This window comes from Elaeis guineensis, chromosome 1, assembly GCF_000442705.2.
Source record: "Elaeis guineensis isolate ETL-2024a chromosome 1, EG11, whole genome shotgun sequence".
Lineage (NCBI taxonomy): Eukaryota > Viridiplantae > Streptophyta > Magnoliopsida > Arecales > Arecaceae > Elaeis > Elaeis guineensis.
Window position 1 is genome coordinate 119,778,892 of NC_025993.2, and position 144,179 is coordinate 119,923,070.

A 144,179-nucleotide genomic window follows, 5' to 3' on the forward strand; every position below is an offset into this window, starting at 1 on the left:
AGACCAAAAGAGGATTTGGCTTCCATTACCAAGTTTTGGATGGAAGCATCATTTGAACAGCCTGAAAATATGAAGCATGTTTCACCAAAATAGCGAAGTAATTTTTAATTGATATCTTGACGGGTTTGCAGGCATTCTCCTTGAGTAGTAAATGGCTTGAATCAACTTACACCATAGCTTATGTTGGCTGTTAAAATACCTCCACCACCATTTAAGTAATAAAGCTTTATTGAGGGTCGTGAGGTCCTTGACTCTTAAACCTCTATATTTCTTTGCTTTGCAAACCTATTTCTAATTTAGGAGATGTTGGATGTGGTTATGAGGGTGTTGGCTATCCCATATAAACTGCCAACAGAGAAGATTAATTTCTCGAATGATGGATGAAGGAATCTTCAACATTGGCATCCAGTAAACTGGGATAGCTCGGAGAACTGAGTTTGATAGGGTTATATGTTCAGCTAGAGTTAAAGTTCTTCTCTTCCACCCACTCAGCTTCTTATTGATCTTCTCAATGAGGAAGGACCAATGCTATTTAGATATGCTCGAGTGACGGAGGAGAATTCTCAGATATTTGGTAGGAAGCTTCGCAACCTTGTAGCCGAGAGTGGAGGCAAGATTATAAGCTAGCACCCTATTAATCGCCAAGCCAATAAGGTGGGATTTTTGGAAGTTTATGAGAAGGCTTGTTGCAAGTTCGAAGCAATATAGGATTAACTTAAGAGATTTAATACTTGGAAGATTAGCCCTGCTGAAGATAAGAATGTCGTCGGCATACTGGAGGCAATGAGTTTGACTTTCTAGACCAGGCAGACCAATATCGTGAATCAAATTCACAGAAGTGGCTTCCTTGAGGATTTTGGTGAGCACATCAGTAACTAATATGAATAGGAGTGGGGTGAGAGGGTTACCTTGCTTTAAACCCTTTTTGATGCAAAACCATTTGCCAATGGAGTTGTTGATAATCAGAGCCGAGCTAGAGTTTTGGAGTAGGGCCTTAATCTAATCAATCCACTTTCCGAAGAAACCTCTGTGGGTCAAGAGAATGAATAGGAAGGACCATGAGATGTTGTTGAAAGCTTTTTCAAAATTGATTTTGCATAGAATTCTTTGTAGTTTGGAGTTCTTATTGAAGGAGATAAGTTTTGTCACTGAGACATAACTTTCGAAGATAAATCTGCCTTTGATGAAAGCTGTTTGAAGATCGAATAAATTTTTTGTTTTGCTTTTCAGCCTTGATGCTAGTACTTTGGAGATGATTTTAATCATACCATTTTCAATGCTGATGGGTCTGAAATCCTTCACAGAGGGTTGATCAGTTTTTTTTTTTGGAATTAAGGTTATATAAGTGAAATTGAATCTGGAGAGGTCGGCAACTCTTCGGTGAAAGTCTGAGAACAGCTTGACAATGTCAGATTTAATGAGATTCCAGAATCACTGGTAGAAGCCAATCTGAAAACTGTCAAGACCCGATGATTTATTTTTACCCCAGCTGAAGATGGCTGTTTTGATCTCTTCTTCTGTCAGTGGGTCGGTCAATGAACTTAGGTCTGGTGGGTTATCTGGATAAAGCTTGTCCTAGTCTAAATCGACGTGTTTGATTTCTGGGGCTCCAAGCAGAGAGGAATAGTAGTCGTAAAAGTTTTGTTCGATTTTAGCTTGATTCTACAGAATGCTTTCTCCATATTGAATCATATTGATTTGATTTTTCCTCAATCTATTGGATGCTGAGATATGAAAAAATTGAGTTTCGATCACCTTCACGAAGCCAGGAGTAACGGGATCTTTGTTTCCAAAGAATCTCTTCCTGTTGAAGTAATGAATCTAGCTGTTGTTTTGTCTCAACTCTTAGTTTCCATTCTTTCGGGTTCAGATTTCTTGCTTCTTCTATCTTGTCCAACTCGTTAATTTGGTGAGATAGGATAATTTTCTTTTGATTGGTATTTCCCACAACTGCTTTACTTCCCTTCCTGAGATTGGTTCTGAGGTGGCATAACTTGAGGACCATATTAGCTGCTCCGTCATCAACGTTGGAGATTTCAGACCACCACTTCATAATGTTGTCATCGAGACCCTCATAGGCATACCAAATGTTTTCAAACTAGAATGGTCTCCTAGTTGTGTGGGCACTACAAGAAAAATTATTAGTGGAAAGGAGGGGGAGATTATCGGAAGTTACCCTTGGTAGTGGGAGGAGTGTTGATGTCGGATATTCTTTATGCCACACAAGTGATACGAGACACCTATCAAGTTTAGCCATACTAACATTCTGTCTGAAATTTGATCAGGTGAATTTGCGTGAAGCAGGATTTATTTCAATTAGAGCTAGTTAGTCGATAAAATTATTGAAGTCTTGATATTTCTAAGGGTGCCCATGTATCCCCGTTCTTTCTAAGAAATATCTGACAATGTTGAAGTCGCCTACCAGTACCTAGGGGGAGTTAATGTAGGTACTTAGAGCCTCTAGTTCTGATAGAAATGTCAAATGTTTCCTGTGGTTGTGGGGACCATAAATGTTGTGACAATGAACTTCTGATCATAGTTCTTGAGGAAGAACTATGTGCTTATGGAATGAATGCCGAATTGGAGGGGTCTACCAGTAATTCTACTCTCATCACATGCCGTAACTAGCCCTCCTACCAAGCCAAAGGCATCGAGGGTTTGGAAAGTGTCAAACTTTGGGCCACAGACAAATGTTAGGATTTGTAAGGAGAATTGGTTTAGCTTGATTTCTTGAAGACAGACTATCATGCAATTGAACTTTGAGATTGTTTTCTTGGCCAGGTGATTTTTGGGGAGAAGGCCAAGACCTCTAATGTTCCAAAATAGAATATTCATCAAAGATCCAGATAATGAAATGGTGGTATAAATTGGAGAACCAAAATAGCAGAAGCAAACTATTTGGATCCATATGCATGCTTACAAAACATCAGATTATACATACATCTGACGAACACAAGAGGGGGATGGTAACTAACAAGCTGTGGAGGAGAGAGAAGACTAGCATACTTCAAAAAAAGTAATTGAGACTTGGATGTTTTTATAGACTAATATTTATAACCATCAACTTGAGGAGCCACAGGACTGTCATCCTCAAGGCTTGACTTTGATTGCTTTCACTGCAAGACTGCAACATTGAGTTTCAAGATTTTTTAAAAGTAGAATTAGAGTAGCAGATTCTTCTCTAGGAATATTGATGCCACATTCCCTAACCAGCTTGGCTATATCTCCTGCGGTGAGGGAATTGATGAAGAAGACATTCTCTTTTTTCAGTTGGTGCTTTAGTAACCCCATTGATTTCAATTTTTTAGCTCGGATCCAAGCACTCCATTTGTTACCTATCTATGGCAAGGGGGACTGTGACGGAGATCGATGTCTTTATAAATTGAGTTGAACACCTTAGACATAGGGATGAGCTGATGTGAACTTGGAGGGGGAGGCTTTTGATGCAAGGTGGCTTTATGAGGGGTAAGATAGCCGGTAGGTTTCATGATAGGATTAAATGACTCACCGATCCTATCAGCTACGAGGAGTAGGCTAACTGTGTTTGAGCCGTTGGAAGCAGAGAAAACTTTTGAATTTGAAATGGGGTACTGAGTCAGACTTTTAATAAAAGAAGCTGCCAGCTCTATGGTAATGAAGAAGCTAGGAGTCATAGAGAATGGATGAAACTCTGATCGGGTCATCTGCAGTAATTTTGGAACTGGACCGTTGAGCAGTGTTATGGCAGAAAGAGAGTAATTTCGGCGATGATGGTGGTGATGAAGGTTTGCTCTTTCTGGTGAGCTTCCCCCGAAGGTGTTGTTATGGTGCTGGTGTGGATTCGGAGGATTGTTGCGGTAAGCTAATCCGAACAGAACTCCCAATCCGAGTCACCTAGGTCACTATGATCATCACTTGGAGAGGATGAGTGGTCAAGAAAAGGATTATAAGGAGTAGAGAAATTTACCACTGGCTTGACAGTGTATCAAAAAGCACCAATAGTGACTTTGATACTTTCAGGAATGGATTCTAGGCTCTCATAGAGGAATTGGAGATCAAAGCTCGATAGGTCTTTCATGTTGATGCTAGAGTGGCTTCCTCTGAGGGGGACTCCAAAACTTGTGATGATATTAGCGACAGCATTGGCATTCCAGCAAATCAGAGGAAGGTTAATAAGGTTGGTACAAACTTTGAATCTTGTCTTATTGCAAGTGCCCTCAATGGTCTGATCCCAATGGTTAACCACAAGGGTGAAACCATCACCTCTGATATGTCCTATGGACATGAGATTTTGGGCAACTTCATATGAGGAGCAGGTGACAAAGAAGGTGTTTTCATGAGGGAGTTTTTTGGTTGACCATGAACTTGCTACTCTAGCCTTGTAGGAGAGAGTAAGGGAGACATTATCAACTTTGATGAGTCGACCACAAAGGCTTTGACATAAGCTACACGGTTCAGAAAGGATGAAGCATCGGTCATGTCGGAGGTGAAAGCCAAAAAAGCTTTGGTAGTGGGGCCTCTGGTTTGATTATGAGGGTTTGTCATGGTGAAGTTCGGGATGACTGTGGGTTTTGGCGGTTCTTGGTGTTTTAAGGGTTGAAGATAGGACGGAGGAGTTGACCTACGGTGTTTGAAGAGGTGTCCGAACTTCTTACAAAGGAAACACTTGCTGGGGTTCCTACACTCTAGTTCAAGGTAGTCTAAGTCTCCATAGCGAAAGCAGGTGCCCTTTTTAAAGGCAGATGGATATAGAAGCTGCTTACTTAATGGAGAGGATTAAAATTGATAGAGACTATACTTATCAGATGGTGGGGGACAGATAGGAGAGATAGTTGCTTTTAGATCGCCGTTCTGCCGAGCATGCAGTAAACGGTGTTGAAATGCCAAGGTATGGTTTCTCTTAGGCCGCATAGAAGAAGCGGTGGCAAATCAGTGACATGAGTGCTCAGAAGACCGTGAAGTGACTTTTAAGGAGTGTCCTACGCAGCAATGGGAATAAATGGGATGATATTTTTTTCTATGTTTTTTTTTATCGTGCTTCAGTCCAATTGCTGTCTGCTATTGGACGAGAGATCCTGATAAATTTTTTGAACTGCTTGGTAGGTTGGGATGTGGTGGTTGGGAGGAAGGGAAATGCTTGTAAAGAAGAGGGAAGTGTGATAGATGGGGCTCTCCCGAGAACACCGGCACTTATCTCTGTGGTGTCTCGTCTTCCTAAAGGTGTTGCATTAACTCCAGTTAGTGGCACGATGGGACGGGAGAATGATGATGCATTATCAAAGCTCTTCCTCTGAATGAATCTTGCTCCACTGGTTTACTGGGAGCAGTGTTCCAAGCTGTGACACCGTTAGTACCCATGAATGTATAGTTAGCACCGATCAAAGGGGGATGAGCTCTAACCTTGGATGGGTGACCTGCTCCAGAGTGATCTTTAGGACTCTTCTAGGTTCATCATCACCGCTATCATAAAAGTGATAGGATATTATCAAGGGGCTCCTCTGATCGGTGTCTCTCTTAGGTGGCCCATCTCTCTGGTGTCATTCCCTATGGGGGTGGCGAAGGAAAGTCTTTCTCACACTAGGGTTGGAGCTTCTCTCTCTAAGACCCTCCATCTTCGGCTCTCTAATCAATCACTATTCATTTTTTACTTTCGCTTTTGAAATCGCATCTATAGAAGTGCATTAGTAACGTAACAATATGACTTTGTAAAATATCCTCATTTTATTGTTCTCTCTACTGGGAGATCCAAACTAAACAAAAAAAATAGTAGATACTTGTTCCTACACTTTAATAACAGTTAATAGTTTCATTTCATGTACACAATTATCAGTTGGCATGGAATCCCTTTAGCAAAGTATGCGATACAACATCGAGAGTAACTCATAATGAAACCATTCTCAGACCATAACAAAACTTGTTAAGAATTGATTTTTTTTTTAAAAAAAATTAGAAAAGAAATTTTCACTCATTATTTAGTTCTACTCTCGCAGCATTTATAATTCATTAGAGAAAATAAGCAAAAATGGCAAACCATAAAAGAAAAAAAAAAGAGGTGCTTCCTAGCTTAGACAAGATGGAAGGAAGAACAAGAGATCAATTCAAGAAATGTCGGGGTAAGATAAAATTATTCTAATCTTGAAATACTAGTCTAAGCTTTGTGTGAAATCAGCAGAACAAAATGGAAAGTGTTGAGGCAAATTATTTACAGATCCCTGTGTATATAAATACTTGCTCAATCTCTAATTCAGATGCCTTGTATAAAGTTGGAAGGGTCTGCCATCTTTACCTTGTACAGTAATATGCAGGCAAAATTACTTAAAATTCATGGTCGATATAATAAAGACGCAATTTGTATCATTCTTTTAATTCAAAGGAAAAGAGGGGAATACAGGATGCATCTTTGGAGAGACCCATTGTACTCAAATTCTTCTGGTTGTATTTACACTCAATACAGATGAGTTGTAAGTTCACGGGAAAAAAAAAAAAAAAGAATAAGTGTTTCCATGCCAGAAATTAACAAACTAATTTATAGAAACATCAAAATACAAAATATCTTCCTTAAGCTTCATCGGCCAGCAAAGCTTTACATCCTGGATGAACCCAATAGTCCCTCTTCTAAGGTGGCGTAGGAAGCATCAGATGCCTATGGAGGCTTCAATATCTGGAATCTATCTTCAACCATACCCAAATCAAAGCGCTCCTCATTCACTGGCAGCAGCAGTGGAGGGTATAGGAGAAGGACTGTCCACCCAACACGTTGGCCCACTTTGTTCCCAAAGCTTATCATTTTGATGTGGGGAAATTCTTTGTGCACCGCGCACGGTGTAGAAAATCCGGCATGGGGTATACCACCTTGCCCAATTGGTTCACATAGCAATCGCTTTCCAATGCGTATTTAATATTTATAGTTATATTTTTTTTGTTTGAAATTTTAGATGATGAAAATGCTCCTACTCTTTCTGTATACAAGATATTATATCATAAATTATGATATCTTATGTCAGATTATTATTTTCTATACACAAGATATCATAATATGGAGAGGTATTTTTGTTCAACTACTTTCCAACGCATAATTAATGCCTATAATTCAGTTTTTTCGTTTGAAAATTTTAAATGACGAAAATATTTCTATTCTTTGAAAAAAATTATGATATCCTGTGGCATATTATGACATCTTGCGTCAAATTATGACTTTCTGCATACAGGATGTCATAATATGGACATAAGATGTTATAATTTTTTTCAAAGTATAGGAATATTTTCGTCATTTAAAAATTCAAAAGAAAAAATAAAATTGCAAATATTAAATGTGCCATTGAAAAGTGATGGCTATGTGGATCAATCAGATAAGATGGTGCACTCCACATCAGATTTTCTACATTGCTCGCGATGCACGAAGAATTTCTCTTTTGATGTGTCCCTTCCTTGGCTTGGTAGGAAGGTGCCATTGCATGTTGCATCACTTTGCTCAGATTATGTTGCTCCTGATCTCTGTTGGAACATAGTTGCACACCCATCCACCGTTGGATCGTCCACTACTTGCTTTTTAGATCTGTGCAGGTGGATAATGGCAGAGTTTGGAGTGCTTTGAGAGCTGTGCTGTGGGTGATCCAATGGTGGATGGGTGCAAAGGAAGGTGAATCCTTTCGTGCGAAGGATATGACTACAATCCATATCAGCTATAGGACAATGGATATCGAACTATCAGTTCCAGCAATAATGAAGTCTGGTAGAAAGTTATTTATCAATGCTACTCTCTGTGATGTCTTACTCCTGTATTAATGGATGCTCTACTAAGCCCCCCTCTTTTGATCTTTATCTACTCTCCATTCAGTTTACTTCTTTGTATACCCTTTACAAGTTTTTGGTTTTGTACAATCTTCTATTTCTCTGTACTAAATGTAATCCCTCGTACTTTTTCTCATTTTCAATAAAATTAGGTGAGCGATAGGAAAACCTCCATTACTCACCTTTTGTGATAACCCAGCCAGCCCAAACGAAAAAAAAAAAAAAACAGAAAACAGAGGAGAAGAACTCCCGAAGGGAGTCTTCTTCCTCCTCTCGTCGGCTCCTAATCGGAGTCGGAAACAAGTTCTCTCCGGCCCTATTTAAGGAGGAGATCCCTCCTCTCTCCTTTCCATCGAAAATCCTAAGCTCAAACGACGGCAATCGCCGGAAAAATCCCGCGGAGACCCGTCCTTGTGCCATCCAATTTCTCGCCGGAAAAGCCTCGCCGGCGTCGGAGGTAAGCTTCCTCCCCTTCCTCTCTCCTCTCCCTTCCTTCCCGTGCCGATGTGCACGCTCGCCGGCGATCGAAGTCGTCGGATTTTGTTGCGGAAGAATCTTCTTTTTTTGCCGTTTTTCCGTCGCCGGTGGTCACCGTCGACCACCGGTTTGGCCTCCTCGTGCCGTGGATCGTCTCTCCTCTTGCCGACGGCCGCCCCATGCCGGCTACGCCGCCGGCCGGCCACCCAACGAGGGGACCTCAAGGTCCCCTGTTTCAGCCCAAAACAAGTCCACGGGAAGAAGAAAAGAAAAAGAAGAAGAAGAAGAAGGAAAAGAAAAAAAGAAAAAGAAAAGAAGAAGGAAAAGAAAAGAAAAAGAAAAGAAAAAGAAGAAAAAGAAAAGAAAAAGGAAAAGGAAAAAAAAAAGAAAGAAGAAAAATAAAATAATAATAATATAATAATAATAAATAGGATTTTCTCTCCTCTCTCTTCCATGAAGAAAAAGAAAAAAAAAAGAGAGAAAGAAAGAAAAGAAGAAAGAAAAAAATAAAATTAATTAATAAATAATGAGATAAATAATAAAATATGAGAAAGAGAGTTTCTCTCTCTTCCCTCACTCTCTTCAGCCTGAACTAGTATTTTCTCTCTCTAAAATTGGACTTTCTCTCTCTACTTTCTCTCTCTAGAATCCTCTCTCTAGATTATTTCTCTCTCTTAAGATTTTTAAAATTTTGAGAAGAATGATGATGAATTTAAATGATTCTCGTGATAGATTTTTGATCTGTGATCGTCGGACGGTACACCGATATCCACTTTGATCAGATCAGATATTTTTAGATTTTATTTCTCATGATCTTATTGAATTATCCACATGATAATTTTAGCATGATTTGACCTGATCGATCAGAATTTGTTGAATCATATTATCTGAAGAATTCAAGATGAGTTTTCTCTCTCTAGAATTTTCTCTCTCTAGAATTTTTTCTCTCTAAAATATTCTCTCTCTTGATTGATTCTCTCTCTAAAAAAAAGGTTAGTGAATGAAGAAATTTCTTTTAATAAGTCTGATCTGATTCTAATGAAGAACCCTGATCCATGATTATCAGACAGCGTACTGGCACCCACCTTAATCTGACCATGAATCTTTAGATTTGATCATCCATGATTCCGATCTAGCCATGATTTGATTTGATCATGTTGGTTTCACCAATTGAGATATTGGACCAATCGTAATGTTGGATTGTGTCACCTGATCAATTCGAATTGTACCTCATGAATTCTCTCTCCTCTGATTTTCTCCACTTGATTTTATGAAATCGATGAAGAAACCTCGGTCCTATCACTTCGAATCCGATTTGATCTGATAGTCAAACTTTGGATCGTTTAGGTCCTAATTAGATTTTGATTAGATGAAATTAGATGATCGGACCCAATCTAAACCGTTGAAATATGGTATTCGTATTCTTTCTAATTATTGAAATTGATTCTGTATAGGATTGTGGATGTTTGATCATGGGATATCGCAATATGATCTACGAACAGAATTTTTGGAAGAAAATTTATAGAATTTTATGGATTTATTGGAATACGTTCGAGGTAAGTAATGTTTTACTTTTTCTAGATTTATCAGCAAATTATAATGTATTCTTCTGACATGATTTGTGAAACGATGCATGAATTGGATGAATGGTATTTTGTTATGAAAATATCTTATTTGAAATGTTATGATGAAGCATGATTGAACATATTGATTTCATGATGCATTATATTGATTGATTTCGATACTACATGATTATATGTTTTATTATCGAAATTAGAATATGAAACATGATTTATGAAGAATTATGATATAAGAAACAACAAGAATTGACAACCTGACTATGTAAAGGACCCTGCCAATGGGGGCATATACGTTGGCAATTGATTGTCCTGAGGATTTATGTCGCCAGCGAGACCAGCGACATGTTGCCAGAGAGACCAGCGACAAACCGCCAGCGAGACCAGCGGTTTCAAAGGACATGGCTGCCAGATGATTCGCAGCCTACCGCAAGCAGATACGCGGTATTATGACCCTGCTACAGGGAAAATATGGTCATAGCTCATGGTTGACGAAAAGAAATTGAAGAACAAAAGAAATTGAAATCTTGAAAGAAACTTGAAATTTCGAAAAAGAAATGAATTTGGCATGAATTATATTGCATAATTGAAATTAATTTCGAATTGATGAACTCTATATGCTTATTTTCTATAAATGATTATTTACTTATATGCCTGATGAAATCTGTTGAGAAGTGATCGTTGCTTACTGGGCTGTCTAGCTCATTACCTCTTATTATACTATTTTTACAGATGTTGAGGAATTAAGATGATACAAGATATGAATGGAAGAGTGATCAGAAGCAGAATCTTCATACTTTTATTTTGGGTTGAAAGGCTTATTGAATTTGATGCAAAGCCTTTGAATTATTGTTGAATTTATTGAAATATTAAAGAATAAAAATTTAGGTCGTTATATTTTAGATTTAAATTGTTGACTAATTATTCCGCTGTTGTTTTAGGATAGTATGACAAGATGCCTTGTATACTTATGGGAAGAGTTTTCTATGAGTATGCGGCGGTTGCCATGACCCTCGATTCAAAATCTTGGGTCGGGGGCGTGACAATTATAGTGGTATCAGAGCATGAGTGGATGAATTATAAAACATAGAATCAGATATAGAATGGGTGTAAGTGGATAGACACCAGGGATATTATAGTGTAGATCTTTGATGATTATAGTGGGAGAAATATTTATAAATTTTGATTAAATATTGGGATTATATATGAAAGGATCACAAGAGATTATAACATATAGAATTTGAAATATGATGGATGATCTATAGATCATGATATGATTAGTTAGATCTTGATCGAAAGTAATCACAAAAAGATTGACATAAAGTTTTATTGTGGTTATTAATTTGATCATAGGTTATTCAAGTGAATCGTAAGTTCAAATTCGATGTGAGAATAATACTATGATATTACTTTTAGTTGAGAAGTTGACTATTATTGACAAGATAAAGATTTGATAATAAAATGTTGTTCCAGGATGGACTAAGAAAAATCTTTTATGATGCTTGATTGGAATATTTATCGAAATTGAATTTGATATGTGGATTATATATAAAGTGGCATATTATGATGAATACATATTTGAGGATATTGCAAAGAAACCTATGTCTTATTGATGAAATTGATTTTGAGATTATAGGATATTCATCATACTGGAAGCTTTAATCATCATCCTTAGATCTAAATAATGGATCTTATTATGTCTCTTGGAGACTACATGATGTGTATGAAATTTTAATTTAAAGACTTCGTATCTAAGTTGATCAAGAAATTTTCTGATATTATTGTTGAGATTGTTAATGAAAAATTGATATCTTCAGATTAAGATAAAAGATCTGATTTATATTTATTTCAGACTAAGGGATCCATGTGAATTTTATAATTTAGAAATTATGGATTTATGAATTGATATGGAGTTCCTTTGCTTTTGTTAACGAGGTCCCTAATTGAAACTACCATTAAATGGAGATTTGATTTTTTTTTGAAGCTTGTATGATTGTTATGAAAGGATATTTGATAGATATTGAAGATCCTGATGATAGAAATTTTAGAAAAAAATAATGATTTGAAGTTCTTATATATTAAGATTATGTCCAAATTTGGTGAAGCATCGAAGGATTTTTTTTTTCTTCATTAATTTGACTTATAAAGATTTTGATTTGAAAATTATCGAATTGAATTGATATGAGAATTAAGATTTGATTCATATTGATTATAGTAAATCTATATGATGGTTTAAATATGATATTGGACTCAAAGGTTAATCAAGATTATTGTATACCAGTAAATGTATGAATGAGAATCGAAAGTTAATCTTTGACTTCAATTGAAATTTAAAATTTTAGATCTTTTCTATTGATAAGATAAAGAAATAATTTGATCAAAATTTTTTTTGATGAACCTAAGAAATTTTGATTGTTAGATCAGAGTGCGCAGCGGAAGCATGGTAATCTGAACTACTTTGAGTAAGTCAGGAATGTTGACCCTTTGAGTTAAAGAATTATGATAGATGATATGGTTTGATACAAGAAATTTATTGATATTAGAAAGAAAAATATTTTAAAATTTTGAATTATTTTAGATATCCTAATGTGATTTTTAAAAGTAGAGCTTCCACCTACTATGCTACAAAAATAATTAGCACCCTAATTCTAAGATGAGTGGACCTTTGATTTTTGATTTTAGATTTAGAATATTTAGAGATAAATTTTTTTTTTCTATCCTAGAATTAAATTTTATAATTCTCTATTTATTAGAAAGAATTTGAGATTGTTTATCGAATGATGATTTCGATCTTAGATTATTATACTCAAATATTTATCTCCAGGGTATAATGAAATTTGAAGTTAAAACTCTTTTGATCATTATTATTTCTCTGACTGAATGGAAAAGATTGAGGTTATCTATTGATATTGACGATTGTTCTACAAAAGATGGATTGGAGTTATTTATAATTTAATTTGATAATGAATTGATTAATTAAGAGTTGTTAATATTTAGATAAAGAAAATTGATATACTTACTTAGAATAGAGACATTGATTTTGATTATAAGAAAAATATAGTTTTGATTTAGATCAATTTTTGAGTTATTGATTTTATTATGGAATGACTTAATGATAAAATTTGCTTCAAGAATTAGAATATTTAAGAGTTTGAGGGTTTGAGTAAGAAAATTTTGATGACTAGAAATAGTGATATTGATTCAATCTTTATGAAATGACTTAATGATGAAGTTGCATCGAGAAATAAAATATCAAAAGTTCGAGAATGAGATTGAAATGATAAATCTTTAACCTTTAAAAGTATGAATAAGAAAAAATATTTTTGAATTTTGATTGATTAGGATGTCATCATATGATTCATAAGAAGTATGTTTTTCCTATCTTATGATGGGTTGAAATTAAGAGTGGTTAATATTTTGAAATAAATAAATAAATAAATGAATGATGATGAATGAAGTTCTTATGCAAGAATAGAGACATTGACCTTTTTCTATTCACAAGAGATAGATTTGATTTTAATTTGAGTCGTGAGATATTGAACATGATTTTTTATAAGAAATGAGATCATAAATTTGAAATCTTGAAACATTGAAAATCTTTGAGATGTTGATTTTGATAAATAAAAAAATGAATGGTTCCGTTTCTAATAGATATTTGATGTACCGACCTTTTTTTCTTATGAAATGATTTAAGAACGAATTTATATCAAGAATTAGAATAATGAAATATTTGAGGATGAGATTCAAGTAAGAAAATATGAAGATTCAAGCAAGAAAAATTTCGAGGACGAAATTTCTTTTAGAGGGGAAGAATGTGATAACCCAGCCAGCCCAAACGAAAAAAAAAAAAAATAGAAAATAGAGGAGAAGAACTCCCGAAGGGAGTCTTCTTCCTCCTCTCGTCGGCTCCTAATCGGAGTCGGAAACAAGTTCTCTCCGGCCCTATTTAAGGAGGAGATTCCTCCTCTCTCCTTTCCACCAAAAATCCTAAGCTCAAACGGTGGCAATCGCCGAAAAAATCCCGCGGAGACCCGTCCTTGTGCCATCCAATTTCTCGCCGGAAAAGCCTCACCGGCGTCGGAGGTAAGCTTTCTCCCCTTCCTTCCCGTGCCGATGTGCACGCTCGCCGGCGACCGAAGTCGTCGGATTTTGTTGCGGAAGAATCTTCTTTTTTTGCCATTTTTCCATCACCGGTGGTCACCGTCGACCACCGGTTTGGCCTCCTCGTGCCGCGGATCGTCTCTCCTCTTGCCGACGGCCGCCCCACGCCGGCTACACCACCGGCCGGCCACCCAACGAGGGGACCTCAAGGTCCCCTGTTTCAGCCCAAAACAAGTCCACGGGAAGAAGAAAAGAAAAAGAAGAAGAAGAAGAAGGAAAAGAAAAAAGAAAAAGAAAAGAAGAAGGAAAAGAAAAGAAAAAGAAAAGAAAAAGAAGAAAAAGAAAAGAAAAAGGAAAAGAAAAAAAAAAGAAAGAAGAAAAATAAAATAATAATAATATAATAATAATAAATAGGATTTTCTCTCCTCTCTCTTCCATGAAGAAAAAGAAAAAAAAAGAGAGAAAGAAAGAAAAGAAGAAAGAAAAAAATAAAATTAATTAATAAATAATGAGATAAATAATAAAATATGAGAAAGAGAGTTTCTCTCTCTTCCCTCACTCTCTTCAGCCTGAACTAGTATATTCTCTCTCTAGAATTAGACTTTCTCTCTCTACTTTCTCTCTCTAGAATCTTCTCTCAAGATTATTTCTCTCTCTTAAGATTTCTAAAATTTTGAGAAGAATGATGATGAATTTAAATGATTCTCGTGATAGATTTTTGATCTGTGATCGTCGGACGGTACACCGATATCCACTTTGATCAGATCAGATATTTTTAGATTTTATTTCTCATGATCTTATTGAATTATCCACATGATAATTTTAGCATGATTTGATCTAATCGATCAGAATTTGTTGAATCATATTGTCTGAAGAATTCAAGATGAGTTTTCTCTCTCTAGAATTTTCTCTCTCTAAAATATTCTCTCTCTTGATTGATTCTCTCTCTAAAAAAAAGGTTAGTGAATGAAGAAATTTTTTTTAATAAGTCTGATCTCATTCTAATGAAGAATCCTGATCCATGATTGTCAGACAGCATACTGGCACCCACCTTAATCAGACCATGAATCTTTAGATTTGATCATCCATGATTCCGATCTAGCCATGATTTGATTTGATCATGTTGGTTTCACCAATTGAGATATTGGACCAATCGTAATGTTGGATTGTGTCACCTGATCAATTCGAATTGTACCTCATGAATTCTCTCTCCTCTGATTTTCTCTCTCCACTTGATTTTATGAAATCGATGAAGAAACCTCGGTCCTATCACTTCGAATCCGATTTGATCTGATAGTCAAACTTTGGATCGTTTAGGTCCTAATTAGATTTTGATTAGATGAAATTAGATGATCGGACCCAATCTAAACCGTTGAAATATGGTATTCGTATTCTTTCTAATTATTGAAATTGATTCTGTATAGGATTGTGGATGTTTGATCATGGGATATCACGATATGATCTACGAACAGAATTTTTGGAAGAAAATTTATAGAATTTTATGGATTTATTGGAATGCGTTCGAGGTAAGTAATGTTTCACTTTTTCTAGATTTATCAGCAAATTATAATGTATTCTTCTGACATGATTTGTGAAACGATGCATGAATTGGATGAATGGTATTTTGTTATTGTTGGGTATAAAATACCCACAGCCGGAACCCACGGCGGAACCGCCATCAGCAAGCGCTGCTCCGCCCGGACTCCTACAGGAGCCGGGCTCCACCGACGGCATCAGCAAGTGCAGCTCCGCCCGGACTCCTACGGGAGCCGGGCTCCGACGACATCAGCAAGTGCAGCTCCGCCCGGACTCCTACGGGAGCCGGGCTCCACCGCCATCAGCAAGCGCTGCTCCGCCCGGACTCCTACGGGAGCCGGGCTCCGCCGCCGACATCAAAACAGCTCCGCCCGGACTCCTACGGGAGCCGGGCTCCGCTCTCAACATCAATTGCTGGTAAGCTCAGTCTGGACTCTTACGAGAGCCGGACTTCACCCTTGACTTTGTTTGCAGCGCAGCTCCGCCCGTACTCCTACGGGAGCCGGGCTCCGACGACATCAGCAAGTGCAGCTCCGCCCGGACTCCTACGGGAGCCGGGCTCCGCCGCCATCAGCAAGCGCTGCTCCGCCCGGACTCCTACGGGAGCCGGGCTCCACCGCCGACATCAAAACAGCTCCGCCCGGACTCCTACGGGAGCCGGGCTCCGCTCTCAACATCAATTGCTGGTAAGCTCAGTCCGGACTCTTACGAGAGCCGGACTTCACCCTTGACTTTGTTTGCAGCGCAGCTCCGCCCGGACTCCTACGGGAGCCGGGCTCCGCTCTCAACATCAATTGCTGGTAAGCTCAGTCCGGACTCTTACGAGAGCCGGACTTCACCCTTGACTTTGTTTGCAGCGCAGCTCCGCCCGGACTCCTACGGGAGCCGGGCTCCGACGACATCAGCAAGTGCAGCTCCGTCCGGACTCCTACGGGAGCCGGGCTCCGCCGCCATCAGCAAGCGCTGCTCCGTCCGGACTCCTACGGGAGCCGGGCTCCGCCGCCGACATCAAAACAGCTCCGCCCGGACTCCTACGGGAGCCGGGCTCCGCTCTCAACATCAATTGCTGGTAAGCTCAGTCCGGACTCTTACGAGAGCCGGACTTCACCCTTGACTTTGTTTGCAGCGCAGCTCCGCCCGGACTCCTACGGGAGCCGGGCTCCGATGACATCAGCAAGTGCAGCTCCGCCCGGACTCCTACGGGAGCCGGGCTCCACCGCCATCAGCAAGCGCTGCTCCGCCCGGACTCCTACGGGAGCCGGGCTCCACCGTCATCAGCAAGCGCTGCTCCGCCCGGACTCCTACGGGAGCCGGGCTCCGCCGCCGACATCAAAACAGCTCCGCCCGGACTCCTACGGGAGCCGGGCTCCACTCTCAATATCAATTGCTGGTAAGCTCAGTCCGGACTCTTACGAGAGCCGGACTTCACCCTTGACTTTGTTTGCAGCGCAGCTCCGCCCGGACTCCTACGGGAGCCGGGCTCCACCGCCATCAGCAAGCGCTGCTCCGCCCGGACTCCTACGGGAGCTGGGCTCCGCCGCCGACATCAGAACAGCTCCGCCCAGACTCCTACGGGAGCCGGGCTCCGCTCACGACGGCTCCGACCGTTGCCGAGCTTCAGTCGACAGATCCACGCCCCCTGACAGGCCCTCAAAACGGCCGCGACCCTGCTCCACCTCCTGTGGCGGACTCCGTACAGCTCCATTATCCCCCTGGCAGGCCGCAGTAACGGCCACAAACCTGCTCCACCTCTTGTGGCGGACTCCGCACAGCTCCATTATCCCCCTGGCAGGCCGCAGTAACAGCCACGAACCTGCTCCACCTCCTGTGGCGGACTCCGCACAGCTCCATTATCCCCCTGGCAGGCCACAGTTACGGCCACGAACCTGCTCCACCTCCTGCGACGGATACCATGCGGTTCCCCTGACGACGGACGCTGCTCCACCCTTCATAACGGATTCCACGTGGCAAGTCGAGGTGATACCCGCGTGTCCGCTCCACTATCTTTCGCAATCAATTCCCCTGACCATGGGCGGCCCACTACCAGACAGTTACGCACGTCGCCATCAGTCCGTTGTCTCCCCCGCCTATAAAAGGGGGGACTCAGATATGTTATTTTTTAAGCTCATTTCTCTTATCTCAAAACTCTGTTAAATTCTCCGTTCGAGCACTCCATTCTTGTTGAGGCAGAGAACTGACTTGAGCGTCGGAGGGTCTTGCCGGAGCAACCCCACCTCCGGTTTAGACTTCCCTTGCAGGTCCCGGCGGCGACCGCGGCCTCCTCAACTCCAGCTTCTCCGGCGCAGGCAGATTTTTGCACCAACAGGATTGGCGCTAGAGGAAGGGTCTTGTATCTTTGCAGCACCCTTGTTCTTGAAGGAGCGCTCAACGGAGCCACCTCCGGCCATCTCTCCGTCATTTACCCCTAATCCTCCCCCGCGAGACCGGCACCCGATGCCTCCGCGCAGGGCGTCCACCCGGCGGTCCACGGCCTCCGCGGCAAGATCTCAGGCTCCGGCCTCCCCTCCCGTTTCTCAGCCAGCTCCTCCTCCCCCTCCGGCGACGACGGTCGGTGCGGAGCAGTTTGACTTGCTGGCGCAGCAGGTCAAGGGCCTCGTCGAGGCCGTACAGGCGATGCAGCAGCAGCCGCCGCAGGCGTCGGCGCATCCGAAAGGGGCATCTCCGGAATGCCAGAACCCGATGGTGGGGCGGGCCACCTGGGCTAGCCGCCCCGTCCTTCCCGAGAAGGCGAATCCAAGGGTGGAGAGCCCTCAGTCGGACCATGACTCCACCCCTGGGAGATCCCTGCCCCCGTTCTGCCAAAGGACCCTCGACACTCGAAGTCGAGAGGATTTCCTGGACCGTAGGCTCCAGGAGATGAACCGACGGATCGAAGAACTCCGCCGTGCGCCTCCCGCTTACGGTGAGGATATCTGCACTGACCCTCCCTTCTCCCAAATGATTTTGCAGGAACCGATCCCGCCGAATTTCAAGCCCCCCCAGTTTGAAAGCTACGACGGGACGTCGGACCCGGTGGACCACCTGGAGGCCTTCCGGACAATGATGCTGCTTCATGGTGCCCCCGACGCCATCTTATGCCGGGCTTTCCCGTCTACTTTGAAGGGAGCGGCAAGAAACTGGTACTCGGCACTGAAGCCGGGTACCATCTTCTCCTTCGACCAAATGAGCCACCAATTCGTGGCCCATTTTGTCAGCAGCCGACGTCCCCGGAAAGGTTCAGAGTCCCTCATCAACATCAAGCAGAGGGAAGGGGAGTCCATACGGGCCTACATCAACCGCTTCAACATCGCGGCGTTGGAGGTCCGAAACTTGGACCAGTCGGTTGCCATGGCCGCCCTGAAAGGTGGCCTTCAGAAGAATGACCTCTTGTACTCCCTGGAGAAGAAGTACCCCAGGGATTTTGCTGATCTGCTGGCTCGGGCTGAAGGATACGCCCGAGCGGAAGAGGCCTTCAAAATGAAGGATGAAGAGACTGCGAGGGAGCGCCAGGGGGGAGATTCTGGCAAGCCCGCAGTTGAGAAGAGGCCAAGGGAAGCCCGGCCTCGCTCCCGATCCCCTCCTGGGCACAAGCGCGCCCATACTCCACCCCGGGCACGCAGGCAGAGAAGCCCGGACAACAGGTTTCGGCGGGGTTCCCCTCCAGGGAAGTTCCGCAGCTACGCCCCCCTCAACGCCTCGAAGGCCCAGGTACTAATGGAGGTCAGGGAGCTGATCCCTAGGCCGGAGAGGATGCGCACGCACCCCGGGAAGCGCAACCCCAACAAGTTCTGCCTCTACCACCGCGACCACGGCCACGACACTGAAGAGTGCATCCAGCTCCAGGACGAGATCGAGGAGCTCATCCGGCGAGGTCGGCTCGACAGATTCATCCGCCGCAGGCCCGAGGGTAGAGGAGACCGGCCAAGAGCCCTCCCACCGCCCGAACCACAGAAGAGGGAGGAGCAGCCCGGAGACCGGCCTCCTATCGGGACCATCGACTCCATCGTCGGAGGGCCTCAAGGAGGAGCGGGAGAACTGTAAATGTATTGCTTACTGTTTCGTTTTGAATCTACTTTTCTTTCTAGCTAACGCACCCCTCCTGCTTAACGCGGATGTATTATGACTGGATATGACCTCTCCAAAAAACAACGGCCGTGTCAGGAACAGGAGGAGAACCTCGTTCTGACATGAGCAAAGTCAAAGGCCCAGTTCTTTTAGACCGGATGGGGGGAGAGGCCTTACAACGCCCTAATGTGCCCCCACAGCCCTGTTAGGGACAGGAGGAAAACCTCGCCCTAACTTGAGCAATGTCGAAGGCCCGGTTCTTTTAGACCGGATGGGGGGAGAGGCCTTACAACGCCCTAATGTGCCCCCACAGCCCTGTTAGGGACAGGAGGAAAACCTCGCCCTAACTTGAGCAATGTCGAAGGCCCGGTTCTTTTAGACCGGATGGGGGGAGAGGCCTTACAACGCCCTAATGTGCCCCCACAGCCCTGTTAGGGACAGGAGGAAAACCTCGCCCTAACTTGAGCAATGTCGAAGGCCCGGTTCTTTTAGACCGGAGGGGGGAGAGGCCTTACAGCGCCCTAACGCGCCCCCACAAGCCAGGCTGATGACGAGAACCTCGCCACCGGCCCAAACAAAATGGAAGACCCGGACTCCTACGGGAGCCGGGTTCTGCCGCAAAGGTAGGCTTCACCCGGACTCCTACGGGAGCCGGGTTCCACCGCCAAGGTAAAACTTCACCCGGACTCCTACGGGAGCCGGGTGCCGCCGCCAAGCAAGACTTCACCCGGACTCCTACGGGAGCCGGGTTCCGCCGCCAAGCAAGACTTCACCCGGACTCCTACGGGAGCCGGGTGCCGCCGCCAAGCAAGACTTCACCCGGACTCCTACGGGAGCCGGGTTCCGCCGCCAAGCAAGACTTCACCCGGACTCCTACGGGAGCCGGGTTCCGCCGCCAAGCAAGACTTCACCCGGACTCCTACGGGAGCCGGGTTCCGCCGCCAAGCCAGACTTCACCCGGACTCCTATGGGAGCCGGGTTCCGTCGCCCGGTAAGACTTAGCCCGGACTCCCACGGGAGCCGGGCTCTCATCGCCACTTCTACGACAGGGGTCAATGATGGTAGCAAGACTCGGCCGCGCAACAAGATCGGATGGAAGGAAGGAGCTCCCCCCCCCCCCATGGCGACATCTACATCAAACAAGCCAAACGACAAGAAAGGCCCAACAATCGACATTATCAGTACTACACGTGAACAAGGTAACACAAAGCGCTCCTTTTTCCATTTTCAATATATACACTACAAAGCCAGAGCGGCCAGAAAAAGAAAAACAAAACGACAAAAAGAAAATAGCTATATAAAGACAAAGGGGCTCTAAGGGGGCCCTGCCTCCTCCGACCTTGAGTCGCCACCTGCATCCCTCAACCAGGACGGCCTCAGGCTCTCCACCGTTTCTTCTAGTTCTTCCTTCTTTCGCAGCACGTCCTGGAGCGCCTGACGAAGTCGCCGGACCTCAGCCTCCGCTTTCCGATGCCACTTCCGCAACACTTCAGACTCCGCCTCTGCGTCCGCGACGGCCTTCCGCTCAAGCCCCAGTTGAATTTTTACTTGTTGTAGCTCAGCTGTCTTCTCCCCAAGGGAGACAGAAATCCCCTCGACAGAGCCTCTCAGGGCTTGGAGCTCTTCGTTATCTTGGGCGTTAGCAAGCTGCGCCCTAGTAACCAACTGCCTCTGGAGACGGACTACCTCGTCCGTCGCTCGACGGAATCTCCCCTTGTACTCCTCTACCTGTCGGCGCCAGCTGGCCCGCTGCACATCGTGGCTCATCTCAGCATCTTGAAGCTGCTTCTGGAGGTCGGAAACTTTTTGTGACCATATCTGCTCATCCCGTGCTGTGAGTCGGGGTGAGTTCCCTTCCAGCTGGCCGATCCTCCTCTTGGCAGCCGACAGCTCCACTTTAAGGGCGCTGATCCTGGCCTCTTGAGCCCAAGTTCGGTCACTGGCGCTCTTCTTACATTCCTCAAGCTCTTTTGTGAAGCTCGCCTTCCGCCGACTGTAGTCCATGATCGCCCTCACTTGGATACTCCTGAAGTGGGCGGCCTCGGCAGCGGCCTCGGAGTAGCATTTTTTCGCCTGGCGGAGCTCGTCCTCCGACTTTTTCAACTTCTTCGTCAAGTGGAGGACCTCCTTTTTGAGCCGCTGGATAGTCGACTTCAGCGGGACCCCCAGGGGCAGGGGGAGTGCTTCGGCGGGGCGCTGCCATTGGAAGAGGCAAGCGTCAAAGACCGATTCGTTACAAGAAGAAAGGCCGGAAAGAAGGAGCAGAGGGAGGAAAAAATCATCCACAAAAAGGAATTCGGCTTTATTGATTGATCTTGAAGACAAATGAAAAGGAAGCATGATAACAAAAGAAAGATACAAGGTCGGAGGTCTCAGACCTCGGGAAAGGGGGGTGGAGAGTTCGGCGCGGGGGGTGCAACTGCTGTGGCGGCGGGCGAAGGGCCGGCCTCGTCGTCGGACTCCTCCAAGAATTCGAGGCCAAGATCGGGATATCTGCTGGCCACCTTCTCCCGGCAAAGCTCAAACCCTTTGGTAAATGCCTCCAGGCCGAACTGGACGTTCAGCTCCCTCATCTCCGCAGAGGCCTTGAACTCCTCCACCGCAAGGGTCCTGGCCTCCGAGACCAGAACCGGAGTTTGCTCGGCCAGCTGGGCGACCTCGGCCTCCGCCTTCCTCACCGACTCCTCCAGGCTCCATCTCTCCGCCTCCCGGGCTTGTCTCTCCTCCTCCCGGGCTTGTCTTTCCTCTTCCCGGTCCTGTCTCTCTCTCTCCAGGGCCTCCCAGAGGGCGGCCACCTCGGCCGTCTTCGCTTGAAGACGAACGACCTCGTCTTGGCAGCGTTCCTCCGCCCGGAGGAGATCCCTTCTCATGCGGCCCGACGCCTCGACATAGGCGAAGAGCTGGTGCCCGATCTGCAAAGACAGATGGAGAATTACAACAAAGACCGAGGCAACTGTGCAAATAAAAATCTGCTTACCTCAAGAAAGGACCCCAAGGTGTCCCAAGCCCGCTGCTCGGGATCGGCGCGGTCGATCCTCTCCACGACATCGGACAGGATGCAACCATCGAGCAACCGACGAATTAGAGCCTTGTCGTTGAAGGGATTCTCCGATCCCCCCTCGGAGCAGACGGACTCATCTGCAGCGGCTCGGTGGCTGCTCGGCCTGCGGGCCACCGATTTTCTCCTCCTCCCCGCGGCAGGCGCCTCCGCAGGGCGAACCTCCGAAATTGGGACCCCAGTCGGTGGGCTCCCTGGGGGAGCCCGGGGGGCCGCTGGCTCGGTATCTGAAGGAATGTCGATCGCCGGGGTCGCCTGGACGGGCGCGGCCAGGCTCGTCTCCTCCACCCTGGCCCTCTTCGCCGAGTCGGAAGTCGTCGCGCCCTTCCTTTTCTGGGCTCTCATGGCCTTGGCAAGCATCCGTGTGGCTTCGGCGTCCATTGCTAAAAAAAAAAAAAAAAAAAAAAAAAAAAAAAAGAGAAAAGAAAAGAAGAAAGAGGAAAAAGGAGAGAGAAAGGAAGAGAGGGAAGAAGAAGACAAGAAAAGGAAAGATGTATACTTGCTGGATCTTGAGGGCTCAGGCCGATGTTGAAGAGAAGCGGCTCCCTCAGCAGGTTTGGAAGGGAAGGAGCGGGATAGCTCAGGAGCTTCTGGGCGGCCTGAAGGTCGTCCTCTCCTAGGCCAGGAGCCCGGCGGACGGAATCCCTCAGAGACCCCCAAGGGGGTAGGCCCAATTCCAGGGTCGGGCAGTAAACAAAGAGGAATTTCCCCTTCCAGTTGTGAATCGAAGAAGGGGCGCCCTTCAGCAACCCCTTCTTGCCGAACTGAGGGGAGAAGTACCACCAGTCCTTCGCTGAAGGATGGCGTTTGAAGGTGTAGAAATGTCTGAATAAGGAGAGGGATGGCTGGACCTCGGCTATGTGGCAGAGAGAGAGAAATCCTATTAAAAACCTAAAGGAATTCGGGGCAACAGAAGCAAGTGAAATATCTAAAAAGCGAAAGAAGGCGGCGACGAAGTTTGGGAGCGGAAGCCGAAGCCCGGCACGAAAGGCCTCCTGATACAGACAAAAGCGGCCGGGGGGGGCGCTGGCCCTATCAGAGGGACCAGGAAGCTCCAGGTCGTACTCCGCAGGGACCCCGTATCGAGCCCTTATCAGGAGAAGTTCGTCCGGAGTCGACGAACACGAAATGGCGCCCGGTGCGAAAATCGGGCGAGACCCTGCCCCGAGCGCGGGTTCATCCGCAGAAACGGGGGCCTGGGGGTTCGAAGCAGAAGAACTCCCAGAACTTACGGGGACAGAAGATTCAGAAGACATTTTTTCTCGGGGAAGAACCTAAAGGGCCCTAGAAAGGCAAATTGAGAGGGGAACGAAGCGCCAAAGGTCAACCCGGAGGAAGACACGAAGAGAATGAAAAGACGAAAGAGCCCTAGGCGGTGAAAAGAAGGTGGGCACTAACCTATCTTGCTCTGAGGACCCGGGGGGCGAGAGACGGAAGGCGCCTACGGCTCGAAAGGGCGTTCGCAAGAGCAGACTCTCGGGGAGATGACGGACGCCAGCGAAAATCAAAAATGGAGTAGGACGCCTGAAGGGGGGAGGACGGGTTTAAATAGACCCTGGGATCCGGCGCCATAATGATCTCGAATCCCCCCCAGGCCAGTCCACGCTCGACACGTGTCCCACTCCCCATGGCAGACGGCTGAAGGCGGCTGGCGGTTGGCAGGGCCATAATTGCGCCGTACCTAGGCCAGCGTACTTGCGGGGTCTTCGAAGCGTCCCCTCGTTCCGCTCCAATTCGAAAAGACTCCGGCACGCGCTCATTTAATGCCAAAATATCTGGGAGCGACAGGGCGCGAGATTCGAAGGGACGGTTCCGGCTGTACTTCTGTGTACTTCCTTCGTTTGAAATTCAAAACTCGGATGTAGGGGGACTGGTGTTGGGTATAAAATACCCACAGCCGGAACCCACGGCGGAACCGCCATCAGCAAGCGCTGCTCCGCCCGGACTCCTACGGGAGCCGGGCTCCACCGACGGCATCAGCAAGTGCAGCTCCGCCCGGACTCCTACGGGAGCCGGGCTCCGACGACATCAGCAAGTGCAGCTCCGCCCGGACTCCTACGGGAGCCGGGCTCCGCCGCCATCAGCAAGCGCTGCTCCGCCCGGACTCCTACGGGAGCCGGGCTCCGCCGCCGACATCAAAACAGCTCCGCCCGGACTCCTACGGGAGCCGGGCTCCGCTCTCAACATCAATTGCTGGTAAGCTCAGTCCGGACTCTTACGAGAGCCGGACTTCACCCTTGACTTTGTTTGCAGCGCAGCTCCGCCCGGACTCCTACGGGAGCCGGGCTCCGACGACATCAGCAAGTGCAGCTCCGCCCGGACTCCTACGGGAGCCGGGCTCCGCCGCCATCAGCAAGCGCTGCTCCGCCCGGACTCCTACGAGAGCCGGGCTCCGCCGCCGACATCAAAACAGCTCCGCCCGGACTCCTACGGGAGCCGGGCTCCGCTCTCAACATCAATTGCTGGTAAGCTCAGTCCGGACTCTTACGAGAGCCGGACTTCACCCTTGACTTTGTTTGCAGCGCAGCTCCGCCCGGACTCCTACGGGAGCCGGGCTCCGACGACATCAGCAAGTGCAGCTCCGCCCGGACTCCTACGGGAGCCGGGCTCCGCCGCCATCAGCAAGCGCTGCTCCGCCCGGACTCCTACGGGAGCCGGGCTCCGCCGCCGACATCAAAACAGCTCCGCCCGGACTCCTACGGGAGCCGGGCTCCGCTCTCAACATCAATTGCTGGTAAGCTCAGTCCGGACTCTTACGAGAGCCGGACTTCACCCTTGACTTTGTTTGCAGCGCAGCTCCGCCCGGACTCCTACGGGAGCCGGGCTCCGACGACATCAGCAAGTGCAGCTCCGCCCAGACTCCTACGGGAGCCGGGCTCCGCCGCCATCAGCAAGCGCTGCTCCGCCCGGACTCCTACGGGAGCCGGGCTCCGCCGCCGACATCAAAACAGCTCCGCCCGGACTCCTACGGGAGCCGGGCTCCGCTCTCAACATCAATTGCTGGTAAGCTCAGTCCGGACTCTTACGAGAGCCGGACTTCACCCTTGACTTTGTTTGCAGCGCAGCTCCGCCCGAACTCCTACGGGAGCCGGGCTCCGACGACATCAGCAAGTGCAGCTCCGCCCGGACTCCTACGGGAGCCGGGCTCCACCGCCATCAGCAAGCGCAGCTCCGCCCGGACTCCTACGGGAGCCGGGCTCCACCGCCATCAGCAAGCGCTGCTCCGCCCGGACTCCTACGGGAGCTGGGCTCCACCGCCGACATCAAAACAGCTCCGCCCGGACTCCTACGGGAGCCGGGCTCCGCTCTCAATATCAATTGCTGGTAAGCTCAGTCCGGACTCTTACGAGAGCCGGACTTCACCCTTGACTTTGTTTGCAGCGCAGCTCCGCCCGGACTCCTACGGGAGCCGGGCTCCACCGCCATCAGCAAGCGCAGCTCCGCCCGGACTCCTACGGGAGCCGGGCTCCGCTCACGATGGCTCCGACCGTTGCCGAGCTTCAGTCGACAGATCCACGCCCCCTGACAGGCCCTCAAAACGGCCGCGACCCTGCTCCACCTCCTGTGGCGGACTCCGTACAGCTCCATTATCCCCCTGGCAGGCCGCAGTAACGGCCACGAACCTGCTCCACCTCCTGTGGCGGACTCCGCACAGCTCCATTATCCCCCTGGCAGGCCGCAGTAACGGCCACGAACCTGCTCCACCTCCTGTGGCGGACTCCGCACAGCTCCATTATCCCCCTGGCAGGCCACAGTTACGGCCACGAACCTGCTCCACCTCCTGCGATGGATACCATGCAGTTCCCCTGACGACGGACGCTGCTCCACCCTTCATAACGGATTCCACGTGGCAAGTCGAGGTGATACCCGCGTGTCCGCTCCACTATCTTTCGCAATCAATTCCCCTGACCATGGGCGGCCCACTACCAGGCAGTTACGCACGTCGCCATCAGTCCGTTGCCTCCCCCGCCTATAAAAGGGGGGACTCAGATACGTTATTTTTTAAACTCATTTCTCTTATCTCAAAACTCTGCTAAATTCTCCGTTCGAGCACTCCATTCTTGTTGAGGCAGAGAACTGACTTGAGCGTCGGAGGGTCTTGCCGGAGCAACCCCACCTCCGGTTTAGACTTCCCTTGCAGGTCCCGACGGCGACCGCGGCCTCCTCAACTCCAGCTTCTCCGGCGCAGGCGGATTTTTGCACCAACAGTTATGAAAATATCTTATTTGAAATGTTATGATGAAGCATGATTGAACATATTGATTTCATGATGCATTATATTGATTGATTTCGATACTACATGATTATATGTTTTATTATCGAAATTAGAATATGAAACATGATTTATGAAGAATTATGATATAAGAAACAATAAGAATTGACAACCTGACTATGTAAAGGACCCTGCCAATGGAGGCATATACGTTGACAATTGATTGTCCTGAGGGTTTATGTCGCCAGCGAGACCAGTGACATGTCGCCAGAGAGACCAGCGACAAACCGCCAGCGAGACCAGCAGTTTCAAAGGACATGGCTGCCAGATGATTCGCAGCCTACCGCAAGCAGATACGCGGTATTATGACCCTGCCACAGGAAAAATGTGGTCATAGCTCATGGTTGACGAAAAAAAATTGAAGAACAAAAGAAATTGAAATCTTGAAAGAAATTTGAAATTTCGAAAAAGAAATGAATTTGGCATGAATTATATTGCATAATTGAAATTAATTTTGAATTGATGAACTCTATATGCTTATTTTCTATAAATGATTATTTACTTATATGTCTGATGAAATCTGTTGAGAAGTGATCGTTGCTTACTGGGCTGTCTAGCTCATTACCTCTTATTTTACTATTTTTACAGATGTTGAGGAATTAAGATGATACAAGATATGAATGGAAGAGTGATCAGAAGCAGAATCTTCATACTTTTATTTTGGGTTGAAAGGCTTATTGAATTTGATGCAAAGCCTTTGAATTGTTGTTGAATTTATTGAGATATTAAAGAATAAAAATTTAGGTCGTTATATTTTAGATTTAAATTGTTGACTAATTATTCCGCTGTTGTTTTAGGATAGTATGACAAGATGCCTTGCATGCTTATGGGAAGAGTTTTCTATGAGTATGCAGCGGTTGCTATGACCCTCGATTCAAAATCTCGGGTCGGGGGCATGACACATTTTCTGTCAAAAAAAAAAAGGGGTCTGGTAGTAAGATAATCCTTTCACTTTAAGCTATTTGGCTATAGGAATGTACAATTATTAATGCATTCCTGATGAGGATTATGTGTGAGACTTAGTCCCATATGAAATAAATGATTATTGGGAGATGGATTATCATGGACAATTGAGTCCAGAACTTGATAAATAAGCTTTTAAATCACCATGTACTCTAACATGTATATCAAGTCCTCCTCATATTAGGAGTCATCATCTCCTCAAACAATTCCTCTTTTGGTTTCTTTATTTTCCTCCTCTTAATATATAACATTCCACCAGTTTGTAAACCCAAAAGGCAGGATGAATATGACCAAGTCAGCCAAGACAAAATGTAAGAACTACCTCTGAAGGTTGATTCAATAGTTCAAACTTCAAACCAAATCCTCATCAGCAATTCATTAACCTTCAATGCTACCAGAAACTCAAGCAATGACATTGAGTTCAAAGATGTAGGTCTGGTATGGGGCCAGCATGTTAGCAACACATGATCATCAGAGCTTGAGACCCTCAATATCACACCATTCAATACAACCCAGCTTGTGAACAAGGACGGCATTGGTTATTCCCTTACCAAAATCAACATGACCAATGGCCACAATGTTGATGTAAACCATTTATGTTCCTGCTAATTTGTTATGGCTGGAAGTAACTGATGAAAGATGTGAAAGCAAGAATAGCCATCCGCGAACAAGAAAAGAAGTAACTATAACATCAGATATTAGTGGAAGAAATTGTCTGGGAAAAATAAAATCTAACATTTTGAGTTCGAAGTTGACCATGTCAAACCTTCGCAGAATGTTCCCAAAACAACCATCAAAATTGCATGTTATATACACCCAGACAACTAATAATACAGTTCAGTCCAACTTGCAAGTATTAATTACAAGTTCAAGATCAACTATACTGATTTTTTTGAGTTCTGCAAGCATATGAATCCAGCCAAATATTTAAAGCTCACCACGGATGTAACATGTGCCCTTCCTTATCATGATAATGCAGGAACTTGTGCCCTTCCTAAAGATGCGTGGGCACAATTACTTTGGAAATGATGAGCTTCATCAATTCCAAGGTAGCTACGTGGTCATCCAAATTTCTGCCACCGAGGTTATTCAGACCAATCAGGCCAATCTCGCAGCCTTTTCTTCAGCATCAAGCAGAAAAAGAAAAAGTAATAATGTAAGGGATGCATCTTTGATAACAAGAAAAATTAAATGATTTAAAATATGAAAGACAACCATTGCATCCTTGTGTTCCACGCCTTTTCAGTAGAGGAAAATGGCACTAAACACGATGCATTGGGAATTAAGATGGTCATAAGATATTCTTTGCGTAGAATATGTCTTACCTACATTTCCAAAGTTGTGAGGTGGATCATGTCACATCTTACCGGGAGAGAAATTCTTTGTACACCATAGATGACGCAGAAAATCTGACGTGGAGCACTTTATTTTATCTGATTGATCTATGTAGTCATCATTTTTCAACATGTATTTAATACCTGCAGATCGATTTTTTCATTTAAAAATTCTATATGACAAAAATATCTTGTCTTTTGGAAAAATTTATGATATACTATGGCATATTATGGTATAAGATGTCATAATATGAAAGATGCATTTTTGTCCAATCATTTTCTAATGCGCATTTAATGTCTGCAGTTTTATTTTTTCATTTGAAAATTTTAAATGATGAAAATATTCTTATTCTTTAAAAAAATTATGACATCCTGTGCATATTATGACATCCTGCATTATATTATGATATCTCGTGAACAAAAATTATGATTTTCTGAACGTAGGATGTCATAATATGGACATAGAATGTAATAATTTTTTCAAAGAATAGGAATATTTTCGTCATATAAAATTTTTAAATAAAAAAATCGATCTTCAGACATTAAATGTACGTTGAAAAGTGATGACTATGTGGACCAATTGGACAAAATGGTGCACTCCACATCGGATCTTCTACACCGCCCACAAAGAATTTCCCCTTATCGAGGTATAAGTATAGGGAGGAAGGAGAGGGGGCTAAGGAATCCTAACTCCCCTTCCTATTCTTGCGCGGTGATCACTTGAGAAAAGTGTTTAATGGCAAGCCAGGGAAAAGATGCACTACCATTCCACAAGAACCTCCTGCAGAGTGATGCCCTTCATAACGTCTGTTCTTTTTCTTCCTCTTCTTGTCCCTGAAGAGAACTTCCTGTTTATTTGGAACCCTTTTTTTTGTTGTTGTTGTTGCTGCTGCTGCGGCCCTTCCAACCAGCTGTTTTCTTCTTTGCAGTATATCTTAGAGACGAGTGTTTACCCACGGGAGCATGAACAACTCAAGAGATTGAGAGAGGTGACTCTGAAACACATGTGGCAAGTTCTAACTCTTTAAACACTGCCAAATATTATTGGACCATTATAGGATTACAGCAAGTAGTTACAAAGGACCTTGAACTTTTTTATAAATTCTTAGTTCAAACATAGTAGCATTTGTTGGACATGATTATAATTGTTAAATTGTAAACATAAAGTGGCTAAATGTGTAGTTGTGAATGCCATTCCTATAAAAATAGTTCCAATTGTTAGTGCAAAAGCAAGTAGTATATAGTTATTTTCATAGAAAAATAAATGAATGGCTCTTTTTATATGGCTGAGGAGGAGAGGGTCCCCGCGGTGGAGATTGTGGTTGTGGTTGTTTGGTTTGGTGTTCATGTTGAGCTAATATTTCATATGGCTCGTTCTTGTCAGATAAGAATTGGCTTGGTCTAGGAACACAAATGGAGATATTTCTTTTTTTTTTTTTTTCCGGTGGTATCTTTTTCTACTTATTCTTTTTTTTTTTTCCAATTGTAGATATCTTTTTCTACTTATCTTTTTTTTTTTCCAATTGTAGATGTCAGAAAGATGTTCTTTCCTATTATGTTATATGGATCTTATATTGCCGTTAAATTCTTACTATATCTAAGTACATCATGTCAGAGTAAGATAAGCATTCTCTGTTTATCACGCTAGTGTCTAACTATGATCCTCAATCTTTGAACATTGGACTTTTGTCATACAATAGTCTTAAGTGATAATCTCTGCTTCCTTAACTAATTTAGCTACCCAAATTCATATAGACTTTAATTAATTATGGGGAACAAATGCTTAAGAGGCCCAACTCTTTGATCTATGTTGATTTTAATCTCATATGAGATGAGATGATTATAGTTGGTCCTCAACACCTTATTTGAATTTCTTGATGTAATAGGGGTTTAATGAGCACACCTCCAGAGGAAGGCCAGTTTCTCTCCATGCTTCTAAAGCTCATGAATGCAAAGAAGACAATAGAGATTGGGGTGTTTACAGGTTATTCGCTCCTTGTGACAGCATTGGCATTACCAAAGGATGGCAACGTGTGCTTCAACCCCTTTGTTCTTTCTTTGTCATTTGATTTGGCATTTTAGACTCGTTCATAAAGTTTGTATCTTTGAAGACTTTGCAAAAGATATATTAGCCCAAATTCACAGCATGGGATGAAAAAAAAAAGGCTTAATGTTAGTTTTAACCATCAATCTTTTTGAAAAATTTGACGTACGAAAATCTGCTTAATTTTGTATCCTTCTTGTTTGTGCTTTTATTGTAGATAATGGCAATAGACATGGACAAGTCCTGCTACGAGATAGGACTACCATTTATTCAAAAAGCAGGAGTTGAATACAAGATTAATTTCATTGAGTCAGAAGCAATGCCTATTCTTGATAAAATGATTCAGGAGGTGAGCTTTTATCACATCTCAAAACAACTAAACATGATAACCTTTTTGGTTCACAGAAAGTTCTATCTTTCATGTTTAAATGTAATGATATGAAATTATGAATGGTATCTCGAGAAAAGTTTGCGTCAAATATTACTTTGGCTCAACATAGACCCAAACCACATAGATGTCCTCTATAAAGGCATTGGATGATTGGAGGACAAAACTTTATAATTGGTTAGATATATTCATGTGACATTGGACATTGAAAAAGAGTGAGGATGTTTGCATTAATGATGGAGCTAGGTTATGATGATATAAATTAACATAATTATCGAATTTATTAGATTATATTTTAGTTTGCTTATGAGGAGGGAACTATGAAACAAATGCTATGTGTCCCTTTTGTATGGCAAGATATTGGAAGGAATATCCCAGTATAATGTAGAATTCTGATAGTAATTAAGTAGTTTACTTATTAAATAGCGTAACACTCTTATCTATCTAGAGGACCTTGCTGATTAGAAATTTGCTTTATGCTAAAATATATAAATGACAGTTCAAATGATAGATTCTATTTAATTAAAGCATGGATTACTAGAGCATTGTGTCAAATTGCTCTAAACCATGTTCAATATCACCATTATAAAAGGTAAAACAACTTAAAAATTATCATTCATTTAGCCTCTTTTGTTATATGCTTTTATTTTCTAAAATATGTATTTATGCTCAATTGGCAAGCAAAATATACTGCTTTAATGAATGTTATTCAACCAATAAAACTTCAAAGTAACTTTGTATATAAGGAGCATTGACAACATTCATCGTGACTATATAACTTCATGGATGAGTTTGCAGGAGAAGAAAGAAGACTCCTTTGACTTTGCATTTGTGGATGCTGACAAGTTAAATTATAGAGAATATCACGAACGTCTATTGAAACTTGTTAAGGTTGGCGGAGTTATTGCATATGATAATACTCTTTGGTTTGGTACCGTGGCTACTCCAGTGGATTCTTTCGTTCCTGAAATGGTTATTGAAAAGAGAAATTTCTTTATAAATTTTAATAATCTCTTGGCTGCTGATTCTCGAATTGAAATATCACAAGTTTGTATTGGTGATGGACTCACCATCTGTAGGCGTATTATTTGACTAGGTAGTTTTGGCTACCATCGTTCATGTATGCTCGAGCTATAGTGGCAAGACACTAAAGTCATTTGCTATTAGCGATGTCAAGAAGTTTTATTAAGTGAATCGAATAAATTTTCTGCCAACTTTTGAAAGTGCATTTTTTTATTTCTGGGGATGAAGCATATCATTCTATTTTGGGGCATTTTACATAAAAATTCTATTTTCCATTTTACAAAATCATTTAAGATTTTTTTCACAAGATAATGCAAAATTTATTTTTGGTGGATAAAAAAGTTCCTTAGATATTATCTTACTGCCATCGTTAAATTAAATTAAAGATAACTTATAGGGAACAAGAGAACCCATCAAGAGTCTTCTTCGTGCTTTCTTTTTTTTTTTTTTTGCTGGATGGCAACTTGGGCTAACACCATGATAGGTTGGGCTAATATACCAGGCCATCATATTTATCCTCTTTAAAAGAGTTTCATTCTCGAAACTTAATATATCTTTATTATCTAAATAAATATAGATATTAGCTCAGCCTATCATATTCTATTCCTTTTAAAAGAGTTTCATCCTTGAAACTTAATATACCTTTATTATATAAACAAATGGGAATACTTAATTAGTCTTTATCTAATACTCCATCGTACTTCTGCTACACAACTTTGATTTAAATTAATTCTTCTATACTCATCTTATGCCTAATCTAAGCTTACTTTTTTTTACTCATGATCAAATATATTGCTCTAATACTATAAAATATCACACCCTAAATCCGAGACATAATATGACAATGCTATCGAGGGATACAACCCACGATAATATGAAGCTAACATTCATTATCTTGAATAGAATAAAAAAATACATTATAAATAAAATGTAATAAAGATATTCAATTCAAATCATTAATTAAATCAAGACTGGTTCAAAATATCTAAATCCAAAACTAAATATCAAAATCATGTCTCAAAATTTATGAATAGTTAACTATAAATCCATATATATTCATCCAATAAATTAAATCTAGCTATAACATTTTCAAACTTACTAACACTGACCCCCAAGCCTAGATCCTTCGTTATTCCTAGCAGTCTTGCTCCTCTTGAAAAAAAAAATTTTAAAAATAAACTATACTAGCTCAGTAAGTTAAAACTATACTTTCTCACCGAATCAAGCATAGATTTTTCTATAATAATAAAATATTTAAAAAATAATATACATTATAAAAATAAAATATTTTATAAAATTTATACTAAAGTAAGTTGTCAAATAAATCATACATGCATAAATCATAAATATTTCATAAACATAAATCGTAAGTTATTTTTGTAATATTACTCACAGATATTTCTGTTATGGTCACTTTATCTATGATAGAATTATATTTGTTAATCAACAGAATTCTTGTTTTATATACCAACTTTATATCCATTTGTGGGAATATATTTTTATGGATATTAGCTATGGGTATTGACCTTCCCAAGTTTAGGGGTTCATTCATAGTTATCTGAGAGTCTTTAAAATTTTTATATCTTTTCTTAAAACATACATATATATATATAGATGAAAAAAATAATAAAATTCATACTTCAAAAACATATTATTTCCATAAAATATATTTATGAAATCACTTGCCATAATAGATCATGATTTTTCATATAATTAAATATGCTAATCATTTATTTTATAAAAATATGATTTAATTGACTAATCTTATTTAAAATATTGAATTATAATCAATTTTCTTTCAATAAATTCAATACAATTAAATAATAATAAAAGGAGGCTATTGACTAGGGGATCGATCCGATAGCCCATTTGGATACTAAAACGATTCGAAATCTTCTTGCTAGGATTAATACGAGTCCCTAAAGAAGAAGGCATGACTCAATACTAGGATCCATAGGTCTTTTTAGAAAGAGAAAATGGATGAAGAGAGAGAATAAGAAAGAGAGGGAGTCCTTGTCTCTCCTAAAAGAAGAAATCCAAATCAAGTCTAACAAAGGATCCACCTCATGAAAACGGACTCCAGCTCCAACAACAGCCATTCTCTCCTCATCCCTTTCAGACTCTTCCACCATGCCATTGGGTTCAGAGACTCCTGACCTTATGAACTCTGCTATGCTGCAAACTAGGTCCTTCTCAAACTCCAGGTCATCCTTATGGACATCATGGTATCCATAGCGGACGATCCACCTATAGAGCCTGTACTCTTTGGGGCCGATTCGACCCACAAGGAACCGCTCCTCTGGACGAACATATGGCACTTGGACCAACTTGATGCAGAGGAAGACGAGGACTTGATGCATTGTGGCATATCATCGAAATTGTGAGAGAGAGTAGCAAATCCCATAGAAAAACAATGATCAAAAAATATATCAAACATTTTTTTTTTTTTGGTTGGGATGCAGAAGACAAGTCATTTTTACTATACAATGTACTCAATACATATTTTACCAGTAGAAAAGGAAACTAAAATAGCAGACCTGGTGGAATGCAGGTAGGTTGGTGACGAAATGGGAGAAGATGGCCGGGATTCCTGATACTAGCATTATTTGACTAGGTAGTTTTGGCCACCATCGTTCATGTATGCTTGAATAAATTTTATTAAGTGAATCGAATAAATTTTCTGCCAACTTGAAAGTGCATTTTCATATTTCTGGGGATGAAGCATATCATTCTATTTTGGGGCATTTTACATAAAAATTTTATTTTCAGTTTTACAAAATCATTTAAGATTTTTTTTGCAAGATTATGCAAAATTTATTTTTGGTGGATAAAAAAATTCCTTAGATATTATCTTACTACCATCGTTAAATTAAATTAAAGATAACTTATAGGGAACAAGAGAACCCATCGAGAGTCTTCTTCAGGCTTTCTTTTTTTTTTTTTACTGGATGGCAACTTGGGCTAACACCATGATAGGTTGGGCTAATAGACCAGGCCATCATATTTATCCTCTTTAAAAGAGTTTCATTCTCAAAACTTAATATATCTTTATTATCTAAATAAATATGGATATTAGCTCAGCCTATCATATTCTATCCCTTTTAAAAGAGTTTCATCCTTGAAACTTAATATACCTTCATTATATAAACAAATGGGAATACTTAATTAGTCTTTATCTAATACTCCATCATACTTCTGCTGCACAACTTTGATTTAAATTAATTCTTCTATACTCATCTTATGCCTAATCTAAGCTTACTTTTTTTTACTCATGATCAAATATATTGCTCTAATACTATAAAATATCACACCCTAAATCCAAGACATAATATGACAATGCGATCGAGGGATACAACCCACGATAATATGAAGCCAACATTTATTATCTTGAATAGAATAAAAAATACATCATAAATAAAATATAATAAAGATATTCAATTCAAATCATTAATTAAATCAAGACTGGTTCAAAATATCTAAATCCAAAACTAAATATCAAAATCATGTCTCAAAATTTATGAATAGTTAACTATAAATCCATATATATTCATCTAATAAATTAAATCTAGCTATAATATTTTCAAACTTACTAACACTGACCCCCAAGCCTAGATCCTTTGTTATTCCTAGCAGTCTTGCTCCTCTTGAAAAAAAAATTTAAAAAAATAAACTATACTAGCTCAGTAAGTTAAAACTATACTTTCTCACAGAATCAAGCATAGATTTTCTTATAATAATAAAATATTTAGAAAATAATATACATTATAAAAATAAAAAATTTTATAAAATTTATACTAAAGTAAGTTGTCAAATAAATCATACATGCATAAATCATAAATATTTCATAAACATAAATCGTAAGTTATTTTTGTAATATTACTCACAGATATTTCTGTTATGGTCACTTTATCTATGATAGAATTATATTTGTTAATCGACAGAATTCTTGTTTTATATACTAACTTTATATCCATTGGTGGGAACATATTTTTATGGATATTAGCTATGGATGTTGACCTTCCCAATTTTAGGGGTTCATTCATAGTTATCTGAGAGTCTTTAAAATTTTTATATCTTTTCTTAAAACATACATATATATATAGATGAAAAAAATAATAAAATTCATGCTTCAAAATATATTATTTCCATAAAACATATTCATGAAATTACTTGCCATAATAGATCATGATTTTTCATATAATTAAATATGCTAATCATTTATTTTATAAAAAATATGATTTAATTGACTAATCTTATTTAAAATATTGAATTATAATCAATTTTCTTTCAATGAATTCAATACAATTAAATAATAATAAAAGGAGGCTATTGACTAGGTGATTGATCCGATAGTCCATCTAGATACTAAAATGGTTCGAAATCTTCTTGCTAGGATAATACGAGTCCCTAAAGAAGAAGGCATGACTCAATACTAGGATCCATAGGTCTTTTTAGAAAGAGAAAGTGGATGAAGAGAGAGAGTCCTTGTCTCTCCTAAAAGAAGAAATCCAAATCAAGTCTAACAAAGGATCATGCCATAGGGCCTAGCTAGGGGTCGACAGTGGTGAACAGTCGATGACAATGATCGACTATAGAAAATATAATGATAGTGCTTGAAAAATAGAGGATCCATCCCCTTTTCATAATTTCTCCAGTCATTAGCTGATCGTTGGTGGCCATGACCTCCAGGAAGGATAGTAGGGAGGCTGGACAACATGACTTGAGGGTACAGTACGAAGGAGTGGTAGTGTCGATGGTAGAAAAGAGGATGAAGGTTTAGCCAAAATAGGGGCTAAATAGGGGGTTTGATTTTTAATGGATTTTCCAACGAAATCAATGGTTGGTGGCAGTGCGTCAGGCCATGGGAACAAGAGAAGAAAGAGAGAAAAAAGGGTCATGGCTTACCTTGAGCTCCGACAGCATCTCTGATCTCAATTTACAATGATGTGGTGAAAAAAGATGGTGAACTTGAAGAGAAAAAGTAGAGAGAAAGAAGGAGAAAGAATGGCCGATGCTCGTGGTAGCTTGAAGGGAGGTTCAGGACCTCTTTAATAGAGGTAGAGGTTAAATGTTTCCTAGCCTTCGGTGGCCTTTAAGAATCCAACTCTAATTGAGAGTTGTTGAAAAAGAAGACTTCTATCAGAAGTCATTAAGGAAGAAGACTCCTATTGGAAGTCATCGGGAGTCTTCTTCAATCTTTTTTTTTTACTGGGTGGAGACTTGGGCTAATACCATGATAGGCTAGACTAATGGACTAGACCATCACTCTATCCACTATCCTCGATGATATCTATCACTATCAATAATTTCTAATATCATCTACAATCACTAATTATTCCCACCATCATCCATCATCATCGACAATCTTCGACTCCACCTACCACCATCAACAATCTTTACCACCATTTACTACCATACACCTACCACCATCCCCGCCATCTAGAATCTCCATCACCACCCAGCATCACTCACTATTAGTCCACCATCATAGATAATTTTCACCACCACCCACTATCATTAATAAACTTCGCATCTTATACTAATGCTAATAATCTTCACGATTAAGCATCGCTATACATGATCTTCACCATAACTCACCACCCTAATAGTTTTCATCACTTCTCACTAGCACTCACTAGAAAATAGATAGACTTGGCTCCTTGATCCTAATCTTTCTCTCTGATTGTTCACCACCATCATGATTTATTGCCACATAGTGACATTGGCAATTTTTATAATCACCAATCATTAGGAGAAAAATCAAACTAGCTCTATAATCCTCTTTCTCTTACTCCCTCCAAATTATCAAATTTTTGAAAACTGAGAATCAACAAATGAGATCAATTACATACTTTTGGAGAGAATGATTAAATAAAGTCCTTGAAGAAGAGTCAACAAAAACTATTGAATTTAATCTTCCCACTATGAGTAAAGTCAGATTAACAAAGTTGCTGTATAGTCTGAAAAGTAATAGTTTTTTTACATATAATGGTTACTAGAAAAGAAAAACAAGCCCATAACTCATTTTTTCTATATCCCTCCACCACTATAGTTGGTGCTACCATGGTCGTCACCACCATTATCAATAAAAAAAAAATTGAAGCCTACAATCCTATTCCTCTATTTTTCTCTGCCAATATAAAATCAACATCTTGTAGCACCACTATGATATCGATTGTCATTCCTATTCAAAGCCAGCCCCACCCCTCTCTCTCTCCTAATATTATGACTTTGACTCTAGTTTTGTTGTTCTAATCACCATCATTCATCAAATAAGAATGAGAAAGATGTGAGAACCATTATGGCTTCCTAACTCCTTCCTTTTCTTTCTTGTAGAATTTTATGGTCACTACTACATTATCGCTATTTAGCAAAGAAGAAGGAAGGATAATGTCAATGATAACCATAGTTCCCCTTGCTAGAGAAAAGGGGAAGTAGCATGTGTGACTATACCATTTTCATTTTTATATATATTCTTGACATTGTATCCTTGAAAAAGAAAAAGTGATAAACAATATTATGCACATATTTATAATGGTCAATGTCATATTGAGATCACTTGATGCATAGATCTAAGGTGAGTAATGCACAAATCAAAGACTTAGACATACATAAATAATATGCAATATATACTTTAAACATGCGATGCAAACTTAAAAACCTATGATCTTAGGATATATCGAGTAGCAGGAATGATAATGGTGGTAGTAAAAAGAGAGAGAGAGAGAGAGGATCATAGAGTCAATTTAGTTTTTTTCGATAATTGATGATGAAAATCACTAGTATTGGTGGGTAGTCATAGATTATAATGATAATTGATGATGAGAAGGAAGAGCATAGGGGAGCTAGTTTCATTTCTTTTTTATTAAGCAATTGTGGGCACAAAGAAGATTGTTGGAATAGTTAAGATTGTCAGCGATAGAAGATGGGAGTTCATATTGTCAACATTGGTAGATGGTAGTGAAAATTATCATTGTATTTAGTATTATTAGAGATCATCGATAATGGTTGAATTCATTGACAATGGTAGGAGATGGTGGACAGTGAGAAATTAGAAGTCATGAGAGGTTCCTTTCCCCCATTCTTTATTACTTTACCAAGTTATCTTTAATCTAATTTAAATATAGGAATGAGATAATATCTTAGGATATTTTTGTCCACTTAAAGTTAATTGTGCATAATCTTTTTAAAAAATCGCACTTGACTCCGTAAAATTGATAGAGAAGTATTTTTTTATGAAAAATTCTTTTTTATAAAACTAGAAAATTGGATCTTGATGAAAGATGCCCTTTATCTTTGAATGAATGCATAATATTGGCGATATTGTCTAAAAATGAGTACATAATTATTTGTGTAGAAACTTTTTTGCCATTGGATAGAATATATTACAGTCTTTTTGCAACATAAGAACAACTGAGAAGAGGCATGCTTTCTTAGATCAAAGTCCAATCTTAGATGCAAAACTATAACTTGACAATAAAATATTGAGAGAAGCTAGCATGGTTTATGATATGAGAAGCCTTTACATAATTTACCTCCAAACATAAGTATTCGAGCTACCCATAACAAATAGGAAGAAAAGAAATTTAACAACTAAACTAATTATAAAAATAAGCAATTACAATATTTATGGTAGAACAAAATGTTGCCATTGTATGCTAACATGGTGCTTTGATATTTATCTATTTTTTTATCACATCTAATCTATGTATATATCAGATATTTTATAAGAGTCATTAATGTCCAAATAAGGTAACTAAAGAGTCATGTAAATGGATAAGTGAAGAATGATGAGTTATACTAGTAATATATAAATTATTATATGAAGTATTCCAAATTTAATTTTTTGAAAATTTAGATGGCCATAAAGAGCTCTATAAACATTATATCACAGGAAGTCCAAATATATAAGATCACTTTAGAATGGTCTCGATGGTTTATTTATACCTATGCGAAGTTTATCCCTAGTAATTGAGTCTTTTATGCATTAAGTATCTCTAAGTTAGTCCTATAATAATCTTTTCTTTTTTAACAAAATATTAAGTATTTTCAAGCTTCTTCAAATTTGCTCTTCTTATTCTCTAATTCAGTTCTACTAAATTGTCTCACCCAAGTCACTATTACTATCCATAATGACATATGGCCAAAATGGCTCTTTGCTAGATAGGTAATACCAATTTTAAGTTTACTATAAAGAATATTATGGTAAAGAAGGAAATTCCAATGATCCATTTATTATTATGGAATACAAGGAGAGCTAAGGATCCTCATTTAGGTAGCCTGCATAAGGGGATTTTATGAGAATCTACTTAGGCATGTATTTGGTTTAGTATCATTTCTACTTTCAAGAGATTTTATGTACTTAAGTAGAGCCAAGGACCCTCATTTAGCTATCCTTTTTTAGGTGAGATCTTAGATCATTACATTAAAAATATCTTTGTTAACTATCAATTGACCTCAAAAGCTTAAGTTTTAAAAGAATGAATCAACAATGTATATCAAGATTGCTCTTTTTGGAGAGAGGGAAAAAATATGTTATAAATGATATGTTAATCTTAATATATGTTATCCATAGTTGACCATGGATGAAGTTGTTTCTCTCTCTCCATCTTCACTATGAGTGGCCCTTAATTTATCATGATCCATCTCTTTTAATAATCTTTGAAAGTTTGATCTATTACTATCTTCTACCATGATTAAGAAGCCCATTGATGGATAGTAAATAAGGATGAAAAAATATTGAGTTATTTAGTTTCATATCCTTGAGTCATATCTATAGATACATTAGTTTAAATTGGTTGAAATAATAATGGCCAAAATACTATATATGCTATATCAATTAATAGTAGTACTTGTTTGTATCATATTAACTCAACTGAGATAAAAATCATGACTTAAATCATAGGCCAATGAATATAAAACTCTTGTAAAGACAACTATAATTATCCAATCTTTTCTCAACCATTTGGTGATGGTTATGAAACCTTATTTATCAAGTATTCTAATTTAGGATCACCTCTGATATTATTTCAAGTTATCTTATATCATTCCTCATGATCTCCATCCATATTATATTACATCATCTTTTCTTTTTTTTCTTTTTTAGAACCATCGACACTAATTAAAGCATTTCTTCTTACTGAAGTCCCTTAAGATTTTAATTTTATATGTCTATTCATCTTATGATACATTCATTTTTAAATTTATCTTTTCTAATTTTACCATATATCTATAGTAATATTACCATTTTTATCACAACCAATATATTTTCAAAAACTTTAGTTATTGCCTTAGGCACTAAGTCATATAATATTGCTGGTCTTATTATTATTCCATAATTTTTTTTTTAAGCCTACAAGATGCATATCTACACATAATATTCTACTTGCACCTCTCTACTATATGTAGTTAACTATGGTAATGTTATATATATATGTACATCATCTCCCTATTATTGTGTATAATAAATGCTAAATAATAAAATTGATCAATTTATGTCATCTTTTGATTATCTTAATTGATTATATCATTTTTATTCTTGCTGAACTTATATTATATAATCTATTTTAATTCTACTAGTTTTTAATTCTTTATCAATTAAGGATCCATTCTTTTATGGATAAATATCATGAAAAAATTGATCAACTTTTTCATTAACCAATTTACCTATATTCTCACACTTTTCAAAATGGTTAAGTTACTTTTCATGGATAGCATTTATCCATAAAATGGAGAAAAAATTTTATCCATTTAGGATGTGGCTAAATCATTTTTTCATCAGATAGTAAAGTAGATATTTAATTTTATTCCTAAAATACCTCATCCTCATTTTTAATGCCTCCATCATTCAATGTCCAGTAACTCAATCATCCGCTTTCTCCAAAACTAAAAAGCATAAACGGTACTATGAAAAATATGGATAAATTTTAATACTTTATTTAGAAAAATAGTAATGTAAAAAAATATTGATAATAGATTTCGAAGCGACTTTTTCATATCTAAAAGAATATGAGTCAATTATTTGCTATCTAAATATTATCTAAAAAATATTTATTTAAAAAAATATAAATTTTTAGATAAATTTTTTATCCATAAAAGAATGAATCCTAAAATTATTTTCTATAAATCTAAGTTATTATTTAAATAAGATATATTATGATTGATGAATGATGTACATAGGCAAATTTTTTCACGCAGTTTACATGAGACCCTGTTTCCATCATAAGCTAGCTCCTGATAAGCTTGAAGCAACGCCAACTTGCACAAAGATAAGCATGCCAATTGTTGAAATTTTCTACAATTAATTTTTCGGTGGGGCCTGACAAAGTGCCGTCCAGCTTGGATAAGAGGTTATCTGGAGCCTGAGATATAGCACAAGATCCAAGATCCAAGATCCGACAATGACCAACTACAGTGGATCCAAGGGTCACGTGCCTGCCAAATGCCAAAGGTTTCCCAGCGATAAGAACGGCGCTGACGAAACCGATCACATCCAATCTCCGACACACTCTCGGTCTTGGCGCAGAGAGAGAGAGAGAGGAGGGATGGAGAGTCCGCCGGGGAGCGCGAGGTCGAGCCCGGAGGCGGAGATCGGGTACCGGCTTGAGGACTTGTGGGACGTCCAGGAGCCACTGCTCAGCCCCTCCGAGAAGCTCAATTCTTGCTTCGAGGGCGTCACAGTGTCCTCCTTCCCCCACGCCCCTCCCTCCCAAGGTACACCCCATAACCCTAAGCCTAACCTTTGTTCTAATCCTTCTCCTATCCTATCTAAATGTCCTTGCTTTCACTTCTTCTCTTACTTATGAGTGATGGGACAGTGGAGCCAGGGTTGCCCAAATCCAGCTATTGTTGCAGGCTTTACTTGGTAATGGTCGCATAAAATTTCGTTTTTTTTTTTTTTGAATATGTTTTGTGTTGATTTGAGGAATTTGGAGACCAATTTCCTGTGACAACTATCAAATGGGGATCTGTGGTTGTATTTTTTTTTTTTTTTGGGCTCATTTTTTAGCTTTGGAAGCTGTTGGAACAAAAAGAATTAGATAATTAGATGATACAGCTTGTTGGGGCATGAAGGCGCGGTTGCAAAGAAGTGGGTTAAGTTGTTGGATAGTTAGAGTGAGAGATCATTTATGTTGATGCTTAAGCCACAGGGCTGTTTAGATTTTGACATGGTGTGTTGCTTTAAATGGATGTTGGGTGCCATTTAGGCATTAGGGAAAGTTAGATGTGTGATTGTAAAGATGGTTGGATGGTGTGTTCTGTTACACCAGATCAAAATGACCCTAAACTATATGAATCTCATTCTGGGATCAGGACAAGAGGGGATGATAAGATATTGATTTGTATTATGGATCATATTGCTTGAATCATACAATCCAATGATCAAGCTGCTTGAATACTAAACCAATTGGAAAGTCTATTTCTCATGATTTATTTGACTTGTTGGCTTTTGGAGTTATTTGGCTTTGCTGATAGCCCGACTTTGTAGCGTTAGCAATCATGATGTGGATTGTAAAAAGTAGAGACAGAATTTTGGATTTCATGGCATGAAAATCAAGAGACAACTCTTTTTATCCATGTTATAATTCGTCAAAATGTGGTTCTTGTTCCATAAAATATTCTACTTCGAAGGATAATCCGTTTAATACATTTGAAGTGATCATATACTATCAACAATTGGGCATGGTGTTTGTTTTAGATGTGCTATCTATAACTATAGCTTTATGTTGCCAGAAAGTAGACTTCAGATGTTTATGTCTCATGTCTTTTTATTATTTATTAATTTCAAAGTTTTTAGAAGAAGTCAGGAAAAAAATTCTTATGATCCAGAGCATGGTCCACAACCTAAATGATCTGAAGTCTTTGATGATTTATCTGGTTCCCATTCCTAACTACATTGTACAAGGGAACAAGGTACACATTCTTGAGCTTCTTTATTAATTGAAGGATGATATTTCGTACCAGTCCAAATTGGCTGGTACACTCTATACCGTACCGTACTGATGGGAAATTGGTTCGGTTCAGATCGATTTTTCGAAAAATGGTCTGAACTGGACTAAACCAGTTGGTTCGGTACGGTATTGGCTTGAACCCCGCGATACTGCATGGTTTGATCCGTACGGTACGGTGCGGCATTGGTTCAGTTCGGTATGGTTTGATTTTTTTTTTGGCCGTTGGATGAAATTTTTTTTTAATTGATTTTTTATTATCAGTATGGGCCAGTACCGTACGATACTGTATCCACCGGCAACCGGCATGAGATTGGTATTTAAAATCTTGATTGAAACCATTCTAAACTTCTTTCTAAGGCTCTCACTTGTTAAGCATATAAAAGGGGTTAAAATCAACAAATAGTATTCTGCCATAAGAAACAAAAACATGTAACTGTGTTGATTACTTTTTAGTATGTTATTTATGGTATGACATAGTAGAACACCTATTAGTGCATTAGGTCCAAATTTAGACTTTTGGCTGATATAATATGTAGCAGTCATTGATAAAAATATAAAATAGTGCATCATATTGAAAATTAGATTATAAATGCTTCAGTATTAGTACATTATGTCATTTTATTCTATCACACGGTGACATTAATAGCACTATCCTTAACTATCTTATAAATGCCATAAGTAAATATCATACATGACAATGCAAATCTCATAAAGCATTGACTTGGTATCAAAATTGCATTGCATTGATCCAATGTAATTGATTGCTCTCTTCATCAGAAAGAAGCTTCCAACCCTGCAAATGAAAAATTGAGAGAGAGAGAGAGAGAGAGAGAGTGGAAATTGGAAGGAAATAAAGGAAGTTACATTTGGCCTCTACCCATGCATAGAGGCCAATATGGAATTAATTTGTACTGGTTCAATATGGCTGATATGGGATGGCATGAACCAACTGCATAGACATGCCAATTCACAGCTTGCCTAGTTCCAGTAAAAGGCTGGCATGGTACTCGTCATATAGTATGCACCAACACAAGAAGACATGGTGAACCATGCTTTAGAGCTACTATTAAACTCTCCAATAGCTTATGCAGAATACATGTAATCTTACCTTATGAGGATCATGGCTTCATCTTTAACTGGATGATGGTATCTCAACTCTCTTGAAGAGTTACACTGCCATTCTGTCCTAACAATCAATATAAGAATGGATCCAGCTGTTGACTATAAGCTGCAATATTCAATATACCAGTAAACCAAAAATGGTGTGTTTTGTGTGTCCTTTACCTATGCATTAGTTGGGCAGAAAATGGATGATACCAATAGGGCTAGTGCACTGATATATATTGTAGGCCATGTAGATTAAGAATCCATGTTGTTGATCAAGATCAACACATTTTGTTGCTCTTAATTCATAGATCAAATCAGAACATTATCTTGATGTTAAAACCGCCATATCAGGAACACTTGATGTAGATGTAGGAAATCGCAAGGACAATTGATTTTTAATTTCTCAGCATGTAGATATTGAAGATCAGGTTTCACTTTCTGGATTTTCAGTTTGTTTGGTCATATGTTTATGTGTGAATATGACATTGTTGTAGGAATGGTGAAAAGTAATTTATGTAAGGTTAGAAAATAACTTCTAGAACCCCAAAACCAAAGTGAAATAAATTACATATTGATGTAGAAATAATGGAAAAATAAATGAAGGCAATGATATAAGAAATTTATGAGATTTCCTAATGTTTGACAGGAGTTTGCTTGAAAATTTGGTCACCTTTTCCCCTTTGATGGAATAAGCTGGAGCAGGAGGAAGGAAATACGAAGGTGTAGAGATGAAAGCATATTGGGATGATATAATAAGGGGTTATCATTTAAAAAAGGAACCTTCTCTAAGCAAGGGCTCAGGGTTTGGAATCGTGCAGTATTCCATGTTCAAGAATTTGTGTATAGGTGAATTTCTTATGTAGCATGGGTTCCGTTGCATATCAAGGCTTCAACAAGGCTCAAAATCAAATCACCTAAATTATGATTTGCTACTTCCTTGCTAATTGTTGGAATGATAGATATCCTTCCTATATTGCTGACATTTAGTCTTTGAAGGTAAGAAGCTTTTAATCATGAGCGGACATAATGGTCCCTGGAACATTAAGTCGACATATGTTCTATTTAATGTTGATCGGTAAAATATGAGACAAATCCATAGCTATTTGAGAAGTTGTCATGGCCTGATTTGAGATCCCTATATTGGAGACATGGCAACTGCTGCACGCGCATGGGACAAAGCCCAACAAGCATGCAAGGCATTTAACCTGTAAATCAGACATACTATAACAAAATAAATTCATAGACAAGCAGCAGTACAAAGGCAGAGCAAACTACATTCTCCAAAAAAAATAATTTAAGATGTCCAAAAAATCCATCTATAACTCACTAAGAAATTAATCGTAAAGTTTTTGACTTAAGACAGTTCTCAGCTATTCAGCATGACTGCCCAAAAAAAAAAAAAAAAATCCTCAACACTATAAATATGTAGTTTAGTCCACACTAGATACTAGGCCTTGTATCTAAACACACTCTCAAAATCATACCTTGCTAGCCTCAACCCTCTAGATCTGCAAAGGTGGGAAAAACAAAGTACTGTGTGTGAGAACATATTAAATAACAAATTATGTTAGCTAGTTGGGTCATGTATGGATGAAAAAACAAGTAATTAGATATTGACGCCACAAATTGCATTAGAATCACATTTGCAAACCTTTGAGCAGTTACAGTCCACATTTTGAAAATAATCAATAATTTTAAATAGTTAACAACCCATATTTTGTAAAAGGTATAGAATAGATGGATGGTGAAAAATCCATTATTATACAAACCACAGAGCTTCAAAATAATGCAATCTTCAAATCATGTGAAACCTAATAGATGAGTTTTCCAAAAATACAATCTTTTAAGTCATAATGGGCATAGCACAACCAATGAGTTTCCAAAATTGAATCTCACAAAACTAATTAATGAGCTTTCCAACAATGCATTTTCACAAAGTATCAACTCTCTTTTGGTCTTTGTGACTATAGCCCCACTTATCCTTGTGACAGTGTTTTAGAACCACTTTTAACCCTTGTGGTTTAGGTCTAGAACCACATTTAACCCCTATAGTGTAGGTGCAGAATCTTATTTAACCACTGTGGTGTAGGTCCAGAATGAAACTAGTCTTATGATAATCAAGTTGCCAGTGATTAACCCTCGACGGGGTCTAGTTCATAGTCAGACTAAAAGAGAGTCTAATACCAAATATAATTTCTAACACCAAATCATGAAATAGACCCAAAATCATTTTCATTTTGTAATTTGCACGCCAATGACATTTCATTAACTTTTCAAAAGCTTTCCACTTTCCAATACATCACAATGCGTGAAGTATTAAGTTAACAAATTTCTTTAGTTTTCATGCTTGATCCAATTTACATATGTGCATGTGAATTTATTGAGAACAGTGACTAGAAGCCATGCTTTTAATTTTGAAAGATGTATTTCATGTGCAATAATCTTGAATTCCTGTTCAAAAGATTCTCTCATGAAATGAATTTTGTAATTTTAGTAATTATAGTTTATTAATCATAAACATTTTTAATGGAAAATTCCATTTTTTTTAAGAGAAAATTACATGAAATTTCTAGTAAATGTAGAAAGGTACTTGCCTCAAGAGCACAAACTACAAACAAGTCCAATTACTCGTGTCCTTCCAGAACCTAATAATCTACAATGCAAAACTATCAAGATATTTGTTTGATAATAGACATGAATGATTCCTAAAATCTTCCGAGTTCTTATTAATTTTGTTAAGTCTATTTCTAAGAACCTGGAAGAATTTTTGAGATCTAAACAGTGCCTAGGTGCAGGCCCACTAGATTTCAACTTGCAGTCTCTTAACTGTACAGAATTTTATGTTTCAAATTTCATGCCACAAAAAGTTGAGTTAATTTTCATACGCAGAAATTAAATTAGAAAAGTTGATTCTTAGTATGCAGAAGTTCATTCTTCAGAAATTAGTTAACATAAATACAATATTTAAATCAGAAATTTCAGTTTTCTAGATATTAAAGTTCAGAAAATACAGTATACATAAATCAGAGTTTATTGTGCAAAATTTTATTTGCTGAATTTAAGTAGTAGAATATAGCATGTAGAATTTAATAGTCAGAAATTTAACTTTGTAATTTTATTCTACAGAATAAATTACAAAAGTCAGAATTTAGTTTGCAGAATTTCATTCTTCAGAAATTAATTAACATAAATATTTAAATCAGAAAATTCAGTTTTCTAGATATTAAATTTCATAAAATACAGTATACATAAATCAGAATTTTTTGTGCAAAAAAAATATTTGCTGAATTTAAATAGTAGAATATAGTATGTATAATTTAATAATCAGAAATTTAATTTCGTAATTTTATTCTACAGAAGTTAATGTGCAGAATTTAATGTTTTGCGGAAATTTGGATATAGAAATGGAATATCATATCTAATAATCAGAAATTTTGAAGCCTGAACATGGATAACCATAAAATTAATTTACAGAAATTTAAAACAGATTTTATTTGCTGAAAATAAATTCTGGAGAAATTATATTGCACAGAAGGTAAATATTTAATGCAGAAAATTTTCCTGAAACAAATAGATTAATATGGTTTTTACTTTCTAAAAATAGTAACTTAATTATTTGTCTACTGTGATATATTAAGTCTTTCTAGCTCTAGGGTTCCTAGATCTTCATCCAAAATTATGATATTGAATCATAATCAAATGGGATTAGGGTTAGTGATATCTTAATCTCCATGTCTTGTTAAGAATTGAACCATTGGCTGAACTTCTCCTTTCCATGGTATGATACCCTCTTGAGAACAAGCACTCTACAGAAATCAAACAGAGGTAGGGAGTGGTGGTGGGGTTATCACTCTAGTCTTCCACACTAAGGGTTCCCAATCTGAATCTGATGCAATGCAAGATACAACTGGTAGGTGTTATAATCAGTTGGACCATGCCAAACCCTTTAAGAACCAACAGCTTTATAATGAGACACTAACAATTGAATATTTGATTTATTCTTTTTCCCTAGTGAGCGAGCATGCCAGCAAACAGGACTCAACGAGTTAGTCAAAAGTCCTGTGGATTTTCCATTAGAGTCAGTTTTCTCCATTTTTTTATATTTTCGAGTTGAATATTTTACTTCATTTCCTTTTATTTTTGGGTTGAGTTTCCTATTTTTGGTAGGACTTTGTAAGGCTCATATATATGAGGTGATCTGTGGTTTAATTTGAAGCAGACTTGTTTTGACTGATCATTAGAATTTTCATGATTTTTTTTTTTAACTTTTACTTTTCTTGTTCCTTTCAGTTCTTCTCTCTCTATAACATTTGCATTAGGGCCTGGTTTAGAACTTTCCTAGGGAAGAGAGGAAGAAACACAAGGGATGTGTGTGTGTGAGAGAGAGAGAGAGAGAGAGAGAGAGATAAAGAGTGTTTGGAGAGATAGAGAAGGAATAGAGAGAGATGGGAAGGAAGAGAGGCTTGAGATAGAGTGAAAGAGAGGTGAGAAAGCGATATGTAAGAGGGGACATGCGAGAGAAAGGAAAGGTTTATGGTTAGACTGGGCAGAGTTTTGATTTAGATTGGATCGGTCTCAAGAGATATAACGAGAGACATAGAGGGTGAGAGAGATATTGCAAGAGAGGAGGGTGTGTGTGTGCACATCAAGAGGAGAGGCAGAGGGTAGATGGGGGTTACATGATGAGAAGGATGGGACATGGCGAGAAATCTTGAGAGTTCCTTATCCTAGATCTCTAATTCTAGTCGGCTTTGCTTTTTTCTTTTAAAAGAAGTCAGGGTATTACACAAGCAATCGTGTAAGAAGTCTTAAGAAATTGGTTGGCAAACAACATAGTAAGATACTGGAAACAACATTTGCAAACGTCTACCCTACGCATATACAAGACCTAGCGGCATCATGTTGTAATACGTCGTCAAATCTTTAACCCACAAAATAGCACTCTCAACAAGACATGTTATCCAACCAAGGTTCGCAATCTCAATATCAGCCCCTGAACTGCTACCATGCTAGTACGGTATCGATATGCCCGGTACAAAGATCAGTTCAGGATATTGAGACTTGGTATGCTCCTCATACCGAGTCTTGGTTTAATACTACTATAGTACGGTATGCCTGATGTGGGGCGGTACACACCAGTACGGTGAATCTTGATCTCTACCATATTAGATAACCTGTCAACTATTGTCCTAGCTATGAGTCAAGGAATTTGCAGTTCATAAATTGTTTCTCGTAAATGTGCAAACCAAAAAATATTTATAAAATATGAAGCTATTTTTCATTAGCTAAATCTTCTTAGTTGTCCATTTCATACAAAATACGTTGCATAAGCTGCTGATCTACGTGGCCCTGGTCTTTGTCAAAGTAGAAATGACGTGTTACCCTTTTGCATCAATACTCCTGAAAAACTTGTTCCAAAAAAAAAAAAAAAAAAGCTCTCTGCTTGCAAATTGAATGTTGAGAATTTTTAGGAGTATTAATGCAAAAGAGTAATGGAGCCCTTTTATGCTTAAAAATGGTTACTTATGGACCTCAGCAGCCAGAAATTTAACGGGAGGGACAAGACCGCAAAAACTGGATAACATGAAGATATGTATTACAAATAATGCTTTTATAAGGGTGAATATGTAATAAACCATATTATAGGGGTATATATGCAAATATCCCAAAAAGACTTGTAAATGGGAAAGAGAAAAGGGCTTCCTTTTGAATAACCACTATTACAAATATCCTATGATTTTTTCCTTCTTGGAGAAATATAAAGGGATTCCACCTTCTATGTTTGAACTTGGAACCACTTCCTGGTGAATTGTGTTGAGGGGAAGGGTACCAACCAGCGGACCCAAGTCCATGAATTTTCTATGCTAATTGATAAGTACATTATGATAGACTGATCAGTGAACTCCTACCTGAGTTTAGAATTCAAACTTGTGAATCCAATGAAGCATATGGAAATGAGAAAGCTAGATATGTTGAGGCCACATATATAATATTAATGAATAGATTCATTTGGAACATGGTTGATACTTTTTTCCTAGTTATTATAGTCCAACCTCTGGCTACCTTTCCATCTTTAGCATGGCATCTGAATCTGAATCTTTACCTTTTCTGCAGCAATCCTACATTAGGTAGCAAAACTGATGGTATTTATGGTGCCTTAATATGTTTTGCAATTTTCTTTTCCAGTTATGCATTTTTTCTATGTTCTTGGTCTCCTTGGGTTTCTTAAAATTAAAAAAGAAATGATCATCATAATGACATTTTTTTGGTATCTTCTGTCCAGTAATTGAGATACCTTCAGACTCCAGTCTGGCTGATACTGTCGAAATTCTATCCAAACACAAGATCTTGAGTGCACCTGTGAGGAATGTGGATGCACCAGAAGATGCCAGTTGGATTGACAGATACATTGGCATTGTAGAATTTGCTGGAATTGTTGTATGGCTCCTACATCAGGTTTGTGCAGTTGGATTGATACAGAAATTGGCAACGTTTTAATTTTCTTTGCAGAAACATCAACCAGCTCTGTGACACTATTTCAGAGAAATGTCAAATCTTGGTGCAGTAATTTTTCAATTTTCTTAGATACTATTGATCAAAACTATAGCTAATATGCAGTTGAAAAATTGATCAGTGTTTAATCATCATGGAGCTATATTGCATTTAAAATATTAAAATATTTCCAATCATTCATCTTTTATAACCGTGGATGTCACATAACACTGAAGTTAATCTCATTTACGTCATATATCCCTATTTTATTAAAAGCCCAACACATTATTTACATCTATTAAAAAAAATAATAAACTATGCTAATGCTATGCTTGAGGCAGACCTGAGCATTGGCTTGGCGAAGGTGGGTTAAATGCTAGCCTAAGCACAGTATTAAGGGCACAGAGCCTGAACCCACTCCGCCCAGCCTGGGGTCTAAATCTCCAGTCCAAGCCCAGCTTGGGCCCTAAAATCCAATCCCATGATGGACTCAGCCTGGCCTGATCAAATTAGGCATAGAACAGTCCCCTTTAATCTATGCTTGAGATTAGGGAATAAGGAAATGTGGTGCTCATGGTGGAAAGGGGGAGAAAGCAAGAGGGAGGGAGGTAGTGGAAGAAGCATGTTGGTTTTTTTTTTTTGGTGGGGTGGGGGGGGGGGGTGAGAAAGATAGGAAGCGAAGAAAGAGAGCAAGAGTAAGGGAGGAGTGTTCCCAATTTCCAGCTCCCAGCCCTCCCCTGACTGCCCCTACCAACTTATATAACTGTTAATTATAAATGTAATATTAAATATCATAACTTGATAATATTATATTATATGTTGGACTAAAATCTTGAGCCCAAACTTGGCTCGATTTCCAAGATAGCCTGAATTTTTGGCCTGGTCTGACCTGTTGGTCCTAAAATCTCTGCCCAGGGCTGCTCAAAACCAGGCTAGGTGGGTCAGGCTGATTTTGCACAGGTCTAGTTTGGAGCATGAGTTCAATGGTTGAATTCGCAACATTAATTTTAAAGGAAGCAGGGGACTTAAATATGCTGAGTAGCAACATATTACTTGGAGACAAAATCCCAGACTTCATCTTCTTTCACTTTAACCTCATCTAAATCTTCTTTTTTAAGTATAAATTATCATAGAACAATATGTCAGCAGTTGAAGAAAACCATGTTAAATATGAGGATCAAATAGACATATAGATGGTTCACAAAGAGAGCTTTCAAGACATGGTGGCTGCTGAGAAAACTTAGGCCAAAAAAATCCACCAAACAGTGGTAACACTAATTCTCTCGATCTCTAAGTCACTGTCAGTATTCTTTATCATGGGTCCTAGATAGAAATGGCTTTGCTAATGCTCCCAGAAAAAATTACCTGAATTATGTATATTTTAGAGCACCCTTGACATCGCATGGATTTGTTTGTTTCCTTGTTTGGTCCAGGGTGAACAGGTTTGCTTGATTAGCAGCTTATTTTGTTGGTTGTGGCAAAGTTTTGCATGTTGCTCCTCACTCTAAGAAAATATAAGCATGCTAACTTTGAGAGCATTATCCCCTGCATATCCATGCAAGGGAAAGCAGATCTTTATGTCACAAACCTCTATCCATAGAGGGATCTTTAAGATTGCAAGGCATTCAAAAGTTCAAGGACATAACCTCTTGGAGAGAGGAGATGCAATTCTTACCATCAACTCCTATATATATGTCTATATAAAATCTGGAGTAGCAAGTGGCAACATGTCAAAAATATTGAAGATGATTTTATTGCTGCTGTAAATAAGGCGCATGAACTTGTCTTTAGTTTTCTCCACCTTGACCCTCTTAGAGGGAAGACTATCAAGCTGACAGGGCAACCCAAAAGCAGAAACCTCCAAATGACACAAGCTTTGTTTCAGTTCCCATTTGCTGTAAAAGATGCTTGCTTTTTTAGCTCATACTACATGTTCGCCATTATTCAATGAGTTTCCTATGCTAAGCTGGTGTTAGTTGTTTGAAATGGCCAAATGACACTGGCTATTCATTAAGCTGAATGGAGATGGATCAGCAATTATTCCATAAGAAGACTCTGAATGCAGATATCTGGAATATACTTATTTAGCCTTTCCATTCTAGCTTCCACAATAAAATATTAAAATTTAGTAGGCATTTACTTGTATACTAGTTGTTTTTCCACAATGAGTAATGCCTTTATTTTGACAGTCTGAAGTTGCAGCTCTTGGCATGATGGCTGATTCTGCTGTAGCAGGATTAGCAGCTACACTTGGTTCTGTTACATTGGAAACAACTGCATCTGGAATAGGTGGCAGTGATGTTGCTTCAACAACTGCTGGTGGTGTTGCTGCTGCTGCCAGCCCTGCAAAATCAGGCCTCGAAGCAGCTGCTTCAATGGGTGGAAGCTTTTTTGAAACTCTTATATCATCAGATTTTTATAAGAATACAAAGGTTGCTTCCCTTTCGATTTGGTATAAGATAAATTATTGTTTTAATACTTGGTGTTGCTTTTACCTCTTGCTTTGTGACAATTAATAATTTTATACAGGTTCGAGACATCTCAGGGTCCTTCCGCTGGGCACCATTTCTTGCATTGCAGAAGTCTGACTCACTCCTAACCATGCTGTTGCTGCTATCCAAGTACCGAATGAAGAGCCTTCCTGTGGTTGATCTGGGCGAAGGAAGGATTGAGAACATCATCACACAGTCTGCAGTCGTTCACATGCTGGCAGAATGTGTTGGACTTCATTGGTTTGAAAATTGGGGAACCAAGAAACTTTATGAGCTGGGCCTCCCTATCATGAAGCCTGATAGGCTTATCAAGGTTCTTTACTGCTAGTCAGTTTCATCCATCCATATAGTTGACTTATTGAGTCATCTGTTTGAACAACGAAGCATAGATGATTGCATTTACAAATTTCAGTTCAGGAATCTAGGTTATTCGATCTTGCTCCATCTGATTTCTACAAAAAATCTTGATGAGATTTAGAAAGAGAACTTTTGGATCCTCATAGAAAGATTATGATATAAAAATATGAGCTGAGCACGACCCTGATAGCTCTGGTTGTCTTCAGTCTCTAATGTGAATGTTGGAGAACTTAGTAACTAGGTCTTCAAGGTGAGGAAAATAGAACATGCATCAGGCCTTGTCCCAATTCTAAGGTTGGCTTCTTGAATCTTCATCACCACTTATTATCAAAATCATCCTCATATTTTGTTGCAAATGCCTGCATCATCTAGTTGCTTCACTTTTTTCTTGCGACCACTTTTATGATTCCTTTATGTGCTCATTGCCCCGCCTGTATAATTTTAATTTACCATGCTTCATGCTTTCTCATTGCTGCCTCATTCATGTACTTGGCCCCTTTAATTGCAAAATTCTGAAGCTACAAAACATTTCTGACCTTGTTACTTTTTTATATTTTTTCCTACTGGAAAACTCTCAATTTTATCTGATTACAATTACATATGCATTCAGTTTTCTCTCTGCTTTCTTTTATAGCAGGTCCCAAATTCTTCCATCAGACTAAGGAGATACTACTGAAGAATGTGTTTGAAGGATAGGGTTGTACCTTTTCTTGGAACTGATCAATCAACAGCAAGGTCTGCCTATCACGCTGTGCTAACTGTATTGTGCCATACTGTTAAAGTACCATTATGTACTGAGGTTTGGCTCAGTATATGAGCTGAACCAGTCCATACCAGTCTGAACCAATAGGAACCTCCCCATACTACCTAGTTTTGAGCTAGGTGCGAGGACTCAGGCGGGTGTGTGCTTGGTACCACATTGGCTATGCATTGGATAGATCTAGGATACTTATATAGAACAAGAAATCCAAATAATATCTTTTAGCTAATCTTTTTGGGTGAGGTTCTGAATTGTTACAAATGGTATTTGAGTTGATTTGGCCTATGGCCCATGTAGACTAAGGGATACTGCAATATGGGTTTAAATTGGATTTGCAGTACTTGTAATTGGAGTTGAATGGATTTGGACTCTTAGTGGGGCGAGAATGCTACGGCTTAAACAAAGAAAGTATGTGAAACCCATGCAGATGTGTATTTAATCCTACATCGACTATGCATTAGGTAGGTCTTGGGTACTAATATTGGACTAAGGAACCCAAATAATAGCTTCCAGCTAAGCATGTTGGATGAGGTTCTAGGTTGTTACACTAAGAAAAAGAAAAATTGTTGGAAGCCTATCTCGGTATAGGATGCGCACCATATCATACCAACTATATCATATCTGATTGATAATGTACTGATTTGGTTCTCAGTACTAGTTTTGCGGATCTTCAAACAGTCTAACAAGAAGCTCTTGTATAGGAACCTCTAATCACACTCTTCTCCTCTGGTTGACAAGTGGTATTATATACACCTTTTATGAGAACAATTACTGTTGATCTATAGCATCGAATATTCAATTGTCTCCATGAGTCTTCCCCACAAGAGACTTCCATGTATTTTGAGCAATATGCAACAGTGTTTTATTTGTTCGTTTGTTATGGGAAAAATAGAAGTGATTCTTGTGGATTGATGGCAAATGCCAAGGCTTTTATATGCAAGAATTAAATATTCTCTCTTGCACTCCTAGATTTTGTTTTTGTCTCTCAATGTTCTGGTTCATTTCCTCTTGGGCGTTTGTGGAACTCCAGCATAATGCTTTCCTGTTATAAGATACATGGATCAATAATTGTTTGTAGATTCATCTTTTGTGAAGTGTAACTTTTGCTATAATTGGGCTTCAAAAGCATATATGTTAACATAGGAAACTGAAAGATTTGCAAACAGTAAAAACTTGATTTAAGTTAGTTAGGTGGCTAGCACACTTACTCTAAAGATAGATTTTTCTGGTTATATAATATTAACCTTCTTTCTCCTCCCTAATGTGAGAATATCTGTCATGCCTGTTTACTATCGACAGGTGAATGAGGAAGAACCAGTTCTAAAGGCCTTCCAATTAATGCGTAAAAAAGGAATTGGCGGACTTCCAGTTGTTGATGGACGTGGGAAAAAGGCTATAGGAAATATAAGCATTAGAGATGTTCAATATCTTTTAACAGCCCCTGAGATATACAAAGATTACAGGTCAGTAAATGCAAAATTCATACTAATACAAAAAAAAAAAAGAAGAAAAAAAAACAATTTTCATCACTTAATTCACTGTTTGCTTTACATCTGAATTTTAAGTTTGTGTATTCCAGAGGTGCCTATTTACGTCTTGCTCTAATACTGTTTTTGTTTTGGTTTGTTTTTCCTAGGACTTGACCGTGCCCATCCAAAATTTATTTTGGTCTGTTTATATTCAGTTGTTTCCTATTAATGCTGGGGATGTCTGATTATTGTTCAATGCAGTCATTTCTTTTGGCAGTCAGACAAGTTTCTTGCTGTGTGCATGTTTATTATTGAGTGCACTATTTATATTTTAGTAGCATTTTCTTCTTCTACTGTGCTACAAATTGCAATTTCCATTTAATGTCATTGTTATCCACAATATTAAATCTTAGGGATCTTAACTAAATAATCCATATAAAAAATGAATATTTTTCATTCTTGTCCAGGTCCATCACAGCCAAGAACTTCCTCACGGCTGTGCGAAATTATTTGGAGGAGCATCAAGAAGCATCAGCTATGTTGCGAGGTGTGATCACTTGCAAAAGAGATGACGCACTTAAAGACATAATTCTGAGGTTGGACTCTGAAAAGATACACCGAATCTATGTCGTTGATGAGAAGGAGAATTTGGAGGGAGTGATCACACTTAGAGACATAATCTCCAAATTGGTCCATGAACCATATAATTACTTTGGAGATTTCTTTGATGGCGTTGTTCCATTGCCTCAGAATAGTAGGGTTTGAGAGCTAACCAAACTTGCTGAGTTTCTGAACTCCTGACTCGTGTCTCACCATTGTAAACTGCTCCTTGTTCATGTTGTGATGTGCTTCCTTTGCTGGTGTGTAGTGTTTGCTATGTGTAGATCATTTGTTGTTTCCCTCATTTCAGCTCCCTCTTATGTTGTTAGCTATCTGTTCTTACTGGATTGTGATTGGGCTTGAAATCCCGGCTGCCGGCTCGTGAAGTTAACATCATGGCTTCCTAAGATACTTCATTTCAAACCTTATCAAATTTATTCTATGCAGCTTCAAAACCTGTATAATAAGTGAAGAAGTTGCAACTTTTTGGTGATCAGACATGATTTTTCTAACTCCATGCTAACCATAGCAATTTTGCAAGGGTGACTCAAGTTTCAACGGGACGGAAATTGAGATTTTATTTTTGGATATTTTCTGATATCACAGCATGCTTTTTGGCACAAAAGTATAGTATTGCTAATTGTAACAATTTTGTAAATCTTCAACAAGTTTCAGTGACGAGCAGGTAGAAATGAATCAGTTGGTTCCTTTGCTGTAACACTAAAGTATGTATAAAGAATGTGGAGTACCTTTCTATGGGGGGAGACGAAAAACAAAAATGGCAGGGGCAGAAGTGTGTACTTAAAATGCAGGATGAGGGGATGCAAGGCTGTTATTTCTCTTGATTTAGGTGTCATGGTGTGAACAACGTTGGAAAGTGCCAAGGGCGCAAAACAAACAATAGAAATTATTTATTATGTAAATTGTACTAAATATTCATCACTTATTGAGACGGTGAAAAGGTGGCAATTGGGTCAAAACAGATTGGATATAGATTGGATCAATGCGGATCGGATTAGAAATCATCAATTCAAATTTAATTTATTTATTAAATTTATTTATTAAATAAATAAAAAATTTAAATTTGAATCCGGTATGTTTATCAAATATAGATGATTCAATTCGATTCATTTAATTTATTTATAAAATAAATTAAATTAAATGAATTAAATAGATTAAACAAATCGAATTAAATGAATTAGAAATAAGTTAAGTAAGTTTTAAATAGATTAAAAAAGTTGGGTTAAATGGATTAGAAATAAGTTAAGTTTATTTTAAATAGATTAAATAAATTTTAAGTAAGTTAAATAAGTTAAACAGATTATTTGATTTAATTCGATCTGAATATTAAATAAATTAAATGAGTTAAATAGATCAAATATCTGAAATTCAAATCTGATCCAAATATTAAACAAGTTAAACGAATCGGTCAGTCTATAATGAATCAAATATGAATAAGATTGATGCATCGGATCATATTTTGTCGATCTTAATACTGATGAGATAGTGCCATCTTGTATGCATCTCTATCTACATGCACAAATATATCTAGCAAAACACATATAAAATTATTGTTCCTAGCGGATTAAAGATTTCTTTATTTGGGAACCGTTAGGATGTCTAAGTAACCCATTGATATTATCTTCATGCGTGAGAAAATTCTTTTAGGAGAACTTTGGAGAGATTACCGGAGCTCCGGGTTTCATTATCTCGACTTTAAGGGTATAAGTAAAATCATGTTTATTTATTAGGTAATGTCATCTATGGATTGGTTGCATCAGAAGCCTCCATCTCCCAAACACCCTTTCTCATTGTATCTCTGTTCTTTAAATCTTTCTCCTGCAAGGAAATCATGTGCAAGAATCTAAACATGTCCCTAGGGCTTGTTTCATACAAGCACAGGTTATTCTTGCGATTAATCCCACATATAGTCGAAGGTTTCAAATATCAGAAGTGACATAAAAAGAATTTTGCAGAAACACTGAGCACATCCCTAAAAAAATAGGACGCCATATTCCTTCTGAAAAAGATAATTTTCAACATCTGTTTTCCAAACTTCGGAGCACTTAAAATCACCCATGCACCAACATAAATGGACACAAAATACAATTCTCCATGCTACTCTCAATCAACTGCCGTGTGCCACTGGAGGCTTTAAACTACTTGGTGCACTTAATATCTTCACCACCACAAGACTCTGATGGAATCAAGACTAAAGGCAATAATATTTTGCGATTGCATAATCAAATTGCGCTGTCAGATCCATGCAATCAAGAATGCAGAAACACGGACCAGGATACAATGACAAGATCGGTTAAATTCCAAGATTCAATTGACAAAATTTCGTGGTCCCCAAAAAACATGCTAGGGCTAAATACATACAGGAAATTAACAATAACTTGAGAAAAAAAAATTGATCCGAATGTACATAACATTATGTGTCGCACTGTTGAAGACTTGAACTCCAATTTTCCACCAAAAAGAAATACTTGAACTCCAGCTCACTTAATGGGAGCCTTTGTAAGAACTGGTTATAAAGGAGACATTAATTACCCCTGCAAACATCCTCATCTCTGCCATGTCTTGGTTTCTTTAAACCATCCATTCTATTAATAAAGCAACAAATACCATTTAAGTATGCACTCTCTGAATGGGTGAAATCATGCAAGCGACAAGAAAACAGTTGAAAAGGGAAAAAAGGTCACTGAATTATCAGCTACTAGAAAATCAGAGTAAGATACTTTTATATTATCTTATGTGTTCAGAAACAAAACACAACAATATGAGTAAGATACAAGGAACATAAAAATCATGATTGGGAAAATAAATCCAAGTATCCAACATATCACTTAAAGATCACTGATTAAGAATTTATCCAAGTATCTTCTATAATTTATTTGACTAACTAGACTTTAGAATTACTTATTATATCCCTTAGAATCATTGAGCTTGCAGATTTAGCAAGCCAGATACAATTTTTAACATCTAAAATATATAGAAAGATTATATGGAGTTTGTCAAGTTAAAACCAAGAGGCAAATATATGTATTTTTATAATCACTTGTTAAAATCTGTTTTTTTAAAAAAAAATATTCTCCCTCCAATGATAATTAAGTTCATATATCTGGAGTGATATATGAACTCGCACTTCCATGGATAATTGAGTTCATAAAAGTGTGCCCTCGATAATCGCCACCATGAGAAAAACTCACCTCTTCCTGACCTGCCAGTATACGAAGTCTGGAATGCTTTACAGCAGTGTTGAGGCATATAATACAAGCCTGTCAATAGTTCATATATGTGTCGTCTGCAATTTTCACCAGAAGACACATTCACGCCTCTTTCTCACCTGCCAGTATGCTATGGAAGTCTGAACACTTTTCAACAGTGTTTATGCATAAAATACAAGCCTATCAATATAAAATCCATCTGCTTGCTGTCACATTGCACTCCATCTTGTCAACAGGCTGGATCTCATTGACCATTACCGTCCTTTGGATGCTTTAGAAAGAACAAAATGACCGACTGTTCAACCAGTAAACCGAGCCTCCACACCATACTATCAATCTCATGACCGAACTCTTCCCAACTGGACTAGCAAGCTCAATGGTGAAAAACAAAGGACATGTCCTTCATTAGAAATCTACTTTAGTTGATTCCTTCTTTTCTTTTAGAATGCTATACCATCTGTGCCTTCAAGTTGTCACTGCTTCCGCTACTTAATGCGATACCATCTGTATGTACATTTTGGAGTGATAGTATATGAGCATCTTCAGTAAATGACGATGATGTCTGTTTCATTAAACATGATACATATGGATTAATGATGGTAGATATATATGGCATTTCTATGCTAATTAATCAATTTTTACAGCTGATTCATTTTTTAGCTTCACATTTTTTTATACTTTAATTTTTTTAAAGTAATTGGAAAAAATGACTACTCTGATTGGATCCACAATCTGGTCCAAAGTGAGAGCCAACTTTCGCCATAAGATGCTACTGCATGCTGTAGCCACTTTGGACTAGCCATTTTAATTGGCTTGGTCACTCTAAACTGCTCTCACTTTGTGGTTGAGTTCAAAAACAAAGGAGACTTGCCTAGAATTTGTTTTACTTTGGCCACTCATTTTTTCTTCCGCTTCAGTGTCACCTAGATTTTGTAGGGAGTGAAACAGAATGCTAATCATGCTGTACAAGTGTTTGCAAAGTGCAAGGCAACTTTGAACACAGGATCTGCATGTTGTAGACACTTTCAAGCAAGCATCTTAGTTGGTGTAGTCACTCTAAACTACTCTCACTTTATGGTCAAGTTCAGAAGCAAAGGAGACTGTTATCTAGTATTCTTTTCTTCTTCTTTTTTTTTTTGTTTTTTTTGCCACTCATTTTTCTTCCGCTCAGTGAGTGAGTAAGCTGCATATGCAGCAACACAATGCTAATTTGTCAAGTGCTAAGCAAACCTCTTCAGCTCAGACACAGCCAACCATATAGAGTAGCTGCATATGGAGTACATGGTGCAGTCAGGGGACAGCATACAAATATGTGGCTGCATATGCAGCATCCTGCACCACATTTTAAAACAATGAAATTTCAAGAAGTTCCTACCCCAAATTAAAAACTGAAAGGATGGCTTCAACAAGGACATAACAGTGAATATCTAAAACTATGAAAAAACTACTAAAGAACCAATCCAAGAAACCAAATAAAGGCCTAATTAAACATATAATGGACTAAGGCCAACACTGTCGATCCCTAATCCTCTTTGATGTTATCTCTGGTACATCTTGAAGGCCCCTTGATCTATATCATCCATCAACTATATCGGACAGTTTCTATAATATATTATCCAAGCACATATATTGGACAGTTTGGTCTGTTGAAAGATACTCTATGCCCGACAACTAATTTAATCCATGGAAACCATGAGCAATGGATGTGCAACATCTATCAACTATAGCATGAAGACAGATCATATGGTAAAGAAGATGAGAAAAGAAACCCTACAATAACACACACACACACACACACACACACACACGATCATGTGCGTGTGAAGCAAAGCAATCAGGTCATGGGCTCGTTAAGAGCTAGTAAACTGCACTTTTGCTAGACAGACATAACTTTGTGTAGACATAGTTTGCATTGTCGATACCTTTTTCACTTCTTTAATGAATCCAAGAAGATTAATCAGAAGATATTATTTTTTCCTTTTTATTCCTCACCAGATGGTCACTTACCATGCAATGAATAAATGGCTCAAAAATCAACAGCATAATAAGGTAAATACCACTTAGCATACAGGCACTTCTCCAACTGCTTCTCTCTAACAATATACTAATCTACTAAAAAAAATGAAGTACACCAACAAGGCAAACTTTCTGACTCATATCCTTCAGGGTTCAAACTCCAACAATGGACCAAAGTCTCCTGGTCTATTCCTAGTTGCATGATTGGTATGTCAGCTTCTAGATAATTACTCCTGAAGCATTTTGTCCTATTACCAATACGAAGTTAGTTTGTCCTTTAAGAATAACTAGGGTTAGCTCACAAACTAGGGTAAAAGATTTTGCTTCACTGATCAAGCCCTGAACTTACTCTTACCAATTAAACTAAATCATGTTTCCTTGTTTTCTAATTAGCACCCAAAATGAACTTTAGAATAACATAAGGTCTTTTTTCCCCTTTAGATACATATGTCCTAAGCCATTGCATCTGGCACAGCAGTTTAAAAAATCTTATCCATTACCTCAGATCTTCTATTCAAAACCATTAGCCAAGACATCCATGCAGTTGCAAAACACATCACCATACTCTTTGCACAAAGTGGTGAACCGTGACTTCTAATCAAAACCACAGAAGAGAGAAACAGCATAATTACTTCAAATTTAGATTCCTTTTTCAGTACTCGGATCTTCTATTTGCAAGCATTACCCAAGATACCTATGTAGTTGTGAGACAGTTATATCACTACATTCTTTGCATTAAGTGGTGGTCCATAATTTTCTGATCAAAACCACAAAATAGGGAAGCAGCATAATTACTACAAGATTTCCTTTCTTAGTACTTGCTCCAAATAGGGATTCATTTGAGCACAAAGTCCTTGTCATTTGTTTTCTCTAACTAATATGGTAAGGACTTCAATATACACCTGGAAAGAAAATAAACCTTTTTTCCTATCTGGAATTTCCCATGTATTCATCATGCGAAACATTTTGAACCATTTAAACACATCTGGCATCCTAAGTCACACTTAAACTACATGCCCATTATTGATAAATGCTAAACTTATGATTTTAGGCATCTGAAAGGCCTAGTGAAGAAACTAACGTGAGCTAAAAAGCCTAATGAAGAAACTACCATGAGAGAGCATTATATCCAAAAAATACAAGCTTCAGTTTTAAGGCAGAATTGAGAGGAAAAATATGACTACATTAGTATGAGGATGAGGAAATAATCTGCATGCATGAAAAAAAAAGGTTAGGCTCTTTTAATTTAAATGCACATATGACATAATATATCAGCGAAGGAATGAAAAAAAGAATACAGGAAACAATATTCCATGAAATCTAACATAGCACCAACTTCATAACATGATACAGAGGATAATCAGTATATTTTAGCCTGAAACTTTTGTTGAATACTAAAAATAGTTATATCTAAAATTGGCAGCAACTCCAGATTTATCCATCACAAGGAATCACTAAATCAGGGATTCATGAGCCAACAACAAATCGTAGGAATGAGGTTGGTGATTATGGTTACAAATTTTGCGAGACTAGCATTCTCTGGGGTGTTGATGGAGATAGGAAGCACTGTAGACAAAATATTAGGTGAAACAAAATGGTCCCTTGAGAGATAAGCTATGATGCCAATAAGATACCAAACTAGGTGACTAAGATGGTGAAGTCATAGGTACTTGTTTTAGCTGTTTCTTTCAAGTACTGAAAACAATATGCCATTCTATCATTGCATGAACTTGATCCTCTGACATCTAGTTAACCATAATATCCAGTTAAATATTATCAAAAAGCCTCAAATGAGGACTAAGAATGATGATCAACTATTGATGGGTAATGACATAACGCATTTGAGGATAAGTGGCACAAAAGTTGCATCACTCAGATAATGAAAGTTGTTCAATGTTAAATAAATGTCTAAAATAAGATATTCAAAAGGCTAATTTTCTCTCTTTTTATTATCAAGAAATAAAGGGTCTAATTCTGCTTGGTAGATTTTTTTACTACCCCAAGTTTTGAGGATAGAAGAATAAATTCTTCTATGCAAATAGTTGAACTACCAACCAAGGATATCCATCAACTCTTTCACCAAAGCATGTAACATCTCAACATTTTTTTCTCCTATCAACAAGCATTTATGGTGTTTTCATAAGCCTAGATGACTACATATCATCTTTCTAATTCCCAAAGTATCCATAAACCAGGTAATAAAAGCATGATTAAAATATTTATTTATTTTCACAAAACTCTAGAGGATCATCAATGGTCAAGTATGATACTGATTAATTGGCTCTTCAATACACAAAGCTATGACAACAAGAAGAGCGAGAAAAAGAGCATCCATTTCAAAATATAAATGTAGCACAAAACAAATGTATTCCCACAACCACAAATCTTATTCTATGTAACACAAAAGGCTTGCATCCAGCCATGGGAGACTGACATGAAGCCTTTCATCATTCCTTGCAACACTAAGGTGGTAGGACCCACACATGGCCATAAGCCCTTTCCCAACCTCCCTATCAACTCGAAGCTCCCCAGCCTTATAGACACTCATACCTTAATTGAATGCACTCGCTTGCTTAAACTTTTCATATATTTACCCTGTAACTAAGAAGCGTACCAGTGAAAAGTAGGGCATTATTTATCAAGTCACCTAAATAATAGAGAAGATCTGTATTTGTCTAGGAAATCAAATTTGCCCACTTTCTCCCCATATGTATCACTATACAACCACACACAGCATGAACTTATAATAGAATTTAATATGCTTGAGCTCTAGCATTGTATGAGTCATATCCTTTTTAGCATAAAAAAATAATTATAAAAGAAAAAATATGACACACTAAGAGTTAGGAAATGCTTGATGGGTATGACTTTTTATGCTAAAAATCCGCATTTGTCTAAGAAATCAAAATTGCCCATTTACTGAACAGAGGGATAAGTACAAGTGTTCTTAAGGCACACATTTCATCACAAACTGCTTGCATTATATAATATCAGATTAAATTTTATTGTTCTTACAACACATGTGGACACTTATCTACTTAAGCATCCAATAAAGGTAGAGATAAAGACTATGGTATGAGAATATTGTAAATATCAAACATCTACGACCCTTATTACCAGGCACATTACCTTTTAATCTTAGAAAAGGAAGCAACTTGTTTCTTAAGCAGGTTTCTGATGGGAATTGCAAGGTTCTTGTATCTAAGGATTGATTATGACAATGAAAAATTAGGGCCTGAGCCTGATGCCAACCAAAACATGATATTCTTATTTTCTTTGTATACTCACTGATAACAAAACCAAAATTATCATAGGCAGTAGAAGCACCTAGGTGGTGGTTTGTGAAGTCCCATAATCAAAAAAGACAGGTTTTTGTGCAACTTTAGTGCAAAGTCATCAACAACTCAAGAGTAACCACTGAGGTAAATTAGAATCCAAACCAGCTTACCAGATACACTAGAGATGCATTTTACACATAAGTGACTAGATCTTCAAGGAAACCAAGTCCTTGACATCTGTCAAAGATACATTGTCAAAATTAAAACAGATCTACAAGTTCCAAACATCTTCAACATGTCTCAGCAAAAACATCAAAACTGTCTGCACAAAACTTCATAATCATGGAACAGAAGTTACAGAAATAATATTTCAGTAATACTTGGAGAAATAAAATGGACTTCCTGCCCAAAAAAGGAACACAAAAATAAAGTTTGACAACAAATATAACCTCCAAATTTCAGGGCTCCCCATGCAACAAATCAACATCTTAACGCCAAAAAAAAAAAAAAGGTTGAAAAGAAAAGAAATCCAGCATGTTTTGGCATACAAAAAGTACTACTCAATTCAGATAAGCTACAAGCACAATGTCAAATGGCCTAAATACTCATTCCTCACAAGGTAGTAAATTTCTTAAAGATTCTTCCTTGAGAAGTAATATACAAATGTATTATTACAGTACATACATGAAGTCAAGGTGGCAAGTATTTATAATATTGTAACTATATCACAACATAATACAGTAAATTAGAAAGGGCAGAAGATAGCCACAGAATTATCAAACTTACATCCGGACTCCACAAACCCAATTCCCTAATAAAAACTATAGCTTACCAGAGACCAGAAACCCGTCACCAACTAAGATTTTCTCCTTGGGTGGTTTGCTGGTCCAGGCAACCCTTCGAACAAATCCAGCAGATGGTTCTCCAAATCCTCTGGAGTGTACTTGATGTACTTTGCGGCATTCCTCCCACCCTCCAGTTGACCACCAAACCTTCCCATAAATGAGCGGTATGCAGGGATGACCTTCTCTGATATAGATATTCTCAGTTCTTCTCTCAGCTGGGGATCCGGAACCTTCCAAGTTGTCTGGACCCTATATATTTCTTCAAATGCCAAGTTAAAACTCTTGAACCTTTCCTTGAGAGCCATCTTGGAAACACTGTTAGAGCTCCCACTTCCGCTTCCAAATCCATCATCCTTTAGACAAGACAACACTTTGGTCCAGGAAGTTCTAAGGTAGCAAGTGGCACACTGGCGAATTTGGCTACGGTGATTACGTATCCAGCGGTCTCCTAAAAGTCTCCCAAGCTCAGAATCCTTCACTTTCTGAACTATATAAAGTATATTATTCATCAAAAATATGTATTGCATCGCACCATCTTCATAAAGTTTAGATTTTTCTTCAACATTGGACTCCAAATAGGACATCAACACTAGTAAACGTCTGCCCAATGGAGTCATGCTCCCCAAATACCTGCTATCATCACTCTCACCCCTTTCAGAACGATCCTTGTCAGAAAAATCCCCCATTCCACCATCATCCAGAAGCAAATCCAATGTGTCACCATAAACAACTAGCAGTCTCATATAATTCATCACATAGCGTGTCAAGGGATGTATCTCACCTCCCTGCATTGGCTTCCGAGATGTCTCTCGCTGAACTGCATTCTCAAACTCCAAAAGAGTGCCCCTCACAGCATCTCCCAATCTCTTCAGAATCCCCTCGGCTTCACCACATATAAGCTCCCTCGAATCTGCTGAGAACAAGGCCTGCAGGTCGGGCATCACATCAGCAAGAGCTTCATACATGTCCAGTATCCTGAAAAGCTTCTCTGAAGATCTCTGACAGATAGCAATGGCATCCCCAAAGTTAAGCAGCTGCATGACACAACCCTTGGCAGTCTCTGTGAAGCATTCCTCCCTTAGCGCTTCACAAGCAGCAAAAATCTGGTCGCAGAGCCGCTTCTCCTCCGTGAGAAGAACCCTGACAACGATCTTGACAGCCTGAATCCACTTCTTCATCTTATCATCGAGCATCCGCCATTCCATCCTCTGCACCTCCTCGATGCTCATCCGGTCAACCCCTAGAATGGAGAGGCACTCATCAAGGATGTCACGCCGGACTGTGCAGTAGACCTGGTGGAGCTCCCTCCCATAATCGGCCCAGATCATGCGGTCGGCGATCTCTTTCAGACAGGAAATGGCTTCCGGGCGGATCAGATCCACGCTCCGATCGTCCAAGAGGCTGCTGCCAGCCCTGTGCTCGGGACTGCCCTCCTGCTGCTGCGGCTGTTGCTGCTGCTGCTCCTCCTCGACGGAGCTCTCGAAGTCCTCGATGTTCTCGCCGCTGTCGGAGGTGAAGGAAAGAGAAACCCGGCGGATGGAGCCGTAGAGGCCGTCGGCGTTGAGAGGGACGGTGTTCTGGATCATGAGGTAGCGGAACTCCTCCTCGAGGCGGGACATGGCGATCTGGAGCGCGCTCTCGGCGCGACAAAGGAGGTCGCCGCCGGCGGCGGAGGAAGGGAACGTCTGGGGGTCGGCGACAAGGGAGATTACCTCGTCAGCCGCAGCGACGAACTCGGCGATCTCCTCAGGAGGCGCCTCCCAGAGGAGGGAGTCGCAGGAGGAGGTGTCCCAGCGGAGGAGGAGCTTCTCGGCGGCTTCGAGGCGGGTCTCGGCCTCGGAGGGCTCGTCTCCGGAGGCGGCGTCGGGGGCGGGGGGGAAGAGGCCGTCGTTCATGATGGAGAGGCGGTTGTCGAAGCCGGAGAGGATGCGGATCATGTCCTCGGCCGCGTTCTTGGAGGTGGCGAGGCTCTTGACGATATGCTGCGCTGCCGCTATCACCTTCTCCTGGCCGTCGATCTTCGCCGCCGCCGCCATCCGCCGCCGCGATCGGAGAAGCTCCCGCCCTTCCTCCTCCTTCCGCTGGAGTTTTGCAGCTCTCCACGACCAGATCGAACAAGAGAGCAGGGGGGAGAAGAGATTAGGTTTGGGGTTTGGGAAGAGAAGACGGCGATCGCGGATTCCACCGTCGAAGGAGTGCGTTTTTTCTCGGCTGGCACGAATGCTTCTTCCCGACGCCAAAATTGTGCTTCTCCGACTGTTAATAAAAATAATTTACTCTTTTTTTTTTTTCACGACGTTGTTAAATATATATATATATATATATATATATTTTTTTTTTTTTTTTTTTTTTTTTTCATTTCATACATGTAGATGCATTAGTCAATTCTACGCTGATCTGACAAATAACATGTACTTTAAAAAAAATAAAAATATTTTTACAAGTTGTTTTTAAGATTTAGAATAGTAATAAGTTCGATACCCGCGGTTATCATTGGGCTAGGAGGTTAAAAAAATAAAAAAATTTGAATTCAGAAATACGTGAAAGATTCGGAAAAAATTCGGAAAGAATTTGAAAGCTAAAATGAAAAAATTAAAATTAAATATAATATAAAATTAATAAAATATATTTTTATCATATAATTAGTTAGAAAAGATAATCTTTCTTTAATTCGTAAGTGTCTGTTTAATTAATCACAAGTAATTTGTGAATGAATTATAAGATGCTTGAATAATTTAATAATAATTGAATAGTATTTGTTATTATTTTTTTTTGTGACGAGTAATGTTGGAAAATTTTTTTTTCAAAATAATTTGCTTAGAAAAATAATTTTTGAAAAAGATATATTATAATAAATAAATATTATATTATATTATATTATATTATATTTCATACAAATGTTTTTTTATAAAATATAGAATATTTTATTTTATAAAATTATTATTTTTTTATCTATATATTTGGAAAACTTCGGCGAGGCTTTTTTTTTTTTTCTATTTTCTTATTGTTTATACTCTCTTTCCTCTTTTTCCTATAAATTAAATTAGTCCTTCCACTTTTAGCGGACAGACTTGTTGATTTCTTCTACCAAAGGAAAGAAGTCATGAGTATTTTCAAATCGATGATTCGTAATTTTTTTTTTTTATAGAATTTGTTGGCTCAAACCGCACGCAGCTTTCTCTTACCATGTGTTGTAATTTTGTTGACTGGAACAGAACTGGCGCAGTGGAAAATGGCCCCAGCACTGTGTACTTCCCGTTTCAAACGTGTCTATTTCTGATTATATGCGTATTTCTGTGCCGTGTTTTGTGACAACACCGAATCGCATCAAAGGGCTCGCATTCGTCACTAACCGGTGAGCTGAGAAAGTCTCCTAAACCCCTCATCCTAGCCATGAAGCTCTGCATGGCACTAATCCAGACGTTTAAAATATTGATAATCACTTGCTTCAAAAATTTTTTTTTGTAACGAGTTAGAGAAATGTAATCTGAGCACTCAAGTTGGATTTTTATAATAAATTTTTATCAAAAAAAATATATTAAAAAATTAGAAGGGTATTTGATTTGCAATTGAAATCGGAATCGAAATCGAAATGTATTAAAATCGAAATGATCAAATCTTTCAAAATATTTGACTCATGACTAGAATTGAAATCGAAAGGGACATTTGAATCTTTAAGAGAGAGTACAGATTGAGTTTTAGATCAATTAGGTCATTCCCATTCCACCTCAGAATCAGAATCGTAACGAGCCAAATGGTTGAAATAGAAGTTATCCATTCTCATTCCAATACTAAACTTTAACTCTCCCAACGAAACATCCCCAAGTAGATACATGGAAATAGATTCTTATGACTTGCGACTATTTTCTATAAAAAATTATGATAATTTTTTTCTTATATATATATATATCTTTTTCTGTTGGATTCACACCGTTGATATTGCTCTCCAACTAGTTTTAAGGGTAAATATTAAACTAATACCAACATAAAGTTTTTGCAAATAAAATCAAAAAAATATGGAGATAGTGCTTAATTGTGCTTAGGAGTGATGGGCTCCCCACGTTGGAAGAACTTTGGGACATAACCTCAAAAATTTAGGATCTTTTGCACATGATGTGTTTTTTATTTTGATAAAATCTATACCTATTTTAATTGATGTTGCTTATGTTCAAACTAGAGTTAGCAAATCAGCAACATCATAGTCATATTTTTATAGAGTCCAAATGTATTATGTGTTTTTTTGATGATAAGTCCAATTGTATTGTCATTGCTATAAAAATGGAAATGGATATAATAGAAACAGTAGGAAAAATAAAGACAGAAGAAGGAGAGAGAAAAGAACTATCAAAAAATGCAAAGCTAAATGCTAAAAGTTGCAAAAGAATTTACATTCTTTTAGCAGTATAAATATGTCTTATAGTGGCTAATTTATCTTATTTTGAACATTTTTCTTATTTAGATTCTCAAAAAATATATGATATTTTACAAAACATTCACCAAGTAGAAAATATCTTATTTGACAATAATACTCAGTCACCAGCTTTTTGAAGACCAAAAAAAAAATCCTTACTTCAATCCTCAAAAAAATAAAGTTGATGTATGTCCTCCCTATAAATTTCAAAAATTTAGTCACTATTATATAGAGGGGCAATCATATCGGCTTTCTACATCAAAAATATCTTTTTAAATGAAAGTATTCATACTTGGATGGCTCAGAATCAACCCTTTAGACATTATTAAATGAGAGAGGGATCCACTAAGGCAAAAATATTATAGATGAACTATATGGGATGGAGACCAATGCTTTTTTTTTTTTAATTCTAAAAGAACCCTTAGTCTATTTCTATATTTTATTCCTGATCCGAGATTTATATTATAACATAAAAATAGAAAATAGATCCATGAATTCTTTGGTTCAAATTTAAGATGACTCGGATACGCTAGAAAAAAGAATAGAAAAAACATCCAACTCTTTTAGACTTGCTCCATTTGGCTCATAAGAATATAGCTCGATTGACAGAGCTTCACTCTTACAATAGAATTCTTGGGATTATAGGTTTGGATGTCTGAAGAAAAAAACATTCTAAAAAAAATTGATAAAATTGGAAGAACCATTCTTCTTGGATATCATTTGGATGAAATGATAGGATAACTTGAAGGCACATATACAAAACCTTTGCATAAGAGTACACAGAAATGATACAATTGGTCAAAACACATAATGAATATCATCTCCATATTATTTTTGATTTCTTGACAAATATAATTTATTTCACCATTCTAAGTGGTTACTTTATCCTAGGTAATGAAAAAAAATCATGCCTGTTTCCCAAGATTCCATCCTGAGAAGTCCGCTCCACTGAAGCTGATTCACAAAAAATGGACAAGTACCCAAGAAAATCTTAACAATCCAACCCAAACAACTTTCTCACATTCCGTAATTTCTTTTCTTGCAAAGCTGCACAAACCATAGTTGCACTCCATCACAATTTTGCACTTCCAAGCACTTGATTTTGAGATGACTATACGAATAATTAATATCACACACGAGTTATTGGAGCCAACTCCCTCCCTCTTCTGAATACTGAGACTATATTGTAAAGGAAGACGTTTTTTTTTTTTTTTTTTTTGATGAGTGGCATGATGATGGAGGCTAGATATTGAGATAAGCAAAACTCCCCATGACTTTTGATTCAAGAAGCAGGAAACATGAAAAATTTTACATCAAAAAGGTGAGAAATTCTTGATGTGAGGTTCTCGTGGAAGAAAAGGTACACAAAATCATTACAAAAAGGCTAATCCAGAGCGAATTTTTAAGCGATGAAATATGTGAGCCCCAAAGAAAGGCCAATGGTAAGCTCCACCATAGTTCTGCTCCTGTTTTTGCAACGCATTCTTGCACCACTAATGGGTTTAGTGTGATCTTCATGGTCAAGCTGAGCTTGCATCTCGGCAAAGATAACTGCATCTCAGAAATCATTCACATAAGCCCTGAAACTTGGTTCAGAGAACTATAGATTAGTCTGAAGCTGTAATAAAACATGGAAAGCTGATCATTTCAAGCACAAATAAACATAAATAATAAGCGGCTGTATTAATTATGAAATATATATTACATCGAACTAATGTGAAATAATTCAAATTAAGGAAGAACCAATAATAGAAACTTTTACTCTCTTTTTTTTTTGAAAAAGAGAATAATTGCTGATTCAATGAAGCTGATGCTAGTTTACTAACTTCTAGTCATCTCCAGAGAAAATGGATTCCTGAAGAGCTTAGTATAATGCGATCTTGCAAACATAGACTTCTATATCAGCACTCCAAACAAAAATAACCATGTTTTTTTTTTTTTAATTTAATAACTTTACACTTAATATTTGCATGCATATTGATTCAGCCAATTACTATACCATCTATGTTACCATCTAAAATTCAGATAATGACAAGAATGGAGAAAGTTCAGCCACTAGAATCAGAAACCACACCATTGAAAATATTAGATAATCAGAGAAATCAGAGTAATAGGGATAACTAATTCTCCAATGGCACATTAAAATGATGAAAATGTAAAACAACTGGAAGGACTGCTCTATCAATTTTATGGTCTAAGATTTAGTTGCAACAGTTCTAAAATATTGACTTGGCTCGATAACACCAAAAAATCCAGGAGAAAGGGATCAGACAAAAATTTACTGATGTAAATTATCAGAATCTAAAATTTAGCAGTAACAATTCTCAAATATCAACTTGGCTTAATAACATCAAAAAATCAGGGAGAAAGGTGTCAGGCAAAAATTTAGAGACATAAATTTTCAGAATCTAATTTGATTTAATAGCATGGTAGTAAGTCAGGACAAAGGCTGTTAAAAAAAAATGTGATAAAAACTCTCAAAATCTTACTTCACTTAATGCCAGCAACGTCAGGTTTTATGGCAACAAGCTAAAGAACTCGATATTCTTCTCCCTTTTCAGAGATGTAAAGAACTTGATTCAAATAAATAACAACAGGAATAGAAGAGCTAAAGCCAACCAGAAAGACGGTGTCCAAAAGAATAAAGAAATGAAGCAAAGATAGGTACATCAACAAACAGATGATAAGCTTTTAGAACAAACAATAGAGCATCACAAAGTCCAAAAGAACAATATGAAGCAAAAGCCTCTCACTTGGGACACAAAAGAGAAAAACCTCAGCATGAAGCCAATAAGAGTTCTGCCATCGGCAAACACCACAGAGTAGAAAAGTGGAACTCCATATGGAGAAAGCTTATGATGACCAAAAAAAAAAAAAAGCTAGTTATCAAGGACCTGAGGGCCATCCTCACCTGATTTTCTCTTTGTACAATGACATGTTCGAAAATGAGCATGAGGTGCAAAAGCCACTAACTCCATGTCAATTATATCAAGGTTATCAGTCATTCAACTCATTCTTCAAAAAAGTCAATAACTATGATGTCCATGTCATTTACCTTAATGAATTAGTATTTCAACTTCTCCTCTGTCTTCTTTACATGTTAGATCTGTTTAGCTCATGGAATCCAAGCCTCAGACCTCTAGAATGGCATGATAAATGTCATTACTGCAATGGGAAATCTAATCCATGCCCTGAATTAAATCCCCAAAAAGGTACACCATCTTAGTACCGGGCCTTGTACAGGTGCACCCTATAACTATGTCGGTATGTCCGGTACGGTATGGTATGGCATACCTCACCGATGAGTAACTTGACATATATCTACCAAGAATTAATGCTTTAAATGTTCCTAGAATACTAAAAAAAATTTGAATAACAGCATTAACATATGTGAATGCATCACAGATAGCAAAATTCCTGACATTAACTTAGAATTTGTTGAAGATCTGATTATTGCATATGATGATCTCTCTCCATAAAGGAAGAGATCTACCCAGCAAATGAAGTAGCGAGTTATAACTCGCAACTCACAAGGAAGCTAGAAATCTAATCCAACTCAAGATAGACTTTACAATAGCTAGGAACTTCCATTTACAGATGCAGAACCCTCTTGAACCTCCCATAAATAAGTTCACGTTCATTCTTAGCAAAAGATAAAGGATATTTTACAAATATGAAGAATAATAGTAGAAGAAAATCTCCTTGCAACATGCTAGGATTTGATAATATCTCCAGTTGTAGAAAGTAATCATAGAAAGAATTTCCTCATGATCATATATCATTTTGGTCATATTTTTGATTGATTTGGTGTAGTTCCTTCAAAATTTCCTAAATTTGGTGTCATCAGCCTCATATGATCATATCTTGCAGGATTTATTTCCTAATATGCATTTAGCCAACTAAATACTGGCTTATATCTGAATCAACTATCAAACCCCGTTGCACCTTTGATATGCCGTTGTGACACACGGTCAAGTATGTCTCTGCTAGGTCCATGGCATCCATCACTGATTACACCCAAAAGGTCAATTTTCGGGTAAGATAAATCATCTACATTCCCAAATAACAGCATGCATGTTTAGATGCATACCAAGTACATGTTGACTCCCACATAGTCATCGAGAGATCCAAGGAGTGGCCAAAGTTTTGATGACATGTTTAGAAAATTAAAATTTTTTGAACGTAGCGGTAAGATATTTTATATTTTTAGATATCGGCCAGGAGGCCAGGATTTCTGGCAAGCAAGGTTTTGAAAACCAATACCAGTGATCGTTTTAGTCACCGGCCGGTTCAATACCGTATCGATTCGGTACCGTACTGACACATGGTACATGGACGTGCCGACCGAACCGACACGACAATTGTTTTTTTACTTTTTTCTTTTTTTGGGGGAGAGGGGTGTCCAATCAAGTTTTTATGGATTATTTAATATTTTAAAGTCCAAATTAATATTTAATGGTATTCATTAATATTCGTATCACTCTAATATATTTTTAATCGCATATGACACGAATCTAAATATGATATTATGTTATTTAGCATCTTAAATAATCAATATATGAACTAAATATCATTGGATTCTAAAATATTTAAATCAATTAAAAAAATTTAAAAATACTCAATACGTACCGATCATTAGAATCTAGTCAACCATCGATGTCCATAAATATCTAAATTATTTACATGGTCAGGAGAATCATCAGTCCAACCCTCTAGCTACATAGCATTATAATCCTCTGTGCTCATGCCATAAGATAAGCACGCTGGATTATAACTCATCCTCGATCTCTCACTGAGGTCCTAGCTCTGAGAGGTATCGTCGGACTGATAGCTTGATTGTGAAGAAATCCATCCAAATATATCGACAGTAAATTTCAATCCATAAGATGCTCCAGACTGCACAAGATAGTAGCCACTAGAAGACGATATCTCCGATGCACCATGAATCTATATCCGTAAGGATCATAGCCTACCTATGGCTGCAAATAAGAGGATCCAAAATACGAGGACAAACCTAATAAATCTATGGATCCTACTCCACGTATGAGGTCATCTGTAGCTGCATCATATTTTGAACGATCTCATGAAGTCCATTGTCTGTATGAAATCATATCATCACGAGCTCTACCAGCTCACACACTGTGGTCCCTATTCTACATGGCGTGCGTAAACTGAGACTCATCAGTGAATTAAAGACCACCAACCAACTGCGTCTCCTGTTCTCCGATCCCTCCATGATCACCAGATCCATGAGCAGCTGAAAAACTATCATCACTGCTCTGTCTAATGTCTGAAACTGAGTGAATCGAATACTCTCTCTACTGGGGCTGCAACTGTCTTTTCTTTTTTTTTATCTCTATGCATAGTAGCTGCCTGCCCTCTCATCATGCCCTGCTCTGACAGTTTAGACTGTGAGGATGGATGCTGTGGTGTATCGATTGGAAGCCTATGTGGAATGTTGCTACTTGCCCATTGAGAGGCATCCACCCCAGTCTCGCTAGCAACAAAACTGATAGATCGTGGAGGCGATCCTAACTCATCAAGCTCTGATTCCTGCTGCTGACTCATAACCCATCTGATCATCGGATCTTCATCTTCATCAACAAAATCACTTGTAGTCGGATCTGAGTACTTCAGCTAAACATTTTTCTCGATGCATTGAAGCCTCAGTCTCAAATTCTAGTGCACATACACAAGATCATTGAGGCATTTCTATTTTAGATGGTTTCTCTGCTTGCTGTGGAAAGGACAAAGATCAATCAGTTGCACTCACATCCACTCGATGAAACTGTCGGAGAGAGGATCTTAATGGCAAAATCCTTCAGATTTCATGCAGATCCACCAAAATGCACCCACCATTCAGCTGCAAAATCATTGAAGCAAAATCAAAAAGATTGAATATATCAATATGATAATAGATTTATTAATATATATCCGTATTCATCTTTGATTTGCTTCTAATCACTACATTACTTCCAAATGATTCTATGCCCTCCCTAGATATTTTTGTCTATAAAAAAATTATTTGTTATGAATTTATAATGTCTTAGTTGTTGAAGATACAACTAAGTTAATAAACACCATTGAACTTAACTCACTTGTTTAAGACACATAGCCATAATGTCTGGATCAGGCTTCATCTTGTCTATTACATTTTGTAGGCGAACAAAAGCTCTTCATCCATGCCAATCTCAGGTATGGAGTACTGGAACTTCGGATTCAAATAATAAGCTGCACATAGATTTTCATAATTGATTGAATTTATTTATACAAATTTTGAAAGAATTTTTGATTTGCTACTTACCTGCTAAATGCAACTCCATACCCATTTAATAGCCCCATCGGTGGTTGATGATCCTGATGTACTCATCAACATGCTATGGATCTGCCACTTTGATTTATTTTTTGTCCTCTCCATCATATAATATAAGAAGCCCATCTGAGGATATCGCTCACCATCCACGGCTCGAAGCACTTCATATAGAGGCTTGATAGCTACCACTATCTTCTCGACCCACTACTAGAATGACTGTATCGTCACTAAGCTCTTCCGCATTGCTCCTCTCAGTGTCTGCTCTAGTATATCTGCTCTATTACCACTCAGGGCTGACAAATATTTGACGTAAATATACTTTTTTATTAATCAGACTATCAAGTGCTATATAATTAGTAGCAAACCATATGACATCTGGTCTCAATATATCATTTTCAGCAAACTGCCCATCAATGATAGGACCCATGTATGGTTGTAGATGAATCTGGTGATGCTCTATGCTAACTCTACTACTTTCTAGATCTTACGAATCTTTCCAATATCCATCAACATCAGATCGATACAATGTGTAGCATACGAGATTCAGAAAATATGCGGTCGCTGCTCCATCAATATCTCTCCTGCAGCTTTATACTGTAGTCCATTATTTATGATAATATGCACGACATTCCGCTCTCCTACCTGATCAATCACCTTCTCCATCAATATAAGGATATAGCTGGCATCATGCATCTCAGCTAAAGTATTAATGGACTAATGAAAAAAAAAATATTCTTCCATCACAATATGCCAAAAAGTTGATGATGCTTTGTCTAGTAGGATCAGTCCACCCATCACACATCACAGCCAACCCATACACAGGCCACTTGCTCTGATACGAGACAATTGATTTTTCAAGATCCTTCTTATTCTGCTCAAGAAGCTCACCATGGATATCTCTTGATCCTGGAGGATCTACACCTAGACTAGCAGTCTGTATAGATGAAATGACAAAGCGATAATATGGATTGTCTGCTGCGTTCGCTGAGATGTGACTGAAGTAAAATCAAGATCCAATAGCTCGCTACATATCTTTCTTCTTATCTTTCTTTAACATAATATCAATCCTCTGTTGATTGAAATTTTTGCTAGAAAATGCATGTGGATCCAAATTATAGATAGTGGCTCCTGTTGGAATCTCTGTAGAGGACTTCTTTCTACTACCAAATGCTCCCAACATGGATGCAAGATGGCTAGTGCCTCTACTGACGGGTTATCTAACTGAGGATGTCCTCTTAAATCATGACTCAGACTCTGCTGTAGTGCAACCTAAGCCTAACCCGTCCTCATAAGCTGACGATCCAAATCGAGCTCTATGTCTGGCTACCTCCTCTAACTGCTACTGATCATCCAAGCTCGCCTGAATGGCAGCCTCGATCTATGTCTACTCATCATCTGCAATAGATCTTTCCTCTTAATTCTTTGGAGTGATAAAAAAATGGCTCTGCTGCTCAACGATCCACCTCTGTCTTCTTCATCAAATTGTCTTCACTGCTTTAAAATCAGTGAAGTATTTCTTCATTAACTGATGAACCTCTTGTGGACACTTACGGCACATAGCTACATCCGAATAGCCGTCAGCCAAATATTGCTTCAACTGTGTAACTCCTTCCTTGAATTCTATACTACACTATTTATATCTCCAATGATGCCAACCTCAGAGTATCTCTCCATGCTCCCAACCAATGTTACGTTCTGAATCTTTTTTCTTCCTTGATGGATCCATTCTTAAAAATTGATAAATAGATCCTTTTTCTTCCTTGATGAATCCATTCTTGAAAATTGATAAATACATCACTTCAATGATTACATAAAAATGATATATTTTTTTAACCTATTTTTTTATATTTTTTAAATTATTTATTTATTATTTATTATTTTTAAAATAAAATATATTAAAAATTTAAAAAATTATGAAAAAATAATTTGATCTTGGATCCATATAGAATCTCACCATGGATACTGCATATAATTTTTTTAGATAGTAAACATGTATGAAATATTATTTTTTTTCAAATTTAGGCCTAGACTATTACGCGCAAGATGCGTTGAAACGTTGATAAATAGGCACCAAATTTATGTCAAAAGTAGCTTGCAAATCTCTAAACAATAATCTGATTTTATAGTTATTTTTTAAAATTTATTTTTTTAATAATTTTATTTTAAAAATATATTTTTAATTTAAAAAATTATATACTTGGAGGTCGTTTTTTTGTGGATAAATACCATGAAAAAGTTGATCAATTTTTTCATTGACCAACTTACCCATATTCTCACACTTTTCAAGATAGGTAAGTTACTTTACTATGGACAACATTTATCCATAAAATGAGAAAAAAATTTATCCATCCAAGGGGTGGCTAAATCATTTTCTCATCAGCCAGTAAAGTAGACATTTAACGCTGTATCTAAAATGCCCATTCTCATATCTAATATCTCCATCATTCAATGCTTAATAACTTGTCAAATCTAAAAAGCATAAGGGATATCATGAAAAATATGGATAAATTTTATCAACTTATCTAGAAAAGTAGTAATGTAAAAGAACATGGGTAACAAATTCTACAGCCACTTTCCTATGTGTAAAAGAATATAGATAAATTATTTTTCTATCTAAATATTGCCTAAAAAATATCTACTCAGAAAAGTATGGATTCTTAGGCAAATCTTTTACCTGCAAAAAAATGGGCTTTTAACGAGAATTAATGATTTTAGTGTCATTGTGTAGATCATCCATAGATCTATAATATATATTAAAATCATATCACAAAAAACTTTGACATACTTTTCCCTTGTTTTTCCATTTTTCATGAATTTTTCAAAAAAAAAGAGAGGAAAGAGAGATAAGAAGGAGAAACAACCTTAAAGGGCTTTAATCCATGTATCCTGGAGTCTTCTTGCCGCTCTCAATGTTAGAGAGTGAGAAAGGGAGAGAGAGATTGAGAAACAAAGAAGTCGAAAGGCTTCTCTGTCTCAAAATCCGAATCGGACGATTCGGGTCGATAAATCTGTATACTGCCTAATTCGAAACAAAACCATCCGGTTCGGTGCCAAATGGAGCAGTTCTTATTTTTTTAATTTTTTTTATTTTTCCATGGCGGGTGCCGAAACTCAGGGTCAAACCAACCCGATTCCGCACCAATCCAGCTCGATATGCCCTGAGCCAGACGGTTCGGTCAGTCTTTATATTTTGAAAGTTCTTGATATTGAATGATAAAAATCCTGCAAATATAAAGGAATGATTTCTTAAAACTATAAAAATGATTTCAAAATCACCTAGGAGACCCAGATTTCAGGCGAGTCTATACATTTTGAAAGTTGTTAATATTAGAAATCCAACAAATAAAAAAATGATTTCTTAAAACTGTAAAAATGATAAGTGATACATTTGTGTTAAGATGTTAATGAAAAATCAACTTCTCTTTGAGGTGCATTTCTCATTAGTCTTCTTCCCTATCCTTAATTCCTCTTTTTTTTTTCCTATTCTTCCTCTCACCCTTGTAATTTCTCCATGATTTATCAGGCACACATCTATGTCCTATACATTATGAAACCTGAGGTAAAAGAAAGGCCTCGGTGATGATCGTTGCTTCAATAGATCGGTGCACTTATATTGTTTCTCCGACAAGATCTCTTGTATATACAACTTCATCCCCATAATTTTCTAGTGCCTTGGTCGTGGCCCGACTATTAAAGAGAATTTCCTAGTGGTGGATCAAGTATAAGCCAGCATAGGTTGAGTCTAATTCACCATCCTGGGACTGAGTTCTGACCATAAAATGCAACTATCATGTTTTGATAAGAGCATTCAATACGAGTAAGGTTGGATGGCGGCACCTCTTATCGATCGAGAGTGAGTTGTAAATTCTGGCGATAAGGCTTGTGATCTTTGATCTAAGATATTGAGTGTAAAGATCATGATAGAATTGTGGGCTTTCTCAATCATTTTCTCAGCCAGAAGAGCAACTCCTAACTCCCATCACAGTAGCTCCATCTTCTTTGGGAAGTGATAATGCTTCTTCTATTGAACTAGAGGAATAAAAAGGCTAACATGCCTTACTTAAAAAATGCAAAACATATCTTTCTAGGTGGGGGTATTTAATCCTCAACTTCCTTGTATCGCACAGGATACCATCTCTTTGTTTTTTGGATTGATAGAGGACTTAGAATCTTTAACAAAGAATAAGAACACCCACAAGTATGATCAAGATTTGCCAAATAGGTATTAGAAGATATATCAGACGGTGACCCATTCAATATGGTAGAGTCAGTATCATGCCATTCCAAGGTGTGCGAGAATAGGGAGAGGGAGAGGGAGAGGGAGGGAGAGGGGGAGAGAGGAGAGCAGGAGGGAGGTAGGGAGAAAGGAGATGGGGCGCAAGCTGGATCCGAGGAGGGCCGTCGTAGACCCAAACGAAGAGAGAGAGAGAATCCTAACCCGAACACTTGGAAAGGGAGAGGGAAGAGAGAGCGGGAGAGGACTTACTTAAGAGAGATGGCACCAATCAACGAAGAATGAGAGCGAATGAGAAGCAAATGAGATGTTTTATAAACAACAGGCTAAACCGACCAAGCAACTGAACCATCTTGGGCTAGCATCGATATAGACTGAACCACTTGATTCGGGTCAGTTCAGCAATCACTAGATATGATAGATGTTCCAGACAAATCCAGAACTTCATCTCTAAATTGCAACTCAAATCCCTAATCATACTTTTGGATAGAAAACATGCAAATATGTAAACACACTATAGAATTTCTTTTAATTAAAATTGTATGAACAAATAGTCCCAAGCAACTAACAGAATTACATTGCCTTTAGCGTAATGACGTACACGATTTCCTATTGTACTAAATCATAAGTGACTTAATATTAGGTATTAGGTTCATTTTCTCAATGAAGGGGATAGGCTACCAATCTTGTCTCCCAAAAAGAGAACTATAGAATGTAACTTGCTACAAACATAATGCATATTTCAATACAGATATACATAATTTTTACAAAGATATTTTACATATAGCACAACCTCTTGCATTTGCAAAAACCTCATTTATTTTTATTTTATAATATTAAGACAAACAAGGGGATGTATTATATTTTTATACCCAGCCACGGATTCATACGAAATTTCAACTGACCAACCATGCTATTATTTTCCTTAAAAAAAACTTTAAACCAATACACCCTAATATATCATTTTTCCCTCCCTTGCCATAGGTCTCCTCCATGCAGCAACAATATGGTGACACAGTATTCCTCAACCTACAATAAAGCACACTTGGGCAACTGGACCTTGGAGTCGTTCAATTTAGTAGCCATTATTGAGATCATAGCCAGTGACTACCAAGACTGTAAGCTTTAGCGAGACCAGGCTAGCAAGTCATAATCTTATCTTGAATGGTAAGGAGGACAAAAGTTTGACAAAATCACAATGTCTTTGAGATTTATCACAGATTATAACTTAGAAAGCAAAGCAATTTAATGTATGCAAATCTAGGATCTGCGCTAAGAACACTAAGAATTACTCAAGGGATAATACACTCCACTGGAAGAGAACAAATCATGTTGCAATCAAGAAAGAAGAAAACATGTTGACAATGAAAACCCACTTCCAAGAACTAAATTTAGGTGTTCATTGCACCCTATTGTACTTAGGAATTGTACCATGCCAGTGGGTCATCAACATGGCACAAGAATTTCTAGCCCTCTATATTATTTGTGTGGTCAATTTGAAAACATAATGCTTCCATACAAAAAAATACAGACCAATTCATAGCAGAAAGGAATTGTAGCACGTTTTACTGTTTTAATTATAGCAATCCATATTGACAATCTTAGTTTCTACTCAAGTGGTCTAAAACTCTTCCTTGTTAACTTTTTTCTTGCTTTGTAAAGACTTGGAAAATCAGTCTACTAATTGAACACAATAATGATAAAATTTGTCATTGTACATTAGAGAAAGCTTAAGACTGTTGTATCTCATAGTATATTCAATGTATTACCCATAATATGAGCTTCTCATCACAAAAGATATCCGTATATATCACTTTAAAAAAAAAATGTTGATGCAAAACTGGTTACATGTACCCAAGAAGTTTTTTTTAATATGAATCTTAAGCTATTTTTTATTGTGTGCTGTTGATGTTTAAATTAGTCATGCACTGCTACTTTGTATAAAAAATTGAAGTCTGTGTGATGCACACATTCAACAGCACTAGGTAAAGATACCTAAGATGATTTAAAATCATAAATTTCCATATAATTAGTTGAAAACCATATATGTTTAATAATATATTTATATATTAATATGAAGCAAATAAAAGTAGTCTATGTTATAAAATAAAGTGACAAGGTAGCATATCCTAGCAACCCAGTTGCAAAACCTTTTACAGACTCAAATCATGTTGTGCCACTGGGTGCCAAAGGGCCGCAGAATTCAACATGATAAGTGTACCATGATAGCGCTTGACCTATATGGGCATGACACATGACATTTTAGTCCTTGCTCTCTTTTCAGGCTCAAATCAAGTGGCAAGGTGTTGAAATCCTATCTACCAGAAATATAAAATGTAAATCAAGTTAGAACAAAGAATGAAGGCCATGAATGAAACGTAAACAGTTGTAAAAGGTACTTAAACTTAGATGTCAGACACTCTTTACAAATGATTTTAGGAAGCATACCATGGCATTTAATTCTTGATTTCATGGAGATTTGAAACATTTTCTTATTTATTAGTTACTTTGGCCCAAAGTTAGTCATAGTGGGAGCTTATTTTCCTTAGTCCTAAACTGTTACCAAACATTACTTAAAAGCGACAACCTATATGATCACTATAATACCTCATCTAAAAGAGATTCAACATTTTAGAAAGTAAGAAGAAATCTGTAATGCAATTAGTCTCTGGCTTGGGCCAACCATGTGGAGTCACTAAAACCTCCACGATTTACTTTTCTTTGTTTAATCATGCAAGTGCTCCTAGCTTGAATATTCTTAAATTGTTACCAGTCAGGTAGGTATGCTTACCTGCCAACTAGCCTTATAGAATACATGGCAAGCACTTCCCTAGCCAACTAGCCTTACTGATTATATGGCAGGCCCCTACATCACCAACTTTATTCTTTCGTAGAAAATATGTGGATAAGCATGCAGATCCTCCTAAAAGTGTGTTTTTCACAAATCATGGTTGCTGCTGATAAATCTTTAAAGTTGCTACAGAAATAATTATTTTTCCTATATTTAGTCACTTCTGCTTGATTTTTTTTTAAGATATTGAGTTGATGATTTTCCATATTGGTAAAAAATGGTTCCATCTTTTATCAATGTTGAAACTAGAATTTTTCTGGAAGATTTGAGTGGTTTGTCACTTAAAGACTGATGCACCAGATTTTGTAACAGCTGTAAATCTGGATACTTAACTAAAATTTACATTAAATACATTAAATAGTATCAAAACAGAAAGATTTCTCACACTGATCGTAAGGTTCAAGTTTATCATAAAAAACATGATGCATATGGTACACAACAAGCAACTTCAGCATGACATATAAAGGACTGCTGAAGAATGTGTCCATCAATATGATGGACAAGGTAGACGAGCTCATAAAATGAGTCAACAAGATGATGGCTGTGTTAAACAGGATAGGTGAGTTCATGGCTATACGTGAAACAACTTTCGTCAACAAGATACAAGGGGACAAGAGGTTTCCAGAAAAGGCTGACTATTCCACCTAATCTACAAATGTAATGACTGTGATATCATACAGCTGAATATGCAAATTTCTTAATTTCATATAGCACCATGCTGTTTTGGATCTTAAATCCTATCAACAACTTTGAAGATTACAAGTCAGCATACAAATGAAATGGACTACAGGGGACAACAAAACTTTAAGAAGGCTTTATAAGGAGAGGTACTTGATTTGTTTTCAAAGTCAAAGGAAAAATAGAGCAAGACTGAAGATAACATGGATGGATGTGGTGAAAAAGGATATGAAAAGCTTGAATGAACACCAGGGCATGCCCTAAATTGCTTGGTGAATGGATCCATAAAGCTGATGCAAACTAGTTAGGATAAGGCTGCATAATTATGATTATGAAGGATAGCAGAACTAAACTTGAAATTGGAGCTTTAATTGCTAGGTGTTGTGAGCCATTATAAGATATTTCTGACTGCAAGTTCATTATTCAAATATATCTAACCGTAGGTCCTCCATGCACACTTTAGTTCTTAAACTGGCTGTGGGTCACAAACATGATTAGGAACCTTAAAACCGAAGGCTATAGAAACATAAAATAGAAAAACATGTGAGAAGGGAGTTAAATTGGAGGTGGAAGATAGGGAAGACAAATGTTGATCTTTCTCTTGATTGATTGATAAGTGGCTTACCTAGTGTCAATGAGCACAAGAAATGTGTAGTTTTGCATTACAAGGTCAACATATGTGGCGCAAAATACCAAATTAAGTCAAAGATAGCAACTATAGGTCACATGGTATGAAATGAACAAATTTCTGAAGAAAAGATTTCTTCACACTCACCACAGAAATTACAAGAGAATAATGAAAATATATTCTAAAAGTTGCTTTGAAAGAACACTATCCCTGAAGCTAGTTTTACCTGATGAATACCTAAAATCTGTAACTAAACTTGAATTTCCCTATTAAGAATGTTAACTCATTTGCAATTAAAATCCTACAAGAAGTCAATAAAACAACCCATCACCATGTCAAAGAGCTAATCAAAAGAAGTTTACTACATTATCCAGATTTAGCAAAAAAATAGTGTTAGTAAATCGCAATTTCTCCATTATCTGGGATCCAATACCCAGAATCGAAGCATTGGTACATTACAGGAACACTTCAATGGCATTAACACCATCTAAGTCCCTTTTTGGTGTGTTAAAGTGCTTTCACTTTTAGTACTTAAGCTCTCACATTAGCTTTGGTCATGCTTGCTTGCTGCCTAGATGTCTTGTTCCACAATAGATTGTCTTAGAACATTTATTTTTCAACAACAGATGGTCTCATAACATAAATCAGATGCTCCTCAGAAATATTTCTTATGCTCAGTCTCTCAAATTATATCTTGACATTTACCTTCTAGATCATGCAACTTCCATTTGTCTATCTTCTGCAATTTGAATTTCATTTTAAAAAATTTCAAATTGTAGATGAAAGGGTGTTTTGTCACATTGTGCATGATAGACAAAAAAATGCTAGGCCAGAAATAGAACATGATAAGTCGAACACCCAACTAGTGAGATGTTATCTTGGAGATCCTAGAAAAGTGAAAAGGCAACACCACACCAAAAAAGAATAGTTCCCAGTCCGAGCTAAATCCAAACTACAACAACCACTTGCACATGATATTGGAATTTGGGGTTTGAAGTATGTATATGTGTTTCAAAAATTTAATTTTCTAAATACCGCAACGGAGAATAAGATTAAAATAATTTTAATCTGAATTTTACATGCATAAAAACATAAAACCACATGGATCTATTTTATATGCTGAAATTGATATATGCTGAAATTTAAATTGTGATCAAATTACATACCTTTTTCGCAATCCCTTTCTTCAAATCTGGATCTGGAAGAGACGAGGCTCTCTGTTAGTCGCATAAGTGTTCGGCCTCTACGAGTATCCACTCAAGATCAGCCTGAAACATCCCTCTAAGATCTGAATTTTGATTCTCCAAAATTCAGCCTGCTGCCTGCTGAATCTAAACGAAGCCTGGATCGTGATCAACGTTTGATCTTTCTCCTTGATCCTTATCTTCTCTTCCTCTCTAGCCTTTCACCTTGCCTTGTAGTACTACAAGAGACCAACAACCAACAGATGAAGGGCCACCCAACGCCTTGAGTGTGTGCAAAACTTAGGATGCGTGTCCCAAGTAGCATGGCGTGGGGGCGCCCAAGGAGAAGAGAAAAAGGGAGGAAAAAAGGGCGTTAGAGGTTCTCTTGGGGTGGAGAGGGGCTGGCTTGGATGATCTTAGGATCTTAGGGGAAGTTCCCTTTTATAGGTACAAAGATTGAATCCTATTCAATCATATAATACAAGTCCTACTTGCATTAAAATTTCTATTAACTTAAGTTATCCAACTTACATTAGAAAGCTCATTAGGCGCCAACTATTGGAGCCCTTGCACCCATAATTAGACACCTATTTTGCACTCAAGAGACACCCCATATGAGAACTAAAAGCCCTCTAGTCAATGGACATGCCCAAATTGAACAATTCAAAGTGGCACCGCATAATAACTATCAAGGAGATTCATAAGGGACTTGCACTCTTAATTTATGTGATCCATAACCTTAGACACCTAACAATTAGAATCTCATGAATCTTATTCATGTAGATAATTAGCAGATAATTAAGTTAGAATTAACTTATCAAATAAGTAATCCCAACGAAAAGAGAAATTGGGTCCAACCATATACTAGCAAGGTTACCATGAACCCAATGAATTTCTCTAAACCCAATTGATACTTCATAAGCTCAATTTCTTATTCCTGACCTAATCCTTTTGTTGTGTGACCCCATAAGTCCAATTCTATCTGGTAATGAGATATATAATGATCTCTATCATTATATCATTGAAACTCTTTTCAATGGGTCGGAATAATTTCACTCTAACTTAGCAAGAATTGTCGATCCGGAACAATCCTAGTGAGCTCTCACAATCCACCAGTGACACCTAGCAGTATGTAGTGACAACCCAGTAGAACTGAAATGAACCTCTAGATGTAGTTAACGTTTGATTCAGTCCCTCTATCGTGAGTCCCGACTAGATGGCAGGTCATGGATAAATCGTCAAACCTCAATATCAGTCATATGATAGATTCGATTAGCTAAAGTTCAGATGTGATGTTTATAAAAACTCTTTTCCATCAATCACTCTACTGTGGCTACAGATTCATGGACTTAGCTACTCAAATCTCATAGGACTACTCTCTATCAAGGTTGATAGATCCTATCTTGATGCGCATCCTATTCCTACAGTGGACCAATTGTCGCCAATATCTACTACAAGGGCTCACTGAGATCCATATTTACGTGTCAATCAAACTCCAACAGCCTCACTGCGAGCAGTAGTACCCTCTCAAATCAAAAGACCAGTCACACAACTATAGCATCGAGACAATCACTGATGATTGAATAAAAATCCAAGTGATCGCTCGTATGATCACGCTCAGTGCTAGTTGTTCTCTAACAACCACCCGCACTCGTCGTCCTGTCTCTACACAGTATATTAGAGACCCATCTATCTCGAAGGAAGCAATTTGTGCGCCAGTCTATCCGGATCTGTCACCGTCCTCATGATGATTCTATAATCGGGAGCTTTTAAGAATTAAATACATGTCTCTAATTCTCAACACCTTGAGAATATGTATTGAAACTAATTCCATGGACGATTCAAAGACACATTACACTTGAATGAAAAAAATTTGCCCTTTTATTGATCATATCAATATATTAAGTATAAAATTGTCAGGCATATTGACTTCTAAGACATACATCTAACAATCTCCCACTTGAACTAAAGCTAATTGGTCATAAATTTAAATTCCATCTTTTCAAGGTGGACTTCCATTTTCGATTGGCTCAGCTGCTTAGTCAATAGGTCTGCCATGTTATCCGCGGAGTCTACTTTTCGCACCTCGATATGAGGTAGTCACGTATATCGATGCTCTATGTGTTTGAACTTCTGATGAGACCTTGGCTCCTTAGCAAGGACTATAGTGCCATTGTCTTTGCAGTACTGTATCACGGCATGACATCCAGTTCTACAACTAACATTAAAACCAAAATTCGTCCAACACATCTATAGCACACTCAGCCTCCGTTGATCGATTACTCAGAACCCTTCTAGTAAATCGAACAAAAATACACCCTCAAATCGCAACTCAGAATCACCTCCAAAGACCAAGAACAGATCTTTAGTCCTTCTTAAGTATTTAAAGATGTTCTTCATAGCTATCCAGTGCTCCTCGTCTAGATTCGACTAATATCTACTCGTGACACTCACAGCAAGGACAATATCAGGTCGAGTACATAGCATGGCATACATGAGGTTTCCTATTGTCGAAGTATAAAGAATCCTACTCATGAGCTGAATCTCCTCAGATGTGGTCGGACATCGTCTTGGAGAGACGAATACCATACCTAAGAGGTAAAAGATCTCTCTTGAAGTTTTTCATGCTGAACCTCTTCAGCACCTTCTCTATGTATGTGACAGGTCAAGCATCCATTTAGATCTATCCTTATAGATCTTTATTCCGAGAATATAGGATGCTTCCCCTGGATCTTTCATAAAAAATTTCTTGGACAACCATCTTTTGACCATGGTCAGCATGGGAATATCATTCCCAATAAGAAGAATATCATCTACGTATAATACGAGGAAGGTGATCGTGCTCCCACTGACCCTCTTGTATACACAAGGTTCCTTTTCGTTTTTGATGAAATCAAATGATTTGATTATCTCATCAAAATGATGGTTCCAACTCCGAGAAGTCTGCTTTAATCCGTATATGGACCTTTTCAGCTTGTAGACTCTATGATCACTATTACCGGACGTGAAACCCATAAGCTACTCCATATAGATATCTTCTTCAAGATATCCATTTAGAAAGGCAATTTTCACATTCATTTACCAGATTTTATGATCGTAATAAGCTGCAACAGCAAGCAGAGTGCGGAAGAATTTCAGTATGGCTACGGACGAGAAAGTTTTCTGATAGTCAATGCTTTCACGCTGACTATAACTTTTAGCCACAAGCCTAGCTTTATAGGTCTCTACCTTACCATCGGTACCTATCTTCCTTTTGTAGATCTATTTACACCCAACAGGTACAATGCCCTCAAGTGGATCTACTAAAGTCCAGACTTGGTTCGAATGTATTGAGTCGATTTCTGACTTCATTGCATGTAACCACTTCTCGAAATCGATGTCAGACATCGCCTCGTCAAAGGTTTAGGGTCATCAATATGATCCCTATTTTCCATAAAGAATATTTCCTTCACTTTCTCTGTAAGCATACCCATATATCTTTCAGGAGGTCGGGAGATCCTGCTAGATCTACGAGGTGGTAGAGGAACATCAATTACTGGCTCATGAATTACAGGTTCCTAAGGATTTATAGCTTTGGGCTCTTCAGAGACCTTCTCTTCGAGCTCTACTAACCTCACTGCCGCCATCTTGGATAAATTGTTTTTCTAGGAATACGACATTTTGACTCACAATCATATTATGATTTTGTGGAAAGTAAAAGTAGTATCCCATAGATTCTTTTGGATACCCTATAAAATGAGCTATAATAGATTTATCCTCCAACTTTTCCGCCATTTGTCTCTTGACATAGGCCGGACATCCCCAAGTCTTAAGATAACCCAGACTCGACTTCTTACCGAACCATATCTCATACGGTGTGGTAAGAACGGACTTTGAAGGAACTCTATTCAACAAGTGAATGGCAATTAATAAGGCATGTCCCCAAAGAAATAAGGATAGATCAATGAAGCTCATCATGGATCGAACCATATCCAATAGAGTCCTATTTCTCCTTTCGGATACCCCGTTGAGCTGAGGTGTTCCAGGAGGAGTCCACTGAGAGACTATGTCGTTGTCCTTAAGATATCCTAAAAATTTTCGACTAAAGTATTCACCTCCTCGATCAGATCGAAGAACCTTAACGGGTTTATCCGTCTGCTTCTCTACTTCATGCCTGAATTCCTTGACCTTTTCAAAGGCCTCAGACTTGTGTTTTATTAAATACACATATCCATACCTAAACAAATCATCGATAAAGGTAATGAAGTAGGTGTAACCACCACTGACCTACACATCAAATAGCCCACACACGATGTGTACCAGGACAAGTAACTCCGTGGCCCTTTCTCCATATCCTACAAAGGGTAACTTAGCCATCCTTTTCCAGTTTGTTTATCCTATCCTCTCCAATATGACCTAGTCTATGGTGCTACAAGTACTTCTGATTAATTTCATCTCTGAATCTCTTTTGACCTACGGCACTGACTATTTGCTCGTTTAGGTTCACATTCGCATCAACATGCAAGTGATAAAGACTGTCAATTAAAAGACCTCGTGCAATCAATTTATTTCGCAAATAAATAAAATAAAAATCTTTATTGAAACTAATTTTAAAACCTTCCTGTGCTAGCACAGACACGAAAATTAAATTTTGACTAGCTACAGAAACATAATAACAGTTTTTCAAATCTAATCTAACGCCAGACGGTAATCGAAGAGAGTAAATGCCAACGGCTTCTGCAGTAACCTTTGCTCCATTACCGACCCGAAGGATCATGTCATCTTTCCTCAATCTCTTACTTTCTATCAGACCCTGTATTGAGGTACATATATGAGCACTTGAGCCAGAGTCCAATACCCAACTAGATGTAGAAAAAATCATAAAGTTGGATTCAATTACGAGCATACCTTTGGAAGGTTTATCATCCTTTTTAGTCTTTAGGCTCTCCAAATATTTTGGACAGTTCCTCCTCCAGTGGCCTTCAGCATAATAGTAGAAACACTTTTCCTTTGCCTCAGCCGCCTTTGGACCATCCTTTTTCGACTTGCTCTCTTTCTTCTGCTTCTTTACAGATTTAACCTTCTTCCTTCCAACCAAGGTTTGCCATACCGTGCCGAACCGACCGATACACCCCATCTCATACCGGACCGGTGGAGAACCGGCACGATTCGACTGATAAAATTGGTACACCGATGGTACCGAAGAAAAAAGAATAGAAAGTAAGAAAGAGAGAGAGAGGGGAGGGAGAGAGGTGGGAGCCGTCGGAGGCCGGCGGTGGCCGACTGCGACCGTCAGAGGGCTTTCGAGCTCCGTATCACACTATAGGGCTTTCAAGAGAGCAAGAAAGAGAGAGAGAACACTCGGAGGGGGGCGGGGAACCTACTGGACAGACGGTGCCTCCGTTACGAGGCTTCCGATGACCGGCGAGCCGATGTCAACGGCCTAAGGGCGGTCGAGTGGGCGAAGCCCCCTTTCTTCTTTTTCGAAACAGACGACGTCTGTTTTGATTTTTTTTATTTTAAACTTATGAAATCGGCAATTGGATTGCTGACTTAAAATTTTTTTTTAAAAAAAAAATCGTGAAACCGACAAATCATTTGCTGACTTCACTTAAAACCATGTTTTTTAAAAAAATTTGCAAAATAGGGGCGATGCCCCTGTTTCGCGTCTGTGGCCCCGCGCGCGTGAACTGCGCCCTCCGGTGGTCACGACGGCCAGTTAGAGGCCGTTCGACGGCCCCGCCGGCTCCTCCTCCCTCTTTTTTTTCTTTCTCTTTCTCTCTCTCTATTTCTCTCTTTTTTTCTTCCAGTTTGGGTCGTCGGTTCGGTACGGTATGAAACCATACCGAACCGTACCACCGATCGACCGAAACGACCGACGGTATCGGTTCAGCATACCTTGCTTCCAACAGATTTTCTCTTGTAAGAAGTCCGCTCCACAGCAAGAACAGAACCCCTTGAACTCTTCAAGGTACCCTCCATTGTGACCAACATATTGACAAATTCAGAAATAATGCAGTCAAGTTTGTTCATATGAAAATTCATGATGAATTAACTATATGAACTAGTAAGGGATTGAAGGATCAGATCCATCTGCAATTCTTTTTGCATATCCAGCTCGAGCTTCCCAAGCTCCTCAATATCCTTGATCACTGTCATACAGTGCTCATGGACAGACTGCCCTTCGCGCATCTTCAGATTGAAGAGTCTCTTGGATACTTCAAAGTGCGCAGTACAGCTCTGCTCACCATACAACTCTTGTAGGTGAGTAATCATGGTCCAGACAATGGGCAAATGCTCGTGCTGGCTTTGCAACTCGTTTGACATAAACGCCAGCACATAGCACTTAACCCGACTATCTTTATCCGTCCACTTCTCAAAAGCAACTCTTTGCTCAGCAGTAAGACGGTTTGGCAACACAACGAGATCCTGATCGAGAATATGGCTTAATTTTTCTAAAATCAGGACAATCTTGAGATTTCTGAGCCGGTCTTTGAAATTATTATCGATCAAACAATTGGTTTCAAAGATGCAAGCTAGAGGATTTGAGGCTGACATAATGGTTTAATTGCAAGAATAGAGATTCAAGTTAGATTTTTATACTTAATTTTTTAATTTGCTTTTAGAGATTTTAAGATGCAAATAATGACTCTCACTAATTTTTTGGATTCCTCCACTCCCCGTAAGAAAACGAAAACCCTGACGCGACAAAAAATTTTTAGTGGGTGCTGCGGTCCCACCGATGACATGCACCTCACCTAACAGTTATTGGTAATATGCACACCGATGCGTAGGCAACTCCTTGCCCAGATGCTTCACTAAGCATGTTGCAGCAACTTGATCTCTAAGTTATGTGGGCTCACCTAACAGCTATTGCCCACACTTCTTAGTTAAGCCCGACTAATCATTCACAAACAGGTGCAAGGCCGTCATTGGGTCCCTCACCTAACAGTTATTGGGTCCCACCCTATCCTTATCCTGAAGCAACTTTTTGCTAATAGAGTGGTTGCGTATTTTCGATGCAACTGAACCACTGTGATCAGCCGAGAACAATCAACGCCGGTAGCACGCCCGCACATCTACAACGATGAAAGGCTTATGAATTTAATATTTATGGGAAGGTTTGGATTTAGATCTCATCTAATCAGTCATCATATGACTGATCTAACTGGCATGGGCTAAACCCGATTGCTAAGCAACCTAATTCAAGATCCAATCTTCCAAATTGGCCAGGTAAGTAGAGAACGGTGGGGGTCCTCCCGTTGCCTTCCTTAGCACCAATGAATTGGCCAGGTCGGCTAATGGAAACAATTAAATAACCACGTCTCATTAACTTATCTTAGACACCAATAGATCGATTAATCAAAATTGATTAGCTCAAGCGTATCGGACTCAAACCAACGAGCCAAATTAGGCCTTTAGATTAATCGATTCTACATACGGAACTCAATCGATTTGATCAACAACAATTGTATGATCATTAACTTAATTGATCTAACTCAATTTAACACTTAACTCGATTTGACCAATTACTTAATCGAATTAGACCAAGATAACTCAAATAAAAAACCTTAGATGTAATCCTATTATATAACCCAATTTTTTATTTTTCCATGACCAAAACTCTCATGCACAAACACAAATTTCAGATTCTAAAATCATATTTCAGGTCTAAATTCTTTGCATTAAAATAGGTTTTAAAACATGAAAATAATTTTCAGATTTTAATATATAAATATATAACATATATATGTATGTATAATTAGATCTAAACAAAATTTCATATCTAAGCATGATGTCATATATCTCATATACTAGTCATAAATAAGATTAAAAATAAATTTATGATCTAAATATGCAAGCATATATCATATATATGAATCAAAATTTAGATCATAAAAAATTTCAGATTTCATGCATGCATCTATATTTCACATGAACATTAACTAAAACTCTTTTTAGATCAAAATTCAGATCTATGCATGCAACAACATATCAACTATATGTTCTAAAATTAAATCCAAAATTAGATTTCAGATTTGAAGATCTATCCATACATCTTATGTATTAAGAAAAAAATTGATTTTGAAACCTTTTCAAAAATATGTATATCAAAATTCAGCATATAAAAATCCATGGCTCTGATACCACTGTTGGAATTTGAGATTTGAAGCATGCATATGTGTTTCAAAAACTTAATTTTTTAAACACCGCATCAGAGAATAAGATTAAAATAATTTTAATCTGAATTTTGCATGCATAAAAACATAAAACCACGTGAATCTATTTCATATGCTGAAATTGGTATATGTTGAAATTTAAATTGTGATCAAATCACATACCTTTTTCGCAATCTCTTTCTTCAAATCTAGATCTGAAAAAGACGAGGCTCTCTGTTAGCCGCACAAATGTCCGGCCTCTATGAGTATCCACTCGGGATCAGCCTGGAACAGCTCTCTAAAATCTGAATTTTGATTCTCCAAAATTCAGCCTGCTAAATCTGAACGAAGTCTGAATCGCGATCAACGTTTGATCTTTCTCCTTGATCCTTATCTTCTCTTCCTCTCTAACCTTTCTCCTTGCCTTGTAGTGCTACAAGAGACCAACAATTAGTAGATGAAGGGCCGCCCAACGCTTTGGGCGTGTGCAAAACTTGGGACGCGCGTCCCAAGTAGTATGGCATGGGGACACCTAAGGAGAAGAGAAAGAGGGAGGAAAAGAGGGCGTGAGAGGTTCTCTTGGGGTGGAAAGGGGCTGGCTTGGATGATCTTAAGACCTTACGGGAGGTCCTCTTTTATAGGCACAAAGATTGAATCATATTCAATCATATAATACAAGTCCTACTAGCATTAGGATTCCTATTAACTTAAGTTATCCAACTTACATTAGGAAGTCCATTAGGCGCCAACTATTGGAGCCCTTGTACCCATAATTAGACACCCTATTTTGCACCCAAGAGACACCCCATATGAGAACTAAAGGCCCTCTAATCAATGGACACGCCCAAATTGAACAATTCAAAGTAGTGCCCCATAATAACTATCAAGGAGATTCATAAGAAACTTGCATCCTTAATTTATGTGATCCATAACCTTAGACACCCAACAATTGGAGTCTCATGAATCTTATTCATGTAGGTAATTAGCAGGTAATTAAGTTAGAATTAACTTATCAAATAAGTAATCCCAACGGAAAGATAAATTGGGTCCAACCATGTGCTAGCAAGGTTACCATGAATCCAATGGATTTCTCTAAACCCAATTGACACTTTATAAGCTCAATTTCTTATTCCAGGCCTAATCCCTTTGCTGTGTGACCCCATAGATTCAATTCTATCTAGTAGTAAAATATACAATGATCTCTATCATTATATTATTGAAGCTCTTTTCAATGGATCAGAACAATTCCATTCTAACTCAACAAGAATTGTCGATCTGGAACAATCCTAGTGAGCTCTCACAATCCACTAGTGACACCTAGCAGTATGTAGTGGCAACCCAATAGAACTGAAATAAACCTCTAAGTGTAGTTAACGTGTGATTCAGTCCCTCTATCGTGAGTCCCGACTAGATGGCAGATCATGGATAAATCGTCAAACCTCAACATCAGTCATATGATAGATTCGATTAGCTCAAATCCAGATGTGATGTCTATGGAAACTCTTTTCCATTAATCACTCTACTGTGGTCACAGATTCATGGACTTAGCTTCTCAAATCCCATAGGACTACTCCTCTCTATCAAGGTTGACAGATTCTATCTTGATGCGCACCCTACTCCTACAGTGGACCAACTGTCATCAATATCCACTACAAGGACTCATTGAGACCCATGTTTATATGTCAATCAAACTCCAGCAGCTTCACTGCGAGCAGTAGTACCATCTCAAGTCAAAAGACCAGTCACACAACTACAGCATCGAGACAATCACTGACGATTGAATAGAAATCCAAATGATCTCTCGTATGGTCACGCTTAGTGCTAGTTGTTCTCTAACAACCATCCGCACTCGTCGTCCTGTATCTCTACACAGTAGATTAGAGATCCATCTATCCCGAAAGAAGCGATTTGTACGTCAGTCTATCCGGATCTGTCACCGTCCTCACGATGATCCTATGACCGGAAGCCTTTAGGAATTAAATACATATCTCTAATTCTCAACACCTTGAGAGTATGTATCGAAACTAATTTCATGGACGATTCAAGGACACATTACACTTGAATGAAAAAGAATTTGCCCTTTTATTGATCACATCAATATATTAAGTACAAAATTGTGTCCTAAATTAATTACAATGTGTCAGCCATATTGACTTCTAGGACATACATCTAACACATGACTTATTTGAAAATCAACAATTATTCAATCCCCGAAATCCTTTACCTTCTTTTTCTTTAAGTTGAAAGTAACCATGCTAATTCCCAAAAAATTTGTCTCAAAAAAAAAAAAGAGGAGAAACATATGAGAGACTCAAAATAAATTAAATTAAAAAATTTGTAACCAAAAAAAAATCCTAGAGGCTGCTAAAGGGATCTTGCCTACTCAGCAAAGGGAAAAGCTTTTTTCCTCTCAAAATTGTTGACAAATTCATAATTTCCCTTGAAACATCAAAGTGAAAACCTTTACCCATGGAAGGAATATTGGTAGGACTTCGCTGAGAGTTTGTCCTTGGCTGCACATTGCCAAAGTATACTATCACTCTTAAGAAACATGCAGTCAGCATTTATGAATGATGGAGAAGGCAAATAGCAAAGAACAAAAAACAGAAGTGAGATAAGAACACGAATTAGGAAATTCAAGCCTTAAAAAAGAAAAAAGAAAACAGAAGAGAGAAGAAGAAGAAGAAAATTAGTTGATATTCTACCCTTTTTCTGCAAAGATTCTGCCATTCTTATCACAGCATGTCCCCCTCCTAAAGCTTGGGGAATGGCACGAGTTAGATCATTTGACACAGCAATGGTGGAAATACAGCAAGCATTTGGACCAACAAAAAGACATCATGGATTGTACTGTTACAATTATTAATTGAAAACTGAAAATCCAAATCAGGACTACCCACTCTGTAAATGTTGCCAACTAGGTTATCAACTTATTAAATGAGAACACCGATGAAGGGGAATGGTGGATTGTATATCAACTTTGGACAGAAAATACCATAGAATGATTATATGCTGTGAGTTGAATGGGGAACAAGGGGCAGATATACACTTTATACTTTAAGATGTCATTTTGGGGAGAAACATCAATGATATACTAATGCACTTTGTGTGGCACTCATTGGGCTTCCACAGATTTTTAAGCTTTTCTCATGGGCCAAAATCTTTCTCTTGCAATACTTGCATCACATTCTAATAGATAGAGATAAAGCAGTGGTGAGTATGAACACCATATGACCAGATGCTGGTTCAAAGATTCCTATTCCAAGCAGGCTCATGTCAATGGAATACATTAAGTACTTAGTCAATTGGCATTTCAAGTAAAAATTCTTGGAGTTACAATACTATCATTAATCTAATTTAGAAACTGAAACACAACCCCATTTGCAATATTCTTGAAAATTTAGGAAAAATACAGCAAGTACATAGGTAAACAGCAATAGTCATATATGTAAAGACTGCATAACAGTTCTGCTGAATGTATCTCAGGTAGCTGCTTCATATATAGACTATCCAGATCATGTAAGAAACTATTTACCTTCTCTAGGAACTAAAGGCTGCAAAAACTACAAGAACCTTCAAGCAACATCTGATTTGGCAATAATTAACATAAATTGCTACTTTCTCCTACAAAGCATAATCGATGTTGCATTCATGTGCTACCAGGAGCATCATTGCCCCCTGCTGGCTTGTGATTTAGATAACGTATGACAGCATCTTCAACCCTAGTTTAATTCCACATGTAAAGTTATTCATTAGTGAAAGGATATAAGAAACACACTTGGAAAGGGATAAAAATGCATAAATTAAAATTCTACCATGGCTGGTTATAGAAGTCAGAACGATGTTCCCTTTCAGCATTATGACTTGCTTCCCCAGCAACAAGCTTCAAGTCCCTACTCTGAGAAGCAATCAAAGTATTTATAAACTCCACTGGCGACTGACTGAACCCAAGAAAGAATGCCCTCCTCCTGCGGTGCTCATGAATCTTCTTAATAGAAGTGCAAATAGCTTCATCGCAGGCCTCAATTTCTTTGTATTTCTCTGTGTTAGCAAGGAAGGCCGACATTTCTCTCTGTAGTGGGAAAGGAACATCAACCAGCACATCATAACAAGCATTGCCCACTGCACCATTCCCTGAAAGCCTGATCCTATGCTCCAAATTAATTGGTTGTGGAGTAGACAAATGCCGCGAGATCTTCTGTGACAACATGGCAAACTTCATCTTGTCTTCTCCGAATACCTTCTTCAAAGGTGGATCACAAGTAAAATAGGAGGGATCACTTGGGTTCTGCAACTTCTTTGCCTTGACATATTGCCATATCCCAGCTATAATTCTGGCACGTGTATCAACCTCGATCCCCAGAACCTCCATCAATGCAGGTGACAATTTAAACTTCTCGGGGTTATAATTCATCTCCAGCCTTATGCTGGCAGTGAACTCCTTGTCTCCTTTCCGCTTAACCTCAAAGCCCTCGTGTGGTGCTGGTGAGCGTGAATTCTCCCATATAATTGTCGGGTTTTCTGGGTAGAGTGTCGAGTCCAGAGCAATGGTAATCCTCTTAAAGAAAGATGAGAACTTAGGATACATAGGATTGGGCTTAGGCAGCCCGCTGGCAGGATCGGGATCCACAGCATCTTCTAATATCCTACCAATGATCTTCAGGGACCACCAAGGGGGCTCAGAATTCTTTGGCTCAGGAATTGTGCGGGTCTGGTTGGCAAAAGTATTGAAGACATAAATCCTGAGGGTCCTCTGCAAGGAAGGAGGGTTTTTTAAGCCTTCCTGGATGTCAATCTTCTTCCTTGCAAGGGCAGCATCCACCCGGGCCTCGAATTCAAGCAATTGGGTGTAGAGGGCGGATTCGGGCAAGAGAGCAGCGACCCGGTCAGGCAGCTGCTTCTCCGGAAGCTTCCGCTTCTTTCTCCGGGCAGCCGGGGTCAGCTCCGCAGACTTGAAGCTAAAATTGGCAGCAGCAGGGGCGGGTGCCGTGGGGCGAGCCAGCAGCTTCTGAGGGGGTCTTTTCGCGGCCGACGAGCCTGGGGTGGGGAAGGAAGGGGAGGAGGCTCCAACGGTGCCGAGCACGGCGTTTCCGAACTGGACCTGGAACGGGGAGCGGACCTGGGACTGGGGCGGGGTCTGACAAAGGCCTTGGAAAGGGGAACCACCCGGCGCCTGAGGCAGCGAGGGTGGGCGGAGAAGGGAGGGCTGGTTGGCCGCCGGCGAGCCTATTCCCCGGTTCAGAAGAGGCGAAGGGCCCCCGATTGCCCTTGATTGGTTGTTGCTGTTCGACGCCATTCGATGCAACAACACAAAACCCTACAAAACAAAACCAAAACCCTCCAAATCCCTTCGGAAAATGCTACAGTAATCGTTCGGACCAGAGACGAAACGAGATTGCACCGTAGATTACGAGGACAAAGCTCACATTTCGGCGGACGCTTTCGGAGATTGGTTGTGATTTCTTTAAAAAGCGCGGCGAGGGCAGACCTATGGAGAGGGTCTCGAACTCTCGATGGCTGTTCTTTGTTGCACGGGCTGAGCAAACAACCGAAACCAGAGAAATCCACCAAATTCGATCTAATAAACGTTGATTTTGGACGATTGAAAGATATAAATCAGATAAAATTATAATTAAAATATAAAAAATCAAATTATTTATATTGAAATTTAATTTTTATATTTTTTAATTTATTTAAAATCAAATTCAATCAATATAGTATTCCGTAAATTCAATTTCACGTTGAGGCGATGCTTTACAATACTTCATTCTAAAAAATACCGTCATTCATTTAAATTTATAAATATAATTATTTTTCAATAAATAATTTTTTTATTTTTTATTTTATTATATATATTTAAAAATAAATTTATAATTTATAAAATTTAAATTTTTTATATTAAATTGATAAAAAAATAAATAAATTTAAGTGAACTAATATTAAATTTAAAATTAATATTGGATCAATATTGAAGTCCAAATCCGCATAATCCATTCGAATCCGCTATAAATTGCACATTTCGATTTTAAACGATTCATACATGATAAATAGTCGACAGCGATTGAATTTTCTTCAATTCAATTGAATTTGATCAGATAAAATTTTTTTTTCAACTCGATCAAACTCGACGCTCAATTCTAATCTTTATGGCGCCCCACCGAGGCCAAGTGATTGGCTCCCTTATTGCTTGCACTAGGTGCAATTGGATCACGTCTAATCCCATGGTGCATAACACGCCACGTTATCTTTTATATGTCACCAATTCCTGATTAGGTGCTATCCATCATGCATATGCTCCAGGATTTGCTCTAGCTCACTGGCACCTGGTGCATGCAATAATTTCTCCGAGCGGCGTAGGGCAGCTACTCACGGTGGAACGATTTGGCAGTGAGCACATTTTCTTTTGGGTGGAATTTGGATTGGGTCTTAACCCAAACCCCACTGGCCTAAATCTGTCCATGGGTCAGATGTGCCAAAAGCTCAAATAATGTGACTTTGGACGGGACCTGAGATAAAAAATAAATTAACACAAATGGGAAGGATTTGGTCGGCAATCGGAAGCTTACGAAGGGGGCTTTTATGTTGGGCTTCTCCAGTCGGTCGAAGGAAGGTGTCGCTTTGTTCAACTTGATGCCGAGGTGTTTATTAATGTAGAGTTCTCAATCTCTATGCTCTGATACAAAGATTAGTTAAGAGATCGACAATATGGCAAGAGTAAATATGGCAAGAGTTCATGTATGAAGATCTTCCCGATCTCTTTTGTGGTTGTGGCAAAATCAGAGTGTTGCTAGAAGCTTGTGGTTGTGAAGGTGAAAAAAGAGGCCGCTTTTTTTATGGACCGTGGATTATGGATGCCCGGGGTTCCTATTGATATGCCAAAATATGCCTTCTCAAATGTCCATTACGAAAACACCGGAGTCGCCTCCTCCTGCTTCAACCTCGTCTGACTATTGGGCATAATCAAGGTGTGTGACTGAGAGACTAGTACAGCAAATCTTTAAATCTGAGGGACTTTTGAGTTGGACCGTGGTTCCCAGTTTCTCCTCTTTTCAATGATGATGTCCCATCAACAGAGGGGATGTAGGCCATGGATTGCTCTTTCACTTTTACTTCTAAAAGTGAGTCCTTTGGGGATGCTTTATTTAAGGAGAAAGAAAAGTGTTCACCTCCCAAAGGTCAACTTTCTAAGTCGCCTAGGTTTCGAATCTGCTTAGCCTAAGTTCTTGATGGTCGAAGATATGTTTCTCCAGCTCAAGGGGTCGTTGTCTTTTATTATGGATCTGGGGAAGGAGGGCAACAATAATTTGCAATTGGATGCCACACGAGAAGCTTCCTTGATAGAATCTCGTATCAAGCGTTTGGATGGGGATGTTGACAGTCACTCACTAGTGGCCCAAGATTCCTTTGCCTCTCGTGGAGTTGCTAAAGAGTCTTCTGACCACTCTAAATAATTTCTTAAAATCCAGCACTCCTTGCACTTGCTTAAATCACATGAAGGGTTAGATTCTTTTGGTTGTCTGATAGCCTTGATAGGGGTCTTGTGGGGTCTCTGAGGACGTTTCTAATGCTCTATCTTGTCCATCAAATGAAGATCTTGACCTGAAATTGTAGGGGGGACAGCTAAATCTATCTTTGTAAATTACACTATGATGTTGGTTCGTTGTCATTAGCCTGATATTTATTGTTTTCTATGTGAGAGGTTTATGTGGTTCTAGCTATGGGGTTTCCAAAGTGATTGTGTTGGCTTGGCATAAGGATCTAGGCTATGTTAATTTCACATATATTGACTACCAAATTATTTTCGGTCTTATTACAGCTCAAGGTCATCTCCATGGATATTGTGGGTGCTCTATGCTAGTACTTATGGCATGCATTGAAGATCGATGTGGGAGCAAGTTTCTTCAGTATTAGATTTAGGATTTCCTTTGGTGATTATAGGAGATTTTAATTGTATCTTGAATTTCAAGGATAAAAAAGGGGGTTGACCATTTCGATGGATCGGGATATTCAGGAGTTTAGATCCTTTCTTCAGCATACTAGTTTTCTTAATCTGGGGTTTCATGGGCCTCAATTTACATGGTGCAATAAATGGCTAGAGTGTAGGTGCGATTAGATCGGACCTTCGCATTTGATTCTTGGTTAGACTTGCATCCTGATTCTTTAGTTTCTCATTGGACTCGGCATGCATTTGATCATTGTCTTCTTTTAGTATCTGTGGTGCATTCTAAATCTCGAGGCCCCTCAGTATTTAGATTTGAGAAGTTTTGGAGTTTTTCTCACAGGATTCATTGAGTTGTAAAGAATGCTTAGACATATTCCATAAATCACTCTCCTTGCATCAGGGTGTCGGTATTCTTTCTAAAACAAGAAGGGCTCTTAGAAGGTGGAATCAGACGAACATGGGTAATATATTTAGAAGAGGGGATATATTAAACAAGCAAGTATATGATCTTTAGGTGTAGTAGGCTGAACAGGGGTTCTTTAGTCATGATGATCATATGCAATTGCTTTTTCTTCTGCGATCCTATCATAACAATCTTTGTTTGTAGGAGGTGTTCTGGAGATAGAAATCTCATATTTTTTAGATAAAAGAGGGTGATAGTAATACTGCTTTCTTTTACCGCATAATGATTATGAGGTGATTTCACAGTCATTTAAATTCTTTGCTCAATGATCAAAGGCATCGAGTTGATCACGAGGAGGGTAGTCGAGGCCTAATTTTATCTTCTTATCAGATCAGGTGGGTATATATTAGAATATTTCGGAGGAAGGTTATTTTTCGTTGCCTATTTCAAGAGTTTCAATTGATCAAAATGAGTTCTTGATTCATGCCATTACAGAGGAGGAGGTTCATTCAACCATTAAAATTATCCATTTATAAACCCCTGGACTTGATGGGCTTAAAGCCCTCTTTCTTACTGAATTTTGGTTCATTATTGGTTTCGATGTTATTCAAACTGTCAAATATTTCTTTAAACATGCTATAATGCCTTTAGACTAGAAAAGTACTTTTATTACTTTAAAACCCAAGACCAATCACCCTCATATATTGAATGATTATCGATCGATTAGCTTGTGTAACATAATCTACAAACTAGAGGCTAAACTTTTGGTTAATAGGTTAAAAGTTGTCTGTCCTTCATTAATTTCGAAGGAGCAGGAGGCGTTTGTGTCGGGCCAGAACATCGCTGAGAGTATTATGTTAGCCCAAGAAATTATGCATTCCTTAGTTAAAGCCCCTGCAATTTATAGTTTAATGACTCTTAAACTTGATATGGAAAAGGTCTATGACCAGGTCCAGTGGTCTTATCTTCTTCATGTCTTACAGGATTTTGGGTTTCATGCTAAGTTTATTTCTTGGATTATGGCTACAGTTTGTCATCCTCAATTTACTGGTTTAGTCAATGGGATTTTGACTTCATGGTTTCAACCGAATTGTAGGCTCAGATGAGGATGCCCCTTGTGACCACATCTTTTTATTTTATGTTCTGAGATACTTTCTATCATGTTGCAGCAAAGACTCTAATCGAAATGCATACAGTAGTCTCGTACACTATGAGGATGGTGAAAAGAGATATATTTTATATACCAGAGGGGCTATAATTGGAGATATCATTAATGTTTATATGCTTCATGGGTATAGACCTTGTAATTCAGCCTATGCTATATCATATTTGTTATTTGCTGATGATTGCCTACTAGTGGCTTGTGCTATAATTTGGGATGCATTGTGGTTGAAAGCATTAATTGATTCTTATTGTTTTCTTTATGGATAGTAGGTCAATCTTGCTAAATCTCATATCCAGTTCAGCCCATCTCTTACACCTACCAGATGAATTCAGATAAAGTTTATTTTTAATATGACTAAAAGGTATGGTACTTATAAACACCTCAGAGTTTCTTTGTCAGACAATAAATCAGTTGTCTCTTATTTTACTTTTCTCATGGATAAGGTGCAACTCAAATTGTGAGTTGAAAATGGAGGGCTCCTTCCTTAGTTGGTAGAACAATCTTGCTCCAATCCATTTTGGCATCTATTCCATTGTATACTTCGTCTTTTATTCCTGTGCCTTTATTTGTGTTGTCTCATTTAGAGTACGAGTTTCGGGCACTTTTATGAGGACATGCATCTAATCAAGCCCTTGTTGTCTTGGTTCCATGTGTGTTTGCCTAGAAATGCTAGTGGAGTGGGCTTGCAGCCTTTGATTGTTAGGAGGCAAGCTTTGTTATGTAAATATTTTTAATGAAAAGAGAGAAAAAAATCCATCCAAATTTATTAAAAAGATAGCAATATAATATTTGTTATATTTGCTATGTAAATTGGCAGCTAATTTGATTCTTCACTCAAACTCTCTATGGAGATGGTTGGTTTTGGCCAGTTGTAACTTTATGGGGATCTGGCTACACTACCGTAAGCCAAAAGGTTGCTCAGCACTTGCGACTATTGCTCCTATAGTGTAGTTTCAATTCATTTGGTCTATTGGCAATGGATCATGTGTTAACGTCTTATTTGACTCTTGAATTCATTCTATTCCTCTATTTGCTTGGCCTACCTATCTTGATATGGATGTTGATTGTGCTAATCTTAATATCCAAGATCTTATTTCTACTAATGGGGACTAAGGTTTGAAAGCTACGAGCCTTATTTAATGCTAAGATGATGACTCATATTCACAGTATTCATATTGCTTGTGGGCAATGGTCTGGTCAGTTATGTTGGGTAGGTCGTGGTGTCCTCAAGTGACAGTCAATGATATATATGCTATTCTATGTGTCTAAGACCATTGTACTCCATTCTTCATTTTCATGTGCTTGGTTGCGGTAGTTGGAGGTACCCATGCAGGTGAAAACTTTCTGATGGGACCTCCTATGGTGCAGATCACCTTGTAAACAGATGTTGAATCACAAAGAAATTCTATCTTTTGATATTTTGGATTGCAATCTTTGTCCTCAATAAATAGAAGATTGTGACAATGTCATTGTTTCTAATCCCCATGCGCTTGAATTTTGGCAAGCATTTGCTACCATGTGTGGATAGGCTTTTTACCCTTCTTTGCCGGTTCTCGTTGAGGTGCTGGTCTGAACCTTGGTAGAGAAAGGATATCAAGTTCTACTTGCATATATAGCTTGGCTAATCTGGAAGGCTCGGAATAATAGAATATTTCAGCAATCTTTTTGTACGCCTTCTTATTTGTTTTAGAAGGTTTTCTTTATGTTTCCTCATTTGTTTCATCAGCAATTTTATCACTCTCCTTGTACTCAATCAAGGATCTGGGGTTGCTGTTATATTTCTTACCACAGACAGTTTTTATCTCTTTCTGTTGCATGGCAACCCTCTCCCCATGGAGTACATAAGTTAAATTTTGATGGAGCAGTAGGTAATGGTAAGGCTGCAGTGGTATTTATGATCGGAAATCATGACAGTATGCTTCTATAGGTATGGTGCACTGTGTTATCTTACTCTTCAATGCCATTTGCTAAGTTAGCAGATGTTTGGATGAGGGTTTGGGAGGCTATTGGCACTCTTCAGTTAAAAGAATTATGGATTGAAGGGGGTTCCTTAATAGTGGTACAATGGATTACTAAGCGGGTTTCTCTTTCAGTTTCTTTTATGCCTCTTGTAAAAGATATTTTTGCTTGGAAACTTGGTTTTTAGCCTTGGTTAGTCTCTCATGTTTATTGAGAGGGTAATCAAGTTGCAAACTGGTTGGCCTCTCGTGCTCTTATTCATGGCTCCTTTTTTCTCATAGATTCTATGTTTTTATTCATATATTGCAATAGCATTTTATAGGCAGATGCTTATGGTGTTCATTATGCTCTATGTAGCTGACTATTGTTCTTCTATTTGTAGTTGGTCTCGGTTGATGTTTCTTATTGGTTTTTTTTTTTTTTTTTAAGATCTTCTTCTGTTATCTGTTATCCTTTGTGACATTTTATGTTATGCATATTCTATTATATTGCCCGTTTCTCCTCACATGCTTGGCTCGATCATTTTCTTCTAACGTTTCTTTGGTTTGATGTTACAAACTATTGTTCTTTAAGAAGTGCAAATCCCTCAACATCTGTAATGCATTGTCTCAGCTAGTGGCTCATAGCAGGATGCGGCTATTTTGCTGTGGCTATGCTGCGATCCTATCCTGGTTATGTTATGTTCTCAGTGAGCTTCAATTTACTGCTCCAGCAGTTTATCAAGGGACAAGATATTTTCTTTGTTTTTTTTTTTTTTTTGCTAGTTGAGGTGTTGAAAGTATTTATTCTGTATCTAATTACCTTCACAACCCTACTGTTCTCGGTTGCTTTTTGATGCAATATTTCTGACCTCTGTATTGTCGCTCTTCTTTTGCACTTTCCTGAACTTCATTCCTCCTCACATATTCATATTATTTTTAAGAAGGGTGGCTGTTCTTTGGATTGTTTTGTTGGTTATTATTGTGGCAGGATTAAGGAATATTTGTTATGGTATTACTGGATGGGTTTGTCATTGTTCCTTTTCTGGTTATAGTTTGTAGGGTATCTTGCTTGTGTTTGTGTATTGGGGCTAAGGTATGTTTGTTCAACTCGGCTGGATAACTTTTTTGTTTTCTAACTATGGGCTAACTGATGCTACGCTATTAGTTTATATTTTTTATATCTTTTAATTATAGCTCTTTATATTTCTTTTATCAAAATAAATAAATAAATAAATAAAATAATGACCGATGCTAAGTTTTTTTTGTTTGGTACATAACGCTGGTGCCAAGTTGAATAGGGTTAAAGTTGAGCTATAATCTCATTTAATCATATTCCAACCCAATCTAATAAATAAAAAAAATAAAAAAAAATTACTTTTGAAAATAATTAAATAAGAATTTTCTTCTAATTTTTTGAAGCCAAGGGTATCTCTCTGTGTTAACTCCATACTTTAGTATAAAGCCTCTTCCCCTTCCCTTCCTCCCCTCCCTCTTATATTCTCTCTCCTTAGGTTTGGTACCTTTTTCTCTATCCTCCTCTTGAATGTAAATTACAAACATGCTGATCACACCTAGGTTTGATCCAAGTGCTCACTAACATGCTAATCCTACCTCTCATGCGTGGCTCTTGGGTATTAGTGTGTGGACATAGCGTTAGGTGTTCAAGGAGGTGTGTGTATCTAGTTATGGGTTCATGTTTTGTAGGATTGACAAGATTGGAGCTGCCATTTGCCGCTTGATATGTTCTCTAGTTCTTTCCATCTCCTGTCTTCTCTTGCGATCACATCATTTTCTAATGGTGTTGAGGTGGTGAGAATCCACAGATTTTTTTTTAAAATATTATTTTTTTAATAATTGATTTAGAAATTACCTCCTATTCCAACTTATTTTTGAATCTAACCATTCGTATGGCCACCTCAACTGAAATCGTAAGTTGAATCCATGATTTCAAATCGAAGTGGCACCCAAAATGGCAAAAAGAAAAAAAAGATAAAACTACAGGTTTAACCCACGCTTTCTTTCTTTCTTTCTTTTGTATTTTCATTTCTTCCTCCCAAAACAACCCCCCCCCAACCCTCTTGCGCAGTCCTCTGCCTTCTTCTTCCCGCGGTCACCCTGCATGCAGCCCCTCCGAGGTCCTCTGCATTTCTCTTCCCATGGTCGCCCCACACACATCCCTTCCAATGACCCCTCCAATCCTTTACCTTCCTCTTCCCGTGACCGCATGATCCTCCACCTTTCTCTTCCCGTGGCTGCCTCGTATAGTCCTCCACCTTTCTCTTCCCAAGGCCACCCCACACGGTCCCCCTCTGGTGCCCCCCGGTCCTCTACCTTCCTCTTCCCACAGCCATCCCGTGCCCACCCCCTCCGGTGCCCCCACTCCCCCCCACCCCACCCTGCGCATCCTTCGCCTTCCTTTTCCTGCAGCTACCCCCCACCCATCCCCTTCGGTGCAACCCATGGCTCCTCCGTCTGGCTGCCGCTCCTCCATATCCTCCCTCGTGACCCCACACCCACCTGCGGTCCCCTTTTCCAAGCGCCCTCCTCGCTACCTCGCCCTCCACCCCTCAGCTTTATGCTTCCCTCCCCTAGTGGCCCCACCACACCCCTCAGCTTTATGCTTCCCTCCCCTAGTGGCCCCACCACACCCCTCCCCCCAGCGGCTCCATGCACCATCCGCCCCAATGCTCGCACCATACCCACTCCGGCTCCCACTGAGGGAGGAGAAGAAGAAACGAAAAAAATTTATTTTTTAAAATAATAATAAAATATTATTTTTAAAAAAATAATTTTGAAAAAAAAGAGGTTGCAGGGGTAGAGGAGCCATGGGTAGCGGCGTGGGCTCCTACTCTAACTCGTTGTGGGAGGAGAAGAAGAAATAAAAAAATATTATTTTTAAAAAATAATTTTTAAATAAAATGAGGCCGCGGGAGCAGAGAAGCCATGGGTGGCAGCGTGGGCGGTGACGGCTTGAACGTTACGAGGGGGGAGGGAGGAGGTGAGGTCCTCCACTTGCTTATATTGCGCAGCCCTCCTAGTAGTGCACTTGTAGATGTCTTGGCCATAGATTCGGCTTCAAAATCTAGGTTTTTTTCTAACTTAGGTTTCTTTCTAAGCCGGTCGACCATCTGTGTGCTTTTTTTTTTTTTTTTGAATTTTTTTAACTATAAAATGCTAAGAATGGTCCAATCTGTTAAGCCTAAAGGTCTAGGTCGGTCGATTCGGATGGTCTAAGTCTGTTAAACCCTAGCATCGAAAGAATTAAACAAAATGCCAAAGCATAAAATCCTAAGAATTAAACCATAATAGTTTATATGAAATCTCAAGTTTAGCATAAGATCAATTGGAATACATGATTCCACCTTTTTTTTTTGAAGCCATTAAATTAATTCTAGGGTGGGGATCAGGATTATGGTTGAAATTGAAGAAAAATTCTAAAAAAATCAATGGAAAGCAATGTGGCTTCGGGTTGGATTTAAAGGTATATAAAATTGTGAGTTGAACCTATAATTTTACAATTTGGTCTGAAATTATAGGTTAAACTTACAATTTTGCAACAGTAAGCCAAATTGCAACAACATGATTTCATTGTGAAATTATGAGTTCAACCTACAATTTCATTATAAAATTATGGGTTCAACCTACCATTTTGGAACGGCAGGATTCGAATCAAAATTATGGATTAAAGCCACAATTTCACAATGAAATCGTGTCTTCAATTCACGATTTCATTTTAAATCATGTCTCTCAATAGATCCATATCAGCAACGCAAACTTGTGGGTTCAACCCATAAGTTCGGCCACCTAGACTCAAACTTATAGGTTCAACCCATAATTTAAGCTTAGATGGCATCGGAACAGTAATTTCGGAAATAAATTTAGAATGGAGGTATTTTTGAAATAAAGTATTAAAAAAATAATTATTTTTTTAAAAAAATTGAGAATCGACATGGTTGCCATTTAAAAAAAAGGATAAAGTATCATTTGATTTTTTTAGAAAAAAGATCAAAAATTTAGATAAAATATCCCAATGATCCATCAAATTCTTTTTGCCACTTCTCCTATTTTTATTTCCTTTTCTTTCTCCACTAGATTAGGTCTAATGATCCGAGTGCGATGCGAAACTTAATCTAACAGAGGATGATAAGCTCCAAGTTGTAGAATCGAACAAGATTTTTGGCCTCATGTTGAGATGCTAGTTCAGGAGGTGGAGAAGGAAGTAACCAACAAAGAAGATGGAGAACAAAAAGGATGGTGGACGAGAGTAGGAAGAGGTAAGAGAGTATTATCTTAAATACATTAAAGCGCAGTCCACAAGTTTCCCAGAGCGCCATGTGTCGGTCGGATCTATGTTTGACATGTGTCCATCATGACACGTGAAACCTTTTGGCCACCTCCCGTAGATGTTGCCATGTGTCCATCATGCCATGTCATATGTTCCACCCTATGTTGCTGTGGTCCCGAGTCGCAACTTAAAAAAGAGACATGATAGGGGTATGTGATGCAATACATTCTATCCCATGCTGCTGTGATTCTGCTTTCCAACCGCAAATAAAAAAATAAAAAAATGCAGCAGACCCCTAATTTGCAACCGAAAAAAATAGACATGGCAGTGATGTGTGATCTCATGTGTCCCTTATGCCATGTCATATGCTCCACGCTATGCTGCTGCGGTTCCACTTCCCAACTAAGAAAAAAAAAAAAAAAATGCATATAGCGGGAACAAAGAAGAAAAGGTAGCAGACAGTGACTGGGAGATATGAGGCAAATTGTTCACCATGCCATGTCATTTCATAGTTAAGAGAAAAAAAAAAAAAGAGAGGGAAAGGATCTATTTTGCTTCCCTATTTTGTCACGTCCTGATCTGACAAATCACACCAAATGTATGCACATCTTTAGGATTTGAACATCTCAAAGAGGCAAGGTCTATATTTCACCAAAATATAATGATCTCAATTCAGCTCAAATAGTGATAAAAATAAAATTTTTAATATTTTTATTTAATAAAAAAATAAAGTTTCAATGATTGATAACATATAAAACAAAGATCTAATAAAATTTAAAATAATTTTTAAAATATAACTATTTGAATATAGCTAAGCAAATAATTTTCTAAGTCCTATACTCCTCACTGATCGGTCCCCAGTCCCATAGGATCTTTTGAATCTTAAACCAAATAGAGAAAGAAGGTGGGCTTTGTGAGCTAAGTAAGTTACCAACATCTCTGAGGGATCAAGCATAACTAATTTTTAAAAATATAATAATATAATAATAATATGTAATAAAATAATTTTTTTTTAACATGCCATATAAATTAATAAATATCCAAAAGTTTTCTCTCAGTCTTTGATAACTACGGCCACGATCAGTCCTGTGATAAGGCATGAAAGAAACTAGCCTCTAAAAAGTAAATACACGACGCATCAGCATGTACCAGCAATCAGCCCCTACTGATTGATTTGAAAGAAACTGACTCTGATTCATACGGTCACGATTAGTCCCGTAACAAGACAAAGAGACTAGTTCTGAAATACATACACACGACTCATCAGCATATATCAGCGATCAGCACTAACTGACTAGGTTCAAAAGAACTAGCTCTGCCACCGATCAGCTCTAACTGACTAGATTTGAAAGAAATACGTTTCTGACATGTGCTCAATGATTAGTCCCATTGGCTAAACTCAAATCATAGTCTGACTAGAGAGTTTTTTTCATAATTTCATGGTAATTAATTTCTCATACATCATTATACCAATTTTCAAAATAATATCAAACCAAGCTTTCCGCATCTCATTTTTAAAAATAAAAGAATAATTTTTTTCAAAAATTATGCAAATAAATATGTATAATTTAAAGATCATGCAATATTAAAATCAACAAATCATCTCCTTTCAAATTTGTAATCATATAGAGGTGATGCCATACTTAATCGAATATTTTAAATTATTTTTCATTCATAAATATATAATTTCAAACTTTAATTATTTCTAATTATTTTATATACAAAAATCTAACTTTAAATATATAAATATGTATAAAAATAAATTCAGAGATAAAAAAAAACTTACAGTTGATCAAATCTAAAATTTTATGATCTTTTTAGTCCGATCTCTAGATCCGGTATTCTTTCGATGATAAAAGCTCTAGTATAAAAGGATGACAAGTTTTATTAGACCTTAATTTAGAAAAAATTAAATGAATAGAAAGACTCAATTTGGCTTGAGTCTAGGTTGAGATTTAGGTCAATTTTTGAGTCAGATCTATATAATTTGGGTTGACCCAGACTTAATCAGATGGAGTCCAATCAATAGGTTAGGTTCACCCAAAAGTTTGAGTCCCAATTCCTCTTTGTCTCTCTTCCTCTTTCTTTGTTTCTCTCTTCCTCTTTCTTTCTATACCGAACCCAAGACCTCTCAAGGTTTCATGAGGGTCGACTAAAGGATGGGGGTCAACGATGAGACAATCGGAGCGGTCTGTAGTGGCAGAATGATAACGGCCAGAGGCAGCTGTCTGATTGATGATGGCAAGGAATTCGAAAGAAAAGAAGAAAAGGACACTGCCCCTCATGCCATGACGATGATAGATAGGGCTAGAAAGGAAAGAGAGAGAAGGAAGGTTATTAAAGATGATGGCAGCAACGATGATAGCAGACGGTGGAACGGATTCTGATGATATCTCCCTCGAAGGCTCCTAGAATAGGGGTTGTTGGGTTTAGGAAAGAGAAATAGGATTTTTAGGGATGTGGCGGCACTCGGCATAGTAGCACGATGGCCACCAGAGATAGGGAAAAGGGAAGAGGGAGGTAGAGAAGGAGAAGATGATGGAATCGACCGAGGATGAAGGGGCTTTTAATAGAAGGGATGGGGAAGAGATATGTTTGATTATCCTCGAATAATGTCGGAACTCATCGACGTAAATGATCTAAATACTCCTCGTCAGTGAACAACTCTTATCAGGTCACCCTCGTGGCCTTATCTTCCCCCCACAGCCATGGATTAATAGGGGACATGGTTCTTTTGTTTGAATCGAACTCAGCTTCATCCCCGTCATCTCTGTTTTCTTCTTTTTTTTGTTTCGACAAAGTTGGGGTGCCGGCTTCGGGGTGAACCGGATTCAAAGGGACCAGTTCTCACATTCACCCTCCCTAAAGAAAAAAAATTCATCCTTGAAATTGACATACCTAAGTCAAAAAATAGTTGAGGTTATTTGGCTTGCATCTCTTCCTCAAGTTTTTAGGCTGCCTCTCATTCTGTATGGTTGCTCCATTGAATTTTGACATAAAGAATAGTGCGTCACCTCAAAACTTGATCCTTTCTATCAATAACTCATACTAGCCATTCCTCATAAGACAAATCTTCTCTGAGCTGAAGTGGTCCAAACTCTACCACATGGCTAGAATCAGATTCATATTTTCTCAACATAGAGATGTGAAAAACATTATGTACTCCAACAAAAGAGGACGGTAAGATAAGATGGTAAGCTATCATTCCAACTTTTCTAAGATTTCAAAGGATCCATATGGGCTTAGCTTTTCATAAACTCCAAATTTTATTATACCCTTAGTGGGAGACACCTTGAGGAATACGTGATCTCCCACTTGAAATTCTAGTTCTCTTCTTCTATGATCAATATAGCTCTTCTGCCGACTCTGAGCTGAGTGAATCCACTTTTTGATAAGCTGGATCTTATCCACTGTTTGTTGAACAATATCTAGTCCCAATAGTCTTCTCTCACCAATATCATCCCAACATAAAGGGGTCCTACATTTTCTTCCATACAAAGCTTAAAAAAGAGCCATCTAGATGCTAATTTGATAACTATTATTATATACAAACTCCACTAGTGATAAATATTCATCTTAAAATCTTTTTAAGTCTATTACGCATGCCCTCAACATATCTTTCAATATTTGAATTGTTCTCTCAGATTCACTATCTATCTAAGGGTAGGAGGCTGTACTGAACTCCAACTTAGTCTTCATAGCTTCATCCAAATTTTTTCAAAATTGAGGGACAAATTTTGTGTCCCGATCAGACACAATGGACATTGGAGTACCATGAAGCCTTATAATTTCACCAATGTACAGCTTGGCTAGCTTTTTCAAAGAAAATTTGACTTTGATGGGTAAGAAATGTACTGACTTGGTCAATTGGTCCATAACTATCCAAATAGGATCATATCCTCTAAAAGTCCTTGGTAGTCCCATAATAAAATTTATTATTATATATTCCCACTTTTAAATTAGAATTGCAAAGAATTGCAGTAGTCCTACAGGCTTTTGATGCTCAACTTTCACCCACTGACATGTTAAACATTGAGTTACATACTGAGCTATTTTTCTTTCATACCACTCTACCAGAAAATTTTTTTGAAACTCTATACATTTTTGTACCGCTAGAGTGTACTGTGTAGACAGAGTTGTGAGCTTCCATCATGATTTTTCTTTTTAGTTTTGTATTATTTGGAACACGTAATCTATCACCAAACCTCAAAGATCCATCATCATGAATTTTGAACTCAGATGCTATATTAGATTGTACTTTATCTCAGATCTTTTGTAATTTCGGATCATCCATCTAAGATGCTTTGATTCTATTAATTTAGGTTGTAGCCTAAGAGTTGTTAGTAGGGCTTCGAAATCGTACAGTCGTACCTCAACATTCAATCTCTTTAAATCTTGAAGAATCTCTACCTACGAAGTAATTAAGGCTGCTATACTGCCTATAGACTTCCTACATAAAGTATCTGCCACCACATTTACTTTCTTAGGATGATAATTAATAGTCAAATCATAGTTCTTAATCAGCTCTAACCACCTTCTCTGTCTTAGATTCAACTCCTTTTATGTGAAAATATATTTAAGCCTTTTATGATTTATAAAAATTTTATATGATACTCCATACAAATAGTGTCTCCAAATTTTCAAAGCAAAAACTACCGCTGCCAACTCTAAATCATGGGTCTAGATAGTTCTGCTCATATGGCTTAAGCTATCTTGATGCATATGCTACTACCTTTCCATTTTGTATAAGAACACATCCTAACCTCTTTTTGGAGGCATCACTAAAGATAGTAAAATCTTCACTCCCAGCTGGTAAGATAAGGATAGGAGCTCATACCAAATATCTCTTTAATTTTTGAAAACTCTTCTCACATTTCTCTATGCATTCAAATTTGGTTCTTTGATGAGTCAGCTGGGTTAAAAGTACTGCTATATAAGAAAATTCCTTCACAAATCTTCTGTAATATCCAGCTAATCTAAGAAAATTATAGACTTCTATTATACTAGTAGGTTGGTTCTAGTTCACAATTGCCTCTGCCTTCATTGAATCCATAGATATGCTTTCTTTAGATGTTGCCCAGCTATGCAACCCTCTCAAATATTTTGTAGCCATCAAAATCAATTCATGGAGTAATAATCTCTTCCTTTTTGATGATGATAAAATACTTGAAAAAAAATAAAATAAAACATATATAAAGTATTGATTAAAAATTTTAAATTTATGAAGATGCATCACTTAAACATTATAGTCAATTATTTGAATAAAATACATCATGAGTAGTTTGAAGATTAGTTTGAAAATTGCTTATAAGATTATTTTTTTTGACAATTTTGCTTATTGTCCGATTTTATTTCGTGACATACTAATCAGGTCACGATCGGTCAAAGGATATTTGGCTTACCACCGTTTATCGCACGTCGCGACGCATACGCCCGACAAAGAATCGGACAATGGATGACCGTCTTGTCATCAACTAAATGCATCAGACACTATTCAACTATCGAACTCTACAAGATGATCGGGTCGAAAAGCTACGCCTGAAGGACGGACGACGCCCGACTCGACTTAAGCTCTCGACTGTCGGGTCATACGACAGTCGGGAAGCTGATCTAAAATCAGAGCTCGCTCTGCCTTTACCATGGCGCGCGCTACCGACTATTCCGGATAGTTATCTGGAATCCTACCGAACATCCTAGCTAGGTACGTCGGGCCTACGACTTATACGCTCGAGGGCATTTCGGCGAAACATGCATTCCAAGATACATTTCAGATACACAAAGAGAAAGAAGAGTTGAAAAATTTTCAATTTCATTCAAACTTGAACTGAGTTTACAAAATTGGGCCAAAACCCGATTACAAGTATACTAAACAAAAGCAAAAACAAAACATGCTCCGACTACTCGCCGGAGTCGACTTCCTCTACCGAGAGAAGTCCTGGGGCGGTCGGTGTATCCACTCGGGCCGAGGTAGCATCGGAGGTCGGAGCCGCCTCGCCTTCGGCAGCCTGGTCTGCGTCGGCCTCCTCCACGACAGTGCGATCTCCCGACAATGGGTCGGCCACTTCTTCCGTGACTTGATCTTCCGACCCTGGGGGAATGACGCTACTGAGATCAAGCTCTGGATACAGACCATGGACTGCACTCCGGGCATCCTCGTACCCCACTCGGTACGAGAGGAAACCGCTCTCCAAGAGTTCCTCCCGATATTCATCAGAGCCGTGGAAGTCCTCCACGGCCCGACCTATGGCCTCTTTCGCCGACTTTGCCTCCGCCCTCGCTATGTCTGCATCGGCTTGAGTGGAGGACAGATTCTCCTCGGCCTTGGAAGATTTTCCAAGCTTATTCGAAGCTGCTCGCATTCGGCTTTGAGTTTGCCGACGTAGTCATCCCGCTCGCGGTGCAGCCGTCGAACAATACGGGACTTCCGCTTGGCTTCCTTGCGAGCGACTGCAGCTCGATCCTCGAGGCGGCTAGGGCACCGGTAAGGCGGGAGACCTCCTCGATAAGGCAGGAGATCTCCTCTTCAAGCCGAGCCTCACGGTCGACCGACTGCTTCAGCTGGTCGACCATTACCGCCTTCTCGGCCTCGACGGCCATGGCCTTATCTTTCCAGGCCGCCCGGAGATCACCAAACCTCCGATATCCGGCCTCCAGCTCGAATATGTTGTAAATCAGCTGCAAACAACAGATCGACCGTCAGAAGACTGAACTAATAAAAAGCGACGATGAAAATGAAAGGTGAAGGGGAGAGACTTACCCGGATCATGATCGGATAGAAGGAAGAAAGCATGTCGGATACCCGCTGATTCTTCATGACCTCATGATCGGCCGAAAGGATAACCGCCTGGCATAACCTCCTGGCCAAGTCGTGGTTGGTCAGGGCCGATGCTCCTTCAGGAAGCGAGGCATCAGACGACGCACCGCGGCCGGCCGACCTCCTGTCGTCGCCTGGCGCCATCGGGGCCTTCCCTCGTTCGGACACCCAGGCCCTGACATCAGAAAGAGAGGGGAGGCTCGAGGCCGACTGGGTCCCTCTCGAGGCCGCAGCGGCCACCGATGCAGGTTGTTCGGGCTCGCGTGTCTTTACCTGAACCTCGCCAGCCGGCTGCACAGCCGACACATCTTCAGCCACTTCCTCGACTGCCCATCCTTCGGATGGGGCTGCTCCCTCGGCCGCTTGTTCCTCGGACGGAGCTTCAGGGGAAACCGTCGGCACCGACAGCACGATGATAGGCTCGCGATCCGATGCTCGTTCGGAGCCGAGCTGTGCCCCCGTCGCCGCAGGCTCGCTCGGCGAAGCTACCTGAGGCCTCTTGGGAGGTCGCGATGGTTCGGCTCCATGCGCCGGCCTCTTCCACGCCGCGTGTTGCCAAACGTCGGCTTCCGTCAGCCTCACCCTTGGCGGCATGCCTGCAATTTCAACTGAGGATCAGCACCAGTAAAAAAAAAAGAAAAAGAAAAAAAAAGAGAAGAAAAAAAATAGACAGACCTAGATGAGGAACCGAGCTCAGACCGACGTCATACAGGGCTTGCTCGGTGACGAGCTCCCTCTGCTTTGGCACCGAGATGTCCTTCAAACGGTGGAAGTCCTCTCGGTCTCCGTCCTCCACCCGACTGTTCTCATTTGGTTGAGTTCGGGGGTCCCCCTAGCGGGAAGGAAACCCCCAAGGAACTGGAGAAGAGACAAAGAAGAACTAGTTCTTCCATCCATGGATTGACGACGGAAGACCAGTGATGAAAGAAAGACCCTTCCGAGGGTTGAAAAACCACCACCCTCGGGCTTTAGAGTGGGGTCGGAGAATAAAAAATGCTCGGAAGAAGAAAATACGAGGATTGATCGGCAAAAGCTGACACAACAAAATAAAGCTGATGATCGTTCAAATCTTAAAATTTGTAAATAAAACCGCAAGCGCACGGTGTGCAGAGTAGCACGACCAGCGAGTACGGGTCGATCCCACAGAGATTTGGTTTTAAAAATGATTTTCAAATCTATGCTCAAGTGAGCTTTAACAAAAATCGAAAGTCGAAAGTTGTTTGCTAAAGACAATAAGACTAAGGATCTAGGGTTTTTGAATCCACTAGATCTAGATTAGGGAATTCTACCTAAAATTTTTCTTATTGATCCTAACGACTACTCCTCTTGTCTTTCCCAAGCATAGATTATGAAGGGACTAAGGCCCAACGATAACCTATCAAGATTCTTTACAGGGGAGTAGTAACTAGGATCCCTTAGGGTTTTCTCCTCCTATGCACTGAATCAAGCATGAACTATGAAGGGACTCTGACCCAACTGTAGTTCATCAAAAATTCTTGGCAAAAGAGGAAGAAAAAGAAACCCTAAGAAAAAGAAAGAACCCTATGTAAAATCCCTACTCATGATCTAGCTTCATCGCAAACCCTAGAAGGGATGCTTAGCTAGACATGATCTAAATCTACTTACAAAATTTAAATACAGAAAAATAAACTACCCTAATTTCATAAATTAAACTATCCTAATTGCATAAATTTAAACTGCATAATTTAAACTAACCTAATTGCATAAAATTAAATTGCATAAATTAAACTATCCTAATTGCAAGAAAAATAAATTGCATAATGTAAAGAGATGAAATTGCATAAAAAGAAGATTTTATATATAAAAAAAAATTTATTACAAAAACCTCAAAGCTCGAGGCTTGAAAAGAGAGCTAAAAACCCCACTATCTAGGGTTACAAGCTTGATCGGAAGGAAGAATACATAAAACAAGGGCCTTAGGGGGCTTTTTATAGGCATTTGGGGGTTATAAGGTTTTCAAAACTTTCGATGTGGGACTAAGAGGTTTTAGAGAGTTGTTAGGGGGGTTTATGGTGCGCCGATGGGTCCATGGTCCACGCGCCTGTTGCTGTGGACCAGGCGGCTAATCAGATCACCAAATCAGTTGATTTTTGATCAATTTTGATCTGATTTGACTCGGGTTTGATCCAATTGAGTCTTCTTTCTTCATTCTTCAATTCCTGGGTCAATTTAACTCCGTTTTGCATAAAATTTGCGCCGTTGGAATCCTCTTTCCTTGTTCTTTCTATTGATGATCTCTTCTTCTGCAAAATATAATAACAAGTATCAATTTCTTAATAAAGTTAGATAATTTAGATATTAATTGATACTTTTTATGTCAATTTGTGACATAAATCATACCCCCCAACTTAATCATTGCTAGTCCCTTAGCAATGTACCAAAATAAGATCATAATTCAAAAAGATCCTTCTTTTGCAAATTAATTTAAGATCGAAATTTAAGAAGTTTTCTAGTATTACTAAGTAATGAGCTTCGAATTAGAATCGATAGTCGGTCTACTTAGAAGCTTTCTTAGAGTACACTTAAAGTTTTATAGCACTTGTGTGAGTGATAACTAACTTAGTATTTCAGTATTAACTTGTACAGGCCAATTATATCATTTTTCATAACTTAGTTCGATTAATTTTCTATACACCCCAGATTAAACAAAGAACTAAGGTAGCTTTCACACTGTATTTTTTTTTTTTTTTTTTTTTTTTTTTTTTTTGCTGAGCATCCTGGCCTTCCCACCACCGTTTGACGTGAATCTCAACACTTGACTTAGGTGAAGAGACCCGGTTACTAGGCTTAGGGCAATCCACATTTACTCTGTGTTTTGCATTTTATTTCAAGCAGGTAGCTCTTTCCTTAAATTCAAATTTCTTCAATTGGGGTGTAGAGAAAATTATCTAATTTAAATAATACTCAAATCCTTAATTGACCTTACAATTAACACCTACTTTACCTTGTTAGTGTGCATGTGCAATTGGAAGTGCTAATAGTCTTTAAATAACCTAAGCCACCAAGAGTCTAACCAGCTAATCTTCTCCGTGACTCACTACATTAGCAAATACTTTCTAACTTACTCTTATTTCTTTTATAGATTAATTTATTTCATATATATATATATATATATATATTTATTTATTATTATTATTTTTTTTTTACATAATATATTAAATGCAAGAAATAACTCATAGTGGAAGGAAAAGGAAATGATAACACCTGATTTTGTTCAAGCTCTCCCCCCAACTTGACCGACATTGTCCCCAATGGAGTTTATCTAATTTAATTGTCCTAAGCAAACTGAAAACAAAGAAAGCATTAGAAATTAAATAAGCTGGGTTGCCTCCCAGAAGCGCTAAGTTTTATGTCTTCAGCCAGACCAAACCTCGAAGCAACTTAATCAGAATAAGTTGGTTCATAAAGAACCATGGCATCTTCAATAGTCTTGACAGGTAATTCCAAGAATGGTTTTAATCATTGACCATTAACTTTAAAGATAACACCATTACTTGGGTTTTCAATCTCAACAGCTCCGTGTGAAAAGACTTCCTTTACTAAAAATGGTCCTGTCCATCTAGACCTAAGCTTTCCTGGAAACAGATGTAATCTAGAGTTATATAAGAGTACCTTTTGTCCGATATTGAAAGTTTTTCTCATAATTGATTGATCATGAAATGCTTTGGTTCGTTCCTTGTATATCTTTGCATTTTCATAGGCTTCATTTCTAAGTTCTTCTAATTCATTCAACTGAAGCTTTCTATGGTTTCCAGCGTCGTTCAAATTTGTATTTAGTTGTTTGATGGCCCACATGGCTTTGTGTTCTATCTCAATAGGCAAGTGACATGGTTTACCAAACACAATCCTATAAGGAGACATTCCTAGATTGGTCTTGAAAGCGGTTCGGTATGCCCAAAGTGCATCAATTAATTTCAAAGACCAATCCTTTCTATTGGCACTAACAGTTTTTTCCAGAATTTGTTTGATTTGTCGGTTTGACACTTCAACTTGTCCACTAGTTTGAGGATGATATGGTGTGGTCAATTTGTGGGTGACATTATACTTTTTCATCAATGTTGCAAAAGGTCGGTTACAAAAATGGGTTCCCCGATCACTAATGATTGCCCTAGGAATACCGAAACGGGAGAGAATATTTTCTTTAAGAAACTTAATGACCATTTTGCTATCGGGTGTTCTACATGCAATTGCTTCTACCCACTTTGAAACATAATCAACTGCTACTAGAATATATTTATTTTCAAAGGAATTTGGAAATGGTCCCATGAAATCGATTCTCCAAACATCAAAAACTTCAACTACCAAGATTGGGTTGAGTGGCATCATGTGTCGCTTGGTGATTCGACCCATTTTCTGACATTGAGCACAACTTTTACAATATTCATAAGCATCCTTAAACAAATTGGGCCAATAAAAACCACATTGGAGAACCTTAGCAGCAGTTTTCTTAGACGCGAAGTGACCCCCACATGCTTGATCATGACAAAAAGATAAAATATTCATGACTTCGTTATCTGGGATACACCTTCTAATAATTTGATCAGGACATTATTTAAAAAGATAAGGATCATCCCAAATGAAATACTTCACTTGGGCAAAGAATTTATATTTATCCTGCTTAGTCCAATGAGAAGGTATCTTGCCTATGGCTAAATAATTTACAATATCAGCAAACCAAGGTTCAGTAGACACAGACATGAGTTGCTCATCTGAAAAAGATTCATTGATGGGTGGCTCACTAGATGGTGCAACTGGAATTCAGGACAAATGATCTGCTACAACGTTCTCAGTGCCTTTCTTGTCCCTAATTTTTAGGTCAAATTCTTGAAGGAGCAAAATCCATCTGATTAAACGTGCCTTGGCATCCTTCTTTGCTAGGAGATGTCTAATGGCTGAGTGATCGGTGTAAACAATGGTGTGGGTCCCAACCAAATAAGATCTAAATTTCTCTAAAGCAAAGACAACGGCAAGGAACTCCTTCTCAGTTGTGGTATAGTTAAGCTGCGCATCATTTAAGGTTTTACTTGCATAATATATCACTCTAGGCAGCTTATTTATTCGTTGACCTAAGATTGCGCCCACAACATGATCGGACGCATCACACATTAATTCAAATGGTTCAGACCAGACAGGAGGATGAATGATTGGAGCTGATACAAGTGCATTTTTTAGAAATTCAAAGGATTCCAAGCACTCATGAGTAAATTCAAATTTAGTATCCTTTGCCAAAAGATTAGTCAGTGGACGTGCTACTTTGCTAAAGTTGGCAATAAACCTTCTATAGAATCCAGCATGACCTAAAAATGAACGTATTTCTTTCACAGATTTAGGTGGTGGAAGACTTGCAATTAGATCTATTTTGGCCTTGTCCACTTCAATCCCCTTTTTAGAAATGACATGGCCAAGAACTATTCTCTGTTTGACCATAAACTGACATTTTTCCCAGTTGAGAACTAGGTGCTTCTCCTTACATCGTTCTAGAACTAATTGCAGGTGATTCAGACATTCGGAAAAGGTTAGACCAAAAACAGAAAAGTCATCCATAAAAATTTCTAGAAATCGTTCTATCATATCTGAAAATATGCTGATCATGCATCTCTGAAAGGTTGCCGGTGCATTACATAGTCCAAAGGGCATTCGTCTATAGGCAAAAGTACCAAATGGACAGGTGAATGTAGTCTTTTCTTGATCTTCAGCGGCTATGGGGATCTGGTTGTAACCGGAGTATCCATCAAGAAAACAGTAAAACTCTTGTCCGGCTAGTCTTTCCAATATTTGATCAATAAATGGCAAAGAAAAGTGATCTTTCCTTGTCGCAGCATTCAACTTTCTATAGTCTATACAGACCCTCCATCCCGTTTGGGTCCTAGTTGGGATAAGTTCGTTTGCATCATTTTGGACCACTGTTACCCCAGATTTCTTGGGTACTACTTGAACTGGGCTTACCCAAGAGCTATCAGAAATAGGATAAATTATTCCACTATCTAGGAGTTTCAGAATCTCCTTTTTAACTACATCCTTCATAACTGGATTAAGCCTTCTTTGGGCTTCTCTTGTTGGTTTAGCCTCTTCCTCTAAGTATATTCTATGTTGAACTATAGAAGGGCTTATTCCTTTGATATCTGCTATGGTCCAACCTATTGCTTCCTGATTTGCTTTTAGAACTGACACTAACTCCTCCTCTTGCTTGGGATCTAGGTCTGATGCAATAATTACAGGCAAAGTTTCTTTGGGTCCTAGATATGCATACTTGAGATGTTCTGGGAGGGGTTTCAGTTCTAAAATGGGTGCTTCCTCTATCGATGGTTTAGGTGATGGTTTCACCATCTCAATGATTGGTTCAGTAGGAAGTGTCGATTCTTGATTAATCTGATTTTCTTTAAGTATTTCATTGACATCCTCAGACTCATGGATTAACCAGGGGTTAGACTCTAGGTCGACTTCATCATCACTAATGTCAATGGATTCATAAATACCATCTTGGACTACATTGACATCAGCATGAGAAGAGGATTCCTGTTCTAAGTTAAAAACATTAAGCTCAATGGTCATATTCCCAAAGGATAACTTCATTAGACCATTTCGACAATTGATTTCAGCATTGGCCGTAGCTAAGAATGGTCTTCCTAAAATGACAGGTATATGTCCTTTAGGATTCGCAACTGGCTCAGTCTCTAAAACAATAAAATCTACAGGAAAAATGAAATTTTCAACCTTTATCAGAACATCCTCGACCATTCCCTTAGGGATCCTGAGAGATCTATCGGCTAACTGTAATGTGATCCCAGTAGGTTGAAGTTTTTCTAATCCTAGTTGTTCATACACCGAATATGGAAGGATATTCACACTAGCTCCTAGATCTAGCAAGGCCTTTTTTATATTGGTTTCTCCAATAACACAAAAAATTGTTGGAGCTCCAGGGTCCTTATATTTAATTGGCACATGGCTAGATAGGTATGAACTGACACTTGCAGCCAAAAATGCTTTCTTTGGTACATTAGTGGTCCTTTTCCTAGTGCAGAGATCTTTTAAAAATTTGGCATAAGTTGGAACCTGATGGATTATATCTAAAAGAGGAATATTAACTTGGACTTGTTTAAATACCTCTAAAATTTTATCTAAATGTTCAGATTTATTGGATTTCAGTCTGTTTGGAAAAGGAGCTCTAGGACTTTTAAGTACTGGACTAGGTGAATTTTCAGTTTCTGGTGCTTGAGGTTGAAAGGTAGTAGTTTTAGAAGGTGACTCGGCAGATGAGTCATCTATATCATCAAGTGCAACTACCTTATTGTCTATTTGTTTTCCTGATCTTAAGGTATGAATGGCATTTACACCATTAACTTAGTTTCCTTGTTGGGGTCGTGGACCATTTTGGTTCCTAGGATTTGGCTCATGTTGGCTAGGTAACCTACCATGTTCTCGTTCACTAATGGTCGAAGCCAGCTGACTTACTTGCATTTCCAGACGGGCTATAGCTTGGGTGTTATTATTTATGAGTTGACCCGTGGTTTGCATAAAGCTGGTATGTGTCTTCATCATGGCTTCTAGGCTTTTCTCTAAAGAGGTAATTTTTTTGTCATTATCATGGAAGCCTGGCGGGTTGTTCATTACTGGGTTGGACCTTAGATTTTGCTGATTGAAATTTGGATTGCCTACATTAGGATTATGGGACCATGAGAAATTCGGGTGATTCCTCCAACCTGGGTTATATGTGGGTGCATAAGGATTGTTCAATGGTCCTTGATAGGTGGCATTCACCTGTGCACACTCATTCGAGTAGGAACATTCTTCTAAGACATGGTCTGGTGCATTGCACCCTTTACACATGGGTGCAGATATTTGATTTACATTGGCTGGTCTCTGTAATTCTAAGGCTTCCAATCTACGTGTTAAGGTTGCAATCTTGGCCTCTAATGCTAGGGTTGGTTGAATTTGATGCATTCCTCCTCTTGAAGGTGTAGCTTTATCAGGTTCCCTAGTTGTTTCCCACTGTAAATTTTTCTCGGCTAGGTCTTCTAAGAATTGCCAAGCTTCAGTAGTTTCTTTGTCCATAAATTGGCCTTGGCACATGGACTCTAACATGGTTCTTGAGTTTGAATCTAACCCCTCATAGATGATCTGGCATAGTCTCCAAGTTTCTATTCCATGGTGTGGGCATTGGGTCAAAAGATTCTTGAAACGATCAAAGTACTTCCAAAATGATTCACCAGCTAGTTGGTAAAATTGATTTATTTCATTCCTAATCCTAGCTGTTTTATGATGGGGGAAATATTTTTTTAAAAATGTTCTCACAAAGCCCTCCCAGGTAGTGACAGAATAGTTTGGCAGACTATAAAGCCACTTCTTAGCATTGTCCTTAAGGGCAAAGTTGATTAATCTAAGTTTGACCTCATCCTCTGTTAATTGCAGTTTCATGGTTGCACATACCTCCTCAAATTCTCTAATAAATATATAAGCATCCTCTAATCCTGTGAATTTTGGAAGCATATTTATGATTTGAGGTTTGATTTCAAAATTGTTAGCTGTGGATTGTGGCAACCTGATACAAGATGGTTGGATGGAGCCAACTGGATAACACAAATCTTTAAGGGTCATGGGTTGGATTGGTTCAGCCATTGGAACAACAGGAATTGACTCAATTCTAACTAGACGACCTGACACTCTTCTCCACACACGAAGTGTACGGTTCTCGATGTTTATACAATTTTTTTTTTTTTAATAAAATTTTTATGTATAAGGAAAAGAAAGAAAAGAGAAAAAGTTCTAAAGAGAAGATCCTAAGGAGTCCTAAATCTAAAGAAAAGTAACCAAATTAATTTAAATTTTAATTTTTTTTTTTTTTCAAACAAGTGAATCAATAAATTAAACTCAATCTATCCTAGGGTTAACCTAAATCTAGACAGCTCCTAACTGTTCCAAGATGACCCTTCAAACCTTCCAAGTGGAGATTGATCAACTAGTTAGCCAGGTAAGTATAAGAGGTGGGAGGTTCACTCATCGTTGCCTTTCTAGACACCAAACGAGTTGGCCAGGCCAGCAACTGAACCAATTTAACAAACCACCCTCAGGGACTTGCCTAGACACCAACTAATCAAACAACTCAAACTTGGTAGAACTCTTAGGGTTCCTTGTCCTATTGAGCTCGAATTCCTTAAGGTTGACGTCTAATTGATTTTAAGATTAAAAGTCTAGGTAATGCAATATGATGGAGATGGTTTTTGGGCTAAGGAAGGGTAATGAAATCCCCACCTTATCTTGTTAATGGGTTGATGCCCTTAGATTAATTATAAAATGCAAATACAAATAAACAAGATGACCAAGAATGTAAAAGATTTTAATTTAGAATTTTTTTTTTATTTTGATATTTTACTTCACGATTATGAAATGTCTTTTGTTTTGTTTTATATATATATTTTTTTTGTGATTAAGTAAATTCAAATGATTAGGTCTAAAAGCAAAAGTAATTAACTAAAAATAATAAAAGAGAAATTAGAAGCGTACCTGAGTTTTCCAGCAATCACCAACTAAATATAGAAACCTAAAGAAAAAAGAAAGAGAGTTATAACGCACGAAGAACAAATATTTGAAAACAATTTAAAACGCCAAATCCCCGGCAACGGCGCCAAAAACTTGATCGTTCAAATCTTAAAATTTATAAATAAAACTGCAAGCGCACGGTGTGCAGAGTAGCATGACCAGCGAGTACGGGTCGATCCCACAGAGATTTGGTTTTAAAAATGATTTTCAAATCTATGCTCAAGTGAGCTTTAACAAAAATCGAAAGTCGAAAGTTGTTTGCTAAAGACAATAAGACTAAGGATCTAGGGTTTTTGAATCCACTAGATCTAGATTAGGGAATTCTACCTAAAATTTTTCTTATTGATCCTAACGACTACTCCTCTTGTCTTTTCCAAGCATAGATTATGAAGGGACTAAGGCCCAACGATAACCTATCAAGATTCTTTACAGGGGAGTAGTAACTAGGATCCCTTAGGGTTTTCTCCTCCTATGCACTGAATCAAGCATGAACTATGAAGGGACTCTGACCCAACTGTAGTTCATCAAAAATTCTTGGCAAAAGAGGAAGAAAAAGAAACCCTAAGAAAAAGAAAGAACCCTATGTAAAATCCCTACTCATGATCTAGCTTCATCGCAAACCCTAGAAGGGATGCTTAGCTAGACATGATCTAAATCTACTTACAAAATTTAAATACAGAAAAATAAACTACCCTAATTTCATAAATTAAACTATCCTAATTGCATAAATTTAAACTGCATAATTTAAACTAACCTAATTGCATAAAATTAAATTGCATAAATTAAACTATCCTAATTGCAAGAAAAATAAATTGCATAATGTAAAGAGATGAAATTGCATAAAAAGAAGATTTTATATATAAAAAAAAATTTATTACAAAAACCTCAAAGCTCGAGGCTTGAAAAGAGAGCTAAAAATCCCACTATCTAGGGTTACAAGCTTGATCGGAAGGAAGAATACATAAAACAAGGGTCTTAGGGGGCTTTTTATAGGCATTTGGGGGTTATAAGGTTTTCAAAACTTTCGATGTGGGACTAAGAGGTTTTAGAGAGTTGTTAGGGGGGTTTATGGTGCGCCGATGGGTCCATGGTCCACGCGCCTGTTGCTGTGGACCAGGCGGCTAATCAGATCACCAAATCAGTTGATTTTTGATCAATTTTGATCTGATTTGACTCGGGTTTGATCCAATTGAGTCTTCTTTCTTCATTCTTCAATTCCTGGGTCAATTTAACTCCGTTTTGCATAAAATTTGCGCCGTTGGAATCCTCTTTCCTTGTTCTTTCTATTGATGATCTCTTCTTCTGCAAAATATAATAACAAGTATCAATTTCTTAATAAAGTTAGATAATTTAGATATTAATTGATACTTTTTATGTCAATTTGTGACATAAATCAGCTGACTATCAGCCGGACTGAGTTCGACGTCAGTTGCGCCGGACAAAGTCCGTAATAGTCCAGTACGTTTCGGACGAACTCCGAAATCAGGAAGCGAAGACCGGTTCGGAGGTCCTCGACGTAGAAAGCCACCTGGCCTGCAGGCGGGTTGTTAACCCGACCATCGGCTCCAGAGGCGAACAGCCGAAACTGCTCCGGGATGCTGTACTGCTCCCAGAGCCGATCGACGTTTGGCCTCGAAAGTGAAGAGACCTCCACCTCCGGGGTCGATCGAGAATCATCGGTCGGGTTCCCCGACCGACTTCTTCGTGGGGAGGTTCTGGCCATGATGCTAGAACCGAGGTCAAAGAATGAAGAAGGAGAAAGAAAATTCTAAGGAAGCAAATAAAAAATGGGAAGACAAAGGCGGAGGCTCCTGGAAAACTTTCTAAGGAAGGAGGTAGGGACAACTACTTGAGACAAGGGACTGCTCGGCCAGGGTCTCGGCAACAGGTTTGAAAAGTAGAGTTTTGGATGTAGGTGACCCTGTATATATAGTGCCCCTCGACGGTTGGGATGAGAGCATGCCCAACGAAGGTCTCCCAGATCGTGACACGTGGCAGCATCTGGGCATTCTCTCGATCCGACGATTCGACGCACCTGCCCCAGATCAGGCCACGTCGCCTCCATCCGCCTGAACGGATTCGGCCCAATGGCCCCCTGCCACGTGGTGAAAAAATCATGACGGTTTGTGTTCTCGAAGAGATGGCAGAAACGGCAGTTTCTATTTCCGATGGGACGTCTGACACCGATGGGACGTCTGACACCCATAAGATGTTTGGCGCCGGACCGATCATTGGTACGGTCGTCAGAGTCAGAGCATGATGCGATGGATATCCACTCCTTTCGCCCGAAGCCGCCGCCCACGCGAGGATGCTGGCCAGCACGACATCCGACTCAAGAGTTGGGGGGGAAACTGTTGGGATGTACCGACCGATCTCTCTCACGCCGACTCACCCTCGGGCTCGCCTGACCGGCGCCCGACTTTACCGACTCACTGTCAGGCGGGGGTGGTGGCCGATGTCCGATTCTCGCAATACGCCAGACCAGCCGACGGTATCCCTGAATTTTCACCCGACATCCCACAACCAAATGCCGACGTATGGTCGGTCGGCTCCCCCAAACACCGTACGACTGCTGAAGGCCGCCGTCCTGACAAAGGCATACGGCATAGCCGCCCTGGGACATTGTCCTGCCAAGGACATAAATTAATTCCAGCGATTTGACAACCCACGGTGACTTGACAGTCCGCGGCGACTCTGACAGCCTCCGGCGATTTGATAACTCCTCCAGTTGTCTGCGCCATTAATGACAGCACCACGCCGCGCTCTACTATAAAACGGGGAAGGCAACAGTGCTGCGAAGAGGTTCTTTCGAAGCCCCTGGACTCACTCACTCTCTAGTTCTCACTCTCTCTCTCGCTGAGTTCCCTGATTCTTTTCTACTGTTGCCTAGTCTCCTTTCTGACTTGACCGTCGGAGGGTTCCCGCCGGAGGCATCTCCGGTCAGTGTGGACTTCTTTTGTAGGTGCTCGTTCCCGAAGATCAGACGACGAAGGGATTGGCCGCAACAACTTCAAACTGCTTTTACTAGACCTTTCAACATGTATACCATACCAGTGGATATTTTCACAGCCAACATTGTGTATCCTTTTATCTATCTTCCTTTTGAACTTTAGGTTAGTTGTGGCCAGTTCTTTCTTCTATTCTCAGATAAGATGGTTTTGTTGTCCTTCCAGAACCAGTTAGGAAAAGTTTGTTTTTAACTGGCAGATCATGATTAAGTGTTTCATAAATTCTTGGTGCAAAAAACAGTTTTTTTAATCAAAAAACTCCATCGGAAGGCACTTTGATTGGAACAATAGCTGCTTTCTGCAAGCATGTCTCTTATCGATAAACCTCAGATGATCTTGGAAGTCGAGATAAATGGTTTTAGATAAATCTTTTGCCGTGGTAGTAACAGGATTGTGTTCTTCTATTTGTTGCAGAACTATGAAAAAAAAAAAAAAAATAAGCCGCTTTGTTTGCATGGCCGATGATCGCATATTTATCAGTGCTTTCTAAACTTATTTGATGGTTGTATTTTGGCAGTTACTATGCTATTTTTCAAGTATTGTAACTCCATTTACTTGATCTTTATTCTTTTTTGATGTTGCAGGCAGAGACTCGGCTGCCTCCTAGAAAGCTAAAGAAAGCTCAGGCTTAACTAAGCAGTTTTTTCTTGATGCTTGGAAAAGAAATAGTTTTGAGCCTTTCATGACCCAGTTTAATGTGTTATGTTACCGTAGTGCCGTATATGTTCTTTGGAATTATTTTGCACATTTATACGTCTTCGTTTGTTTGAGCTCATCATTTTAGACTTTTGCGGGCCTTGTTTACCAAGAGCCTTTGTTTCTGAACTCTGGAGATGCGAGTAAAATATCCAGGGATATGGAATTGGACAAGGCAGACTTGGTCTTGGAATTTGGGTCAAGGAATTTCAACTGGATGACAATTCCAAGATGGGTATTGATCAACGTTGCAAAAGGCTGAACGATTGTTATGGATCAAGGTTGCAAATGTTGTCATTTGGACGGTCTGCAACCTGAATCCTTTTTAACCCCAGCCAGTTTCTGGCCCTCCAGGTAGGTGCTACCAAGGACAAAGTTATGGTAGAACTCAAAAGAAAAAACATGACAGAGTTTTCAGTCACGTCTCTGGGAATTAGCACTTGTCCACAAAATGAAAGAACAAAATCAGATATTAAAGTTGTATCATAATCATGAGGGAATTGTTTTGAAATCTCATGGTAGGGACAGGGAATTAATGAATTTGAAGCCATAATTTCTTGAAAGCTCAGATATTGAAGCCATATGAATCAATGAGTTTGAAATCATGCTTCAGAACTTCTTTTCTTATTATTTCCTTTTGTGTGTTGCTTTTTTGATGCGACTCTCTGTTTTCTAATTATAACCTTGAAAACATGATCGGTGAACCATGGATGCAATAATTTTGTGGCAGAAGGGTTTTAAAACCCCTGATGGGATAAGGTTGGTGGTGGTGGTTTTATCTAGAAGTCATAAGATATCTTGTTATATTCATATTAACTTTCTGGCTGTCAAGAGCTAATTATAAGTCAAATGGAGGCCTTAAATCAGTTTAGTCAACTCTCAAAGAGTTGACATAACCATTCTTGAAGCTATATTTGTGTGCTACTTATAGGTAGGGCCTCCTCATCTCTTGTAGGGTGGTGAGCATGCAACCTTGTGCATGTCCTAGGCTACAGGGACGTTGCTGATGAGGAGGATGTGCCCATCCTTTCTTAAACCATGATTTTTACAAAAGAAAAAAAATGGAAAATAGCCAAAAAAAATAAAGCAATTGAGCTTTGTAATTCAAATTTTCTTTATTTCAAGTTTTCATGCTAAATCCCGCAAAAAAATTGTCAAAATAGATGTCCAACAAGCTATGGCATTAAGACTTTCCTTTTTAACGTAATTTGGAAGCAACCATATCCAAACTAGAGTATGGTACACTATATGTATATCTTTGATGATGTATCATATAAAAATTATTTCTCATCGGCAATGGTACATCATTGAGAGTTTCTCTCTGTTGCTACTTCCTCATCTCAAGATCAGTAAACAAAAATATCTTGAAAAGTTTCTCAATTTACAACTCCTAATGAAACATGTTTAAGTGGTTTATTTCGGAAACTAGATTACGAGGGAAAGAAGATTTAAAGGATTGCCGTCATCTCGAACTCAAATCCCTCCTTGAAAATGGCACCCATTACCCATAGCTTCAAAGTGGACACGTTCATCTCCTCCATGAATCCTCTGACCTGTTAACACCCAGAAGAATGAATCAGTTGATGTCTCAAAATTAATGCACCAAGAATACTCACAAATTAAAGAAGAAAAAGGCTGGAAAAAAAAAAATTACATTTAGAGTTAGCACGAATATTTCAGAAGCGATGGAAATGTTAGAGCTCTCCAAATGGAAGCACCCCAGAGACTCGATTGCAGTGTAGAGGGATGATGAAACACCTTCATTCTTGCTGCACTCCAACCTCACATAGAATCTTCCTTTGCGAACTTCAAAAGCCATCAATTGCAACACCTTTCCCCCAACTGGATTACTTCTCCCCTGATCAACTTGTGAAGCCTTCCTGCTGTTCTCGGAGAGAATTCCTGACAACTGATCTACTTTTGAAGAGGATTCAAGCAGCCTGATTTCCTCTGCTAGCTTTCTTGCTTGCCTTTGAAGATTTTGCACATACCCAACTGCATCGGCGATGATCGAAGCCTTGTCCATCTGCATCATTCAGTTGAGAGAACCGATGAAACAGTCAAAAAACTACTCCAATGTGCTTATCTTGGGCATATCTTGTTTCTTGGTTTGTTTTAATAGAAGAACTATTACTTTAAGTAATTGGTCCCCCTTTAATGTCAAACATGAGCTATGCAAGTGTCATCCTAGTGCCAATTGAGGAGATGGACGCATTGAAAGAAACATGGATTTGACTTTAGAAATGCAATCAATTTATCTAATTGGCACAAGCCAAACGCATTCCACAAGCTTAAAAAAATGAAGGGCCTCAAAACAAATACATTAAGAAAAAAAAATAATTTAAGCCTTTTCTTGTATATAGTAAGCCAAATACTAGTGTGTCAAGTTTTGGACCAAGAAGATTGAAGGTTGATCAGAGTGCACACCTTAGTTATGTTAGGAACCAAGGACCGCAGCTCATAGAGCTTCTCCTTCATTCGACCACGCCGCCGCCTCTCTGAGATCAAAGTCTTCGAACGATCTCTCCGCAACTTCGCCACCCTTGTCGTCCTGCCTGAGGAATTGCCATCACCTTGTTTCTCCTCAGGACTCTCCTTGACAACCCTACTTGTAGGTGCATTGCCATCTACTGACAAGTAAATGTCGGAAGAGTCCTCGACTGCATTGATGCGCAAGCCGGAATTTGAGGTGCCTTTGCCTTCGCCATTGAACATATTTTCACTCTTCAACCACAGCCCATGGCCATCATACTCATTTCCAAAGAGCATGAATTCATTGAAGACATGATCATAATCTGTGATGGTTGCGTCAAAGGTATTGTTGTTCATGAGATCATGAGGGATGGAGTCCATAAAGAGTGTTTGTGGGGTGTGGAATAGGTAGTAGTCCTCCATATATCTTGGGTTGGCTATTAATCCTTGATAGCTATCTGGATGGCGTGCCTGACAGCATATATATAAGGTGGGAAGTGGTGACCTTTGCCTACGTAGTATGAACGGAATCATGAGCGAATATAAGCAGATTATAGAACTAGATTACAATATAGTCGAACAGTATTTAATTACCTCTTGCCCTTCTTCTGTTGTAAGTCACGTACTAGCTCACTTCGGACACGTGGATACGCTAAAATGGCACGTGTGGTCCACAGATGGACGGGTTACTGTTAAAAAAAACGATCGCCTAATGATAAAAATAAAGTAATTGATGGAACGGGGGGCTCATATATGTATGCATGCATGTACCATTTTTGCTTCAATAATTAAAAAAGAAACGAATAATGAGAATTACATAAATAAATTATATATATGTATGTATGTGTGTATATATGAATGTTGATACGTATATAATGTATTTATGTGTATACAAATGGCTGTATACATACCATGGCATGGATTTCTTCCTATCCCAGTTTTAAAAAAGAAAAGAAAAGAAAAAAACAACTATGACACAATAACAGAGCATTTTCCCATCATTGCTAGAAGGATGGCAAAACATCTTTAATATATTGGAAAGGATTCCATATAATGAGAATAATGAAACTTTAAAAGCATCTTTATTTGTTTTATGTTTTTCATAATTTTGATATTTTGGTTGTTGCATATCATCTGAGGTTAACAAATATCATTGCCCATCTCGATCGATAGGGTTTCGGTTGCCACCAAGGTGGAAAAACTTTGTTCATTAGCAGAACGTCTAACTCAAATCTTTTATTTTGATCACTTCAATGGTGCCATGCTGCAGAAAGAGTTGGGCGTGAATTGCCATGGAGAATCCAAGATTTCTTTGTTGGTTCTTCATTGGATGCGGATTCCACGGGCGTTCACACCTATTTTTGGTAGACAATGGCCGATATATGCCATGCCACCTTGGTGCATTTGGAAGCAATATTGGATGGTTCCGACCATCTCCTTGACGTCCCACGTCTTGCACGATTGAGCTTATATTTAGTGCAGCCTTCCAACCAAGATAAAAACAAGAGACCTTTTGATAGGAAGGTCGAATATTTAGCCCTTGTTTAGTTACGTTTTTGGCTTTTTCAAAAGCACACAGTGTGGCCAGTTTGTCTTCAACTGGCATGAAATAATTTGGCTTTGTCACATCTAAACTGCTTTCAAAGTCATAAACCATTTAACTTTTCCTTTTTTTTATTTTTTGCTCGTAGACATACCCCATTTAATTTATTTCCATTCTTTTTTTCTTATTGGGTACGAGGAGGAGCAAAGCTAAAAGAAACAAAAGAGTTACCATCCATCTACAGAAGAACTAAAAAGGCCTGATATGCATGGCTCCATGAGTGTCAACCTGAAGGATTTGAGCAAAGAAAAGATAAATTTATTCCAATGCTTTGGGAGTGCTGCTTGAGTTCAGACTTCCATCTGATCAGTGTGGTTGAACTAGATCTCTCGTTGTAAGATTGCTAGAATTTAAGGACTATCTAATTCTCATATGCTATTGTTAAGAATTTGCACATAGGATAATTGCGAATTAGAAGAAATATATTTCTCTTTATTTTAGGAAAATATTTAAATCAATCATTTGATGAAAACAAGGAAATGATAAAACTACATCAGAAAACACCACCAGAAGCATAAGCATCTAAAAATCAGAAAGTTCTTACTTGGTTGGAGTTAATATCACTCATGTTCAGTAGAAGACTTTGTCTTTGAATTTATGGTGCCTCATTCTGATTGTTTTTTTCCCTCCATCATTTGGCTTCACATGAAAGAATCCACAAATGGAGCTTCCCCTAATAAAATTCTTCATTTGTGGAATTTTTAGTTATTCTTTATATGCTCATTCTCTTTTTTTCTCTTTTAGTTTCTGATGTAGTCCAACATGATGGATTTCTGATCCATGACAATGAGAGTTTTACCGACAACTCCATTTAAAAAACAAATGACAGCATGAGAACCAAGAGATGGCAACAAAAAGGCTTTCATTACTTTAGGCGATAATGTCCTCTTATGCATAATTGACACATTATTAGGCCCCCAATTAGAATCTTGGAGGACATCACCATCTCATGTGGTGTCCCTTTTTTAGTCAGGGGATTAAGCATGACCCGGTAGGTCAGCTGTTTGGTTGTTATCTTTCTGGATAAGCCTAAATTAGATACAACCTTCCCCATTTGTGTTCTCTAAAACTTCTTGACATAGTTTAAAAAATTGACTAGAATTATGTTTGATTTCGAACTTGGAGTAAACAATTATCCAATTGGATTTGGGGTTCTAGAAGGTCAGATTAGACCGAAACTGACCCGAACACAATATAACTTAGACTTGACTTGTACTTGAAGCTGAGACCCAAGGGTTGGGCATGAGGTCTGATATTAGGTTCGGGTTTTCCAATCTATGCAAGTATCAATCTGATATAAATGAATAAACTCAATCTGAATTGACTTTCAAATATGCCTAACCTAAATGTAGACCAGCGAGACTTAAATCCATACCTTCTCGGCGAATCGCTTGTCTAAACTTTAAGAATCAGAAAGCAGTTTGGGTTAGGTCTAGGTCAAGCTAGAACTGGATGCAACTAGATAAACTTGCAACCCAATTGTCTATTTGTGCATGTTTTCGATTAGACCATGCCTATGGAGTTCAACCTATGCGTCAGGTATGGTCTCAAGATGAGAACCAAATCCCAAATGGATCAGCTATGGTTCTTACAAGAGTAGATTAACCTTGATTAAATGCAGAATAAAGCTTCTCCAGCAGGTATTGTATAACAAGATCATGTAGCAGACTTTTTGGAACATACCACATTAGCACTTTTTCGCTTCTTAAAGTGGAAGAGACTTGGCTCACAAGAACTCAAGAAGGCACCTATCAGTGCAAATGATGAGGTAAAGGCATTCGCATCTAAGTACACACAACCCCATTCTCAAGCTCATTTTAAGGTATTTTTCTAGTTGATTTTGCTGCCACATCAAAATTTTTCTAGATCCACATTGTGGGACCTAGCTCCCAAAACTCCTAAATTGAGAAGCAAGGTTTTAACATGTTGAAGTATTGGTTATCTAAATGTGGGACCAAAACTGATATGAATTCAGATCTTGATATAGTGAGATATCTATCTCTCAGCTGATATAATAGAACTCTGATTATATGTATACTATGTTGGACGAAAATCTCGGGCTACATATTAACATCAAATAACAAGATATCTTGTGATATCGGTTTATCTGCCAAGATGAAAATCTTGATAATTAAGGAGAGAGGTGCTAATTCTTAAGACCATGGTCAATTTACTTGAAGAAGGAAATATTCATTGCTTTTATATTTATTGTATTTGGCATTTAACATGCCTGATGTTCCATTCAATCCTTCAATTGGTGGAAAATCCCATTCAGACTCCTCTTCATCCAATTAAGGTTTTCATTTATGAAACCATAAGAATGATACCTGCACGATGCATTGGGGAATAGTAAAAATGAAAATATAATTTTATATAATAGAGCAACAATAAAAATTTGAAGAACCAAATGAAAAAATACAAAGCACGATATTAACCTTCCCAATTACTTCGATCATTGGACTGGCACTTTAATTGTAGAAAGAAATAGAAGCGAGATTTTTTTCAGTCTGCTACTACCTTTGATTCCCGTGATACTAAATTCAAGATTGAGATTTTTTTTTTTTTTTTGTTAGAGGAAAATAAATAAGAAGCATTTCTTTTAACAAAAAGTTTACAAAAAAAAGGAAGCAAGATTTTTTTGACTTTCCTTTTTTTTGCACAACTTTAGAACGGCATTTTTTTTTCCTTTATTATGAATGAATTTGTCTTAATTTAATTCATTTTTTTGAATTTTTTACATGATTTCTTGTAATTGTTATGAATTGTTCCTTTTTGAATGATTTTTTTCCTCTTTGAAGGGTTGACAAAAAAGTGTAATTTACTCATGGAGAAAATATTACGAATGGATTATTTTTCCTTTTTTGGTACATATGGAGTTCCCACAAGAAATAAGAAGCTTTTTTTTTTTCGTTTTGAAGAGTTCCAATAGAATCTAATTATTTTAAAAATATGTGCATTTTCTATTCTTTACATGATTTTTCAAAATAACTGAGAAGAGATGATTTTTCTATGATTTTCTTTTAAATCTTTCTGAATTTTGGAGAGGGTCGAGTTTGCTATCTCCTTTCTGTTTAATAGGTATATATATGGATGTAGAGATGGTCTAATGATGTGGATGACCTAACTAATAAATCACAATAAGCTCAACAAACTAGCTCCTTGACTTGCCACAAATCAGTTAAGCATCTGTGGTGTGCAGGGAATCCAATCTGACCTTTTATCTACCAAATCAAACACAGATCAATAATGTCAACCCTCATCAACAATGTCATTTTTAAATTTTTCCTTTCAAAAGTCCAGATTCCTTAGTTATTTTTGGTTTTTCTTTTTTTATTATTTTTTTTTCTGGATAAGTAATTTATCACCTATGACCACTACATGAATAAAGGATGCACTCCACCCACATCACACATACATGTCCCATATGTTTTTAACCGAAAAAAAAGACATGATTAATGTGGTTTTAGATTTTGTGAGATCCAGCCAGGACCACCCCTTGTGTAATGTACATAGCTTGGAAACAACTGAAGCTATATATTACTAGATTAGAAGAGATATGATTAAAGTCAATCACAGAAAAGCAGCATAAAGAGATGGAAAATTGAAACAGTCCCTTCATATCTTCCATTTAGAATGCAGAAAAGAATACCTAGGAAATCACTGTCAAAAAAATAGACAGAATTTAGCAAGATGGGGGTTGCGCACTCCACTACAAGGTTGCATGCCTTTGATATTTTCTTGTATGATACCTTTTAGAGAAGGCTTTTTCTACTGCATCTACTACTACTACAATCAATACACATTGTCTAACTATTTCAACATTTATCAAATTAAATCTTTTAACCAATGATGATTCATTCTTCTTAAAAAATAATGATGGCCCTCATTGAGAACACTTCAACGCCTGAACTATTGCCTAGCAAACTATGTGAGCCCTGGAAATGAGCAAATCTTTAGATAATATCAACCTGATGTCAATTCTTTAACTATAAATTGATACTCCTAGCTAATGCAGTTCTACATAAGAAAGAGGCTTTTCTTGAATACTAGAGCATGTAATTTGTAAAAAAGGTAACTTATCCAAATCCAAGAGACTAAATACAAGCTTCTATTTGTACATTTCAATCCAACAATACCCTGTCATTAAAATACCTCTTTTGTCATAGTTTCCCCATTATTCCCTTATTAACTTGAAACATTTACACTTCCCCATCCTTAAAATACCCTTATTTTATTCTATATTTTATTGGGAGACAAAACAATATTTTTTGCAATGTAAATAGGATCACCGTGTTTGGTTGTACCATGATGATCCTGTGTGACATTAATCTCAAACCATCCTTACTCCTCAAATCACCGTCCAACCCAGTGACAGTGATGGGATACTCATCTTTAGTATTGGGAATCCAACATTATCTTGGGGCAGTGATTTTAAACTGAAATTTGAGGATAAAAATATCTCCTAATACAACGAAAAAATTGATATATCAATATACCATTCATATATGATATTATATATATTATATTTATGATATATATTATATTATAATATATTATTAATCATATTATTGTCATATTATTATTCAATGATAATTTTAAATTATAGTAGAAATATATTATTGTACTTTATATTGGTATAATAAAATTATTTAATAAATATTCTTACTTCTATTTGCTTTATTTTCCTAATCAAAATAAATATTAGTACTAAAAGACATATTAGAAGTATAAATAAAAAATATTAATTTCATAATTATAATTAATATATCTCTATAGGATTAACAATTTATAGGACAAATAAATTTATTTTTATAGAATATATTAGTAACTAATATATATTAATATTTTAATATAATATACTTTATGTGATTAACAAATATATTTTTATGAAATATATCAGGGGTAGTTTTGATATTATACGGCCAGTGATCTTGGATTTTTATGAAATATCAAATAGATTACTTGTGGATACTTGGAGGTCTTTAATTATTAAACTACAACCTAGCAAATATAGTGATCTTAGATTATTGGGGATTAGATTATCCTAAGATTTAGATCATCAATGATCTTAAATCACCGTGGTGATCCCATTTAGGGTCATGGAATATTACCATAAGCTTTTGGGGTCTACTGGTAGGTTAACATAGTATCAGAGGTGAAAGTGAAGGGTTCAAATTCTGCTCAGTCCAGATACAAACAGAGTCAGGTGCTTAAGATTTTGGGATCTGCTGGTAACCTAACAATTCTAATGCACCATTCTTATTCAATAAGTCTTCCAAATATAAACACATTCAGACAAATTGGCTTCCTACCTATGCCAATCAAATTTGGTCCGACAAGCAGGAGAAAATGATATAAGGTAATGTTTTCGGAAAAAGGCTTTCGCTAGGAAATGCTTTTGGATTTTAGTGCAACTGCCCTGCCTTGGATTTTGATATCAAAGTATGGATGCGTCTGAGTATGCTGAAGAATGCTTAGGAATTAAAATGTCAGGATTATATGCGTTACCCTCTATAAGAAAATAAAATTTTCACCAACTCACATGTTCAGAAACTCATGTAGCTGGAAAATTTACCCCTACTTTAATGTGACGTAGTGCTGAGAAATCTTGCACAACAGTATGATCTGTATAGAAACTCATTTTCCCTTTTCTCTCCATACTTTTAAGACAACTTTGTTGAATGATCTTAAGATCATAATCTGCTTAGCTGTTGGAAATTTAAGATGATTAGAGATTTTGTTTAGTTTATAGTTTACCTTTCTTATGGATGATTACGCAAAACATGTGAAAGAACCGCAGCGCACAGCATAAAATAAGCCAATTTCTACACAACTTGATTTTCCCCTACATTAGTAGTAATGGATGCATGCTAACATTTCCTCCCCCCTATCAATTGGGCCAACTCTGTGCTTGCATATAGCAGTAGCACATTAGAATCTACAACAAAAGATTTACAGCACAACAGTCTGTGCGATCGATCTATCTAACGGTCAAAATTTTCTTTTATTGCATCAGATTCCATGCTGGCTGTCAGGTAGAGATTTTGTTTTAGAGCTTCATCTGCCACTTTTAGTATCTACTCAATAGTCCTCATCAAGACAATCAAGATACATCAAGTATCAACTAGTGTAGCTGGTGGTCTTCCCACTGCGCCGGAGGCCATGTAGATGGAAGTTCCTAAGGAGATTTTTGAGACCTTCCCAAAGAAGTTCTGCAGAAATACATGACCACATTCTCATTGTAATACCTACCACCAACCACAGTTTTGCTATATGACACAACAAAATTGCTGATATCCAAACTAGACATAATCATTGATATAACATCTATCATACAATAACAGTATGACAACACAGAAGAACCACATAGAACAGTAGATTCAGTACCACATGAATTTGCCCAAATGAACCATATCCACGCCTAAATGCAGGTCTCAAGCTTCTTCAAGGAATTTGATGGGACTCTGTCCTATCATTTTCCCTCCGAGAAAGGAAAAGAAGAGAAAAAATGTGCATTTCTCAAGCTTTGTGACTGTAATTTGAGTAGTCCGTTAGTCTTCACATGATTGACACAGGAATCAATCAGAGTGGTGCAAATTGCATTACATAAACAATGTGCAATTTGAAAATGCTAATGGATTGCTAAACACGAATCTAGTAAGCCAGCACAAAGGTCACAGTTAGATGAAAGTGGTAAACATAGAGAGGAGCAGGTGCAAAATGTAGCATTTTTAAGTGCTGCAGTGCATGCTAAATATGATATCCGATTAATGAAATTGAGTCATTGTGTTTAATTCATGTTTTATTGTACTAAAATATAATGGTAACCATTGTTGCATTACAGTTTTTAACTAGTTGATTATCTAGTTGCCATGTTAGATTGCATACGAGCCTAGCTAGCTAGAAAAGGAGTGCAGGTGTAAAGACGTTTGTCACTCAAGTTCGTGAACATTAATGTCAACAACCATTACGTCCAACTTGCTAGGTAAATACTTGAGTGAGTGAAATATAATACAGATGAAAGGGGAGAAGGACGTAAACATATAATCAGAACTGCAGCGTAATATATATACTGGAACCACCAAAACAAGGCTTTTGCTGCATTGCAGGATGAAAAGTACGGAGAAACTAACATTAATGGAGAAGAAAAAGGTGAAAGTGAATGGACAAGAACACGGAGGGGAGGTTGGAGAAAGAGACAGAAGAAAAGGATCTAAAATCTAGGGGAGAGTGGAGAAAAAAAGGAAAACCGGTAATGAGAACTTCGTAAATTGCTTGAGACATGATTTTCCTATTTGTACCTTCACATCTCCAGAAAGTTTCAAACTTCTTCCGAAATTGAAGCGAGCCCGGCCACCTGAAGTTAGAACCGTAGCCACTCCTTAACAGGAAATACAAACCTTTATCCTGGGATAACGCCAATTTCGTTGAGGCATCAAACTCACAAAAAGGCGTGCCATGGAGCTGATTGGGAGTCATCAGGCCAGCTATAAGGAAGGGGAGGATGGGAAGAATGGGGATGGGTTGAGGGTGACTGGGTGAGGGAAGAAAAATAAAGCTAAAGAATGAGGAATGAAGAAGCTATGTCCAGCAAACAGTATTATGGATAGAACCAGTTGAAATTTCTTGAACAAATTCTTCTGTTTCCTTGAAATTTAGCCTTACCGGTATTTAACATGTACCATGCACTTGAAAAGCTTTCTTAAATAATATTTTTATTAACATGTACCATGCACTTAAAAGTTTTTAGAATTTAAAAGGTCCCGATTTCTTTAATCTCTCCAGTTATAAAGAACAAAAGGATGGATAGCTTTTGAGATCCTATCGAAATACCTCAAGCCCACCAATCTAAGAGTATATAAGCACCATAAGAATTTTTAACCATCCGATATGGGACTATTATTCCTCAACTGGAGTTTGCCAAGCAGGCCTCTTCATCTATTGATTGCATTGACTGTTTTTTCTCATATAATTAATCTAGGAATGGATTATGTACGTCCAAGGCTGCAGCATCTCGCTGTTTCTTGTAATTGAACAAGTCTTGGGCACCAACGTTGTTTCCTATTTACAGTAGGTGTTCCGTTCAATGTGGGACATATGAGAAATGACAACTAGCCCTGCATCCAGATGTCTATTGCACATTTGAGATGCATTTAATTTGTTTGGTGCAATCCAAGTCAAATGTAACCCTCAACTTACAGCCTGTAACGGTTTAATTTCACGGTGATGGGCCTGATGGCCCTACACGAGCAGAAACTTCGTCGGGTACTGAAGTTAAACCTTTTAGACTACCGATATCCAGTCCACAATAAGTTGCTGCTCATCCTAATTCAATTAATAGACCGATAAAAATGATTTCATCAAATAGTCTGAGAGTCATGTTAAACAACGCTGTGGAGCACCCGCCACCAAGTAACTTAGTTTAGCTTGCCCCAAAAAAATGGTCACAAGGTCTCTGCTCAGCGGTCACCGAGCAGAGGAGCAACCTCGCAATTTGAGTTCGACATGGTAACGGTTTGAAACAAGGAAAGATTACGTGAGCCATTTATTCAGGTCGCCATTTTTCAGCGGAAGCTCAATCCAAATCATACTCCCCGAGTATTTGCCCTTAAAATCTCCTTGGCTGCTGGAAACCAATCAGAATGAGGGA

At 38.5% G+C, this 144,179-nt stretch overlaps 5 protein-coding genes and 1 non-coding gene across 11 annotated transcripts; 3 read left to right on the forward strand and 3 right to left on the reverse strand.

The window, feature by feature from the left end:
* The first annotated feature begins 29,832 nt into the window (after positions 1-29,832).
* LOC105032439 (norbelladine 4'-O-methyltransferase) lies at positions 29,833-32,800 on the forward strand. Its single transcript, XM_010906894.3, has 5 exons — positions 29,833-29,959; positions 30,084-30,163; positions 31,041-31,185; positions 31,416-31,547; positions 32,385-32,800. The coding sequence occupies exons 1-5, from the start codon at positions 29,891-29,893 to the stop codon at positions 32,676-32,678; spliced, it is 720 nt and encodes a 239-aa protein (XP_010905196.1). The 5' UTR covers positions 29,833-29,890; the 3' UTR covers positions 32,679-32,800.
* A 10,277-nt stretch (positions 32,801-43,077) lies between these two features.
* Positions 43,078-58,141, forward strand: LOC105032440 (SNF1-related protein kinase regulatory subunit gamma-1). Of its 2 annotated transcripts, none has more exons than XM_010906895.4 (6): positions 43,078-43,322; positions 51,951-52,123; positions 54,349-54,591; positions 54,689-54,964; positions 57,068-57,231; positions 57,705-58,141. In XM_010906895.4, the coding sequence occupies exons 1-6, from the start codon at positions 43,154-43,156 to the stop codon at positions 58,000-58,002; spliced, it is 1,323 nt and encodes a 440-aa protein (XP_010905197.1). In that variant the 5' UTR covers positions 43,078-43,153; the 3' UTR covers positions 58,003-58,141. The 2 variants fall into 2 exon arrangements, with proteins under 2 accessions (XP_010905197.1, XP_073117434.1); XM_073261333.1 differs by lacking the exon at positions 43,078-43,322 and adding an exon at positions 43,450-43,473.
* Positions 58,142-66,966: 8,825 nt separating this feature from the next.
* Positions 66,967-69,462, reverse strand: LOC105032441 (exocyst complex component EXO70B1-like). The gene has a single exon (XM_029261020.2). The coding sequence runs from the start codon at positions 69,240-69,242 to the stop codon at positions 67,218-67,220; it is 2,025 nt and encodes a 674-aa protein (XP_029116853.1). The 5' UTR covers positions 69,243-69,462; the 3' UTR covers positions 66,967-67,217.
* Positions 69,463-72,866: 3,404 nt separating this feature from the next.
* Positions 72,867-101,210, reverse strand: LOC105032443 (SWI/SNF complex component SNF12 homolog). 5 transcript variants are annotated; one of them, XM_019846297.3, is made up of 4 exons: positions 101,070-101,210; positions 99,459-100,960; positions 99,179-99,365; positions 72,867-73,203 (listed from the first exon to the last, which is right to left on the reverse strand). In XM_019846297.3, exons 2-3 carry the CDS (start codon positions 100,937-100,939, stop codon positions 99,293-99,295), a joined length of 1,554 nt encoding a protein of 517 aa, XP_019701856.1. In that variant the 5' UTR covers positions 100,940-100,960; positions 101,070-101,210; the 3' UTR covers positions 72,867-73,203; positions 99,179-99,292. The 5 variants fall into 5 exon arrangements, with proteins under 5 accessions (XP_019701856.1, XP_073117451.1, XP_073117447.1 ...); XM_073261350.1 differs by having other exon boundaries at positions 72,867-73,168; positions 99,459-101,208; XM_073261346.1 differs by having other exon boundaries at positions 72,867-73,197; positions 99,459-101,208.
* A 25,143-nt stretch (positions 101,211-126,353) lies between these two features.
* LOC140854927 (small nucleolar RNA R71) lies at positions 126,354-126,460 on the forward strand. Its single transcript, XR_012138021.1, has one exon. It is a non-coding gene; the product is annotated as a small nucleolar RNA R71 (small nucleolar RNA).
* A 6,252-nt stretch (positions 126,461-132,712) lies between these two features.
* On the reverse strand, positions 132,713-134,359 carry LOC105032458 (transcription factor FER-LIKE IRON DEFICIENCY-INDUCED TRANSCRIPTION FACTOR-like). The gene is made up of 3 exons (XM_010906912.4): positions 133,882-134,359; positions 133,109-133,480; positions 132,713-133,007 (listed from the first exon to the last, which is right to left on the reverse strand). The coding sequence occupies exons 1-3, from the start codon at positions 134,347-134,349 to the stop codon at positions 132,903-132,905; spliced, it is 945 nt and encodes a 314-aa protein (XP_010905214.3). The 5' UTR covers positions 134,350-134,359; the 3' UTR covers positions 132,713-132,902.
* Positions 134,360-144,179: the final 9,820 nt, after the last annotated feature.

Excerpts from the sequence above, each read along its gene's own strand:
- LOC105032439 (XM_010906894.3), top strand. The coding sequence starts at position 29,891 with ATGGCAAGCCAGGGAAAAGATGCACTACCATTCCACAAGAACCTCCTG. Across the intron at positions 30,164-31,040 it reads GTGACTCTGAAACACATGTG|GGGTTTAATGAGCACACCTC; the intron begins GCAAGTTCTAAC and ends TTGATGTAATAG. Across the intron at positions 31,186-31,415 it reads CATTACCAAAGGATGGCAAC|ATAATGGCAATAGACATGGA; the intron begins GTGTGCTTCAAC and ends CTTTTATTGTAG.
- LOC105032440 (XM_010906895.4), top strand. The coding sequence starts at position 43,154 with ATGGAGAGTCCGCCGGGGAGCGCGAGGTCGAGCCCGGAGGCGGAGATC. Across the intron at positions 52,124-54,348 it reads TTGTATGGCTCCTACATCAG|TCTGAAGTTGCAGCTCTTGG; the intron begins GTTTGTGCAGTT and ends TTATTTTGACAG. Across the intron at positions 54,965-57,067 it reads AGCCTGATAGGCTTATCAAG|GTGAATGAGGAAGAACCAGT; the intron begins GTTCTTTACTGC and ends TACTATCGACAG.
- LOC105032441 (XM_029261020.2), bottom strand. The coding sequence starts at position 69,242 with ATGGCGGCGGCGGCGAAGATCGACGGCCAGGAGAAGGTGATAGCGGCA.
- LOC105032443 (XM_019846297.3), bottom strand. The coding sequence starts at position 100,939 with ATGGCGTCGAACAGCAACAACCAATCAAGGGCAATCGGGGGCCCTTCG. Across the intron at positions 99,366-99,458 it reads GACTTCTATAACCAGCCATG|GGTTGAAGATGCTGTCATAC; the intron begins GTAGAATTTTAA and ends GAATTAAACTAG.
- LOC105032458 (XM_010906912.4), bottom strand. The coding sequence starts at position 134,349 with ATGGAGGACTACTACCTATTCCACACCCCACAAACACTCTTTATGGAC. Across the intron at positions 133,481-133,881 it reads TGGTTCCTAACATAACTAAG|ATGGACAAGGCTTCGATCAT; the intron begins GTGTGCACTCTG and ends TGAATGATGCAG. Across the intron at positions 133,008-133,108 it reads TATTCGTGCTAACTCTAAAT|GTCAGAGGATTCATGGAGGA; the intron begins GTAATTTTTTTT and ends GGGTGTTAACAG.